The 144,179-nt window shown below is 40.8% G+C and overlaps 2 protein-coding genes across 2 annotated transcripts; both read left to right on the forward strand.

Moving 5' to 3' along the window:
- Positions 1-13,258: 13,258 nt before the first annotated feature.
- Positions 13,259-18,820, forward strand: GPR78 (G protein-coupled receptor 78; the record flags this gene model as incomplete). The annotated part of the gene is made up of 3 exons (XM_082282703.1): positions 13,259-13,926; positions 14,530-14,643; positions 18,583-18,820. The coding sequence occupies 3 exons, from the start codon at positions 13,259-13,261 to the stop codon at positions 18,818-18,820; spliced, it is 1,020 nt and encodes a 339-aa protein (XP_082138829.1).
- A 19,843-nt stretch (positions 18,821-38,663) lies between these two features.
- Positions 38,664-72,583, forward strand: CPZ (carboxypeptidase Z; the record flags this gene model as incomplete). The annotated part of the gene is made up of 11 exons (XM_082281783.1): positions 38,664-38,751; positions 50,482-50,505; positions 51,406-51,780; positions 52,552-52,764; positions 54,835-55,031; positions 55,976-56,137; positions 62,172-62,330; positions 66,407-66,542; positions 67,643-67,782; positions 70,426-70,525; positions 72,228-72,583. 11 exons carry the CDS (start codon positions 38,664-38,666, stop codon positions 72,581-72,583), a joined length of 1,950 nt encoding a protein of 649 aa, XP_082137909.1.
- Positions 72,584-144,179: the final 71,596 nt, after the last annotated feature.

Here is a 144,179-nt window from a genome sequence, read left to right on the forward strand (position 1 = left end):
AAACATGTGGCAGTGATAAAGAGTCTTCCTTCTACAGTGTTGACGATATGTGTCTAATGGCATATACTGTAGGGACTGCAACTAACCACATCTCATTGTATTATGAGTAAAAACATCTTCAATATTAGCTGGAAAGACAGACCCAAATCTGGAAAAACTGAAATATATATATAGCTCTCCAGAGGCTGATTAATCTTTTTGAAGTCTAGAGATCAGTAGTCCCAAAAAGATTATAAATATAGGGCTAAGAGATTAGAAATGAAATTAATTTGGACAGGAAAAAACCTAAACAAAGCAAAAGAAAATAATAATTAAAACACCCAAGGAACCTAATAATAATTTTAAAAAATGCAGTGAGGGAAAAAAGACTAGAAAAGTGTAAAGATTTATTGACAATAATCAAGAAGTTCATTATACAAAATCTTGCAATATGATACAAGAAAAAAATAAACCAGTGACTTCAGAATGTGTATATAAAGAATATACAAAGTCATGATGTAATGGACTAATATTGTTATGATGTTAGCTACTAACTGTGCTGTCAGAATTATTTCACTACTATTGCTTGAAATCATCTTCTTTCTCCTGTGGAACATTAAAAATCAAATGTCTCTTCTGTTGTATGGTGGTGGAACAGCAGTTTGGACAGCGAGGCTCTGAGCCAGCTCTTGCCATTGCAGAGATAGACAGTAACAGAGATGCCTTTTCCCTCTAACTCCTACATCCTTCCTAAGGACTGCAGTGCTCACATTACCCCAAACACATCCAAGGAAATTCAGAGAAGTAAAACAAACAAACTGACCGGTTCTTGACTGCTGAAATGGCCAAACCTGCAGAATTTTCTGAAGAATAAGTATTAGATATTCTCCTCCTTCAAAATACTTAGAGACATTTTATTCCATTACATGCTCACTGAAATACAATGAAAAACCTAAGAGTAAAAATAAAGATTATTTTTATTTTTATAACCTATATATTTGAGAGTTTCCTCAGAATTCAAAATACGTATTTTGCAAACAGAAACAAAATCCCTGGACTAAGGAGCATGTTAATTAAGAGTCATTCTACAATCATCTCACTGTAGTTTTATGCTGACACAGCCTTAAGATATGTCAATTTTTCCATAAGAGACTCCCAAATGTTAAATCTTCAGCTTGTGGTAAATCTGGGTTCCTCTAAAGTGAAAGACGAGTTATTTACAAAATACTGGATAAATAGATGGATTCCACTGATAACTGGTAACTGTGTAGCATGACATAAGAAAAGACATTTTATATATTTGAGCTCATTAATCTTATTTCACCATGTACAAAAACTTGTTACATCTTTGTCTTGGGAGTTCTATAGCAACTACAAAGGATGCAGCCTTTTACCATCAAAAAATTGTGTTAATGCTGGCAGGTATTTCACTATAAACTTTACTGATAGGTATTGGAGATGCTTCTGCTTCCTTTTTAAAAGGGAGGAGAAATGTAGGTGTAATCTGATGTGAGGTCTTTCTGGTAGATGACTTCAAATGTTCTGTTTCTATTGTGATGAAAGGAATGCACCAAGTGGGTTCAAAACTCAGTTAATGAGAAATGCTATAGCCAATTCGGTATCTTGACCTATTATGGCCTTTTTTGTTAACTTCTAACTTTTCCCCATCCTCCACCCAAATCTCAACCATCTGGTGATAGGGTACAGTGCTTACCAGTTGGTATTTGGATATTCATATACAATTTCATAACAAACAAACCTCCAATGTATTCATCTTGACCAAATGGTTGTGAAGCAGTTTTGGAACTGAAATTTAATCTGAAAAAAAAAGCAAAAAAAGAGTGCCTAGATTGGTCTACTAATTAATGCAACATGCATTTCCATAACAACACTATTAATTCTACTTTTTTTTTTCAGATATGTGGACAACAAGCACATGCCATGGCCAAATTATCAATTTGCTTTTAGTCTGGACTGGCAAGGCATAAAGGGTTTTTGTTAATCATCATCCATTAATGCTTAGCCAGCTGAAAAGAGCTCTGAACAGGACACCCCTTGCTTTGCAGCACTAATGCTATAAATTGAGTGTAATTAAAGGCAGTCAATGATGAAAGAACTATATGCTGGGATGCTGCAATTTATTCACAGTGTACCCCACTATATGCATTCTCAGAGGGAAAAAAGATTTAAAATTCTGATTTCTGGGGGGTTTTTTTCTGTTACTTGTATCATCCAAGGACATAGGAAAGTGCTAGCAAAAAAAAAATTAAAAGGATAAATCAAACTGCAGAAAAATATTAAAAAAAAACAAATAAGCAACTAAACCAAAACAGCAAAACCCTCAAACTGGACCACTTAGACATTATTTTTCTCAGTTACATAGATTCTTCTACCACATTCAACATTTTGGGTTTAAACATTTTTTCATCATTTTGTTTTCATGGAGGGTTTAGGTTGTTTTTTAGTTTAGTTTTGTTTTGGTTTTGTTTTTGGTTTGGTTTGGTTTTGCTATTTAAAACAAAGGAACATACTATCTGTTTAACCAGAAATGATGGTTTGTCTTTTTCTGTGGAGACCTGCTTGAAAAAATCAGGTACATGCTTAGTCATTCCAGTTTAATATTCCTGAGTGCCTTTGGGAACCAGGAACCTGAGGCTTCAGCAGAGCTGCTGGGCTCAGCTCTGCCAGGAGGCTGCACAGCCAGCTGAACCAAGGAGAAGAAAAGGGAATGGCTACAGGCTGATCACCTGCCTGTGAGAGAGGGGGAAACACCACCCCTGGGTCTGCATATTGTTCTGCCACTACCTGAAACCATCAGGAATTTAATCAGATCCAAATAAAGAAAACTGGGGTTGCCCCAGCTTCAAGAAGGGATGAAAATAAAATTTATCGATTAGGAAGCTTCCACATGCCTCCATCATCCCCTAAGATATCTGAAAAATGCTGGTCTTATAAAACAGTGCACACTGGTTTTTTGAGCAGAAACTCTTGTTTGAGTTTACAGGATTGCTCCTCACACCCTGCAGAAACATCCTGCATGTCACTTAGAAACATAATTCAGAAAATCTGAATGTAGAAATGGCCAGATTTCAATCATTACTTTAATAAAAGTTTTGTTTTCTTGTTTGGGGTTTTTCTCCAACAGCATAATAAGGTTGTCAGTTTTTATTTGTGAGCTAGTTATTATACAAGTCAATTTACATAAAAGGCAATTTTAAGTTGAGAAATACTATCATATTATTATGTTTCTTAGAGAATACCATGGGAAATTGGGTCTGGTCTGTCATATATAATACTTTGATCAGGGACTTAGGAGATAACATAAGATCACTGACAAAAGCTTCATCTCAAAAAGAAAGTGGAGACAAGTAACAACAAAGAGGAGTGGTCTATGGCCTAGAGTGGTCCAGATCAGTCAGCTAAATAAAAAGGAGTGTGCAGTATATGCTTTAAAATAGCCAGTGTAAAATCATACCTGTAGGGCCATTTAATTTACCTTATGTTGAAAAGAAGGACCCCTCTGAACTCAGGAAGTGAGTGCTGCACCGTGAATTTCCACGTTACTTTCCAGCTGTGCCAGAAGCCACAGATGCACACAAATGTTTAATATAAACCTTCATTGAATAACAGATAATTTTGCTCTATAATCAGTGTGGTGGGTATTACCTGTGAGTGCATCTGGAAGGCAGTGCCTGATTGTGATTTCCCCATTAAAGACATGACGAACTGGAGAGGGCTCAAATTAAGTACTGGAAATTGGTGGACTTAATCTGTCCACTAATAGTAGAATTTAATCTGGTGGAGAAATGTATAAGACATCCCCAAGCTGAAGTTAATTCTGAACACATGCAGTTCAGATATGAGCCATACCTTTGCTAGCAGTGAGAGAAATGAGCCAGGACAAATATGGTAGGTCCCCTGCAACAGATTCCCTGCAAAAGACTTTTTTTTGTCATCAAGTTTGAATCTTTATTCATGCTGTAGTACAAACAAGATAATTGCATACCCTTTTCTGAAAGAATGTCAAAATAAATTATCACAGCTGTTCCCTTTACTTGGTTTGATGATCTATAAATCCTCTTAATATACCTTGATTATTGATTTTTAACATTAGCTAATAAAAACCAAAACAACACAACCTTCAAGGCTATGAATAAACCTATTTAAAGTTAGCAGACACCTTGCTTTTGCATACAATTATACAATACAATTGGAAAGGAATAGCACATACATAATATCAAAGAACACAGAGAATTTTACAAAATGAACTTAATAGCTGTTCCTGGGACATTTTTACTAGATATATCCATTCATAAACAATGAGAAATGCTGACTCGAATGAGCATGTTTGAGGAATTCTACCTTAAAAAGATATCAGAACTATGTGTTTTACTGACATATCTCAAGTCCACTGACTTCTCATGAAATTCAGTTTCATGTATACTTAGTCTGTCAATGACTTTGGGGGTTTGCTGGTTTTAATCCCAACCTTGGGTCCATTCGTGAGAGAAACTAAAGCCCAGCATCTGCAAGTTTCACCAAAAAAAAATTTTGGGGTTCTTTTTAGCTTCTTTAGGTTCTTCACAGTAAAGAATGTGATAAAAATGAGGATGCAGTTTCAGAGAGAAAACACATAATGCTGAAATACAAGGGTTATTAAATAGTGTTGAGAAAAAATTCCATGGAAAAATGCAAGGACAGGTTGCTGTACTAAACAAATATAAAATCTATTCATAATTAGCATATCAAACACATAAGGATCAGATATATTAGAACAAGGCAGAATTTTTACCCTGGTTTACTCAGGCAGATCTAGGAATTAAATCCAAATTTTTCCTATCTTAGGCTTGCAACTTAATTAGCTCAACTAGTAAGTGAGCTCTTCCAAATCCTTGAACATTTTTTGTGGGGATTAAAGGCATTTCTCAGATTATTTTTTACCTTTTTTTGAAACTTCTGTGTCAAAAATACAAGAAGCTGAGTGTGTATTGGAGTGGCAAGGAGAGTTCACTGTAGCTCTACACACTAATTTCCCAGAACAGCTCTGTATATGACTACACATATGAGAACAGCGTATTTTTACTTGCTTAACTCATAGCATGAAGCTGGATGATGACTACAAAGCTCTGCTTAGCTGTTTCCAAGACTACTGCTATGTTAATGAAAACAATTATCCATGAAAGAGACAAAACTCTAAATGCCCTTAAGAGGCACAAAAATTATCAGAATTACAGAAAAAAAAATCAGAATTCAGAACAAATTATTAATTTGTAACACATTTCCAAAGAAATTGCAGAGGTTACAAAACTCGAGGGACCTCATCGGCATAAGGAGGAAAAAATGTTTTGTGAATAATTGATTTGCACTGGGCTCACAGGGTAAGAGTTGGGGTACTTCTGAGGAGCTGTGAGTGGTGAGGTGCAACAGAGCTTCAGCTGCAGGTAATCTCCCAGAGCCCTTGTGTGAGAAGGAGCTCGTGGCATTTCTTCTCTCCCTGCCTGAGAAAGATCTTCATTCCCATCTTCCTGCATGGGACCAAGCTTTGAGGAAGCAGCATGCAAAAACCCCTGCATGGCAAACAAGCAGAAGTCTAGCCCAAGGGTCACTCAGCCTCTGCCGCCACAGACACTGGTCAGGGCAAGGTTACTCCATCTTATTGTTTGGGGCAAGAGAACCCTTCCTGCAGTCTGCCCCACAGATGGGCAAAGGCAGCTGTAGGAGGTGTAGGAGCAGTGGCTTTAGAAAGCCATTATTTCCACTTGTGCTTTGGTTCCCCATTCCTATGAATTTCTGAAGATCTTACTGACTTTGACAGCATTTATTTGCGGAGGGGCTCCCTGCAAGACTGGGGAAAAACTTGTCCCGTTTTCTCCAGATGAAAGCCCATCTCAGCTAAGGATAAGAGTGAGACTCAAGGAGGGGCATAAATATTTTACTTCTATGCTTCTGGAGGGAGATTGGGCCTGTCTTCCTGCTTATTTGGAGGGGATGATTGGGGGCTATGTGTTATTATTGTTCCTAAGCAACTCATTTGCTGTGGGAACCCCTGCTATGCCAGTGCACAGAGTTTGCATTATACAGTGTCAGTTTTGTCCTGGCAGTTTCTTGATTTTCTTTCCTTACCCTACTGAAAGAGGAGACTTTTGGACTTGGTTTTTTTAATACACTCAGTGAAACACACAGCGAAAGGTGCATGATAATAGAGGCTCCAAGACAGCTGTGCACTCGTAATAACTTGTGTTCACATTTAAAAGCCTTAGTCCCTGAGTGTTTCTATGAAAGCAGCATAGTGCAGGCCTATTTATTACCTGCCAATTCCATTTCTTAGAGTGGAGTTGCCTCTGAGCCAGAGTATTTTCTGCAAAAACATGTTCCTGCGGATGGATGTGGGGGCGGGTGGATGTGTGGGTAGGCAGGGTAAAAGGATGGGTGTGATGGGAGGACAGTGCCTAGATATTGCTGTAGAGAATATCCTGGCTATTTATTCCTCAAAGCAGATGGTGCCAGTTGATTACCCTCACCAATAGAGGCTGTACCTGTTAGTGAGGGTGTGAAGAAACATCTCTGCAGTGAGGGGCTGAGGAAAGGCAAACTAAGGTACTCAAGCAAGATCCTGCTGCAGAAAGATTAATGTGTGAAGGTTAAAGGGCTGGGGCTGGGTGAAGTCTGTACAACACAGAGCTGTTAGCCTGAATTACCCGCACTGCTCTGCTGCATGTTCATGAGAAGATAAGTTATGCCCACCCTGTCAGAGGGGATTTTCAGGGCTCAGAGGCACAGCGCCATAATGCCAGGGAAAATTGTCCTGCTGCAGCCGCTCTGGCCATGTGTGAGTTCAAACCGAGCTGACTTGTCCAGCCCAGCTTTCTCTGCTCTTTTGATTCAGCATCTGCTTGAACTGCTCCTGAGCTTAGGATAGAGCTCTCATCTGTGTGCTTGTGCTCCTTCCTCTGCTCCTTCCTCCATCCCAAGGGCTTTGTGCACCTGTCCCTGAGCAGCTCAGCACTGATTCCTGGAAGATTAGCCCTTCCACTGCACAAGGTGGGGTTAATTTTTTCTTGATGTGCTTTCTGAGAGTGGTCTCTGTAATAAATAACTATAATCAAAATGGCCTCATCATAGAAGCTTCATACTGTTTCTACAGACTTATATTTGATTGCTTTCATTTCCACTGCGTTGGTTTTCCCAGTGGCTTTAAGAGACTTATCTTGGATTTGCACTGACTCAGGGAAAACAAAATCAAACCATCTTTGTAAGATGTGGGGGAGATTTTGAGCAAGTAAAGCAGGAAAAGGAGAATTTCAATAGTACAACAAAAGAACACATGCTGGTTTTTCATGTGTTGGCTCCTGGAACTTCACTGCAACACTAAATAAATTGCCTCAGCAGTTTCTGAGAAATGCCATTTAATGTTTACTGGCCCCTGGAAGTGCTAAACATTGTCACATTTGTTGAAAATGCCAGTAAAAGGCTCCTGAGAATTTCATCCCCATGCCTGAAGCTTTGATAAGTTTTATAACAATCTGGTGTAGTACAGCATTTCTAGTAAGAACTACTGTGTTTGTGAGGCACTGAAAAATAGCAAAAAAATGCACTTTAATCTTTATTCCTGTCAAGTTAAAAATTTACTGATAAACCAAATCCTTAAAAAGAGACAAAACAGATGAAAATGGAAGGAGGCTATATGCGCTCCCACGTTCAGTAGGATTCCACTCACCATCTTATTTTTCTGCAGACTACAGAAGAATTGTACCTTCATAAAATATAAAATTCTGGTTATAGACCAAGTCCTGAATATTTAACTAAATCAGAAGTAACTCTATTGTAGAACCAGTCTGGGGAAAGAACTGACATAGTTTGGATATTTTGAAGAACTTGTACCTGAGTTATGAAAAACAGAGATTCAAGTACCTGTGCCACTTGCTTGAGGCAACAGTGCTCCTCTACTAATATTTCAGACTTGCATCATAGTTGTAAAGCTTCATGGTGTAAAAGCTAGTTAGTGTTTGCTTACTTCCTGACACAAACTTCACTGAAATCAATATATTTTGCTGCTCAGTAAAAAAAAAAGAATAGCATATTTTGCCTTCACACTTTTGCATTGTACTCTAGGAAAAAAAACTTAAACAAACAAGCCAGCCAGCTTGATTCCAAAGCCAAATTTTGCAATCCAGAATTCTGTTTCTACCTGCTGCCTCATGTTGAAGAAGAGGAAGAAGACAAAATGAAATAGTGTGAGAAAGAGGAAGTATTGACACACATCCATACATAACTATTTTTAGAGTTGCATGTCAACTGAAACTGGTTGAGTTTCTGTGAATGTTTTTTTTTTCCTGTCATCTTCCAGTATTTGTGCACTTCCATTTCCATTAAGAATATCAAGAATAGAATCATAGAATCACTTAGGTTGGAAACGACCCTAAAGATCATCGAGTCCAGCTGTTAACCCACGACTGCCAAATCCCCACTATACCACGTCCCTCCATGTCACATCTACATTTAAAAGATATTTAGAGGTCTTTTAAATACTTCCAGGGATGATGTGTCAACCACATCCCTGGGCAGCCCATTTCAAAGCTTGACAACTCTTTTTGTGAAGAAATTATTCCTACTGTACAATCTAAATGAACTTGAGGCTGTTTCCTCTCATCCTGTTACTTGTTAGCTGGGAGAAAAGATTGATGCCCTACAACTTCTTTTCAGGTACTTGTAGAAAGTGATAAGGTTCTCCATGTGTCTCATTTCCCCAGGCTAAACAACCCCAGCTCCCTCAGCCACTGCTTATAAGATTTGTGTTCCAGACCCTTCACCAGCTCTGTTGCCCTCCATCTTCCAAAATAAAATATTGCCTTCTGGAATAATTTTGAGATCAGTTTTTGCAGACTGTAGGAATATATCTAGTTTGCATAAAGAGAAATATGACTCTAAAGATTTTTGCAAGTGTAGACTTTTGATACAATCTGTTGAACTTTGAGATTCCTCATTACAGTACTTTGGCAATTTTGAAGCAATTTCAGTCTGCAGAACTGTGGCATGGTTGAGCTTCATATTTCTGCTCCAAATTTTTCCCCTGAAAAGTAGAGGCCTAGTGAAGGAATATGTGGGCTTTACACACGTGGAGTTTTCCTTCTTTCCATTTTAGGAAGATCTTTAGGACAAAGTTATTCCACAGGTGATAAATGTGTCTACATGAATTCTGCAACAGGAACAGTCTTTCAGAATTGTATTGTACTGATGAGTCAGGATTCACATCTTTTCTTTAGAGACTAACAGGATGTCACTTGTACATAATACTACTATCTGCTTGCTTATTTGTCTTATTTTTCCAGAAAGAATAAAATCTGTATTAGTGTAGTAGCCCTGCTTGTTCAAAGACACTATAGTTCAAATCCTAGTAAAAGAGGCCTCTGAAAAGAAAGAGGGAATGAAAAAGAACAAAAGAAATTTTAAAAGTTGCTCCTGAGACTTGACAGACTCTGACTTCACTAAAGCTTCATTAGCTAAATGTAATGTGACAACTACACACCTGCAGCCACTGTGGTAGTGAGAAGATATTTCTCTGTGAGAAGATATTTCTCTATGCTTGTCAGGAACTATGAGTACCAGATATATTTACAGGACATACTGAAAAATCTCATGGGTATTAACCAGTCTTACTCACTTTTGAAATGGGTCACATTTTAGCAAGTGCCCTAGAAGTGAAAAGCTTTTTTTGTAACATCTGTTCCATGAGTCATTCCATTTCCCCCATGTTGGTTAATATAATTTAATTTCCCTCTCATCACCTGTCATAAGAGAATCTGGGAAAAAGGGTTGCTTTTCTCTGTACTTGCAAATTAATTGGTATAATTCGTTTGAGGTTTCCTTCTTTCATAGTGCTTTCTTAAAATTAGAACCAAATTAAATGTGTTCCTAGCCATTGCAGAATACATTGATTAGAGCTGAACTATGGGCAGTTGTGATCTACATTGAAATTTGCATGACACATCTCTCCTGGAATGAAACTAAAAAAGGAATTTGGATCTTACCCTATTCTTTTCCAATAAATACAGTCCATTCACCATTAAATCCAGTAAGTTGTGGTCAATATTTAGAACAGATCGGTGTGTACATTTTTGAATGATGCAGCTACTAGAGTAAAAGTCTCAAGTACTTACCTAATCTGTGTTAATTAAACAGTCTATGTTTATGACAGGATAATTATTGGCAAGAACATCTTTAGTTTTCCTTTTCTTAACTGTATTGCAGCAGTCTCCACAGTCCCCAGTTTCCACCTAGACATCATCCTTGATAAACACTGTAAGAACTTGGTTGTGAAAATATGTGTGTTAGGGTATGACTGCTGTGAGCATTTGCAATGATAGAAGCATCTGTCTGCTTATCTATGAAAAAGTAACAGGAGTACATGTGTTTTCAGGGGCTAAGGAGGCACTGCCCACCTTTGCACTGGAGGAGGCACTGCCCGCCTTTGCAAGCCCACCACAGCAAGTCTGAGCCTTCTGGTTTCACACAGGCTTCCAGCCTCATAAATCGCAGGTAAGACTGAAAGGTGTCTGGTGTGAAGTGTTATGGGGTTGCTGCCTGTAAATGGGAAAGGGTCAGCAGAGGACTCGCACCCCCCAGGAAGTTATGTGCATGTATACCTTGTCACACTAACAAAGCTCCAAAAGCAAAAGGAGAAATCCAACAATGTCATCCCTGCTGGGTTCTTTGACCAGAATATTGTTGCAGGGGATCATACAATGCACTGCACATGTGAAAAATCAGGATAATTTTTCTCCCATCTTTTTGCCACTTTTTATTTTCTTGTCTTATTTCAATGTATTCTTTCTGCATCAGTATTTAGAAACAATTCATTCTTCATTTGAAAAGGTTTGTATGAGAGAAATTGTAGAAGAGAGAGAGAAAGAAAGAGACAGAAGTTGTCCTCTGTCTGGATCCAAGAGGAAGCAGCTTCCCAGGTAGCTACCACAGTAAGGGAACAGCACATCTAGATTGTCTCTGTGACGATAGAAAATAGCATCTGCCCCTCCTGACACCACTACACAGGCAGCCTCTGATCCCAGATGGATAACATAAAAGCTCCATAACCTTGTGATACTGTGAAATGAAAGGTAGGTCATATATGGGTTCTGCCTAGTAGGAACTGTAAGAATTGCTGCTGTGAGAGAGTGGGAAATTGCAGAACCTTTGCTCTGTAAGGATACAGCCAGGTTCTTCCATGATGGTTCATTTCTTCCCAACCCTTCCCAAACAGTGTCAGCTCTCTGATGATAGAAGTGCAATAACTGAACTCTGAGAAAACTGGTATTGTTATGCTTTTATAGATTTCTTTTCCCTCAAATGCTTGCACAAATATATATTGGATTTTTGTTTGTCAAGCATAAGCTCTGTCAAATGTATCTGTGCTGCATTAACTTTGGAAATGACAGCTTTCTGATCAAAGAAAACATTCATTTTCTTTCCATCCTGAGGAATAGTACAGTACTGGTTTGCTTCCAAATAACACATCTCATGTCTTGTTGCTTTGCACTTTCCTTAAGACATATCACTTACCATAGCAAGCTTTTCAATTAGGGCATGATCCAAAACTTTAACTACCCTTGGGGGAAAAAAGCCCAACAAAACCTAAATTGCCTTCAGGCTCTTTCAAGCAGTTTTATGTACAGTTATTCACACAGTGGTCACACTTGCGTGACAAGGCTACAATATATACAGCATTTCCTTAGGATATTAATGGTAATTTTGGATACTAGGAAAGCTACCTTTTCTTCTCCTTTTTCTTCATGTCAGTTCTGGCGATCAGCTGTGAAATGTGACAGTAATTAGACATGGCAGCTTTTTTCTCTACCAGTGTTTTGATTCACCAAAACTTACTCTGTCTTCTCTCTTTTTTTTTTCTTCCCAAATTAAAGACAAAGATTCCCGGCATCTTTGGAAATTAGCCACGTGATCCACATTTCTGACAGCTGCAGAGGGGGAATTTCTGCTCTCTTTCATGTCTGTCTTTTCAGCTTTTGCCAGAATGTGGTAACAGAAAGAACCTTTCTGACCACCACGCTATCGTGTTATCAGTGTGACTGCAAAATGGTAAAGAGAGAGACTTTAGTTTTCCACAGAGTGTGCCAGCATTGCCCTAATGTGGACACTTGCTCAATCAGCTGGTGAGTCCAAGCAGTCAAAGCAGAGTCTCTAACCAAGAAACATCCCTCATTGCCGGCCAGAGGCAATGGGGTGGTAATGTGAATGCTCAGAAGGCAACCATAGCAAGCGTGGTAGGGGGAAAGGGCAAGAAATCCCTCAGATGGAGGGGGGGAAGCCTTCCAAGGGGAACAGACAGCAGATCTTAAACAGGTTTCGGGAACGCTGGATGCAGCCGCTGTGCTCAGGATGTGGCTGAGCACAGCGCAGGGATCAAACTACCAGTAACTCATCTCCAGGTCTGATCCTTCCTGAGCTGCACACTAGCGGAAAGTTGGGCTTCCTGCCGCTCTCGCCTGCGATCCGGGAGTGGATCAGCCCGACGCCGCGATCCCTGGCTGAGCCTGTGCCTCGCAGCCGCTCGTCTGCGCATGAGTCGCTGCGGGAGGCTCCGCGGCTGGAGTATTTGAGGGGCTGGGCAGCGGGGGAAGATGCTCAGAGCCTGCGGAGGCCGCGCGCCCGGCGGAGCGGAGCGGCGGCGGGACATGGAGGGGGCGCGGGGCGGGCCGCGCTGCCCGGCCTGAGGGACAGCGGGGCGGCCGTCGGGGCAGCGCCGCTTCAGCACCGCGGACAGCGCAGGGCGAGCCCCGCGCCTCCGGCCCCGCCGCGCCTCCGGCCCCGCTCCCCCGGGCGCTCTTCCCTGGGCCCCGCTCCCCGGGCGCCGCGGACCCCCTATCTCCCGCTCCGATTCTCGGGTACCCCCACCTCCCCCCTGTCTCCCGATCCGGTGGCTGCGTGCCTCGGAGCCCCTACCCTCGGCTCCGGCCACGCTCCTGCCGGCCCCCGCTCCCTGACCGCTGTCAGTGAGCCCCGGCCCCGCTGTCCCTGGCGTCCTCCCCGCTCTGCCCCGGCCGGCTGCCCAGCTCTGCTCCCCTCGCCCCTCTCTCCGCACCTTCGACTCCGCTCCCCGCCCCTGCCCTGCTCCCTGCGCCCCGCTGCCCCCAGCGCTGCCCCCGGCCCCTGCCCCGCCGCCGGCACCATGCGCGGGCGGCCGCGTTGGGCGGCAGGCGAGGCTGCGGTGCCGGCGCGGGTGCCCCCTTCCTCCTGCCCTCGCCCGCTCCAGGCGACCCGCTGAGAGATGGACTTGGCAGGCGTGCTGCTGGCGCTGCTCCTCGTGCTGGTGCTGGTGGTCTCTCTGCTCTCCAACCTCCTGGTGCTGCTATGCTTCGTCTACAGTACGGAGATCCGCAAGCAGGTCGCCGGGGTTTTCCTGGTGAACTTATCCTTCTGCAACCTGCTTCTCACCGTTCTGAACATGCCTTTTACCCTGCTGGGCATCCTGAGGAACCAGCAGCCCCTCGGGGGCTGCGTCTGCAAGGCGGTGGGTTTCCTGGAAACTTTCCTGACTTCCAACACGATGCTGAGCATGGCAGCACTCAGCATCGACAAATGGATTGCCGTGGTGTTCCCCCTAAGCTACACCAGCAAGATGCGGTATAAGGACGCTGTGATACTGATGGGCTACTCGTGGTTCCACTCCCTCACGTTCCCCTTGGTATCCTTGTTTTACTCGTGGGTAGATTATAACAGCGTTTACGCCTCTTGCACCTTACACCTGAAGGAAGAGACGGAGCGGAGAAGGTTTACAGTGTTCACCATTGTCTTTCACTCCACCAGTTTCATGCTGTCTCTGGTGATCTTGTGTTTCACCTATTTAAAGGTGTTGAAAGTTGCCCGGTTCCACTGCAAGCGGATAGACATTATTACCATGCAGACTCTGGTTTTGCTGGTGGATATCCACCCCAGGTAATGCGTGTGCGTTCGGATTCACAGCCCCCGGTCACTCCCGGTAGTTACCCCGGGCGAGAACGATATCCCGCCCCTCCAGCGACCCTTCCCGCTGCCCCGGCCGCATGGCGAGCGCTTCTGCCTCTAGTTTCAAACGCTGCTTACAGTGCCAGGAGCGGTGGCTTGTGCATTTGTAGCCTTCTCTGTTCAAATGCTAATCGGGCTCTCCGGGTTATCCCACTTGCCTGTGCTCCCTTTAAGCGGGAGTGACTGCTTTGTTGAACGCGAACGTCCGAGGCTCGGCGGGGCTGGGGCTACCCTCCTCCCCTCCGGGCTGCCCTCATCTCCCCCGGGGGATTGCCTTCTTGTGCCCCGAGAGGCTGCCCTCCTCCCGTCAGGATTGCCTTCCTCTGCCCCGGGAGGCTGCCCTCCTCCCCTCGGGGCTGCCCTTCCCCCGCACCGGGCTGCCCTCCTCTCCCCAGGGGCTGCCTTCCTCTCCCCTTCCCTTCCCGGGCGCAGGGGCTCCCGGGCATTGAGAGGGTTCTTCCCCTTTCCCTTGGGCTCACGTCTCACCTCCTCCCTTCCTGCCTTAACACCCTTACTGCTCTTTTCCCTTCGTAGTGTGAAGCAGCGCTGTCTGAACGAGCAGAAACGGAGGAGGCAGCGGGCTACCAAGAAAATCAGTATTTTTATAGGGTCGTTCGTGATCTGTTTTGGTCCTTACATTATCACCAGGTTAGTATTCCCTGTCGGGGTGGGGGACTTAGCGGGACCATGATGTCCTGTGATGCGCAAGTGCCCGGGGGTCCTACAGCTAATTTTGGGGTGCTAGAACCAAACAGACCCTCGGGGCCGGTTTTGTGGGGCAGAGCACACACACACACACACACACATATGCAAACACACCCTGACACGCCGCTCCTGCCCGCACACCCAGTCCTAGGGCACAGCCCCGGCAGGACCTGGCTCTCTTTCCCTCATTGCAGCCGGGTCTGGGCGCCTCTGCCAAGAGCAAGTGGCTTTTAGGACAAGTACCAGGAATTAATTACCTGCCAGTGGGAGATAAAAGCAGTTTAAAAGACTTGACACCCTTCCTTATTAGCACAACCCTAGCAATAGAGAGGAAAACAGACAGACGTTCCTGATTAGCTTGGCTATTTTTTTTTTTTTTTTTTTTTAAGGCATACGGCCAAGCTTGCTGCTTTTGGAACCTGAGTTGATATAATTTAAATTTGTCCAGGCTGATAATTTTTCTAATAAGAATTCTGTCTGGAAACATTAATGCCTGTAAATATATTGCTAACGGTGCAGCCCAGACTTGTGTTGAGGTGTCAAAGTTATCTCTGAGGAAAACCAATAATTAGACTCCTAAAATATATAGGAAACACGATATTCCTCAACTGGACAGAATTATAAGCATCCATCCTGATGGTTTGCACCTTTTTAAGTGTCCATGCATCACTGTTGTTATGTATTTGTGTAGTCTTCATACAATAGATGATTATTTTTATTTTTAAATCTTGCATAAACCAGTGAACTGCAAGTCAGTGTAACTGTACTGAATTGCAGCCCCCCAGGATTTAGCCTTTCATCTCTAAACAAAAATGGGCTACATCTTTCACAAGTGATTTTTAAAAAATATTTCCCACTTCACAGTGTGTTCAAGACAGCCTTGAAGAGTGCTGTCTTGTGTTGAGGAAGGTGCACTAGTGTGTAAAACCCCCTGGTGAAGGCTTCTTCAAGGTTGTTACCAAGCTGCCAGTGTCTGCAGCCACACCAGCTCACAGAAACTGGCCAGCTTTAGTGCTCTGATCTTACAGAGTCACACACATATAGGCCATTAATGGTCAATGTCACTGCCCTTTTCTGATAGGAGTAGGGGATAGGTTAAGGCCACTGCACTAAACAGACAATATTTTTTTAGTTTTTAAAGTGATATTTTTTTCAGTTCCCATTTACAAAGGGATTCCTTCCTGGTTGCCTGGATAGCTACATTTTTTTTCTGCAGTTTGAAAGGATTATTACAAATATTAGCATTACATCACAGAGTTAAAAGGTTAATTTATCACTGTTCAGTACATTTTGAGTAATTTTCTATTCACTTTTGCCATAATTAGGATGTAATTATGTTGAGCAAAGTGGATTTTGCCATCTTCTTTCCATCTGAACCTTACCAAACTCAGCAAATTCCAAATGTGGCCACATTTTTCAGGATGGAGGTTATTTCTCATAAACTTCTAAAATAAAAGTTACTTCCTTCTTCAGACCTTGCATTTGGCAAATGTGAGGTGGTGCATTTTCTATGTGTCACAAACTGGTACCTACTGAATCACTACAGAGAAGGTTGAGGGCTGGTTTATGGAAATGTGTGTCAAGGTACAGCTTCTGTCTCAGTCACAAGGACTGAGCTGGTTCAGTGGCAGCAGAACAGGAAGTATTTGGGGAGCACATCCTAAAAGGCTCTGTGTCCCAAAGACAAGACAGTGCCAAGACAGCACTACACAAAAGGTGGTGATGGAGGTGAGCTTGGAGGACTTGCTGCCGTGCCTGTTTCTCCATTCTTCCCTCATTCTGCTTTTTAGGGGGATGGCACTGAAGCAGTGTCTGGGGAAGCAATGTGAAAGCCATCCTCCCTGTTTTCCTGCTCTTGGCCTGGTGACTCAGGTTGCATTGTGTGCTCAGGATTTGCTCCTCACTTCAGAAATATGAATGAGATTAGGATCATTAGCAATATATTTGTCTGTTCACTAAGAGACGACAGATGAATTTCATCTCTTTTGTAACAGCACTAAAACCAAGAAAACTATACTAAGATGCGTTCAGATGGGTATTTCTAAGTCTGACTTGTTTTGGCCAGACCCTTTATTTTATTAAAATCTGTGCAATTTTTCTTCTGTTGGCTTCAGTGCAATTAAATTTGGATCCACAATGCCTTAATGGGAACATAGCAATACATCTATTTTCAAGACTGAAAAGTGTCTTAGTCTTCTTATTTAGAGTCTTTATAAAAACATCAATTGTGTAAATATCAATTATATTTTTCTTGTATTAGTATGACATGCAGGATGGGGTAAACCTAAGCAATCATGTAGCAAGTGTCATTTATTGTACATTTATTTGTCATATTTTGTGTCTTCCTGTTCTACCTATTTTGAATTCACTGGAACTTTTTCTGAGCAGCTTCAAACAGAAGTAATCTGTTTTTTTTAATGCACTTGCCATAGGAATGATTTAACTTTTAGTTATACAAATAAGAATTTTTCCTGTCTCTTGCTGTAATGTTCAGTCCGAATGATGGTAAATCAGCTTTTCCATGAGGAGGGATTGGAACAGCTTCAAAAGTCAACACCCTGCAAGTTGGAGCTCTGCATTTTGGAAAGAGGACAGAAGGTTCTTCACGCCTTGAGAAAGCTTCTGATCTTACATCTTCAAACAATGATGTCTCAGAGTACAGAAAAGGGCTATTTTATCTCCCAGAACATTTTCTTTTCTTCTGGGATGAATAGAGCAAAGTAGGATACTCTTGCTCCTGCAAAAAGTTTTACAAAAGATATACAGAAAATAAAAATTCCTCACCCTGTTCTTTCTACCTTCCTGAAGGGTTTGCCCACTGCAGATGAGCTGGGCGAGACATTTGCTGGAACAGTCTGAAGGATTGCCCTCACTTTTGTGGAAAAGTTGTTTAACCTAGTTGCAGTTTCTGCCCCCATGATTAATACATCCCTCCCACTTGAGGTGCTGAGGCCACTAATCATCCGTGAAGCACAGACCAGGAGACACGGGTCTGGAGGCAGCTGACTGGTCATATAATGATGATAAAAGTGTTGTCTCCTTGTTTTCTTTGGCCAAACTAGCAGTCAGCTAAATGCACACAAAAACTTCCATGGCTAAGTAGTTGTAGGTGTGCTCCTTAACACAGTGTGGGATTGCAGCTGCCAGTCAGACCCCTCTGAGTTACTGCCAGGTTATTCTTCACACTGCAGTGGTCTCATGTGAATCAACTTTGCATCTGTGTTAATTCACCACAGTGGTGTAGTGAAGGTTCGCTGGTCTGTCTCTGAGGGGATGGATTCCATGATCTAGACTGGGTTTCTGGAGTCATTTGAGATGCTGCATAGTATCCAGGTCCTTTACCTAGGCTGGCAGATATGCCACAGGACCTAAAGCAGATCTTCCAGGAGCAGCAGCCTGATGCCAGTGGGGTTAAGTCCAAATGTCTCAAGTGTCACGAGACAGCTCTACTCAGGCAGCTGAGGTCAGGGAGTCTGGGTGCCCCGAGTCTCATGTGTCTATCTCAAGTTTGCTGTGGGAGAGAGGTAGTCATTTATGTCACCACAATTTTGACTGCTTACCAGAACAGCTCAGTAACTTCAGAAAGTGAGCAGTAAACTGCAGCACTCTCTTATCTCCGATGCACAGAAGCATTGCCACTGAAAACACTTTTTTCCTCTTTCCATAGAAGGAATTGATTTTTGCCTCCCAGTGGCCTTGCTAGGAAAGTTCTCTTTGCCCTTATTGAATGTGAGGAGTAAGTACATGGCCCTTCTCCTGCAGGGACTGTGTACTGTAAGAAAATAAATGTTACTTGAATGTTTCTGTGAAGCATGAGTTGAGCTCTGGGCTCAGTGTGAATATAACACTCAAGTGTTTCCATTTCTCTTTAATGTTTAACAGGTTGATAGAGCTCCTTCCTTTTGTTACCATAAATTACTACTGGGGAATTATAAGCAAGTGCCTCACCTACAGTAAGGCTGCATCAGATCCGTTTGTTTACTCACTTTTACGTCAACAGTACAAAAAAGTTCTGATCAACATCGTCAACAGGATACTTAAGAGGGACCTGTATCCATCATCGGGGTACAACAGTTCTCTCGACACTGAAAACGACTACTGCTTGCACAGAACAAACTGACAGCATCAAAGCATTCCCCTTCCAGGGAGACAGGTGTTTGCTGCTGCTGGAAAGCTGCCTTTCTCCTCTGATGCTGACAGTGGTGACAGTGTCTCCAGGGTGTGAAGGCTGCATTAATGTGACACATTTCATCGTGGACTTTCATAAAAGGCTCTTCCCTGCTCTGCAGCCAAGCACAATTCATGGCAAAGCCTTGTCCCCGCATGAATAGAGTTGGCTTGAGGGGTTTTAAGAGAGTCTTTCGAGGCTTTAGAGAAGCTTAGACAGCTCAATATTTCATGTGTGAAGACTTGGTATGACTTGGAGCATTCCATATGAGACATGATATTCCAGTGTCTTCTGGGAGCACAGGAATCCCCACATTGGAAGGACAGGTTCAGAGTCCTCAGTGCTGCACGTGTAACTTGGCAGCCCAGGATCTGCTGTTAGTTTTGAACATAAAAAATAGGTCTTTTAATTGATTGATTTATTGTATTGGTGCCTCAAGTGAGTCAGCACTTTGAATCTGAGATTGCTATTATTATTATTATTATTATTATTTATTACTAGGCATTATGATTGTAACATAGCCTTTAGGAAGTGGTACATATATTTGATATGCCAGTATTCTATCAAGCATAACCAAAGTCCACATATCTGAGTTACTAATATTTAGCACTTCAGTGGTATGTGATTACAATAACTGCAGCAACAGTAACGAAGACATGTACGGAATTTAGTTAAATAGCACTGTAGTTCCATCACTGAGCTAGTAGTCCTATTCAAGCAAGCTTTTATTCAGAAAAAAAAATCAGTAGAAGTGACAGGTACCATTGTGTTTAAGATATATTACTTCAACTATCTGTTTTCAAAGAAAAGGCTAAAATATATTAAATCTTTTTTAAGGGATATATAATGTGTAAAATATTTCATGCATTGGCTATATATGGTGGATTGTCATAATACTGTACAATCTTTTCATTAATAATGATCAATTAATTTGGTGATTTTAACTGACAACAAGAGATGTGAGAAATATTATAACAGACCTGCTGCCAAATGCCCAGAAATATAAAGCTGCTTTGTTACTATATGTATTTTTCTCTTTTATTTCTTTTTAAATTTAAACAGGCTTTGGAAAAATGTGGGAATTATTTTTGAACAATATTCCTTTCATTATATAAGACATTTATTAAAATTAAAGAATTCTATGGCATTCAACAAACTACTATTTTCTAATTGAATACATAAAGGGAAAATTAAAGTAATTCTAAACTATATTTTAAGAAGAATAAAAAGAAAGACGACAGTAAAGTACTCTTATTTTTTATGTAACAATGGACTTGACCCTATAAAGCATTGAGAAGGCTATTTCTGGTCAAACTAAGCATATAAGCATGTGATTAGGCACAAATATGATTTTCTTTGAAGCTAACAGCTCTATTTCCATGCTGAAAATTAACCACACACTTAACCGTTCTGCAAAATCAGTGTTGAGCAGTCTGCACATTGAGAGGGTTTTTCCCACCATCCACAGTGAGGAAGGAGAGTGTCTTGTTTAACCCCACTGAAGTCAAAGACAGATGATGCTGCCTAACAAATACAGTGTTTTCTTACCTCCTGCTTTTATCTCTGGGGCCTTTATGATGCTTTTTTTTCCCCCCATGCAAGTACCTTAGGCCTCTGTGCTTTGCATCTATAGTTCTGCCTGTGTTTAAATTGAATGTACTATAATGGTTTTGTCTTCTTAGTAAAGTATTTGTACTCTCTTCAATTTTGTGTAAATACAGTATTTCAGAAAAAAAAAAAAAAGTTGTCTATGGAATCTTTTCAGTTTAACTCTCCTCCTGTCTCCCCATTCCTCCCCCTCTACCATGCCTCTAGAAAAACCTGATGTTTCAGTCTTTCATTTCAGCTGCACCATAAGGACCCGATAACTCTGGGGGGAGTGGGAGGGATGCTAAATTTTCAGTAATTTTTTAGTCAGTTTTGTGCCAAAAAGTTTTAATGGCCTACAGTAGCTGTCCATGAATAAACATGAGCTTAATGATACCTACAGTTGTTAGCTTACCCTTGGTTTCCTAAACAAAATGGTCCTCGCTTTGGGAAAGGAATACGTTACAGGTAGTTATGTGTATTAAATTGCCACCTTCAAGATAAACAAATGAAATTATGTGTTATTATTAGGGAAAATGGTAGAGGAGAAAAAAAATAATAAACTTTAAAGCTATTACAGTAATAAACTTCTAGAACTAATAAGCTATAAGCCACATTTTAAAGGTATAAAACAGAACCTATTTAAAGTGCTACCTCTGCTATTAAGTTAATTAATGAATGTTACATATGCCAGTTGAGGGCGTACACTTTACAATACCACTCAACCTCACTAAGCATTGAATATTTCTGGAAGTGCTTGGGTCTAGATGGGAAAAAAAATTGAGCCTGCACTAGGTGTTGCAGAACATCTTCTAGATTTCATTTTCACACGGAATTGGAAGCCAAGGTCTACAGTGCTGCAGACCAGAAACTAAGGAAGGGCCAGGAGAGCTGTAGCACTCTCAGTCCTGATTTGCAATGAAGTTTAACAGCTTTGTTTAGCATTACCAAAAGGCATCTCCCACTGTCAGTATACAGGTAAATTTTTCCTTTCTCTCTTCTCACTCCCCATTCCCCACCAGAGAAGGACTTGCTCTACTTTTCTAAAAAAGCAGGAAACATTCAGTAAGAGGTCTCACTTTTGTTCCCTTGGCTTCCTGACATAGGCAAAACTCATTAGGTTTGTGCTTCATTCAGCATGCTGTGGGTTATTCAGGGACAGGAGAAGCTAGGGGGAAACCACACTCAGCTCCCGTTGTTTTGGAATGCTGCAAAAAGTAGCCAAGGATTTAGTGCTACATGTATCTTACATGATGGGCACATTCACCAGAGGTTGTGGATTCCCTCTTACTGACATTTTGACATTTTAGATAAAACAGGGGGTACACAGTCCTGGCAGTAGGGTTTAGTCTGGATCAGCAGATTTCCAACAAAGCTGAAGTGCTGTATCCAAAATGGCTTCTTGCCATTGACGTACTCTTGCCAACTCAAAGGTAGTGCTCTAGGAAACTTCATCCAGATTTCTTGCCCAAAGGCCTGGACTGCCTTTGCTAAGAGACAAGAGACTGGAAAATACTTGGCAGGTATTTTGTGGAGGTGGAAATGCCACAGGGGTCAGCAGGAACTGCCTGAGACTGTGATTTCCTTAGCAGGAGGTGCTGTCACCCACCTGTGGCTGCTGAGGAAAAAGGATGACAAGTTGTTAAAAGAGTGTGCAAGAGAAACATCATTTTCTCAGAGCAGTAGGGCCCACAAATAGCTCCTGGGCTGTAGTTTTGCAGCTCCTGCTTGCAATTAAAATTCACAAAGTCGTCTGCTCTTCTCCAAAGTCGTATTTGTCTGCAGAGACTGGAGCTGAGAACTGCACCTTCCCTGGATGACATCCTCCAGCTAATGGCAGTCAGGGTATAAACTCTGAAGCACAGCAAACCTTTAATTAGTCCGTGCAATTAAGGAGACAGTAAACTTTAATTCTTAACACACATTCACCAAAATATTTCCAAGCCAGATGATTTGGATATTTTCAGGTGAGATCCAGGATGGCATTTTGAATCTGCCTTTTCAGAGGAAGAAATTGAGTCTGTGTGCCTCATTTCCTAGGTGAGTGCTCCGATATTCCTCAATAACAAAGAGGGGCACCTCTTCCAAAACAAAATAGATGCTGCTTTTTATTTTCTCAGGTAGGTTCTGAGACTGACAGGCTGAGTTTTTGAGGCAGTAAAGTCAAGGTATTGCTTAGACTCCAGATTCCCAAAAGGTTTAGGTATGAGCTGGCTCCCAGCCTGCTAAATCCTGACAGGATGGATGTGCTTCACTACAAGTGCAAAAACAAAACTAGTTTTCTTGGATGAGATATTCAGTGTCTTTGAGCTTAGATGGCAGCTGAGCACTGAGGACCTTGAATTCTGTGAATTTTCTCTCCACAACTTCCTTAGTCTAACTGAAGAGCAGGCGTGTTATTCATCTGGGTAAATCAGCACCTAATAAACTTCTGCAAATAATGTGTGCAGCTCAGTGATTACTGAATACATATTTACCTTGTCTTAATGTGGGTAATGCTGATATTGAATTTAAACCTCAGAGCTAATTGCAATGTTAGGCTTATTAGATGGTTAAATATGTTTACAGTTGGAGTCTATGACCTCAAAAGTAATTTCCAACTTAAATGACTCTATGATTTTAAGTTAGAATCCAAGTTCCTGCAATGTTTGGGTATGACCAGAGAGTGATCATGCTCTGTACAACTGTGGGTTAAAATTTGAGCTCTTTGGTAAATTTAGCAGCATTGAGCCTTGTTGAAAAAATTACCTATAAGAAGATGTTCAAGCACCTCTATGTAAAATGCTTTAAAAAAAAAAAAATCAAACCCAAAACACAAACTGAAGTGATCTAGTGTGAGTGGGAAGGTTTGACTACATCACCCAGAGGATGTATTTTCTGTTGTATTTGAGGTGTTTTTTTCCCCTCAAATTATACATGCACTTGTACACATGGAATGAACAAGCAACCGTGTGTCTGTCCCAAAAGCACATAGCACATTTCAGGATGGTGGAGAGCAAATTGCTTGTTCAGTCTAGTTCAGGACACCTGGTTTGTGGGAGGTATTAATTACACAAGTAAATTAGAGGTTCTGCTTTTTATTTTTGGAAAGTAGTCCAATTAATATTTAATGGCTCAGCTGGAGGCACAGCAGAGATGACCTTAAGAAAGGTTGTAAATATATGAATATCTTTCAATACTAGAAACCTGGGGGAGCAAAATGTCACCTGGCACAGTATATGCAGCCAGCTCCTTCTCTGAGCTGGAGTTGCTTTTCCCTGTGGCTTATGAATGGGAAACAGGCCAAATGACTGGTCCCATTCCTGCATATCCCTGATTCTTCTCCCTTAATGTCAGATTTTCCGTGCCAGGACAGGAGGGTGTGTGATGCAAACTTGGTGCTTCTGCTCTTTTCTGTAAGTGAGCAATGCATGAACCATGAGCTGCTCCCAGCCAGGCTTCTCATACATTCTCTATGCAAATGAAACATATTGCAAAGCAGGTATGTTAGATGTCATAGGGTCCATATGGTTTTAAAGGTATTTTTGAGTGTTGAGAACTACAGATCATTCCAGTCCACTGACATTTTAACTAGATGCCTTAAAGTGTTATAAATCGTAACTGAAGCACCTTCATTTCAGTGTTCAATCCATTATCACAAGAGTGCAAATTGTTGAGCAGTCCACTGTGGACAGTAAAGATGCCAAGCAAAACCCAAAAACATCTCCTTTGCGACATAACCTGAGTTTTGTTGTGCATGTTTCATCCATCTCACTGCATCCTGCTGTTTTCACGTGTCACATACAGTTTTGTATCCAGCAAATTTGCAACTATCCAATATAAGTTTCCAAGTTTCCTTTCCTTCACCAAATGGATTGAAATCTTCAAACGCTTTCCAAGAAAACTCCTCATGCCTAACACTAGAGTAGTTTTACTTAACCCACTTTCCCAATTTGACTTTTTTTTCCAACCAAGGCGTAGCACTCAAATTGTACTTCAATGAAGCCTGACCATAAGTGGCAGACTCATTACCACCTTCTTTTATAATTCCTGCCCTTACATATCCAACCACTCTGTTCTCTTTGCTTGCAGCTGTCAGTTTCAGAATGTTTTCTGAAACCCAATAAATTGCTCAGTGCACTTGCTCCATGGCATGGGACTGGAGATTGGGTTTGTGTGCTTTGTGCGTGTGCCTCCAGGGAAATATTTAAACAAGTTTTAGGTTTCGTATTTGTCCTTTATCCTGGGAGAACAAAATGGTGATTGGTGACATATGACCTTTGTGTTATAAAAGACTGCTGATCACTCCTTGCAGATTCATAGCTCAGACTGGCTTTCAGCTTGAAATCTGGCTTATCAGCTAATCAGACCCTTATTGCTATCATTGCTAATGAAGCCTGCTTTAGGAATTTAAAATATCTTTTGGGCTTCTCACACAGTAGCCTGAATACTTCATTATGCTTTTATTCTTAATACATTGCTGGAAGCCAGATAAGTACTAAAACTGCTATTCTCAGGAGACCTGAGGCACAGGCAGATAAAGACCACACAGCCAGGAAAGAATGAAATTGTATGAATCATGGTTTAGAAGATACCTAGGAATGGAAGACAAGTAACATCATCCTGAATCTATCTGTTGATCTTTTGCTCAAAGTTTCTCAGTGTATTGGGTTGGCCCTGAGTTGATGGACAGTCTTTAAGACCAATTACGCTTCTCACAATTTACATATTTAAACTGCACAGAAAGGCGGGACTTCCCCTTTTGGTCGGAGCTGGCTTGCTGGGAGGTGGGGGCAGCTCGGGGCCTCCCGGCCCCGCCGGGCCGGGCCGGGGCCACTGCCCCTTTCCCCCTTTCCCAACGCTGTGGCACGGACCCTGGGTGGCTGGGGGGACTGCCTCAGAGCCACAGGCAGCTAAACCCAGCCATGGACTGCTCACAGCTAAACCCATCCAGCGCGGCTTCTGGGGACCGGCGGGTCCCTCTCCTCTCCATGCGGAGCCGGCGGAGTCAACGGGAGCCAGCAGAGCCTCCTGTCTGCAGCCAGCACACTTCGTGCTGAACTGAAGAAGACACCACATAGCCAGCAGCACAAAGGGAGCGAGGCTTTCCCCACCGTAAAGCCCGAACAAGAACACTCTTCAGCATGGCGGCGTCAGAGTCAGAGAGAAAGAGAAGTGAGTCCCGTGGGACAGAGCTGGAAATGGCGACGGGAGAAAAGAGGGCGGTGCCGCGATTCTGGCGGGCAGCTTAAAAGAAACCTTCTTGCATGCCGTGGTAAGAAACTGTAATACCACAAACTGTTTGTCTCTTTAATCCATTTGAAGAACATGGGGGGATGGAGTATCTTCGTGTGCCTGTGAAGATTGTGAAGAATGCCGATGCCAGGCTTTATAGTAGTAAAAGGCTGTTAGAGACTTGTGGCGAAGAAGAGCCTTTGTGTGCAGGACAAAAGAACTTATCCTTAAAAAGATGAATAACCCCATGTGATGGCCCATGTTTTGCAGTGTGAAGGAACTGTGAGATTTTTTATGGGAGAGATGTTCTACACACAGCAGATTGTTTGTTTCCGGGCGGATCTGCTGTTGGTGGCAGTTTGGGAACCACGTGCAACTGAAGGAAAAACCCTTTTTTCCCTTAAGCATAAGAGAGAGACTTTTCAAGAACTGGAACGCTGACTAACATCCCATGTTCTGTTATCCCTTGTGTGAGCTAGGTAAAAGGAGAGAAGTGCTGGCTGGAGGCGGGGGGGGGGATTTGCTCTAATTTTGTTTTGTTATTGTCTCTTTACTTTTAATTCTATTAGTAATAAAACTCTTTCATTGTACTGCAACTGTTTAAGGTTTGTGCCTGCTTTGCTTTCTCCTAATTCTTATCTCACAGAAGGAAAATAAGTAAGTAATGAATATTTTGAACCAAAACCACTACATTTAATTGGTGTTTCTGCCCGGTTTCGAACTCAACCCCCTACACTCAGGCATTTAAAAATGTGCTTCTCATAATGGTTAGGCATACCTTGGAGTTGACAGTGGAGCTGAATTTTTGGGAGAAAGATATTTAGGACACAAGAATAGGATGCTGTCCTCCTCTCATCCTGAGGAGCTTGCAGTGCCAGCACCATGCAAAAAAAGGAGTTGCAGACACTCTTTACTCATAAAAAAAAGCTTCATGTGTTGAAGTCACGACTCCCTTTTGCACTTTTCTAGATGGAGCTTCAGTGGCTCTCTCTGGGTGTGACATCTCAGGTTGGAGTCTCCTTGGAGAACACCACCTTGGCCAGGCTGGAATTTTGGTAGAAATTTGAGATGCTGTGTATGAGAGAGAGCAGGCTCCATGTACAGGATAGTGAAGTTGAGGGGGTGGGGCATTTATCACAAAGGAGGGATGATGCCTCTGCCTCTCTTATGAGGACTGCTTATATCCCATCTGTGTATTACATCACACTCATTTTGTTAGTGGGCAGAGAATAAGTTTCCTGAATCAGAAAATAAGTCCAGGAAATGATCCTGACTTTATTGACTTCAGGTGGATGAGGTAAATCAAGATTTTACTCAAAGGTTTTCATCAGTAGAGTCCAAGTCTAAATTTGCAGAAATCTTTTGAGAAGGTCGTGTAAGATCAGGTCAGTTACGAAGTCTGCACACTGAATTAATCATGCTAAAGAAAAAAAAAATTGATTCTTGTGTATCCTAGCAAACCACCTTAACAGTACTGAATGGAAATGTAATCTAAGGTGTACATTTTTCTTTAAGTGACAACAAAGATATCAGGCAGACTGAACATGCAGATGGTGTGGCTGTTGAGGAGCCTGCACTCCAGCGCTCTGACTGTCGCTTACACTTCTGAGCCCTTTTCTCCCTGAGCTTTGTCATGCCTCTGTGCACACTTCTGGTGCCCTCTCTCTGATGGATACCCGTGGCTTGCTGAGCATCTGCAATCACTCCAGCCAACCAAATGTGGCACTTGTAAACTCCTTTCTTCCAGACCCAGAGGAACACAGCCACAGTGGTTCTGAAAAGCTATTCAAACCCAGGGTATGTTCCTTCCTTCTTAAACCCTCTGTTTATTCTTATTATTCTTAAATTACCTCCTACTCAATTATTTTCTTCTCTGGCCTTAGAGCTGAACAGAGACACAAGAAGCATTTGCTCCTGGCATTTCTGCCAGCCTGTCCTCCCTCTGCTGGAAGCTCAGTCAGTTCCCATGCTTCCTCCACCTTCATCAGCTTGTAAAGTTTCTACCTGCCCTCTGGTTTCTCATGTCAGCTGAAAGTCAGGCTGTTCAGACCCTTCTTTCCTTGATGCATTCCCTTGGGCTATTGTGATGGTATTCTCACATTTTCTGTTTTTTTTTTCCCCTGTGGTTTTGGTTTTCTGTGGGGTTTCTTTGTTGTCTTTAATCAGTTTTCCACCGACAGCCTTTTCAGTTTTTAATTTTGTGCAGCTGAGCAGGATTGCAGACTGCAAATTAAACAAACGAGGAAGAAAGCTGTGCCCCTCACTTTTTTGTGCTCAACAAAGAAAGCTGGTAAAGGAATAAAACTGAGAATCTTACTGAATCTTCTTTGTCCCTTGGGATTACAGCCTACCAATTTCTACAGTCAGTGGCACATAGAGAGTAATAATATGACTACTGTCACATTCTCACTTTCAGATAAAATTACCAGATATCCATTTATGGCTGAATCAAGGTATTCAGCATGAATTCCTCATAAAAATAAAATTCTTACTGTTAGAGCTTCCATAAAACTTCCCACCTACTGTCCTAATAAGCATAACGAAGGGAAGATTGGATGGAAATGCAACCTACCCCATGTGGATGCATAGTGGGTTTCTCCAGGCTCTTCCTGCAATGGCTAAATGTCTGTAATTGCCCTGTCACTTCAGAACCTCTGTGTCCAAATCTGATTCTCTCAAGTTCAGCCATTGAGTGTCAGCCACCTTTTGATTTTCAGTTGATTTTCATATCATGGTATGAACCTGCAAAAAACCCAGGTAAACGGATCCCAGGACCTTTAGCTTTGTCATTTCCCCTACCACCATGGCATTGATTTGATAAGACCTGAGGGTGGCTGTTGTTTGGAAGCTGAAGAGGACTGTGAGAAATGAGACAACTCTTAAAAAGATTAATTTATTGAAAACAGAAAAATTGAAAAATTACAGAAATTAGAAAAATATAAAAATTTGGGATCCTATGGCTCAGTAGATGGTATGCCCCAGGAGCGCAGGGATTTGAGATCTGGCTGAGACAGCACTAGACCTCAGGTAGAGAAAAAGGACTTGCAGTGCTGGGCTGACTTTTAGCTGGTCCAAAGTCAAAAAATTACTAATGGCTCCTTAATAGGAGTAGGCTTTTAACATCCAGCACCAATGTCTCCCACAGCTAGCCTGGAGAAAGCAAGAGAGGAAAAGAGACCCCGCCTCTCTGCTTTCATTCTTTTTATAGTGTCTTTGCTCCGCCCCCTCCCAGCCCACCCACAGCCCGCCCCTTCAGTCCAAAGCGATTGGTGCTTTCCTTTTGATGGATCATCTCCATCCACCAATGGCTCATCGTTGTCGGGGGGGAGGGGGTGGGTGGTATTGGTCGAGATAAGGGAGGTACAATGCCTTCATTAAAATTCAGGAATTCAGGTTGCCGTGGAGCTTGCCTGCAGAGTAATGGCGCTGTAGCTAAAAATAGCTGCTGGCGGGGATTTTTTTGGCCTTGGAATCAGAATGCAAGTGAAAACACCTAAAAAAAAGTATTAAAATACATCCAACACATCTCAAAACACTTGTAAAAGTATACAGTAAACACAGGAAAGGTAACTCTTATGGTGTATAGGTGGTTTGAAGTTTGAGAAGGGACAAGTTTGTGATTTTTAACTGGGAAAATTTTAACTGGGAAGGGTGCAACTCTATTAATAAACTACTTTAAACAATTGAAAACACTGATAATGGAACTGGATTTTTGTACCTGGGCTGATGGGTTCATTTTAACATTCAATTTAAAAATATTTAACTCAAAATTAATTAATTAAAACACTTAATATGCAAAGACCAAGCACAAATAGGGATTTCATGTATGACAAGGACCACCATTAGGTGGAGTGTGTAAATAGTTTACTCTGACATCCTGGCGTCCTCACAGAGGTTGGACATGCCTTCTGGTACCATGCAGTTTGCTTTAATGAGAAAGAAGGGGTGATTCAAGCTCTTTCTAACACAATAATCTGCAGAGAAATGGAAAAACTCAGGAATTTCTCTGGATATCTGTTCTCCAAAGTTGTCCTGCTGAGCAGGGGTTTAAAGGAAGGTCCTGACTAATAAAAATTTTGACAAGTAAAGTTAATCTTTTTTGGTTGAGACACTAGTACTTTTTTGTTCCCTAATGACAGTAAAAGGTAACTCAGTGATATGAACAGTTGAGGGAAGTTAGAAAAATGCAAATTCCCAGTTTTCATAGGGGTCTCAGTGTCACAGTAGTTACTAGAGGTATGACTAGAATGACAAATGACAGTTTTGGAGCTGCTAAAGGTCCTGAAGCCTTGTGGGCTGAAGAAATCTCTCCCATAGAGTTCAGTTTGATATGTGGATGATAAGGCATTTCTCATACCTGTTCAAAATTTAGCAGTTCTGGATCAGCTCTTTAACCAGGGAAACATCATGATATCAGTACCACTAGATTACACTGGCAGAGGTTATATTCCAGAATTCTGGCTTTTTAGAAAATCAGAGAGGAGAATTTGACTAATTGATGGAGCTGCTCCCAGAGTTTAGCCCGTGACTGGTATTGTTCCCACAGTTTAGCCTGTGACTAGTAATTAAGACCTTATAGCTGTTCTTTTACTCTCTCTACTGCCCTGTGCTGGTTCTCTTGACCCCTTATAACCATGTCTTGGCCTGTTCTATTCAACTCATTTTTTCAGACCCCTGAATATCAAATTAGTCATTATTTGGCCAAGAAAAAAACATATTCAACAGATCAAATTATTTCTCATGATGAGTCAATGCTTAAGTCCCCATCCAATTTGTTACCTCTCTGCAAATCCTTTCCAATTTTTTAATGCTTTTCCTGAAATGGAAACACTCATGCTTCTAATGTCATTGAATGCACAATAGCCTGACTGAAGGATGGCACATAGCAGTGCTTGCAGGACTCTGTAGCTCTCTAGTGAGCCCTGGGACAGGCCACAAGGCAGCCCTGGAACAGTGACACAGCACCCACACCCTGCCCTCCCCACAAAGGACTTTGTGCAACTTACATTTGAAATAGAAATCTGTGTCTGGAAACTGATGAGTTTCTTACAAATAACTTAGGGAGCCAGGATGCTGCATGTGGGGCTGGCATGAGCTATGGCAATGTAGACATTGGTAAAGCTGGGAGAACAACACTGGGGTCAGTAGGCTGTTTGTGATGCCTCTGTGGGGCTGGGTATGGTGCTGCTGAAAATCCTGGCAGCGTGGGATCCTGCGTGACCTCAAGGATGGCCTCCAACTTGGTCTCTGCCCCTTTGCTGTCTCTATCCAGTACCTTTGCTGATTGTGGGCAATTGAGCACATCTTTAATCTGAGCATGATGAGTGGAGCATGCCTGAATACCACAGGCTAGAGATATTGTTTTCCAAGGATTTTCTGGGAAAAAAACCGATGGTTTTATATTTGTTCTCTAGTTTCCACTGGTAGATACCTTGATACACTGATAGATGTTTTGTAAATTCTTTGAATAAATGCAGAAAATAAAATTTGAACTAGAAGTCCTTACCTTTTAAAAGACTCTCTGTTTATTTTTATAGGCTGTGTCACTTTAAAGAGTTGGAACCTTGATATAGAAAACAAATATGAAGACACTTAAATATTATCATAGCACAGATACTTAGTGTGGTGTAGATTCTCAGTATACTGCTATGTAATTTTAAAGTGCTTAAATAGCTTTGAAAACATTCTGTTTTGACTACTTTAATAACATTTTGCTCTTGGTTTTAAGTCAGACTTGTGTCTCAGAAGTGTATTACTGAAAGTGAAGTTAAAATCCTCAGAGCTGTTATGCTAGTATCATCTGAAATGGATACCAGTTCTTGCTATCTGAGCTGAACTCTCAGTTTTCTGGGGAGTGCCAGCCTTGGAGGGCTTTATTTTCCTTTGGAAAGTACCAAGGAGCTGCTTTAAAAGCATCAGGGTCTCTTAAATATTTCCCCCATCAGGTATCTAAACTAAAGCACTCCAAATCACTTTTTCAAAATGCTTCCCAGCACCTCTGTGAATGTGAAAAGCAAGCCCTAGAGAACTTCTTTTGAATGTTTTGGCATTAATGTTCTGTGAGACAGGGAGAAGAGATGAAGTGAAATGAGTCTCAAAATAGGACTGTCAAGTTCTTTTCTGGTAGAACTTACATTAATTTTTAATACTCCATCTGTGATCAGAAGAAAAGAAAGACCTTTAGTTCTCAGCGCAGATCTTTTTTGAGCACACATTTTTCCTTGTAGCTGTTATATATTCAGTTCTATGATTCACTAACATATTTGTATTATTTTTCTTGCTTTATGGGAGTCAGGCAGGGTCACCTTTGGGCCTCGTCTTGAACTAAAACTGCAAAATGCATCACCAGTAACCCCTCAGCAGTAATCCTGCTTTGCTACTTTACATGTGGGAGTAATAAGAGGCAGCCTTTGAGAGGATAACAAGGTCCTTATGTCAGCTCTATCTTTTTAATGATTAAATTTAAATAATATTGTGTGCTTATAGCAGGATCTGATGATCAGTGCATGTTATTTTGCACATGTTCTCCTGGATAAAGAATCATATTTATTACTGTTGTCCCTTTGTGGTCTCATTCTACCATCTGGTGCCAGGTTCCCTTCCAGTCTTTTGTATCATTTGTGCCTTTGATCATGGCTGAATTTTAACTAGATATCATTTTCTCCTGTCATCAAAAGAAACTTTCTGAGTGGCTTCATTTCTTACTGATTAACTCAAACAAGCACGGAGACCACATGAAGGGTAGGCTGAAAGGAAGGCATGTATTCAGTTGAATCTTTTGGGGATGGTGGGGCCTTCTCCCGTTTTAGTTGTGTTCTTCTGCATTATGATAGGATCAGTTCAGTGAATCACCTGGAAGTGGTATAAGTAACTAATTTTGTGGGTCATTGACTTAGTTAATCTGTGAGAAGTCAGAAGATTAAAACAGAATTTAATTATCACTGACAGTACTTGTATTGAATTTAAATAATTTAAATATTTTTCGAGAACTGCATTTTTTAACATGTATTATATTAAATCAGGAAGGAAAGGAGTATCTGTGACTGTAATGTTAAGTGGGGGAAGTAAACCCACCCAGTCATTGTTTGCTTTTGTTTCCAGCTTATGGGAAAAAACTGGGGGAAAGAAATTGGCAAAACATGCCAAAAAAAAAAAAAAGAAAAAAAGAAAATAAAGACCAATTTTGAAGCCACTGCAGGAAATTTAATGTTTTCAGTATGGTGAGACTGGTTCACTCTGAGGAAGTTTTATTCTTTCTCCCTTAGTGAGTTGGTACAACTATGTACTTGATAAATAATGATGATAAATAACTGGTAGAGGCTACAGGGAATTTTTGAAGTATTTGAGACGTGTAGGCAGTTGCAGTCCATGATCCATTCTAGGTTAAACTTTTAGGGTACAGTGTAAGAAGACAGAAAAACTTGTTCTTGTGGTCTTTTTCTTTACGGTCTCTCAATCAAATTTCCAGCACTCAATGTTTATGTGTGGCAGTTTCTAAAGTGAGGTTAATCCTGGGGGTCATAAGGGGAACAAACTGAAAGTTGAGATAAAAGGCAGTGCTGAAAAAACTTTCTCAGAGTGAGAAAGTTTAAAGCTCCCCAAGCATAATGTAGATGGTCCCAGAAGGCACAGAGAAACATCCCAAAATATCTGCTTAAGTGCAGAGCTCAGAATAGTATGTGTATCTTTAGAGTAAATTAGCCATCTCTCTTATCCACATGCATGTTAATTTGAATTAGAAATATTTGTTTGGAGAACAAATCTGTTTTCCTTTTTTAACTTAGCAGCTAGAAGCTGAAAGAGAAGCCCTTGTGGGCCTTTTTCAGTTCTCTGCTGTTACATGAAGCTCAATCCCTTCATAGGGAGACAAGGTCTTGCAAAGGCAGGTAGAATAAGGTTGGATTTTTTAAAATATTGCTATTGCTATTGCTATTGCTATTGCTATTGCTATTGCTTTGCAGGAAGTTGCTGATTTAGTCCCTGTCTGTCCTGAGAGCAGCTCCTCTTCTCTGCCCTGTTTTGCAGAAACTGAAAGAGGGAGAAAAAAAATAAAAACCACAGAATGGGGATTGGTTACTGCTGTGCAAATAAAAATATCTCCTGGATTAATTTAAACTCCTGTAAAATCCTAAACCCACACCTGCTGACTTTGTACTGGAGCAGATGTAATGTGCAGCCGAACACTTTCTGCCAGCTTCACTAGCACCTAGTAGGGGAGAGAATAACAAGCATGAAATAGCACTTTCATCTGGTCTCTGTCTGTTTGTCCTTCAGAAAAGTTATCTAGACAGCACTGCTTCTGTTTATTGTTCAACCTCCTCTCAGCAGAGTCAAAATAAAAAAGAACCATGTAATGAAAACTCATCTAAATCTAAGATACTCCTCTGCTAAATTTCTCTTACATTAGTAAGAATCATGAGAATGCAAGCAAGTTAAATGTACTGTATTTAATCCCACTTTGAGTACCTGCCAAGGACATAAACCATTTTTGGTATTTAGTCCTGTCTGACTAGGGGTTGCTGCTGTACTGTGGACTGTAGGCTAACAGAAAGGTCAGATCAGGAAAAACATAGCAACAACAGCTAGTGAAATTATCTACCTTTATTGCAGTGATTCAAATGCAAATGATGGAACTCAGGTGATGATGTTACATCTGCTTAACACTCTGGGATTCACTAGTTCATTTTAAAGATTCTTTTAGAACTGGGGTAAAAATATCGTATTTAACCCTAAGCCAGAACTTGTTGTGAACCCCCTGGGACAACTAGAAGATTTACTAAAACCCAGAAGTTAAAACAGAGATGTTGAGAAATCCCTCTATTCCCAACCATCCCTTCCCTAGTTGCTTTTAATGCTTCTATGTTTGGTCATGCAGCTGTGCAATTCCTGATAGTTCCATTTGATATAGTTAGTTGATAACAAACAACAAAAATATGGGAAGGGCAAGTGATATACACAAACTGCTTATGATGGGCTGAAAAAGAGCCAGAGAAGTTAGAAATGCTGGGTGGCTGGAAATATCATATAAGTGGGAAGAGCACTATCTGAACTACTGTTCCCTCAGAAAGGGGAACAGGGGAACCCAGAGGTGACAGACATCCCAAACCTTCACAGAAAGACACACTGTAAAGTCTGGGATCAAATCCCTTGGAAAGGAAGAGAAGAACAGGCAATCTAAGCTCAAAGTGAAATAACCCTTCCAGATCTTCTGTCTTCCATACCTTAAGGCATGCAAGCATGGAAACATTTATAGGTAGTAGTGACAAACTGATAAATTTACCTTTGTTGTTAATTACCTGGATGTCATTCTTAGGCCCCCATCTATCCTACTTCTGCTATAAATTTTTTATCCTGGTACCCAATAGACATCCTGATTGAATGTAAAAAGTCTGTGAAAGCTGAGGAACAAAGAAGCTTGGAGCTTGTCAGCTACTGACAGCTTTATTTAGTTGGTGCAGTGGAGCTTGTGAAGGATATGATGTTTGTGGGTGTCATCCAGGCGATGAGGACATGTGCAAGTTCAGACAGAAATGAGGGTGAGTCCCGTGGTGGCAAGCACACACACATGATGCCAGAAGAGCTGGTTTGCCACCAGCACTCACATAAGTGTCAGTACAGAGAGCTCAGTCCTGCTGTCCCTCTATGGCTGTTCAGGATGGAGGTGCACTGGTGAAAACACACATGCTCCTACTCTGGGTTCACAGGTATGCTCAGGCTCATAGATTCCTCCAACATCAGCACAAGCTGTCAGGTCATGCCCCTGGGCCCTTTTCCCAGCCACTGATTCACACCTTGGGTCTTTTCAGATAAGTCCTCTCCTACTTGCCTGCTAACCCAGACTGAAGTTTGTTAGCACACGCATGGATGCAGGGTTATATTCATTTGGGAAATGTAACCACATCCAGGTCCTCCAGAGGCTGACACCTAGACCTTACAGCTTACACCTTAGTCTCTCAGGTTGCTGGCATTTTGACCTTCCAGCACACATGCCTAGGTCAGAGAGGGAGATTACATAGTAGGAGAAAAAGTTAAGGATTGAATATGAAAACAGACTGGATTGCAGTGATCAGGCACAGGACTCAGTCAGACGAGTGTACAGCCTGGCAACATACATGCATGCAGCCATTCCTTTTAATCCCCTCCTCTGATTTTCCTAATCTTAGGCCTCCCTGATCCACACTGGCTATTCTCTTTGCTCCTTCCCCTTAGCAGGTTTTGCATGGTCTGAAGTCACTTCTAATACCCAAAAATACTGAAGTTAACCACATTTTATGTTTCTAATCAGTGACAAATTTCAGCCTGACCCTCCTCAAGGCTGGGCCCAAGCTGTTGCTTTAATGGTCCATCAGGCACTGACCAACATGTTCTACTCCTGCTAATGTCTCCTTCATCAATTGCTAGTTAATTCCTGAGTGTCTGTGGGGTTAATTTATCACTTTCCTTCTTACTTATTTATTCTGTTGAATAGTCCTTACACTGCCTCCATTTGAGTCTGTTGAAGTTGATAAAAAGGCCCAAAGGCTGATTGAACTGGGCAGGGGGGTGGCGGTGTGGGGGTCTGGAAACTGATGCATGGACAAGCCACAAGTAATGTTAGGTAGATACAATCATCTTGAGAACAAGAAATTACATAATGTGTGCCACAATATTTTAATTCAGGGAAACAAATGAACATTCCCAAATGACACCAAATCAGTATTCCCAGTGGGATGGGACTTTGTCTCATTAGTATTTGAGACTAAGTATGAGGCACAGTATGGATGTGGAGTATCACAGTGCTAATAGCACTGGTGAAAGCAGGTGACAGTGGTTTGAAAAATGTTTTGGGGGATCCTGGTAAAGGAGGCTTACATTTGCTGGTGTTTTAAAATACATGGTCCCAATGTATTTGGGGCATCTACACTGGCACTGGTGGCTGAAGTGCAGTGGAGGGAAGGAGGCACTTACAAGGACATCATGCCTAGGCTGGAGGGTAGGAAACTGACAGAAAGTACAGGCAGAAAAACATGCCAACAAAAAAAAAAAAAAAAGAAGGGAAAAGCTGTCAGGACTATAGATAGTACAGGATTAGTTCTGCAGCAGAGCTCACCTCCACAAGCAACAGAAACAGGGGTGTATGCAACAGAATCTCACCCTACACTCTCAAGGGCTGCAGAAAACTGCAGTAAAGACATGAGCATTTCCAGGGGCTGAAGGTTGGCTTCTGTTTGCAGGTATAACCTCTGCTGCCTTTTGTTGTTGCAAAAAATCACTTTGTTTAGTTCTGGGCAGCTTCTTTTTTCCCTTTAACACAAAATGCACAGCCCAGGCACACAGCAAGCCTGGGGCTTGGACATATCCTCAGCCATACCTGAGCACATCAGTGTGGCAGATTGGTATTCAGAGCAGGCAGCTGCTGGGGAGCTGGGCAGAAGGTGAAGTATTCCTGCCCTTGGAGGCCACACTTCCAGTGCTGTGTTGGTACTTTTTTTTCCTCAAAAGTCCAGCCATACTGCTGTGTGATCAGGACAAAAATTAAGGCAGGTAGATAGTACTCTTGTCCTTGGAAGTTTTTTCTTTGACGTCTGAAATGCTTTGATACTGTTTACTCCCAGAACAGACTTTTCAGTCTCCAGATCTAGAAAGAAACCCTGGAGAAAAAAAGCCAACCTGCCTTGCAGAGCCTGGAGGCAGAGGACCTACTTGACTGCTGCGCTTCCCAATGCATCTCTTCCAAATAAGATGAGACATCAATTGCTTTTTGAGACATAGACGTCTTTCTTCTGCCCTGTGAGCCTCTTTAGTGGTTTCCCTATGGGGGGGTTAATTGATTACATTACCATATAGCACCATAACTCCCTACTGATCTCTGATACTGATCAGCAGGAGGCAGCATGCTCCGCCTGCAAGGACAGATCCTGTGCTCTCATGTGTAAGCAGGTATCTGTTCTCAAAGGAGCATGCACTGCCTGAAAAGATAGGATGCTTTAGTCTGTTTTGATCTAGGTTTCTGAGGAAAAATTCCCTTTTTTCTATGATATGGGATGTTTTTTGATGTGCAAGTAAGAAATGAGGAATTTGCATCTTACCTAAGGCAAGCTTTTCCACCATACCTGTTGCACAGAAATAAAAACAAACAATGCATATTTCTCTAAAATATACTGAAAAAGCCCCACCAAAACCAACCAAACAAGAAAATTAAAATATCAATTTACTATCAACTTAATATAGATTTACCGTCTGGTTTAAACCTTATAACACTGTCCTGGAGTCTTATCTACACATTTGTGAAGTTACTCTTTTTTAAGAATAGACAGAAAATACTGGAATCTCTCCAAGTTTGCTTGTGTAAACTCCATCTTATCTTAAGTAAAATGACCAGGAGGTGCATGCTGAGGGGGATCCTGGTGGCTATTCTGTGGGTTCCCATTCCCTCTGTGCCAGAGGGGATGCAGCTCAGAGTCTCTTCACTGTCATGTTATGTTTTAAACTTGCAGTTAAGTATGTGGTGAAATACCACAGTTCGGGAGGAAAGTTGCTTTCTGTTGTTTGCTTTTCTCTGTGTCTTCCCTCCGCTCTCTCCAGGCAGTTCTCTTGGCTTCAGGGAGACATGCTTTCATGAATGTCCCTTGTCCTTTAGAAAAACTGCTGAGTGCAGACCAAAGGGACCCGCGGCTGAGGAGCAGCAGGGCACAACCCTGTGGGAACCCCCATTGCTGAAACTGTTTATGAAATTGTAAACCAGGCTGCAAGAGGGAGACGGTCTGGAGGCAGAGGGGAGGGGGAGCTCATTCCTCCTCCCTCTCTGTCTCAAAGCCTTTTGCTTTCCAAGCTCAAATGCAGCTGAAATCTGACGCCTGGACTGCACACACTGTGAGACGTGGGCATGCCCTTGCAGTGCACTGATTTCCTCTGCAGCTTGGAGAGCCAGAGCCGCGCTGAGGCTCAGGAGAGGAGTCACTCCATCAGGCAGTGAGTGCCACATCACTGTGCTGCCTGTGCAAGGGGCTCCAGCATGGTCCTGACACTCCTGCTCCTCCTAGGTGGGCTGCTTAGGGCCGCCAAGCCAGCACCCCGCTGTGAAACCACCCAGGAGACCCTAGGTAAGGCTAATCACCCCAAAAGTCCTCCTTCTTCTCTTCTTCCTTCTCCTGGAGATAACTAAAGAGTTCCAGCTTCAAGGAGAGGGAGGCAGGAGCTGTCACTCTCCCCTAGAGATGAGGGGGATCAACTCTTTGGAAATCTGCGTACGGCTGGTGATGAAACTGGGGTTGTGCTTGGGAAGTATGGATGCGAAGGTGGGAGGTGTGTGGCTCTGCAACAGAAAAACAAGGCTGTGATGTAAGGGAGCATAATGATTCCCCATCACTGTCTTTAAGGCTGTCATAGAGGTGTCTTTCTGTCAATCTGTGGAGTTGACAGTTGTTAGGACCCCCGTCACTGTTATTGGGAATGTAGAAGGTTTGTCTCATCTCTGGCATTGCCTTCTAGGAATGTGGTAGTCAGATTGCAAGAAGGTGAACTTTTGACCTTCTGTATGTTTTTCTGCTTAAGAAAAAAAGCTTTTCCTTACTTTTAGCTTTAGGTCATTTATTTCAAGTCCAAAGTATGAGATTTATTAGGATCTGACAGCTGTAGGGTGTGTTTTAGCTTGCTATAAGCAATATGGAATTTGTATGAGTTGATTGGCTGGAAAAGCAGATCTACCCTTTAGAATAAAGGTTAGATAGGAACATGCTGCTAAATTAATTGAAAGTTTTGATTCAGTAGCCAGTTGACTGATAACATATATTAAAAGTTCCTTGTGAAAACACATGGGGTTTTTTTATCAAGTGTGCTTAATTAAAATTTCGTTTATGTGGGGACAGTGGAGACACAAATTCAGTGTAGTGACAAGGTCTATTCCAGGAAAACTATTTTCAGACAGTTTAAACTTAAAATGAGTCAGAAAAATATTTATTTTATGGGATTACAGGAAGAGATAAGTTAACCTGAAACTGACCTTAATGTTCCCCAAGGAAATTCAACTATATTTCAGTGCTTAAATATAAGCCATAGACTGTCACTGGCATTGAACTGCTACACAATACAGTCCGTGTGCCATGTACTGCATATAATTTGAGAGTGCTGTTCCCACGAACATCAAAGTGAGGTCTACCACAGCCCAAAGGGATTTTATTTTTGGATAAAGCTGCACAAAGAGAAGTGTTGTAGACTATTTACAGCCAATTACAGGAAGAGGCTGCGTGGTTTGCAGCGTGACCTTTCTCTGTGAGGTATGATTCTGCTCCAGTTCCAGCTGATCAAAGTCTTGCCATGGGACATTAATCCTAGCAACCACAAATGTATGGATCATTGAGGGGTGACTCTGAGAGTGTTTTGTGTGTGTTGGCAGCTGTGGTGTCTTTAGGGCAGGGCTTTCAGAAAGGCAGGTGCGTATGCTGCTAGAGGGATGGCTAGAGGCAGGGAAAGGGAGCTGTCAATGTCACCACATTGTGTGCCACGTAGGGGACACACTTCACACTGGAGGGCTGCTGGAGCAGGCGATAAAGTAGCAGCTTGGACATTGAGAGACCTGATGGGTTTCTCAAGGGCCTTTCTTTTCTAAAGGGGGGATAAGGTCATGTCAGGCCACATGAAAAGAGAGGTTCCTGCGGTGACGCACGTGTTCACAAATGGACCTTGCAGGGTTCTCCTCTCAGCGTTCAGGGCATAGGCTATATCTTCAGCTGTAGCAGTGGGGTTTTCTCCCCTGTTTTTGGTTCCCTTGCGTAGGTCTTGCTGTATCCCAGTGGTCAGACCTGTAGCGCCCTGCAAGAGGAGACCAGCCTGGAGCTGGTTTTACAGGAGAGAACAGCATGAACCAGTGCCACTGTCTGACTCCCAGCAAGACTGGAGCTGCTTTCTGCAGGCTTCCTGGTGGTATTTGTTCTGCAGTGACTCATTTTGCTTTTTTTTTTTAATAAGAAGCCAAAATAAAACATGGTTTACAATACCAAGATCCTTTGAAAATGCTTTGTGCTTTTCTGTTAAGAAAAATACAGAAATGATTACTGTCATCCAGCTCCACAGTATGACACAGGCGTCATACACTGTGTGGTGAGCTGTTTGGGCAGCAGCTGGGAGCCGTGGCACTGATGGAGGGCCCTTCTCCCTAGCTGTGTCCTGTATCCCTGGGGGGGCAGTAAGCTGCTGTCTCTCTCAGTGATGTTACATGGTCCCGTGTGAGTGAGGCAGCACTTTCAGACCCTGATGAGTTTAACTGGCCTCTTAGCCTATAGCTTGGGTGAGAAAAAATACCGTTTAGCATGTTTCCTCTGAGAGATGGCCAAACTTTTCAGAGGGAGCTAATAAACCAGGTTCCTGTTTATTCAAGTGGTGCATCTCTACTGCTGACTGATGTAGTCCAGTGGTAATTAGTTAAATGAAGTGCTTTATAATGATTGACAACCCATAGAACTAAAAACCCAGAGAAGCAGATCGAAGTCATATGTCTTCAAATAAGTGACTTTCCTTGCAGCTGGGGACAACTCTACAACTGTGATGCCACCAGGGCTAGGCTAAGGATGAATCATAGAATGGTTTGGGTTGGAAAGGGCCTTAAAGATCATTTCATTCCAACCCACCTTCCACTAGATGAGGTTGCTCCAAGCCTTATCCAGCCTGGCCTTGAACACTTCCAGGAATGGGGCATAACAGCGATAAAACCTTTATCAACAGTGATACTAACAGCAGTTAAGCCTTTCCTTTCCCGATCACTGGCATTCAGGGAGCTCTTTTTTGGGGAATTCCGGGTAGGGCTACACCAGCGCTCCAGTGGGGTTGCGAACCCCCGGGGCTTACCGGGTGCGCGGGGAGGGGACGCCGCAGGTCCGCCCTGGCCGCGGGCGGCTCCGGGCTGCGGCCGCCGCCGCCACCGTGCGGGGCCGCGCCGCCGTCTGTGGTGCCACCGTGTGGCTCCTCGGCTCGCACGCACGGCTGCGGGGAGGCACCGAGCCGACCGGCCTCGCGCTCAGCAGGGATGCCCGAGCCTTTTGCCGCTCTCCCGAGCCCTGCCCGAGCATTTGAAGGATGGTCCGGGCACGTGGCACAGCCTGACAGATGACAGAACCGCGGAATTGTTACGGTTGGAAAAGACCGCTATGATCTTTGAGTTCAACCGTGAACCCGGCACCACTGTGTTCAGCGCCAAGCCAGGTCCTTAGGCAGCACATCTACACGTCTTTTAAATCCTTCCAGGGATGGTGACTCAACCAGATCCCTGGGCAGACTGTTCCAATGCTTGACAACCTTTTTGTGAAGAAATCTTTCCTAGTATCCAACTTAAACCTCTCCTAGACCAACCTGAGGCCATTTCTTCTCCTCCTTTTACTTGTTATCTGGGAGAAGAGACTGATCCCCACCTCACTGTAACCCCCCTTCAGGTAAGGATAGAAAAAGAGAAGGTCCCCTGGAGCCTCCCATTCTCCAGGCAGGAGACCAGAGGCGTGGAGCTGTTTAACCTGAAGCTGTGGAGGTAGGAGAGCAGCCAGAGTGCTGGTTGGCACACCTGTCACTTGTGGGTCTCCTCCTCTTCCAAGCACCTTGTTTTCATCATTTTGGCTCTCTCTTGAGACAGGCATTGCCCCATCCTGAAGATCTCTGGCCTTAGTCACTGGAGATGAGAGGGAGTGGGGAGGTACAAGGAAGAGAGATGAAGAGTGAAAAACCACCAGGGTAGGAGGCAGGGGACAGTTACAGTATTTCTTCTGGAGCCAAGAACAGATTCTGTGACACTGACTCCTCTCTGAGCTACGGCTTTAAGTAAGACTGATTGTCTTTTGGAAAGTCAGATTGACAGAAAATTGTGTTCACATGTAGATGTTATACCTTTTCCCTCTCCTTCTCTGCAGCTCCAAACTCCAAAATGTTCCATGGTTTTTGCTAAGTGAAGGGGGAAAAAAGGGAAAAGCTATTTCCTTCCATGACCTTCACAATGGCTCTGGCTTCATGGGACCTGGGCAAATTTGTTCACCTGCTGTGGATGTTTCTCATGCTGGCTTCCTGGTGAAACCTGTGCATACACAGAGGCAAAGCCTCTCCAGCTGCTGCTGCTCCTGTGCTCCTGTGATTGCAATGAGCGACCTGGCAGTGGGCTGGGGTCTGCTCCCTGTCCCAGTGGGGTGGTCCCTCATCTTGCTGTGGCTAGCACAGGCAGGTGCTGACATGGAGCATGACCACAGGACTGTGCTGCCACGTGTGGGAAAGCCCAAGTTGCAGGAATCTCACTGGCTAGACCCGAGATGGATGTGTCCAAGTTGTGTCAAAACAAAAAAATGCAGGATTAGGATCTACATCATGCTCACTCACAAGATGAGAAATTCCTGCTCTTTGTGAAGCCAGTTGTCATCACTGAAACATGTGAGCTCTGCTGAATTCCTGCCAGGGGCTCTAGGATTTCTACATATTATTATTTTAGCAACGCTGACCTTCAGCCCCATTTAAAATGGGAAATGGGATCAGAAACAGACACTTATATGGGCAAAGTAAATTTATATTGAAAATAAAATACACAGGTATCTCCTTATACTGCTGAAATGATTTATGCATGATTTTAATCAGAAGGCAAAGTTTTCTTTAGAATACTTGTACAGACATCTTTAAAGTGTGGGGGTGTGAATACGTAGAAGTCAAAACTTGAACAAAACCCCACTGCTCTTAGTCACAGCTAGGCTTTTAGCAAGACTTAGTAACACTAATGGTTGATCCCCTGTAACATTTCTAGACATTACCTCTCCCTTCACACAGTCAGAGTGTTTGAGGATGCTGGCTGGCTGATAGCTCCCATGGTCCCCTTTGGGTTGCTGATGCCATGTGAGAGCCATCCCGTTCTCAAGCCTGGACCAAATGCTGGATAAATGTCATGTGTTATTGCTTGATGCAGGGAGGTACCATGCAGAAGTCACTTATCACGTTGTGAGCATAGTGTATGAGGCTGGTGGGACATGTCCTGGTCTCTTTGCTGGGCTTTTATGAACCACGGCTTTTATGACTGGAGAATTCCTCTTTGGACAGAATCACCCTTCCTGGATGCAGCTGTCACAGATCAGTGGAGTTAAGGGACTTAGGGTTACTGTGTCCACTTGAGAAATAAAACTGAAGTTTCAATCCCTTAATTTATCCTGTTGTCACTCCATTGATATAATTGGCACCTAATTTTTAGGGTTATAATAGGATAAACTTATCTAGGAGACAATATGAGATTAAGGCACAGATTTAAGTCAAGGTTATTAAATTAAGTGTCAGTCTTTTGTAACATAAAAATACCACATTTGTTTGTAACTCAACTACTTACAGAAGAATCAGACATGATGTTAGTTATAACAGTTCTCATGTATCTAAACTAAAGAAAAGACAGAGTTGTTCTAGGGGGATGGATATACTGTTTAAAGAGGATGGGATGATGTTTTGGCAAATGTTTTGGAAAGACTGGGGCAGAAAAGACCCCTCGATTATTCAGACATGATCCTCCATCCCATAACATTCAAGACAGTTGGGCTTACTTAAAAGAAAGCTTCTGACTGTGGTAGGTTTTTGGCCAAAGCACTTGGAGAGTACCACATCCTTAGACAGTGGGAACTGAGCGATAAAGAATGTATGGTCACAAAGTAAAGCTATGGAGGCATTGCAGATTCAGATTACCTGGTTAATAAGTGTTTTCATCCTTCTCCAGGCAACCTGGCAAAAAAATTGATCCTTTAGATGATCGTTGTAGGGATTTCCTGACCTATTCTGCCTTCTCACCCCAGCTGTTTTTTAGCACCATTATGCCCCAGATATGAGCTGATTTCTTCCTCCTTCACTAACCAGACACTGAGAGATGATCTCCACATGTCTCCAGATCATCCTGGTGCACAGGAAATGCTTGTTCAGCTACAGCCCAGTCACACATGCAGCTCACTAAGCCTTCAGTCAATTGGCAACTGCTGGCCCACTTTGTTACCATCATCTTTGATGCACTTTTTTTCCCAGTGGGTAATTTTTCCCTTGCAACTTGGAAAAGATCTCAGCTGAGGCCAGAAAAAGGCATTTAGTAGGTTTTGTTTAGGGAATTATGTTTATGTTCATGATTTTCAGCTCCTGAAGGACTCCTTGGAGTAGCACCTACCAGCCAGAGACACAGCTGGGGTGACACCCGTCTCTAGAGGCACCAAAACAGTGGTGGGGGACAGACAGACAGATAGGGATACTCTTCATCAGTTCTTTTAGGCACCTACAACTGCAGACATGTTTAAGTTGCATCTGAACAACTAGAAACAAGGGAAGATTACTGGTGCCCACTAAGCCTGTCTTTGTGCCCTTGCTGTGTGACAGGTCTTGGTGTGCATCTGCTCAGATTTTGACCTGTGGTCCACAGGCTGTGAGCTTACATCATCCATGGAAAAGTTTCAACACCTTCTCCCTGGCCCCAGAGAAGTCCTGAGAGAGAAACAGTCCAGAAAAACAGCCTCAAAAGAGCTGACTGCAGTGGCAATGCTGAGGGAACACCTTCAATAATTCAATAAAAATGTGTGTGTAACCCAATGCCGGGCAGCAGGTGGGTTAGAAAGAAGGGTGATTGGCAATGAACATTGGCTTGCATCTTCCTGCTGTGATCTTGCTCTGCAAAGTGAAGGCAGATGAGGCATTAATCTCTTTCAGGTGCTTTCAGGCCTCTTCAAGTGAAGGAGCAGGGTTAAAGGAGGGCTGCACAGTGCTCCTGGGCACTGCTTCTGCCTGTTGCAAACACATCCCTCCCCCAGGCAGTTACTGCAATTGCTGGAGGGTTAATAACAAATATTCAGTCCTCTACTCACAAAAGCTTTGATGTACCCAGAAAATGGAGTTAACCACATAGCTGCTTTTTGCAAGCACTCCTCTCTCCTCCAGTTTTTCTGGAATTTTTCTCGGTGGCTGGGAATCTTCTCCACTTTTGCCCCTGCATGCACGCCTTAGGTGTGTAGCTGCTGTCTCTTCTGGGCTTTCTGCTCAATCATTCTCCCCCTGTTTGAGCTACTCAGCTCTCTCATTATTCTGTCACTAGTCACTCTTCCATCTCCACTCCTCCCACACCCTCGTCCTGATGATTCTGATCCATTTTAGAGTTATATAATGGATCTTGTCCTGCCCTTGTCCTTGTGCTGTAGTTAGGAGCTGGCTCTGAAAGCAGGCTGTGCTTTGCCATTTGAAGGTGCTGCTCCAGTCTTTTACAAAATGGTACAGCTCAGCAGTGTTGGTATCTTGCTACTAAGTTTTGTCTCTTTAGTGACAAAGGCAGAATGCCACTGAAAGATTAACTTGATGAACCATGTAGAACAGCCAGAAGAGTAATAGTAATGTGATAAGGAACTGAAATGCTTTGCTTGGAAAAATGGAGGTTTTGACTATAAACAGACTAAAATGAATAAATATGTTCTTCTAGTTTAAAAAAGTATTTTAAGAAGCCCAGAGAACTGGGAGGGAGTCTGCTGGTCAGGACAGATCAAAATAGATGAGATAATTTTATTATAAAGCCCAGCACACCCCTTACCAATCTGCTTCACTGAATGATTTAGATATTTTAGATTTAAGACTGGCCCTTGGGCTTATTCCAGATCATCAATTGCACGAATCTCCTGTTGGCTTTGCTCTTGAAAAGGCAACTGGCAAGTCCATGGTACTGGAAGTTGCTGTTGAGCTCTGTTGTCTTGGTTAGGGTTAATCACAGCAGCTTGCTTCCTTTGGTGCTGAATCATCAAGGGGAAAAAATGTAAGCTTGGCAGTAAAATATGTATGTGCTGCATTGTAGATTTTCAAGCTTGCCTTTGCAAATTAAAACCAGAAGTGTATTTTATAGAGAGAGCTCAGAAAGCTTGAAATGGCTTTTCTCCTCTTCAATAAGTTATTTTACCCATAATCTTAAATAGAAGCTGTGCTACTGAAAGGACTTTTGTAGCTCTGTTGGAATAGCTGGAATACAAAAATAAACATAAAAAACTGAAAAGGCTGTTCTGGGTCAGGAAGAAAAAAGGCCTCTCTGTACCAGCCTGTCAGTGGATGGGACTTTGAGAGGTGGTGACACTGCCTTCTTTTGAGCCCAGAGAAGATTTTGCACAAAAAAATTGAAAAATTTTAGATTCTTCCAAGCACAGAAGAAGCAGTGACTGAAGCCTGCCAAGTGAATTGGGAGACCTGAGAAACTCTGTGTAGCATCGCCTGTCATTTCTCTTATGAAAATGAGGAAGGGAGTGGCTGAACTCTTCTGGCATTGCCAGAGCTTAGAGAAAATGAGCTGTTACAGGTGGGGATGGGGATTTTCTGATGATTTCTGTGTGCAGAGACCCAGGCCAGTAGGTGCAAGGTTGCAGGAACAGAGCATAAAGCTGCAGCCTGGGAGCTGGTCTTGGAGAGTTTCCTGATGCTGGCTTTCTAGGCAGGCAGGCTCTGGCCCAGCTACATGTATCCACACTTATTTATATAAGCACAAATACTGCAGAATTATCCTTGGCCCCTGCAGAGCTGCACCCTCCAAAAAATATGTAAGCACTGGCGTTAGGAAATGTTGGGAAAGTCAAAACACCACATCAGCACACATACACATTTAAGGCTGGCTATAAAGCAAGGTTTGGCATAAACCAGACCTTTTCTCTCTTGCTTTCATGTATATTGACTCCCAGGAACCTGACATCTCAAGCTGCTTCACTCCTGGGTGTTTACAAGACATAGCTGTGGCTGATATATGGGTCACAGGACAGCTGGCATGATGGGGAGAGGTGGCCTCTTACAGCAGAAAAAGTTGCATAGGTATCTTTAGTAAGGAGAGACCGAGAGAAAATGCCATGGTATGCTGCAAAAGTGTGAGGCTTAGATCAAATTTTAGCTTAGATCTAGATTTAGGTTTAGGTCCAGGTTCAGGGCCCTGGATCAAGGAGCCGCTTTTGCTCATCAGTAAGGGAGTCTTGGTAGCTTTGAGTTTGTAAGGGGCATCCTGGGTGAGAAGTAGTGGAAAAGCTTTCTCTACTATGCAGGGGTGTTGCAGAATCACCCGTGCTTATCACATACTGAGATCAGTTGCCATGAAAAAGACTTACATGGATTTGGTTCCTCATCTAAAAAATAGATTTGTCCTCTTCAGTCAGCATCCTTGTTAATGAGTAACAGCCATATTGCTTAATAGATTTCCTCTCCCTATATAGATATGGTAAAATATCGAAGTGTAGACAGCAGATAGCACAGTCTGAAACCAGAGCTGTCTTTCCCTCTCCTGTGCTAACATCTCCTCCTACTCATGAAAGGAGTCAGTCCTCAGGTGAACCCAGGGACAGCACATGACTTAGCAGAATTTCACATCTCTTCTATCAGCTGTCCATTGCCTCCCAATGCCTCTCCTTCTGGCCAGCTGGGCAGAAAGAGGCATCTGCTGAACGCAGCAAGTCTGCTGCTGCTCGGAGAGCTGGAGCAGGGAGAGGCAGCACCACGTCTAGACCCCGCCTGCTGCATTTTCCCTTTGGTTTCCTCTGCTTGTTCCAGCATATTGCCAGAACACCTTTTTGTTCCAGCTGAATAAGCAGAATTCTGAGATGGCCTGTGCCACATCTCGCTGACTGATGGCTATAGCAGTCCTGCACAGCAAAAGCAGTCGGGGAGACTGTGTGTGCCTCAGTTTTGTTATTTGATCATTGGATGTTGGAGATATAAACAAAAAGGACAATTGTAGCTTGGTCCTGGAGCCAGCAGAGGGGAAAACACCTCTTACCTTTGAGGAAATGTGAGCAGTTGTAGAAAGACCATTCATACTCCCCAAACGCCCCATTAACAACTCTGCCCAGCACACACAACCCTCTAGTCTAAAATAATAGCTACAATACATTCATTTTTTTTGCTCAGAAGAGGGAAAAAAAGGTGTCAAACATTTCTAATCCACCCCTCACAGTAACAAAGGGGATTCATTGCTACTGACCCTGGTGATAGAGATAGTGTCACTCTCCTCTTTGAGACGTGGATAAACTCAATCCAGTTCTCTTCACACTACCTTTTCCCCTCTGTAAGAAACACTTGGCTGACTCCAGACTTGTGTCCAAGGTCTCTCAAATGTGGGTGTGACAGTGTTAGTATATAAGACTATCCAGATTCAGGAGGTAGTGACATCCAATTTTATCAGCAGGATTAATTGCCGGAGCTGTTACTAACAAGAGATCATTTCTTTCTCTCTCCCAGCTAGCACTGTACAAAATGCTACTCCTTGATTATCCCCAGATGTAACTCTACATGCAGTATCTGGCTGAGATGAAGCTTTTTTAGAAATGCCTTGACCTTAATAACTAACTCACAGAGGGGATTGTGCCTAGCTAGGGGAAACATTGAAATCCTATAATGGAAGGCACTGTTGATGAACCAGGTATTATTTAATGCAATTAGCATAATTTACTGAGCCAGGAAAAGAAGTTTGTGTGGATATAATTTTTTCTAGCTTGCTGCTAAACAGAACTTGTTGGTGTTGGGAATGGGCTGTTTCTGCTAGTTCTGATGCCTCATTTATTTTATGAGGTAATGTGGCTCAATTGCAATCCATAATATAGAACCAGACTAATTTCCAGTTAAATGTCCCCCTCCAAGATAAAATCCCAGGGTTAATTTGGTTCTCATTACAATGACTTTATTTTGGCTAAAGAATGATCCACTCACTAGCAACACATATGCAGATGATTACATTTAAACAAATATGCCAGGAGCAGAACTTTAAACTCTCTTTAGAAGGAAAGAAAGAAAGCATAATGAATTTGGTCTTGTGAGGACAAATGCTCAATTTACTGAGCAAGAAGCTAAATGCCTGTCCCCCCAGTGAGAGCAAGAAGAAATAGCAAGAGAAGATATCCCCAATAAATGACAAGGAAAGTGAACCTGGTGGTGTTCAGACTTGCACAGAGTGATTTAGCTCCTATGAGGCATTGGTGAAACCAACTCCAATACCTTGGTAGAAATATATTTCTTTAGTTGCCAGTATTGGAGAAGGACAATATAAATTCATTGGCTACAGGAGCAAAGGAAGCATTTCCTGGGTCATCAAACCATGTTCCTTCAAAACCAAGAGAGCATCATTTATTTGACCTAGTAAACAGAAAGCAGAGGAGATCCAATTGCTCTTGCAAACACAGTGTGAGGGAATGCACCAGGGAATGCAGAGAGGTACTTAAGCTAAAGGACAATGTTGGCACAACAACAGTGGATATAAACTGGCCACAAATACTTTTAAACAGGAAATTAAAAGGCAATTTCTAGCCATTAGAGGAGTGATCTTTTGGAAAAGCTTTCCTATGAGAGTAGTTGGGGAGGAAAATAACTAGTTTTAAGATTATTATTAAAAGTGTGATAAAATGCAATTGCTAGAGATACAATGAAGTAGGATGAGGAAGAAATAAAGTCCTCTCATATCTCCCAAAGGCTGAATTGCTTTAAAGGAAAGGTATCCACAACATTGTGTAAGACAAATAGATCTTTTAGGGGAGATTGATCAGACACTTTGATCTGTACAGAAGGACTCATATGGACATTTAGACTAAATCAGATTAAAAAAGACCTAGGTTTTGATTAGTGAAATTTCCTAGGTGCCTAACTGTGTGTGAATGAGGATGAATGGGATTTCTCAACTCAGCCTATTCTGTGATTCTGTAATATGTGCCTGCTGGGAATATGTGCTTGTTCCTGGTATGTCTGGACCTCAGGACACAGAGCTGCAGTGGCCTCTGTGGGGATATCAGATCAGACAATACCTAACACAAGGGAGGAACCATGTATACCCACCCTGTAATGATTTTTCTTTTCCTCTTTATTTACAGGTCAATGCCAAACTGTACAGAAAGGTATGAAGTGTCTTTCCTCGCTGTTTGTGGAGAGCCTCAAAACTACAAGTATTTCTTCATGATTTCCTGACAAGTATTCTCATGTTGGTGCTATAGTGGGTTCTCTTCCAAGAGAAATGTGCTCTTTCACACAGTGTAGTATTTTGCTACTGTGACAACAGTATTTGTTACCAGAGTCATTACCAAGAAAAGGATGCTCAAATGTAGACACATTACTATAACAGCCAGTAATTTTATGAAGAGATGTCTTTCTATTACTCTTTTTCACCTGTAAGTGGGTTGAAGGTATTACCAACATTTTCCTAAGATCTCTGAACCTGATTTCCTTAAATTTATTGGGTTTATGAGAACATACATGTAATCATATTTATGGGTCTGCTTGCCTGTGAGTGAAGCACCAGAATGACTTTTCATCTCTTTGGGCAATTTCAATTAAACTTCACAGAGGGTCTGTAGTTTCAGAGATATTAAACTCTACAAATTTTGTGGGGCCAAGCAGAGAAAAGAGATAACTTAGTGATATGTTCCCCACTAAAGAAAAATCCTCACACCTACTCAGGGAATCCATATGAAAAGGCAAGGACAGGGGAGAGAGTGATATCACAAATACACTTTTATTCAGGAATCTGAGTTTTTCTCACCAGCAAATTCCCACCTTTCTCTTAGAAATTCTCTGGTCAAATTCCTAAACTCAAATTATATCTCCAGAACGAAGTGTGCTTCTCATCATCTTTCTATAAGTGGTTTTAAATATGCAATTCAGTTTGCAAACTGTTTCCAGCCTACCTGAGAACTAAAAAAATAAGTTCATTGGACATGGTATTTGTTATGTTGTCTTTGAATTATTCAGAATGTCAGTGAAGAAAGTTATTTTTTTCTATGTTCATCTCCTTTTCATAGCAAAATGCATGGATATTGCCCTGAGTTCTTGTACTGATGTTGCCTATACTCAAATGGTGTATCCTAACTTTCTGGATCAGAAGTCTCGAGAAGTGATTGAGTACAGCTCTGAGTACCTGCTCATCAGTGTGCTGCACAACTTGCTCCAGGGGGAATGCAACCCCGACCTGAGGCTCCTGGGCTGCTCAGTGCTGGCCCCACAGTGTGAAAAGGACAAAGTCATAAAGCCCTGCAGGCACGTCTGTGAAAACCTCAAAAAAAATTGCCTCCCTGCCTTTGATGCAATAGACATGGCCTGGCCCTACTTCTTAGACTGTGACCGCTTCTTTGCTGGGGAGGAAGAGGGGTGCTTTGACCCGCTGGCAAAGCTGCGAGGTGAGCAAGGAAACTCTGCTGGCACAGCTTGTCTGCGTGGGGAGGGTCTCATCTCACTCAGCTTGACATGTCTATGGCACAAAACCTCTTCGCTTGTCATCTCAGCCTGTTGTCTTTGTAGAGACCTGTAACGTGTCATTAATTCTGTTCCACCTATTTTAAACAATTAAACTGTGCTCAAGAACTAGCTATTTCTCTCTCTCATTTAAAAAGAGCATCAAGACAGGCAGCTCAGGGCAAGATGTTTGGATGCATTTAGATAAGCCCTGTCCTGTGTGATAGCTGTCTATATATTTGAAATCTTTTATTTAAAAACTGAAACTTTAGTGAACTCATAAATCTGTGACTGCCTGTCAAATTTAACAGCTGATTAAAATATTCTCATTAATGATTGTCACAGATTTTTGTTTGGATGAAGAAGATCCAGATAGCTGAAGACAGATAAACTCATTAAAAAAACCCAAAACACAAAATTCAAAGGGAAAAATCTGTACAATTTGTTACTAAAATGAGCTAGTATGTCAAAGGCCAAATTATAGCTGGAAATTGCACAAATATTTGTTAGTGTGCATATGCATTAGTAGGATTTTGTAAATAAAACATGCCACAATAAACAGTGTAGGATGTACTACATACATTTAAGGTTTTGATTACAGCTTTATTTTCTATAATTCTTCTACTTATAAAGATATTTTGCAAAAAAGTGCAGGCTTTCATACAATCCTCTGAGCACTATGGTTTTAAACACTGTGTTATGATTTTTCATTGCAGGAGAAGTAGATGCTGAGGAAGATTTGCCTTCAGACTTGCCAGCAACTTTTATTCAGTTCAAACACCATTCATATTCCCAAATGGTGAGCACGCTGAAGAAGACTGCTTCTAAGTGCTCCCACATTGCAACAACTTACAGCATAGGGCGCAGTTTTGAAGGGAAGGATCTTTTTGTGATTGAGTTTTCAACCAAGCCTGGACACCACGAACTGCGTGAGTTATATCAGTGCTGATCAGGTTGCTTGAGGAGAGACCAGATTATCCAAGTGAAAACAGGCCCTTCTACTGGGACATCTTTTAAACTGTAAAAAGCATTGATTCAACAACATTTCTCCTCCCTTGTGTTCCTGAAATACAGTGATAGTTGATGATTCCTTGCAGCAGTTACAACCCAGTAGCAATTTCTTACTGTTATGAGCTCTGTCATGACCACGCTTGGTAATCCTGTTCCTTGTAGGACTATGTATTTGGTTGCAGTGATGTGGCTGTTATTTATTTGTGCCCAAGGTACAAATCTGGGATACTTTTCTGTTACTGACTTGCCCTCTCTATCATCTACCACTTCCTCACTGTCCTTCACATCCTAAAATACAGATGTCTTCTGAGAAGGCCTCACATACAGAAGGAGATTGTCGCTAAAAAGGGATGATCCAGCACAGAAAACAATCCTCCTGTGCAGAGAATGAGCAGAGGTTCATGTCAGTGCTGTATCTGTCAGTGTAACAGGTGGATAATACCAGGAATTATGTTATCAAAGCACCTGAATAGATGCTATTATACTATATATAGGTGCTAATATATACATCAGGATGTGAGTCCTCACAAATTTTCTTCAGAGGGGAATGGTGCAAATCTCTCTTTTGTAGTTTCATCACTAAGACAGCAATGGCCTGATTTTTAAGTGGTTTGAATTCTTCAAAAAGCAGATAATTTTCTAGGGCAGTATTAGGTATTATTTTGCAGTTACCAGCTTCCAGCTCAAAAAATTGTACCTGACTAGATATGGTGGATTGCTGTGGCCACTGCTGAGAGCCTCAGGTTGTTTCTCATCAGAAGAGCCCCAGCATCAGCACAGCCTCAGCAGTGTGGCAGAACTGAATGACATCTGACTTAATACTTTATTGAGATTATGATCTCAGATCATGCAGCTGTGTCCTCTGTGTGCTGTGCTGCAGGGGAGTCAGGACAGCAAAGACTGGTAGCTTTGTTTACTTTCAGCTGTGCTGCCTTGCATGGTCTAGAGGTATTTTGAGGTGCCTTTAAACTTAATCAGGTCCCAGCAGATGTCATTAACAGAGCAAAGATCTATATTACATTTTCCTGGCCTATCATCCTTCCTCTCTCTTTCAAAGAAAATAAGTTGCAGGTGTCTTTTTAAGCTTGTACTCCTTTTGCCAGGAAAACACAAAGCCTATGAATCAGGCTTTTAAATGAAAACTCTGATATGACATGATAAAAGATGCTAGTTTAACACATTTCCTAGCATTTTTCTCTAAATCTGTTGCTTCATGCTGCTCAGGACAACATAAAAGGAGGTGGAAATAGCTCCAGATTTGGAGATTTTGCCAGCCTGAGCAAGTGGCACAATAGATCTGTGCCAGGCCCCCTCCAGTATCCAGTGCTCGAGGCTGGCCAGGATCAAAGGCAAAGATGAAGGAATAAACAGGAAAGGGTGTTTCCAAAGTGCACCTATTTTCTACTTTCCATTAGTCTCTAAGGAAGGATGGAAACTGAGTGAATAACTGCAGGGAACTGTGAAGTTATGTGTTTCTAATAGACTTATTCCAGGGCTATTTAGCCTGAAAGCCCCTTTTTATGCATAACCCAACTTCTTCTCCAAATAAAGGGGTAGTATATTACACATCTGCAGGACGTTTCTAGGGTCCATGAAAAAAATAAGGCATTGAAGCCACCCAAGGTAGGTCAGTGTGCCAGGGCTGTAATTTGTTCCTTCCGAGCCATGGCTTGATGTTTTTGTTTTCATCATCCTTTGCTCACAAGTAATGATGACTCTAGCAAAAGCTCAGACCAATGATTGCCTCTTATGGTTTGGAATCCTGACAGTTTGGACTTAACTTTATTTCACACTATTTAAACTGTTGCTGAACTGATGTTTAGCAGAGGGAAGTTCACCTGGAACTGCTGTGCTATTTGCAGGAACGTGTGGAGGAAATTAGTGTAAATAAAACTTTGACTCATCAGTGAGAAACTTGGGTTAGCCTGATTTTGGAAGCCGCTCAGGTATAATCAAATTAAAGCATCTCATTGCTTCATGTTCCACAGTCAAGCCAGAATTTAAGTACATTGGCAACATGCACGGAAATGAGGTTGTGGGGAAGGAACTACTGATATACCTCGCACAGTATCTCTGTTCAGAGTATCTTCTTGGGAACCCTCGCATCCAGACCTTGATAAATAACACCAGAATTCATCTCCTGCCTTCACTCAATCCTGATGGGTATGAACTGGCTGCAGAAGAGGTAAAAATTTTATTATAGGGAGAAGTTCAGGCCTTCATGTTTCTACAATTCCCCATGGGTAAGAGCAAACTGGGAGGGGAGTGTCATGTAAAAGAGGGAACATTAATAATTGACTGCCAGAATCCCAGGTGTGGCTGGTGGTGCACTGCTTTCCAAAGATGATGTGAACAGAACTAAGAGGAAATCAGAGCCACATTTGTCATTTTTGCTGCCTGCATGTGATGATGTGGGAATGACTGTGTTACTTTTTCACACACTTACCACTCTGCTATCTGTTCTAGAACAAAATGCCTACTGACTCACTCTAATGGCTTACACTGTCTTATAAAGAAATGCAGTTTAATACCATGTGATAGATGTTCCTCCTCTTTTAAAACTGTAGGTATAATGAAATGTGAATATTTTCTGTACTGTCAAAGTTTCATAATGGATGGCAGTTTTCAGAGATCAGCCCATGTCTGAGGGAGACCTGTGAAAACAGAGGTTCTATTACTTGTTACCTGACATTCTACTTTTCCCCTCACTGTTTTCTTTACCACCACAAGCATGAAACTAGACCTTTCTTCCTCTGTGTTTCTCATGTGGTGATCTCTGTCCGTTGTATGAGTCTGGGGTTATTGCACTTTGCCTCACGCTGTCTTGGGGCATCAGCTGTATTTTCTTTTTCTCCTCCTCTAACCCACTCTGCATGCTGCTCTGAGCAACAGGCTCCTGTGTTCCTCTTATGAGTCACATCACTGGTGAGTGAAACACTTCCTGAATGCTAGTTAGTGCATTAATATTCCTGGAGACAAAATGTGATTAATTAATAAGTGTGGGTTTTTAACAGTACAGACATTTTCAGTTTACTTCTTTTAAAACTTCCCTTTGATTAATCAATTTCCACAAAGTGCTATTTTGAGACAGGGACCTATTCTGAAGTTGGCTTCTGTGTTACAAAATAGGGGGCTGGTTACAATGGATGGGTCATCGGACGACAGACAGCTCAGAATTTGGATCTGAACAGAAATTTCCCAGATTTGACATCTGAGGCTTACAGAAGAGCTGGGATTCGTGGGGCCCGTCTGGACCACATCCCCATTCCACAGTCCTACTGGTGGGGTAAGGTATGAATTACACAATTTATAAATCATATATACTACAGAGCAGCTCGGGAACAAAGAGACTGAGATTGCTTGTTCTGAAGTTATTTGCTTGTAATCAGATTTTATAAGTAAGACTGAAGTGGACAAGCTCAGAATTGGCATGAAAATATGGTGTAGGTCTGGCCAAAGAGACAGGTGTCACAAATCATTTGGAAAATTTGTAGATAATTTGAACTTTGCTGGTTTAGATTAAGAATAATGACTGTTACAAGGGAGTCACAAGTGCGTAATGATTCATCATTAGTGCTTTAAACTGTAGTGAATGTTAAAGACTTTATGGATTTGGTTGTCATTGCACCAAGCTCTGCACAGGTTTGATGCAATAGGAGTTTCTGCCATGGAAAATGTACAAAGGCTGCATGTAAAGTTGTGCAGTGTAATCTTCCATTAAAAGAGGATGTTTACAAATCACTGTAACCATATAGAGCAGTGGAAACAGCCTGTCAAGCTGCAGTGCTGCTGGAAGGGAGAGTTGCTGCTGCCAGGTGGGAGCAGGATGGAGGCAGTACTACAGGGCTTCACACCCATCCCCACTAAGCTCTGTGTAAAGTTATATCAGGAATGCAGAGCTCAGCCCTACCTGTGTTGCTGGCAGCCCAGCAGCTCCCGGCACCAACAACTCTCAGGGGAACTTAGTTGCCCTTGAAAGAATCACAGGAAGCTAAATCAGTAGTTCAGATATTGGGAGCTCTGCTTTCCTCTGCTTTTAAGCTCATTTTAATCTAATTCAATATTTGTTGCTGGCACAAAGCCTCAGACAGGTAGGGAACAGGATTGTTTCAGTATCTGGTATTAGCAGAAGATTTGAGAGATCATACTTCAGTTTCTTACTCTGATGCAGGTGGTCTTATATAAAGACAGGTCTAAATCCCAAAGGCATCCCTGATGCTGCCCCAGTGTTCTGGTACCCCATTTCACAGTAGTAAAATCTAGATGAAAGCCCCTCACTTCCTCAGGATAATGTGCATATGAAGGTGGAAGGCTGTGAGAGGCTCAGTAATGCACAGTGTATTAGAACACTAATTTCTGCCATAACTAAGCTCAAGTAGTCTATTCTATTTTATGCATGTAATCACAGATCCCAACTCATGGCACTGAATTTCTGCATGATTATAAGGTCACAAGCTTAAAAGTTTTCAACTTTTGACTGAATAATAACAGATAACAGTGAGCTGGTAAATGCGAGTACAGAGGCTCAGAAGGGGAGAAAAGGTTGAGAGCTGTGGAGCAGAGCCTGAGGCCAAATGAAAATAGCTGGGAAAAAAGGGGATTTTAGGAGAAATTCAGAGAGACTTTGATTCACCCCTTTGGTGAGTTTCCCCAGTTGGATGCCAGGTGCCCACCAAAGCTGCTCTATCACTCCCCTCCTCAGCTGGACAGGGGACAGGAAAAAAAACTAAAAGGTGGATGAAGGTAAAGACAGGGAGAGATTGGTCACCAATTACGATCAGAAGAAAAATAGAATCGACTTGGGGAAATGATTATATCTCTTTTATTTATTATGAATCAAATCAGAGTAGAGTAGTGAGAAATCTTAAAAACACTTTCCCTCCACCTCTGCCTTCTTCCCAGGCTTAACTTTGCACCAGAATTCTATATCTGCTTCACCCCATGGTACAGGGGGACCAGGGGGACCCTGGAAATGGGGGATGTGGTCAGTTCATCACACATTATTTCTGGTGCTCCTTCCACCTGAGGGGGAGAGCTCCTCAGACTCTTCCCCTGCTCCAACATGGGAAGGAAAGGATGGAGATCTCCCTCCAGCCATGTGCTCACTCTCTCTCTGTGTCCAGAGGTGCAGGGTTGAGGACGCAGGCAACACTGAGGAAGGACAAACATGTCTTAGACCCACTTTTTTGCCAGTGCAAACTGTGATCTTTTCTCACACTGTGCAGCCCAGAGTCCCTGTAACTGGGTTTCTTGGCTCTAACCTCCTCCCTCTCCAAGTCCTGCTTTTGCCCTGGTTCTTCTGCTGCTCTGTGAGGTGCTCAGTGGCAGGCAGCCACTTGCAGGAAGTCATTTTTATAAACATGTATTTAGCTTTCTTAAACACTGTGTAACATCACAGTAGTTTATAGAGAGATGGGTGGAGACAGCCTAACATTGCTCTCACAGCTACCACCACAGCTCTGCCCCAGCAGCAGCGTGCTGGTCACCATGGGTTGTCTGTCACCACAGAGAAGGGACCAGGGAACCTTGGCACACAACCACCCCCTGCCTGAGCTCTGCCTCAGTGGGTGCAGTTCTGGGGTTACAAACACATCCCTTCTCCTGCAAATCTTTCATTGTTTTTAAAGAAGAAATAAGGGAGCCATCCAAGGAATCACTCCTCAGAGCACCAAAGCCTGGGGAACTTCTAGGTGCTCTCCTGGCCCCAAAGCTGGTCCTCACATAAACAACACCCAAAGTATGTCCAAATCCATATGCTCTAGAGAATAAATGAGGGAACCAGTGTGCCTGTGGCCTCGGTGGCACCACAAAATCTTGCTGACTGTAGTTGCCTATGGTTCACAAACCTAGCAGTAAGTGGTCTCACAACCTTGTGTCTCCTTTGCTGGTGGTACCACAGGACTGTCAAATCAGCTCTCCCATAATGAGCCTCAGTTTTGTCAGGAAGATGAACCCATGGCTCTTACAGTAGTGCTTTGCACATGCAGGAGCATTAGGTTGAACGTTTCAACACCAGTCTCTCAGCTTTCATTTACTTAACAGTGTTTGTTACCTACCTTATTGAAGTAATTACCTGAGTGTGGCAGGGCATTGTATAAAGATCAGGAAACAGAAAGTGAGCTCTCAGCCAGAGCTCCTGCTCTCCAAAAGCCTGGCTTTATATAGCATGTTTTTTTCCCCACTATTATGAATTACTGTAATAAGTGGTCTGAAGGCTCAGACAGACTTCAGGCTTCATCTGAAATAAAGTCAGTTCAATTTGCTTGATTCAAACAGAATTTGGAATTCTATGCCAGTGGAGGCTGGCATAATCTTTAGGAAAATTTGTCTGGCTGCTTTTAAAAAGGAAGAAAGAGATCTTTGAAAGCTGTGGAGACAGTGACTAATTGCAGTATAATCAACAGAAATGAGATTCCGGTTTAAAAAGGGTAGTGGCCTTTCTCTGTACTCATGCAGAAATAATTTAGCTGTTTTCTAATTGTGCTCTGAATTGTTCTTGTGAGATGGGTACTTTAAAATTGATCTCATCTAACTTAAAAGCAAAATCCTGGTGAAAAAAAAAAAATCAAACCCCACAAAACCCACATTAAAGGAAAAGTTAAAGGCCAGAGTGACATAGATAACATCTGCTGTCATCCAGTGGAGCTGAACCAGGATGTGCACATTTCAAAGCCTTAATCACTGATGTCACTGAAATGTTATTAGGATAAAAATAGTGACATTGAAACTCCTTGTTTTCCACAACATTCACTTCAGTAAGACACTGGCTCTGTGAGACAGCACTGTCTTGGGGCTTATGCAGGTATCTACTTAGCCAGTTGGCTGATCAGGATGAAGGACTGAAATTAGGAGCTCTCAAATAAAACTCTGCATTTTACTTTTGTCCACTGAATTGCAGAAGCAACTTAAAAATCTCATCAAGGCCCAAGGCTGTTTGAAAGCTGGGCTGATGCTGTGTTAGGCATGGCCTCTCTGGCTGGGCAGAAAGAGTTGGGGCAGCTGCAGCAGGGCAGGGAGCTGATGGGATTTTGGGACAGCATCCACCTCAGGAGTGCTGGTCCTATGGACTTGGAGGGTGCAAGCTTGTTCCAGGTGCTCAGCCACCCTGAGAACACCCCAAATCCATGGGACAGGGAGTGACACTTACAGCCTCTTACAAGCCATCTGGGGTCTTCTCTTCAGAAGAGATGGGGTCAAAGGATGAACTTCCAGAGTCCTGGTCAGAGTGGCTGGTTCAGTCCCAAGCACTACCAGGATAAAGATCATCATGGGATCATCCCAGGACACTGTACAAATGCCAGAAATACAAGTGCTTTGGTGCAGATAGCATTCTTTGGACACTGCCATATTCCTTATCAGGAAACCTGAGAGCTGCTTTCTTCTCTCACTTCTGTGTTGTGAGTGGCTGTGTGAGACTGCAAAAAGTCCTTTCCATTTGGAATGTTCTTTATCTGCCTTTAAAAAACTTTTTTTCATGTCATGCCCTTCCTGGAAACTTTATGTTTAATCTTCCCTATAATGTGAAAAAACTCTGATTAGGTTTCTGGTGTGCAAAGTGCATTCTGTGTGTTCCTTAATTGATCAGACTTTACCTGTTATATCCCATTTTTTAAGTTGCCTCTTTAAAATGCCAGAGTTGAAAGGGTTGTGACACAGAGATTCAGAGGCTACCACTAGGCTGTTAGACAAAATGAACCTGTCCTGTTTCTCCTGGGGATCAGTGGCACAAACTGGCTTGTGTTCTTATGCTAATCACAAACTACTGATTTAATGATTCACCTTGCAGCAGTGAGAGAGTCAGGGTCCCATTTTTTCCCTAGTACAAGGTACAGCCTTTCACACTTGCAGTGGCTAAAGGCTCTAGTTCAGATCAATAGCTACAGAAGGGCATTTTAAGTAAACCTGAAAACTAGAAGGACTCAGTCAATAACTATGGCATCTATAGGGAGGTGGTCTCCTGCTTAGGTCAGGAATAGGGAAATATCTTCTTAAATCATCACAGGTAAAACTATGTTTGGACATGGCTTTTTCCTTGGCTTTCTGCCTCATTGATGGAGCTACAATACATCCATGGTGCACCTTTGCTTCACAGTTTCTCTCTGCTCCACACCTGGGTTTGTGGATCCCCAAAGGTTTTTTTAACAATAGCAGATTAGGGACTGATCCAAAAACAACAGGAATTACTATTGTTGAAACACAAATGTATTGTTATTTAGGAGTTTTATTCGGTTGGTTTGGTTGAGTTTTCTTGTCTGTTTGCTCTGGATGTTTTTTTCCCTGCATGCTGTTAGTCACTAGGCACTCTGCAGCCCTGGCTGCCTGGTTTCCTGACAGCTGATGGAGTCAAAACAAAGGGTGATAAGCAATTCCTAAAGCAGCCCTAAATAGGTGCTAGACTAAGTTCATCATAGCAGATCTTTCTCATTTTTATAAAACCTGCATATCTGCAGTTGTGCAGAGTCCGGATGAGCAGCCTCTGCCCTCCTCAGATTTTCCCCAGGTAACTTCCCCCAGGTAACTTCCCCCAGCTGCAAAGAAAAGAACCTCAGCTCTCCAGGGGCACTGGCTTGAGTCTGGGCTTGCAGGGACCGGCCACCAGATGACACTGTTATCCCTAAGAATGAACTAACACCGGACCAGGTCCCAGAAATTACTCCTCGGAAACGGGGTGAAGGAGCCTCCTGCATGCCGGGTGCCTGAACATCTCTTGGAGTCCAGTGCCTCCTCCCTTGACCTGCTGTTACTGAGGAGGGACTGTTAAAAACCCCTAAATTTGGCGACTTACCAGCCACAGTTCACTGCAGGTAAACTGCAGGCATTGCTATGCTTTATGTGCATTAGTTTTCATTTATTTGCAGATTATCTTCGACCAAAGGATAGCAAATGCATTTTCAACAAGTGATGAGAATTTCAAATTTATCCCCCTATTCCAGTGTATCCATTCAAAGTCAATCCTCCTGATTCAGAAATTAAATTAGATAGGGAGTTTGGTAAAGTAGTGATAAAATGTCACAAGTTTTCCAGCCTGAAGTACTGCCATCGTCATCTGAAAATGTCACTGTAATGAAAAGTTTTTTCTTCTGTCAAATTTTCTGTTTCTTTTTTTGTTCCAGTTTTTCCATATTAAACAATGTGTATCATCTATTCCCTGGAGCAAACTGACTTTCTCCCCCCAGTAACTTTTGGGCTGGAAGAGCCAAAGAGCCTCAATATTCTCCTTTTGACATAGTCCCTTCTCCACTGGGTTTCATCCTGCCCAGGATCAAATCTCCTTTTGGAACTGCATGGCTAGTCACAGCTTTTTTTTTTTTCTCCTGGATTTCAGGTGGCCCCTGAGACAAAAGCTGTCATGAAGTGGTTGAGATCTATCCCATTTGTGCTCTCTGCTAGCCTCCATGGGGGTGAGCTGGTTGTGACCTATCCTTATGACTATTCAGTGCATCCTATGGAAGAAAAAATGTTCTCCCCTACGCCTGATGAGAAGGTAATATTGTTTCTGCAGGGTGAGCATATTGGTTCAATTTGTGGAACTATGGAAATATTTTCTTTAAATAAACAACAAACTTTGACTAATTTAGATCATGTACGTGTGTATACGTATGCGTGTATGTATTAAATATGTAATAAATCAAAATTTTATATACATAATGCAAGTCTATATACATATATATAACATGAGATCACCTCATTTGGGTAGAGCTGATGCTAATAATGCCAAGGTCAAGTCCTCAATCCCCACAGAGGCCTTTCACTTAAGAGCTGGACTTGATCCTTGTGGATTCCTTCCAACTCAGAATATTATGCAACTCTGATTTATACACTTACTTAATGTACTTTAAAATACAGGAATTGCTTACACACTGTCAACTTGGTCTGGAAAGATTTACCCATCTTCTGTGAGGCCAAACATGGTTTCATAAAGCACAGATTAGGAAAACCCTGGCTTTTAATTTTTAAAGGGAGTAAGCTGTGATATTTTTGCCAGTGGTTTCCAGAAGAGAAGGAACCAGCAGTGTTATTTTCCCTTGGAATCCATGAGGAGTGGGGGGAAAAAAGGCTCGTTGCCATATGGTGGCAGCCTTGTAACATTTATTCCAGGTCAGATGAATGGGAATGGTTTCCCCCTCTCATCCCTGGAAAGTTCCTCATTTGGGACTCACTGTAAATCTTCTGTGAAATTTTTTGCCATCTTTCTTATTTCCCTTTGGTTTCCTCAATCTCGTATTCATTGCCGACATGCCCAGCAGGAGAACAGCTAGCTTTTCAGCCTTCTAGTGTGTGCTAAAAATGTCTGTGGCCTCTCAAGAAAAGTAGTTCTTTATATAAACAAAGAGCAGTTCAAAATAGTCAGAAGTTGATCTTTGACTTGAAGCATCCTTTATCTTTGAGCATATCTCTTAGCTGACGTCTTTTGAAGTGACAGTTCTCACTAACACATATTAAATATTTAAAGATTTACGACTGTTAAACATTTTCTGTATCAATCCATTTCTTCTGAGCTGTACAATGCCTACTGACTTATGTGTGTATGAAAATGATTTAGCAGTAAATTTAACCAGGCACTGCACAGTAAAAAGCCTGTGTTAGAAATATCTGGTGGGTGCTAATGCAAGCTGCAGGACCTCTTGCTGAGGACTGGGGAAATCATAAAATTGTGCATTTACATCCCGCTGCCTGAGCTAGGGCTATCCCATGCATAGGTGGTGAAAGAATATTGCCATGTGTGCTTTATCAAGCACTTCACCCCTGGAATGGAAGTACAGCAGTGCCTCCATCATCTCCACTGGGGGACAACGTGTATTTTGAGTGAAAGGATGCAGCCACATGGACAAAGGGCTCAATCCCAGTGCAGTGCACAGTTGGACAAACCCTAAAGGCACTCCTGGCTTGCAACAGAGTAAGACAAGGAACCTCATATAGGTGGCTGCTGCATAATCAGTGACTGCAAAGTCTGGGAAGTTGGCTACAAACCTGGAAGTTTAGAACATACAAGGGAGGGCTGGGGATGTCCTCAGTGAAGAACCGATTTTTCAAATGACTCAGCACAGGAACCTTAATAGCACTATCAGTATCACTTCAGATTTTGCACAGAAAGTTATAAAACCTGTACCTGTGAAGTGACCTGCATTTAAGTAATCTGATCTACAGCTGCTGCTGTCAGGGAACCTGCATCCCAAAATACAGCACTTTGGTTTAGCTGCCATACACTGGCCATAACCCTTGCTCTGAAAGCTGACCTGCCAAGTTTGCTGTGCAAGGGGAAACTTGCAGCCTAGGGTGAAATGCTGGAGAGTAGATAATAGCCAGATATTAAAAAATCAAATTCTGTGAAATATATTCCAACCAGCAGTTTGAAAATGCATCTCTTTGCTGCCACATCTATAATGGTGCATGTGTGGAAGCACGAGGATCCTCTTTCCTCTGCTCCAAGACACTGCAGATTTCAAGTTTCTTTTTGGCCTGCACCACAGCCTGGGCCAGTACCTGCTGAGAGAAAGGAGTCTCAAAACTGAACCATGTCCTTGCACTCACATTCTTGCATCTGGTTCAGCCCACCTAATTAAAATCTTTCCCATATTTTGGGGTTTGTGGAGATGGATGTTTTAACGCTTTGTGTTACACAAGAAGCTGAATTGATGCCTCTGCTCACTAGAGCAGAAAGGCCCACACCAAGTCAAATTCATTCCCTTTGATGAGTTGAAACACTCCCTTCCCTCCCCCTGAAAAACACAACCTGTGATGGTCAGTGGTGCAAAAGTGCTGGCCAAGGTAACCGCACTAACCTCACTTTACTGAATGAAACAACACTCTACCAAAGTCACAAGGATTCTGCTGTGGTTTTCCCCTTTTTTTTCCCACTATATTACACCTAAATATCTACCTAAATATCTAAGTTTCCTTGACATCCATGACTTGTCATACATTGGCTTCTAAGTGATAACAAATGTATTGTTATCCAGGAACTTTTAAATTTTTTTAAGTGTAACTTTTTGGTTTTCTTTTTTAATAGATTTCACTTGCTTTTGGAATTCTCACTTTCTCTTCTCCCTACCACTTGTCTTCTTTCACTTGCACTAGTGGCCAGGCAAAAGCCTTATGCCTCTTGGTGTGAAACAAGAGGAGACTTGGTCACTGGAAATAGGACATCTGCAGATGTCTCTGTAAAAGGTGAGGAACATACTCCTTACTCACATAGGCACCTTCTAAATATTATATCAAATACCTTCCACAGAGGGTTCAGAACTGGAACCCAGATTCCTGTAGGAATTAAAGATATTGAGCTTGGCACTAAACTATTGGCAGTTAAAGTTCCTCTTAACATATTTAATTAACATCTATTTCTTTCAGCAGACCTTTGAAGGACACTTAATTTTCTGGTCTGGACAATAATTAGATACATAGAAACTTAAGGGAGCTGCAAAAGAATTTTATATTAAATCTGGATTTTTAGTGTCTGGTCATCAGAAGTATTTAGTAAAGTGTCTTTACACTTACATTAAACTCTCTTTCCATCTTTCCTTGGTCATCTACCTGATTCCATAATCGGCTCAGCCATGTGATTATCAGAAACAATCAGAAATATTAACTGGTGTTGTGTGCTTGATCATATTAGTCTCTATCCTTGATGACAACATCTAGGATAAAGTTTTAGGATCACTTCTAAAACTAGGATTTTAGCCACCCAACTTCTTGCACATGTTTTCTTAAGCAATATGGAATGAAACTCATGATCATGAATAGTAGGATCAAGTAGCATCTGATAACTGCTGTCATTTAAATGTTGAAATCTGAAAGTATAGCCTTTGCAGATGAAGTTCAAACAAACAAAAAGGAGAGGCCGGATTTTTGTACGGAGTTGAAATAACCATTGGAGAAGAAGAACAGGAACATGATTCAAATAAATGGTTTCTTCAGACAACTGCTCTTTCTTCTGTCTTCACTACGTGTTCTGCCACTGTTCCTTTCTGCATGGTGACTGCTCTGCTCTTCATCAGTATCAACACTCTTTGGAAATCAGGGGTGACATCCTACATCACCACATCCTATCCTTCACTTTTTAGGAATGGTTTCTGCCCCACAAAGAAGCAACTGTCTCTGAGATCAAACTGGCAGGTTTTCCTGTGTGAGTGATAAGTAAAAAGCAAATTGACACTGTCTGTTTTAAACAGCAGCATTCAATGTGAATATTTAGTTGGGCTGAAAGTAATACAGGTATTTTTTAAGGGGTAAAAATATCAAAAGCTAAAGCAAAACCTAAAGGACGCCTAAATTTCAACTTTAAAACCTGGGCTCCTGCTCCAGGTGGTAGATTGAAGCCACATATCAAAAAATCCACTGGTATTTAATATGTTGTCTCTGGCTAAATACATTGGATTGCAGAGAAGGACCCTAGAGGAGAAGACAAATGAAAACTTCCTTGCAGAGCAGTTTATCACCTCCCTCAGTCTCAAGGACACAGGGTGTCTCATAATCTGGGCTCACAACAGCAATAGTTAATAGCAGCAATGGCAAAGTTTTCAGCTTGTAAAAGCAAATGTATTTCAATCCTGTTTGTTGCAGGTGTTCAAAATGCTGGCTAAAGCCTACGCAGATGCACACCCCGTCATCTCGGACCACTCCGAACTGCGCTGTGGTGGGAACTTTGTAAAACGTGGAGGTATTATAAATGGTGCTGAGTGGTACAGCTTCACTGGAGGTAAAACCACTTTACCATCATATCAAGTGAGGTAAAACCTCTACGTGACCTTTATAAGACACCAGGGTTTGAACAAAATGATTTTATTAATTTCAGTTTGCTTAAGGTCCTACCCCTGCAAAACATAATTTGTAGGGGATTTAAGTAGTAAAATGTAACGTGTATGCTGGAAACATATATATGCAGATAACATGGGATGAATTCAACCCCAATGTGACCTGAGAAAAGTTAACAAGTTATGCAAGGCTCAAATTTTTTATAGCATATATAGCATATAATAACATTTTCATTTTCAAATCTGACATGTAGAAACAAAGGTTTAATGCTATGCTCTCAATCCTTAGGAGCATGAGTCTGAATCCATCTTGTAGACTATGCAAGTGCTGCTTTTTCATCTGTTTAAATTAATTCTTTTTTCAGGAAAAACTACAACAGAGACAAACATCCAATTCATTTGTTCCTCCATTGCTAATTTGATTTCCCCAGTAATAGTACTTTGTTTTCTTTAGGAGTCCTTCAATACTGGCATGGATAAAATATCAGTGTTCATAAATTTTCAGCAGTGCTTCAGTTGTGTTTTCCAATAGGACTCAGCTGGATCCCCAAATAATTATGCTGAAACTAGACATTTGGAATGCTTTGGGGCATGCATGAGAATTAGGTTTAGATATCTTTGGCTTACATTCTTCCCAAAATTATATCCAATGTCTTTTGTACAGAAACAGTTTTGAACACAATAATGGCAAAAGGACATTTCTGTTCTGGTGACCCTTGGTAATCACTTCTGATACAGCCGATTATACAATTGCTGTGATTAACCAATCTTTATTGCTCTGTTTCTACTTCTTGGCCAGGTGAATAATAATGTAAAATTATGCTTTTTTGCCTGAAAGAAGTGTCATTGTCATTAGTTAATTTATAGTTGAAACAAGTGGTAGAATTCTGAATTTGTTGAATACTTTTTATATATCAGCAAGCACTCTACAGTATAATAACCCACACCCACAGGGATGGGATTCAGCTGACTACAGCAGCAAAGCTCCAGTTAAAGGCTACATGGCCTGTTCATGAGCTCTCCTTTTTTCTTTTTAAACCTATAGGTATGGCAGATTTTAATTACCTTCACACAAATTGCTTTGAAGTTACCGTGGAGGTAGGATGTGAAAAGTTTCCTTTGGAGGAAGAACTGTTTACAATCTGGCATGAAAACAAGGGTGCCCTGCTGAATTACATGGAAATGGTACTGCTCTCTTTTTACAGACCTTTGTGCTTACAGTTTTCCTTTTTCATTCTTTTCCAAAATTCATTTCTTTGCTGTTTGCCTGGTTAGCTGTCAAGATAATGCTAAATCAATCACCACACTCCACCGGGGACCCCAGTGCCTCAGTTTGTCTAGCAGGACACACAGGTAGTATTTTGCCTATGCTGCAGAAGGGATTGAGACTGAGGACTGCAAAGGCCTTGAAAATAGTGAGAAAGGGAATTATCTATGAATACTTTGGGCAGTATTATTCATCAGCTGTCCAAAATTTAACACTAGAGAAAACCCTAGTATTCAGAAAAGTATGAATCAACATTCCTCTTGAAGACTAAAGCAAAAAACTCTGTTGTCTAGAGAGCTTCCTGAAATTTTCCTTTCCATATTCCATGTTTGTGTCCCAAACCCTACTGTCCCACAGCAAGAGATTTAGATTCAGCTAAAATCTTAATAGAAATGGCATTTACACACTTTCCATCTTGATTTCTTTATGAAAGTAGTTATTAAATATCTGAAGCCAAATCTTCTAAAGGAAGAACTGTATGTCTCTGAGCATTAAAACATGCCACTTAAATGTCATTTTTAATAATAAGTTTAAGTTCAGCAAAAACAAATACCTCACTGACAATAAGTAAGTGAAACAGAAACAGAAGTTGCTCATCTTTCTCTCAGCCATTAGTAGATTAGTTTTCTGTCATGCCTTATTTTGATAGAGTACGCAGTACTTTAAAATTGTTAGGAGTGTTTTTATGGCCTTTCTAAGCAACCTCTTGCTACTTGTGGTAAGTATTATCTATCAATAAAGTCTACAGTACAGACCACCAAACTCATTTCGTTTTACAGCTGTCTGATGAAAATGAGTTTTAGTGAATCCAAATGGAGCTGGGTTAAATCCATATATATTACAATTGAAGTCTTCAAGATGTAAAGATTTTACAGTGTGAGACACTGTAGAAGTCTGTGCTGGAAAAGCTTTTTGAGTAAATGCAGGACAGTAAGCAAAACAACTTTGCTGATAAGGATGACTGAATTACCCCCGATAAGGATTAAGTCTGCCACAACCAATTCAAACTTTTCTTATTCTGATATATACCAGGCTGTTTGGTGTGTGTACAAATCTACTCGGCTTAACGCACAGAAGTAAAATTCATTCTCCTAAATGCTGATCTCTTCTCCCCATCAGAAATAAAATCGGAACACTCTGCCAAACTCATGTGGCACTGACTTGAGGAAAAATGAAAAATAGTACAGTTACTAAAGCAAACCAAAGGAACATTGTTAAAGAAATTTCACTTTTGTCATTTTTATCCCGTCATGTTGTAATTGCAAAATTATTATTGAAGTTGGATGAGGTCATACTATTTTGAGTATGTCTACACTGTAAATTAAATTTGAGTCTGAGATGACTCTTCTGACCAGATTTACTCTCTATCCATATGATAAATCCTCAAGTTCATGCTGAAAAGAAAATTGCAGTGCTTCATTATAAGGGATAGTTTTCAAATCCTTATATTGAGTTGTTCCTAAACCTTCCAGTGAATAGCTTCACTCAGTATGGAATGGCTGCTTAACGAGAGCAGTGACAACACAGCCTCACCTTAAATTAAAAAGTGCTTTCACTAGACTAGACTTTTTTTTCAAGCTTTGTATTATCAATTACTGTATAGTTGGATATTTTAATGGTTATTTTTAAACATCTTTATATTCCAACAGAAAAGCAAATATGTTGTTTTGATGCTTTGTGGTTTTTATCCATTCTTCTTTTGTGACAAGGCTACTGGGGGAGGGAAATTGAGAGGAAGAGAAAAGAAGAGGTGGGGAAGTGAAGTAAAGAACAACTCAAGTTGGTCATAGCTGTTCAGAGGAAAAATAAAAATGGAATTATTTTTCACTTAAAGAGGTCATAGAGATTTTCCAATATAAAATATTTTAATTTTGGAACACCTTAAAAAGAGAACCTTAAGAGGCTTAATGTTTAAATACTTGGAATTGTTTTTTCTGTTTAATTTTATTTTATTTAACTTCCAATATAGCTGCTTGTGCACCTCCTTATATGACAGAATTCACATTGCTTTTCAGTTTGTCACCAAGCACGTTTCTCAGCAGCTCAAGCAGCTCAGTTCTGTGCTTGTAGAGAAGGGAAAATGGCTGTCATACACACTGCTGTCATGACATTCTGACAGGCAGTGAAGTGTAGGCAGTAGAGTGATGATAAGTCACAAGTACCTGAGCTGATGCCTTCTCGTTGTGTACAGAGCATCGGATTGGTTTTGAAAGGCTTAACTTTTCATTTCTTTGTGGTTCTGTGTCTAGGGCAGACATTCAGAAACAGTCCTTAAATACTGTGGTCAGATCATGAGGTGCCGGTGATTTGTGCAGAGAAGGGTCTCTCAGTGCACAGCCACATGCCTAGCCCAAAAAAGCTCTGGTTCCATTATCCCTTTCCCTCAGCCCCCTTGGAACTCCCTAAACAGGGAATGTGATCTGAGGGGGCATTAGCACCTGAGAGCCTCTATAATGGGTTGAACTTTCTGAAAGTTGTTTCTTCTCCACAAAGGTTTCCTCGTGATGAGGAGGTGGTACTGTAGTAAGTGGCTCCCATCTAACTTTTCTTTGCTCTGCCAGGTTCATCGGGGGATAAAAGGAATTGTGTCTGATAAGTTTGGCAACCCAATAAAAAATGCTCGTATTTCAGTCAGGGGCATTCAACATGATATCACCACAGGTAATATTTTTAGTTTAAGATTCTTCCTTGGGCAGAGTGAAAGTCCTGTGAGCTGAACCTGCAAAAGTATTGTCATGTTTGATAGAAATGGCACCTTAATGGAGAACTGAAGGTTCAGGTGGGGGTTTTCTTCTAGAAAAACAAGAGAGAAGACATGCCAAGATGGCTGCTCAGTCTGTCGTGTCTGGGATGACAGAGGTCTTGATGTGAAAAATTCCACCTGGAACAGTCTTCTGTCCACCAAAGCCAATGTTTGGGGGAATATGGCAACAGCTCTGCTCAGGAGCTGTAACTCAGCATGTGGAGGAGTGGAGCCCTGATGAAATAAGTTAGTTGAGATATTGTGAACATGAGTTGTAGATAGTACAGTCGGATCCTCTCTGATTTTCACATCTAGAATAATTGCAGTAATTGAAGGGTCTGCAATCTTCCTTGTTTATTTGGAAACACATAAATACGTGCAATTTTTGGACAATAATTACTAGAACATTGAATTATGTCCACTTTATACCTGTCACCAACTGACAAACATGTATTGAGGTGTATGCAACTATTACTTTTCACAGTCATAAAGTTCTGAGCTCTTAGGCTGTCACTTAAATTAATGCTTTCTTTTTATTATTGATTTCAGTGAGAACCGGGTAGGCCACAGAAGCGCAAAATAGAAGACATGAATGGTTACATTTTGCTCTAATGATTGTTGTTGAATCAATTTGGAAAGCCAGAATGGCTTATAATGTAGTGGATGTTTTCCAGCTTTCAAAAAAACTAGCAGTAGAGGGGATACAATAGTGGAGATGATGCAGATTTTTGAGGCTGGTGGGAGACTCTGGCATGAATTATGGTCTTTTTCAAACTTCTTCCCAGACAATGGCTTCCCATTGGCAGTGGACCTTTAAAGGATTAAGAATTAAATAAAAATATGTTTACACTGTAGGAGACTATTTGTTCTGAGTTAGGTGGAGTTAAAAATGTCATATGGTTAGAAAGTTTTTTGATTTTAGTGTTAAAAAGAACTAAGAAATTCCACAAAAAAATAGTATTAATGTGACACTAACTGAGCTAAGAGACTTGCCATTCAAAATAAAGGAAATATAAAATGAGGAATAAATTTTTCTGTTTTAAAGCTCCCTAATTTTGCCTGCAAGGTCTAACCTTCAGCTGGAGGAAATTTACACTCATTTTACACTAATGGCAATTTATACCAGCTGCAGCTCCAACTCCATAGTCTTACATGCTAGAATGTCTGCAAAGTAATTGAAAGTAATTTAATAAAAAGAGGGATTTCTTAGCTCCTTAGACATGCTAAATATATAAATATATTGCAGCCTGGATTCTGATTTCACTTTCTTAAGTTTCACATAGTTTTAAATTAATTTCTTTGGGAGTTATTCCTTGTACCTTTGGGAAAAGCAGCATAAAGGAAAGCTTCTCTTCCCTGTGATCCAGGAACAGCAGTTACTGATATTTCATATGCGAATTTTTCTCCATTAGCTCCCAAGGGCCACATTTTCACAGGTAACATCTCTTTTTGTCATCTAGAGTTTGCATTCAAACATTTTTCAAAATCTGAGATCCTTCCGTGGCCCACCCTGTAGCTGCTTGTGCCAGGGGTGGGTGTCCATGGGTGTGTGTGTGTGTACCTACCGAGTGTGAGGCTAAAAACTGAGCTCAGTTTTGTCGTGCCTGTCCCTTTCCTAAGCTGCTGATGGCGACTACTGGCGACTCCTGCCTCCAGGGACGTACATCATCAGCGCCCAGGCGCCGGGGTACAGCCGCGTGATGAAGAGGGTCACCATCCCTGCCAGGATGAAACAGGCCGGGCGAGTGGATTTCGTGCTGCGGCCTGTCGAGGCCTGGCCCAACAAGCTCCTCCGCCGCTCCATGGAGGACGCGTACGACCCTTACGACCCCCTGGAACTTTTTGACCCTCACGCCCAGCACGGGCAGCCCGAGGCTCGAGGTGGGTCCGCGTCCGGCAGGGAGAAGCCCTGGTGGTGGTCATACTTCAGCTCTCTAGACCTGCACAAACCTCTGTGGCTGCTCAAGCAGCGCTGAGGGACATCGCCATGCTCTGCTCTGCTCAGCTCACTCCCGTGCCCTTCCGCTCCATTCCAGACACCCTCACAGCTGTTGGCAATATTTAAATGTTTCATTCGAAAATATAATGTTAATTCAAGCACGCTTACTTCTTTTGTTTTCTCTTCACACACAACTGAGTATATTCAAGTGGGTTTTTAAGTATTAAAAACAACGGTGCACATCCCTTCAAAGGCCAGATTTTATGCAATTTTTTTTCTTGGTAATGCTCTGTACTTCTGCCCATGTAGTTAATCATCACATTCATTATTTATTAGGTTCTAAGTACCTGCAGGAAAATATTCCTGATCCTTTAATGCATTTTTGTACACGTTTTAATACATTAATGATTACATACTAAAAACAACTTTCAGAAACACTCAGAAAACTCTTTTATTTTCCCTTTTTACATTAACATATTAAGTTCATTACCTCTTCTAATAACAGCTCAAAATGTAGGTGTTTTTTTAAAAAAATTAAATATTTTTATAAATTTAAAAATAGGCTTTTAATGTATTTTAGCAAAATACTGAAAAATGCCTTTACTGCTAGAAATACACACATCCTATAAATGTGTGTGTAGACATAGAAAAATACATGAGATAATTCATGAGGAATTTAGGCTAAAGTGTGACATATTACATTAAAATTGTTAACATCATGCACTGTTCTGAGCCTGTGTACTCTTTAATGAAACTTGTAGGCATCAAAGAAATCACAAACTTCTTTTCAAGATAGCTGGGTAAAGCTCAGTTAATACTGGTCTTGCAAGATGCTGTCCTCTCTCAGATATCAGATGCAATGTATTTTTAAGGCGATATATATAAAAAAAGTCCTTGATTTTGATGAAACACATGGGCCCACACTTTCTTTTGGCTTGAACTGTTAATGAACTCTCTATATAGGCGGTATTTTCCCCTCTAAATGCCACAGTGTGTGAATAGTGGGATTGTTGGAGCTGATATACTTTCTGCAGGAGCTGCTGGATTAGCTGTGTGGATTGCTCTATGATTTCTAAAAACTTTTTTGCTCATCTTCAGTAAAGCAGCCTCCATTGTGTGAACCCCTTAGTCCACATGCACGTATCTCATTCTGTAGTTTCCTAAGACCCACGAGATGAATGATCTTAATTCTGCAGCCAGAGGCTGCACATGGCTAAGTACCTTATTCCCAGTCGTAATCTGATTGAAGTTAGGAGTCTGTTATTCATGTGCTTGGATGTCTGCAGGACTGGAGACTATGTTAAAATGAAAGAAAATTATTTCAGAGCATTAACAAAAAGTAATAATATGGGAGTGAATGTACTGCATGCACATGGATAAGTGTTCCTTGCCCAGGCTTGCCAAGTTAAAGGAACTCTGAATCCTAAATACGCCAAAGAAAATTGAGCAGGAGATACACCTCCAGACTTTATTTCCAGTAATAGGTATTAATACTGTTTTCTGTGGTCATTTTTTTCAAAGACAGCTTCCTGTGAAAACAGTGGTGAAGCTAACAAAATCAGAACAAAAGGCCAAATTGATGACTATTAGCTGCACTTTTTAAGTACATAATGTGTTGCATACTTAAATGTTTTCTCTAAGTATTTCCCAGATTCTCCTAGGGTTATTTAGAATTTTTTTCAAGTAATCTCAGTAAACCCAAGACTGCTGAAATACAAAACAGAATGACTGTGCAGAAAATCCACTTCTTTCTTGCAGTCCTGAGTTGAAATAGCAGATTAGAGTCAAGACTTGGGAAATATGATTTACTGAGTAAAGATTTCTTATGTTTGAGACAGTTCGAAAAAAGTAGTTTGCTGTACTACTATACCATTTATGTGAAAATGGTATGAGAGAGCAAGAATAGCCTCCCTCCCTACCTCAGTTACAAAAAGAGGTGTCCAGCAGAGAAAAAGTTAAGATCAGAACCTTCTCCAGGTTCACACTCAACAGCCTGTATAGAAGGGATGTATTAAACTTCATTATAGTAACTGCAAAGCTCTTGGGAAAAGGTGTTCTTCAGTATTCTGGAACTATTTAATCTTTTTCATAAGAGGAATTCTTCCATTTTCAGTTAGCTTGGAGGCAGAAAACACTGGCAGAATGACTACAGTGGCTCCCAAAAATCTGTTTGACTTTAGATGAGATTTAGGAGATATTTACTGGCTCTTCCAGAAAAAAAAGGAAAGAAGCAAAGAAGGAAAGAAAGAGAAAGAGAAATAAAGAAGGAAGGAATTCGGAAGGAAGGAAGGAATTCGGAAGGAATTCGGAAGGAAGGAAGGAAGGAAGGAAGGAAGGAAGGAAGGAAGGAAGGAAGGAAGGAAGGAAGGAAGGAAGGAAGGAAGGAAGGAAGGAAAGAAGGAAGGAATTCGGAAGGAATTCGGAAGGAAGGAAGGAATTCGGAAGGAATTCGGAAGGAAGGAAGGAAGGAAGGAAGGAAGGAAGGAAGGAAGGAAGGAAGGAAGGAAGGAAGGAAGGAAGGAAGGAAGGAAGGAAGGAAGGAAGGAAGGAAGGAAGGAAGGAAGGAAGGAAGGAAAGAAAAGGAAAGAAAGAAAAGGAAAGAAAGAAAGAAAAGGAAAGAAAGAATTGGTCAAAGCCAGCCAAATAACAATGCAACCAAAATTCTTCTTCTTCCTTCCATCCCATTTTTATTTGAGATTATTACAGACTTAGTTCTATACATATATATGTGAGAGAAAGCATCAGCTTGGATGTGTATCCTGAACTGAATTACATAAATCTTCTCCCAAATTTATTTAAATCAAGCAATGTGTGCTTAATATCAGACAGTTTTGTTTAAAAAAAAAAAAAAGAGAGACGTAACCCAAAATAACCCACCCCACAACTATAATATGGTTCAAAGGATTTTGAAGTGGTGGTGAAATTTAAGCAGCTGTAGGCAGCTCTGTAACTAATATATGAAATGAACACAGTGATCAGCTCTCTCATGCACCTCTCTGGAAGATGTGAATATACAGTTTAATGGAACATAAAGTTAGGAGAATATTAAATACTTTTTAAATAGAAAGAGGGATTAAAATGCTTCTATGAAACATGGCCTCCTACAAGTGAAGTGCAAGTAACATAGGAAAGAAGTGGGAAATATCCAAAGTTCTCTGGCAGTCTCCATCATGCTTAAACCCTGCCTTAGAGACTGGACTTGGCCTTTTTCCAGTGCTACTTTGGATCATGACAGGTCCAGCAGCCAGACGGTGCTGTCAGGAATTATAGTGTGTGTTCATCAGACTCCCTCTCCTTTTAAGTCAGAGTCTACATAATTTTTTTCAATTACCTTCCAACCACATATTGAACAGTATTGATGTATGTTTTTGCAACATCCTCCTTAATAATTAATTTCCCAGTCTTCTTATTTATTTCAGAGGGATCTTCTCCACCATGGAGACAAACTTTTCTGCACAATCACACTTACAAATGTTTTGACCTGCCAGCTTTCCAGACCTCATTGCTCTGCCAGCAATTAATCTTCCCAACAAGTCAAAGCATGCAAATCTAGCTAACAGCATTAAAAGCATGAAGAGCAAAGAGAAAGCTCTGCTTATGTCATATGTGCAATTTCTCTTTCATTCACATGCCCAAAAAAAGCCAAGAACACATTAAATAAAGAGAATCAGCAGTTAAATTACAATCTGCATGCATGAATTATACAAAAGAAGATTTGGGTCTGTTCGTTCCATTCATAAAAACATTTTAGATCAAAAATAGCAATAATAAAGGCATAAAAGCTTGCAGCTGTTTACATCTTCGTCTCCTGTAACAAAATTTTCTTCTAGTCTTAGGCCACTCACATATAGGAAGGAACATTTTTATTTTCCTAAAGACAGAAAAGAAGAGAAAGGTGTCCTAAGCTAACTGCTGAGAACAGAACTTTAAGTGTCAAAATCACTGAGTAATAGAAGCCCTTCCTGCTATCGTTTTTCACAGTGTTTATGCAGGTTTTCTCCCTTTCATGCCTCGGTTTAGCAGCTAAAGGGAAGCACTCCAAAACAGTATTGCAGGCTGTTCTGGAGTACTGTGAACGAGCTGTCAATCAGAGTTTGCCAAGCCTGTGCCATTTCTTTGTGTCCGTCACTCTAGTGTTGCTCTGCAATTCAAAAACATGCCGGAGACGTCTTTAGTGGTTACAAAAGCAGCCATCAAAGTGAAACAAGTCTGTGTGTCTCTGAGGTGATGCTTGCAGACAGGCTGAGAGATCTCTGTGATGGGTGGGCATTCACCCCGCAGCAGTGAAGCACTGGAGATTCAACCTTTAGGAGACAAGGAACATTAGGGATCGCAGTTGTTCGAGTGTCTTGGATGGAAATGTGAGCTGAAGCTGATACACCTCTTTACAAAGCTCCTGTCAGAGGTACTCTCATGCTGTTTTCCTTCACGGTAAGATCTGCCTTTTGAAGCTTCCACAGAGTAAAAGGAGTGGATGGGAAGGTTGCACTATACTTCCCCTGCTGTCTTTGTCTTTATAGCATCTTGGAGGAGAGATCCCCTTTGACATTTGCCTTTTCTGACATTGTGTATTCTCAAATTGTGTTGGAAAAGGGTGTCACATTGACCTCCTTGGTGGGGCAGCCAGACCTCTGTGAGGAGGTGTTCTGCCTCCAGATATCCCTCATGCTTAGGGGACACTACAAGTTCTTCTCTCTTTGGTGTTCTTTTTGATTCTGGGTCCAGGTCTGCTTACATCAGAGGGTGAGAGCCTGGAAAGAGAGGTGGGGTGGGGAAGGTATTTTGAGTTTAGTTTTCTTTCTCACTATGCTAATCCATTTTTGATTAGCAATAAAATCTTCACCAAGTAAAGTCTGCTTTTCCTACAATAAGTGGGTTTTGAATTTCCCTAAACATCAGGGCCTTCAATAAAAAGATATTGTAATGAAGAGGACAAATTTTTTTGCCTATTTCATAAGCAGATGTGAGATATCTCCAAAGGTGTTGCTGGCAGTCCTATTAGCAAAGGCCGCTGAAAAAGCTAAGAAATTCTTTTGCAGGAGGTGATGATATAACTTTATGAAGTAAATCCATATAATGAGGATTATCTGACATGAATAGTTTTATTATAGTTTTATCATCCCTTCTCATCAGCCTTTCTTACAAGAACTAAGTTAGCGCAGACTTGTTACCCAGGCTGGCTTATTTTGACCATAAGAAGTCTGGACAGGTCATCAGTAGACCAGGGACATAGTGGGCTTTTGAGGGCAGGAGGGTGCTGGGGACTTTTGCTGGCACAACTGCCACCCAAGGGAAGGGAAAAAACTAGCCCAAGTACTAACATAACTATTTCCCTCGGGCAAGAAGACAAAATGCACTTCTGAGATTATATGACTGTTCACGGGTAAATTCTTGCTGGACTAACTGCAAATTGTACCCTTGACTGAGACAGTCAGAGCAGTAGAGAGGAATGCAGGAAATTCTGGTCTGGATCAGACCAGTGGCCAGGCCACCTCCATGCTGTGTTCCCTGAGGCTGGCAACTAATCGTCCCCAGACAGGTGGCACAAGGCATGGCCATGGAGCCTCTGCCTTTAGATGGGATTTTTATGGACATTAGAAACTTCAGGCAGACAAAGCTTGTGTGATGTAGCTGCATTTGGTTTACATTTCCAGTGCTGCAAAGTGCTACTGAACAAAGCCACTTTCCCCAAGCAAAGATGTTTAAATTGAGCTGGTAGATCACAAGCTCTTCTTGTAGAATAAAGCCACTGGTTGTGTCTGTGTCAACTGAACAAATACAATAGCCTCTTGCCAGCTCTGGGATGTCATCATGTCCTGCACCAGGGCTGGGGTAGCACTGAGGCAGGTCTCCAGGGGTCTCTGCCTCCCTGTGCCCATGATGCAAGCTCTCCTGGGTCTTTAAGAAATGCCATGAGCCTTTATTAACCCACAATATGGTTTACTCTTTTTCTCACTCGCACAGACATTCCTCTAAATGAAATCTAAATTGGAAAAGGGTTTTTATATTTATTAAATTTTAAATGTCACAAACCAGGACTTCAAAAATTAGAATGTTCGTTTGGAACATCTCTTAATATATACTCACACATTTGTACATTTATATATACACACACACATGCACGTGCCCATACATGGAGACATATTTTTATAGAATGCACATATAAACAATAATGGATTTTTAGTTACATCATATACTACTTGGTCATATATACTTATTATTTTGTATTGCAATGAGAAAGATATTCAAGCCATTAGGAATAAAAAGGTAATATTTTCTTTATTTAATTTGGTTATTATTTCTGAAGATTTAGTAAATATGCCTTGTTTCAAATCAAATAACATATTCAAAATTCATCTTCAAAAGCAGATGAGTCACAAAACCTAAGGTATTTTTCTTCATTAATTTTTTATCAGCTAAATTGAATGAAACATTGACGTCACCAAAAGATGATTATGTAAGTTTTCTGCCAAAAATCAGCACTAGTACATTAATGTAAGTGATTTAGTTAGTTCTTATATTTTTATTAATGTGAAATACCAGACTTAAGCAGTTCACAAGATGCAAGCCTTCAGTAACAGAATCACTAATGAAATAAAAGGCAAGACCTGAGCAAGTTAAAGCAGCAGTAAGGCTTAGTGGTTAGGGCTACCAAGAAGCAAACAAAGGAGAGGCATGACAGCTAAAACAACGTTGTTTTGTGACTAATGCAGTGCTCAAGGCAACTCTTCTGCCCTCCAATAGGTAACCAGGAAATGAGAAGTTTTTCTGACAAATTTTTTTTTTTTTCACTGATGTTAAGAAATGAATGGAGAACAGAGAAACTTACCTAAAAAACTGAATGCAGACTCATCAGTCTCTAGGAAATAAATCACTGTAGTCAATTGAAATCACTAACTTAAAACATTTGTCCCATTTGTGTAGAGGACCCAAGAAACTCCATTTCTCACCAGAAAGCCATTTCATTTTAGGCAAAAGAATTGGACAAATTCAAGTTCTAAAATTTTAGAGCCCTTGCTCAGCTACTCCAATTTATGCATCAAAAGTATGCAGGATACTTTTCTTCTGATGTTAATAATGGTCACTTAAATGCCTACTTGTCTGCTTGCTCAAAAGCATCCGTCATGGCATGCTCAGGGGTACAGCTCCTATTTCATTCTCTGCTGGGATTCACAAATTGGATTTCCCTCCTACTACCTCCCCTGAAAGGCTTGGTCCAGTCAGCACTCATGTTGCTCATCCAGAAGACTGCAGTAGCCGTGTCAACTTGCATTTAAAACCCAGCTACAGAAGGCAGAGCCTTCAATAGCCCTCAGTTTAAAGTACAGCAAATACAGCCTCAGCTCTTCCCTCCATAAAAAGTGCTTTGGACCCATGTATTCCCTCCAACTGGGCTATTTTCTAGTGATTAGGTCATTCTGGGTGAGCTACTTGATATTTCTTAAGTTGATTTTTTTTTAATAATCATAGTACCAGAGAATCCCAGAATGGTTTGGGTTGGACAGGACCTTAAAGATCATCTTGTCAAACCCCCCTGCCATGGGCAGAGACACCTTCCACTAGCACAGGTTCCTCCAAAGCCCTATCCAACCTGGCCTTGAACACTTCAATTTCTAAAGTTTAAAAAAATCTATAAAATAATTAAAAAGACAGAACACTCTGCCATAGTTATTTTCCCTGTTTTCAAGAGCTGTTCACCACTATTAAAGTGTGTTAAATGCATTTATCAGACTGGACATGTGAAGAGGCCTGTGAAGTACATCAACTCACTAGACTAATGTAAATATACACAATCAAGATTTTAGCTCTAAGCTCAGTTTGTAGTTGATACACAGGTAATGATGCATTCTCTTAGATGTAAATATTTTCATACCAGCTCTAGTCAGGTCCTAAGTTTCTGACATGGGGCAATTTTTGGCACAAGTCTTGGCACACACAGAAACTTGTGTTTAGCTAAATAGAGAAATTTACTGACAAAATTGATAAATCTCTAGTCTTTAAACATACCAAGGTGAATTTTGACGATCTCATCCCTTAAAGGATACTAAAATTCTACCCAGGGCCATTTCAAGTCCTTTTTACATTAGTTTATCATGTAGAAATATATGTTTATTCATAAAACTTCTACCAAAACCCTGTTGCCAGTATGATGTTTGCATGCACTGATAAGACAGCAGAGCTCCACCTGATTTATGTTTAATCAAAAAAAGAAGAGACTGGACCTAAGTGTCTGTGACTTACAACGATATTTTTTGACTGGCACTTAGTCTGAATGCAGAAGATTTTACAAATCAAGAAGCATGTTTTCAAATGTCTCGTGAAGACCCTAAAGGACTGTTTGGAAAAGCATTTGACAGGTAGAAATGTTCGGAAGACACAGGGAAGGAGCCATAAAGAACAATATTTCCATTGCGTTACTTATGCTTGTACAATCAAGTTTTCTTTTAGCAAAGGTACAGTGGCCGCTGTTTTTGCAGCTATTCTTTGGCAAGTTCCTGAAGATGCTTAGCTTTCTTCACACAAATATGGTCACTGTAGGCTGAAAAATCAAATAGATATATGCATCCATTAGATACAGGGACAATAATCTGACCTGAAATATCTGCTCTGTAGAAGATCTTAGGCTTTAAGTTTGTGTGCACAATCACGAACACCTACATAATTTTCTACATAATCCAGGTGTCCAGTTTCAAGTGTATCTCATTACTGCTTGTATATGGTTAAAGTAAGAGGAGAGACTTCCTTAAAGGTAACACCACCCACACCTTCTCTCAGGCAGGTCCACACTGCTTGGCAGTGCTTTCCCTGCTTCTTCTCCCTCCACCCTCCTCTTATTCAGACTCTGCCCACTTCATTGGTGGGAAACAACAGCAGCATAATATGGTACACTCGTTCCTCTGAAAGATCTGGCTGCTCAGGAATTTCTCAGAAATTCTCCATTATGGGAAGAAATGCAGTAAAGGATACTGGTGGAAATCTTGTGGTCTTATATAGAGGCATACAGTTCTAATGAATAAAAAACAGTGTCTCCTTTAAAATAATCCCTCAAAGATATTATGCAGCAGTGGATGTCTACATGAGGTATTTAATGCCAATTTTCACGTTAAACTCTTGTCAAGTACTTTGCTCCAATTGTACCCCGATGGAGTGATTTTCATAGTTTGCAGATATTTTAATGTTCTTAGCTTTATTAAGATGATGTTTTAATTTACTACCTAAATAAAACTAAGCCCCACTACTCAGACTAGGGACAGCTTTCAGAAACTGTGGTGCAGAAATCTCTCTGGCAGGAACTGGCCATTTGCCCCTCACTGAATGTCAGTTTGAATGCTTTCTTAAGTAGGAATGGGCTATTGGATTTTGGCAAAAGATGGACATGAAGCAGATCTGGCATCTTCGCCCCTAGACTGTGAGAAAGCTTTCAGGCTACACTAGACAGTGTGATAACTTTAAGTCTTATATTTCTTTAAAGACACATCTTGAGTAAAGGTCAAGGACTCTTCTGCTTTCCTCCTGCTGCTGCTAATATCCATTCAGCTCTTCTGCTGCCACAAAATTGAGAAACTTGTGGCATGTCAAAAAGTAAGGGGGAACAAAAACTTTGAAGAATTTAATGCAGCTTTGCTAGACAATTTCCAGTGTCCACATGTACTTGGGCTTAAAGGTAATTTGGGTAACTTATCACCACTCAGCATATTAGTGTGGAGTATACCTATACCATTAAATACATCCTCCACCCTTAACCGTGACTGATAATCTACTTGAATGGGGACATAAATGCAGAGATTTGAAGCTGGCATAGCACAAGACAGTTTTCTTCTATTTAATCCATGCTAAAAATGCAAAAGGGTGGTGCAGGCATGCTCTTGACAGTTTGGTTTATAAAAATAAATGTTGTGGTTAAGTGGGTGGGAAATACAATGAGGAGCTGAGGACCAAATGGGAAATGTCTCCTTATTGAGGAATGCTTTTGTAATCTTGATTTTCTATGTGCAAAGCTAACCTTGCAGTGTGCAGACTGAGAGAAGAGGCCACACAACCCTTTGGAGCATATGGGAGTAGTCATTATGTGGACTCAGGAGTATTTGCTAAGATGCCCTAATAATCGAATGGAGTAGCTAAGCTGCCTTGTCTAGCTGGAGAAGATTGGCTTCTTATGCCAATTACAGAAACAACACTGACCAGATTTCTTATTGTAGTAACTTGGATTCTAATTCCTCCACCCTTCATCACTTTATGCATTTCATTTCTCTGTAGACAATTCCACACAGATAAACTCTGGAATATTAAAAAAAAAAAAAAAAATTGTACACATGTTCCTGGTGCTTTTCAAGCATCTGACTGTCTACATCAACACTGACCTTGGAGTGGTGGGCCAAGATGTTGGCTCAGTTCTTATTTCCTTAGACAGCGGTGGTGAGATTGGGATGTCTACCCTGGCTCAAAGTTGTTGGTTGTGTTACACCAGAAAAGGCATCCAAATGTGAATGCTCTTGGTTTAACTAGCAACTTCAGTAGGAATAAGCCAGCAGAGAGTCTGCTCAAAAGATTTGTAGTGAAAAAACACCTTCCAGAAGCAACTACACCCCACCATGACTACACAAGCACCCCTGATCTGCCCTGTCTTTAAAAGTGACATAGCTCTAAATATGAAGTATGGTTCAAATGAGGTTTCCTTTGAAATTGCTATCTTCTTTAAGTAAATGTAAATGTAAAATGTAAAATGACTCCCAGATCAGCGTGAGTGAAGCAAATATCCTGGTGGCAACAGAAAGTTGTAGCAGCACAGAGGAGCAGTGGTGAGTACACATAAATCTGTGAGCATAGGAACCAAGGATGCCTGGTGTCCTATTGATTTGTGACTCAAGGTAGAGTTTCCAAGAAGATCCCCCATGTCCAAGCAGGCCTAAACTTACTGTAAAGTCACCTTCTCAGTAGGAGCCTTAGCAGGACTTCTTTCTTTTGAGATCTTTCTCCATCTCTCAAATTTTAATTGACCAAAAGTCAAGTGGCAAGTAGAAATAATTGCATGAGCACATAAGCACACAAATTCCAACAAATCCATGTGTATCAAGGACTTTTACAGCAGATACCACCTGAATACTCTTGCAAATGCAAACACATCTGCCCCAGAGCACTGTTATGGAGTGCTGCTCCCTCCTGGGCACAAGGGTGCTCAGTTGCAGGGAATCTAAAATCCATCTAGAAGTGATGAATCATGATCCTTAAACTTCATTGTCACTGTTACAAATTAAAAGTCAGAATGATCTCCTTCACTTTACAAGCAGTGATAAATGCAGTAGAAGCCACTTAATTAGTCTATGATAAATTGCATGCCCAATTAATTGTGATGATTGCCTAGGGGACAAAACCCAACTCGAGGCAGTCTGATGACTCCACAGTAATGGCACATTTAGTGAATGTTGGAGAGTCTCTTTCTATGCCCTTTCTGCAGCTGTTGGAAGCTGAATCTCAACAGTTAACTGCCAGGGATGTATTTCCTTGCACTAGCTTTGCCCCAATTTGACCTTTTCTTCATTTTATTCTGGTTAAATGAATCAATATTATCTTAATACAGTGTTTCCTTTTGTCGTCCCAGCAGCAGTGCATGGCTATACTGCAGATTTAAAGTGCAATCAATGAAACATTAAATGAGTGCAATGGGATTCCTCATCCCTCAGAGCAGTAGGTGGGAACCAGGAGGAAAGACATTAAAGGTGAAGGAGTTACCTGAGTGTTAAATCAGTGCTGATCTGAAAGTCGTGCTTCAGAAATTTGTGTACAGAGCCCGGGAAGCATGACCATGACAAACAGGCTTGTACCTGTTTGAGCAAAAATGTAGTTTTAAAGTGTTTGTGCTAAACTGATGACAAAGACCATGCAGACATTGCTGTGTGAGCTTTGGAACAGCAAATGACTTCACAGGGCAGAGTCAGGTCCCAAATGTGCCATCTGCCTAGCTGCAGTTTGTTTATTTTATACATGATTGAGTGTGGGGCTCATCTTGGTTCCTTTTACTTCATCATGTTATGATAACCACGTAATTAATGTTTTTAGTATTTAGCAGATAAATGAGATGAAAAAAGAGAGAAATATCTGATGCTCAGAAACTCTTCTCAAGTGCTCAGTAGAAGCCCAGATTTATTCTGTGATATTTAATCTACAATTTTTTAATATATAATATTCAGAATTAACTTACAGTGATAGTAAAGTTTGGTTGTGAACCTTTTCTGGGATGTTAATGCACGGGTGAAACAAACCTTTTTGGCTTTTTTTCCCCCTCCCACATTTTTTTTTCCTCACAGACGTTAATTTCCGGAACTTCCAAAAATTTCATCAGGAAGTAGAATAAAGTGGCACATTTCAATAAAGGCAAAAATATTTCACTTTATTTTGGGAGCTGAAGAATCTCCTGGAAATCTCATGAAAAGTGTGTTTAGAAAATATATCTGGTTTATTTCAGACCTTCTACTCCTGCAAGCATCTGAATGCTTATACTCTTGCCCCTTATTTCTTATACAAATGTGGAGTTTATACTTTTGCCCCTTCTTATTTGGAAAGTTAACCTCTCCACAAATGGAACTAGAGTTTGAGCAGAAACATATGGAGAAAATACGTGTTGTTCTTCTGGTTCCATGAAAAGTTATGAAGTGGAGGTGAAGAATGTGAGCTTAGTGGGGGAAGAGGAGGTCAGTGAGAAATTTGTCCCTGTTTCAAATATTTTCTCATCGCAGAGTAGATTGGGCAACGTTCTTCCTAGGTCAGGATCAAGGAGCTGTGTCTCCAGTGATTTGACTTTAGCCTCTCTCGGGATGGATTTCTGGCGGGAATCCTCATATTTCTTAGTGGTGTTTTAAATTGCAAATGTTCAGATAAAGAACACCATACATTCACAAAAAAAAACCAGCTCTACAGACTTCTGTAGCAATGAACAAAGCTGATGTCTGCTATTAAGAAAGTTCTTTACAAGAATAATTTTGAAGTGGCATTATGCATTATTAATGGAGACAGATCTGATGGTGAAGCAAACTACATTTGGCAGAAAGAACATTTATTAAAAATGTCATTAAAGAATTTAGGCTGTATGCTACCAAGTATTTTGTAACTCCCTTCACTGACTTCTTGGCCTCTTTATTTCTTTCATGTCTGGTAAGTAGCTTGAGGTGGTTGATGAGCATTGGAACTGAGGAAGGTTTGTTGGATTTGACACATAAGAAGGAAGCTGTAACCCAGTCCATGCCTCATTTTGTGCATTTAGAGCTTTCCCAAGGCTTCTCTTTCATGTAGATTTTATGGAGTCAAAAAGAAGTGGGGGTTTTACCATAACTGATTCCTCAGTGGAGGTAAATTTACACTTTTTTTTTTTAAATAATGAGTGCCTATTTCCAAAATTTACAAAATTTAAAATTTCTTCCAACCTATCCCTGACAAATTTACATCAACAGAAGTGGATAAATTTTGCTAAAATCTTCCAATAAATGATAAAGAAAAATAGAAAGTAAAATAGGCTGTAATATTCACTTAGAATGACAAGACCCATTTCTTAGAAACACCACCTTTGAAAAGGGAAGCCATGTGGGATATATTTCATCAAATACTGCATTCAATGTCATCTTTGGGAAAAAGTGTAACTTAACTGCTGCGTCTCTTCTATTTGAAATGCTGAGGCAGTGAAATAAAATAGTTAGCTTTGATATGAAATGCAGCCTCAAAGGCTGGTTTACTAGGACAAAAATTTACTGCCCAGGGGATCCTTGGCACAGACTGGAATAACTGGAAGTATAAGTCCTGCTTATATATAGCTCATTTTTATTTAAAAATAGGTAAGGGGATCCTATTGTCCTTTCAAAATTTACTGATATCACAACACAATGTAAGTACCTAGGGATTTTTTCTGCCATACCAATGAATGTTGGTTATAAATAAATAGCCCCACAGAAGCTCCACCTCTGGAAAAGAAAATGAGGAAGTATTTCGAATTAGGGGAATATTTACCTCCAGCACCTGAAATCAAAAAGGTGGAAGTCAAAAAAAAAGTGTGTGTATATATATGAAAATGGGAGGTTTTCCCACCACATTTTTGCTATCCACTGGATATTTGATGGCTCTGCAAGCCTGGCACTGAGTTCTCTACTCAGTGAATTTAGGGCAAGAACCTGTAAAGGCTACATGGTCGGTCTGAAGATGGACGTGGATTATGACCTGGCATTCATGATCCGTAGATTCTATGACCTGAATTGCCAAAGGTAAGGAAATTTTAATCATGGATTTTCCCAACTCCTTAGGGAGTGACGAAGGCACAAAATATTTCCTTCAACAGCTCAGTGTTTTCCCAGGTGGAAGAAGTGCCTCCTTCTCCTTGTGGCTTACAAGCAGTCCTTTTCTTACAGGTAGGTCCCTCTTTTTTCAGTTTTACTGGGATTTGGTGTTGGCCTTATCTGAACCCTCCCTGGAGCTGACTGAAGCTGCTGCATTGAGCACTACCCTGTTCCCAGGGAGGCTTCACAGGGATATGAAGGAGTGGGTGAAACATGTCTGAGAGTCTTCCTGAAGAAGGGTTTAGTTTGATCTACTTTTCATGGAAGTACTTAAATATCTGTTATGCCAGAGGGAGAGATAAGGAAGATGGCATTGCCCAAGTAAGGACAGTCCAGCTGGGACCTGCTCCAGGGGCTGTCCACCTTTGCTGGGGAAGCCTAGTTACTGGTAGGTGTCTGCTGGGAAATGACACCTGTAGAGGCCAGGCTGATATTCTCCACCTTCCAAGCAGGACTGCCAGACCCTCACCCCCATGAGAGCGGCTTTGGGAGGTTGGCAGGAGCAGAACTCATGGGGCATTAGACACGTTGACAGAATGTAAATGTTTGCAGCGGCAGATGAAAAGAGGGTGGTGGTTTTGAAGAGTGAAATTTGAGCAAATGCACTCCAACCCTCCGGTCTATTCAGGGATTTAAATCCCTCTGTGGATATTGGCCTATATAGAAAGCCACTGGACTGTGCTTTTACATAAGATCCTAAGTGACTTTGTAAGCCTTCAAGCACTTCCAAATCCTCCACTTTTGACAACAGTGCTCTTTGTACTGAAAATTTAGTATATAAAGCCATATCATATACTGGGATTTAAATGTACTCAGGAAAGTTCCACATAATGGCATCTTAATGCCCAGACAAATGCAAAATTAATATACTGGAAATCTCTGGCAGCAGTAAGAGTAAAAGCAGTACAATTTTTTAATGTTTTGTTGGGGTTTTTTTAATAACAAGCTCTACTTCTGAGACAGGCAGAGGAAAATCTTCTCAAGCTGTAAGCTCAGCGTCCCCAGAGTGAATAGGGTTCAATGTAGCATGGATAATTTGTTTGCTTTGCAATTATTTTCCGTCAGTGGAGACAAATTGATTTGTACAATAAAATTGACGGTCACTGCAAGGCAGCTGGCTTTCTAAACTGTAAAAGAATTTGACTAGGTTAAGTGAGTACCAAATTTTTGGAGTACTGGGAAGTCCTTTCGTACTGGTAAAACTTGCAACAATTTCAGGGCTTGCCAGTGATTGCTATGTGAAATTCAATATCAGAGAATGCCAGAAGAGTTATTCTTAGTACCACTGTGACCAGGCCCTTTGCCAGTTTATTAGCAGCCTGCTTTGGAAATTATTTCCACCAAAACAGAAATCAAAATGCAGTAAAAGAAACTGATAGTAGAACAGATTAATAGGTAGAAAGGAAATAGCAATAACAGCCTCCAAGCTGCCTTCTTATTTATTAAGGGGAAATGAGATATTTATGATCCAGAGTCAGGGATGCTTGACAACAATAGAGTTTCTAGCAGAGAAAAACAAGTAACAAAGCCATATCTGGAAAATTGGAGCATGATCAGACAGTGAGGTGTAAATGCTGCTAGTGGAAATATAGAAGAAATAACCAATATGTTCTGCAAGTAGAATACTTGGATGTTTGTCCAAATAAAATTATTTAAATCTCATTAAAAATAAACAGCTATTGACATCCATTCTTTCACTTTTCTTTTTAAAAAACAAAGTCTTGGTTTGGCGTCTCAAAAGGCCTGGCAAAATTTTAGTGCATGCATGATCAAATGTTAAGTGTGATTAGGAATGCTGTAGTACCTGGTAGCAGCCTGAAATAAGGCTTTGATTCCACTTTTCACAACACTGGGCTAATCAGGACATTCTGTCATATTCAATTTAAAAGCTGGATATGCCCCAGAAAAATGTTGGACCTAAAAGCTCAGCAAATAGCTCCGGTTAAACTTCACTTGGATGTTTCAAGTGTTAAACCTCATTGCAGACATCAGGATTAGATTAGTGATACTGTCAGTTCTGCAAAAGTCCAAGATCAGCACTAAGTAAAATCGAAGTTTGCTAAGACAGGCTAGTTTCTCTTTGCCCAAATTAAAAGGACCTGGGAAAAGTTGATATTGTACAGTTCAAGGACGTTTGATTGGGCTCAATACATAAGGTAAACAAAGCACTCCAAGCCCCGACCAAAGTGCAGTTCTGGAGGCCAGTGGCATGATCTTGAGGTGTGAGAATAAAAGTTTTGAGGAAGAAGGTCACATGTTTGAAGGTCCAGACAATCAGGCTTTGGCTTGACCTCTCTGCCTATCTGGGAGCAGCTCCCCCCAGCTACTCATGTGAGCGGGGTTCAGAGGTTACCAATTACTTAGGGAGGCTGAGAAAGTTGTATGGAGCTGCTCTCAGCTGCCATTTCACATTAGCTTCAGGCCACTTGCAGGTAGGCTGTGGCTCTTAATGCTTCACTGCCAGTCAGAGATGTTTTTCAGCTCTCAGTCACTGTGGCAGTGACAAACCATCTCCCTGTCCCGTCCCGCAGCACTTGGTGCCTGCCCTGTGGCACAGCTCCCCCGCCCCACGTATTTGTGCATCACAAAGCTGCGCCCCCACCACATGGAGGTTGTTTTAATTGCTTAACTGCTGACCAGGTAATATTTTTCTGCCCTTTTTTAGATTTTTCTCTTTTCTTTTTTCCCCTCTCTGAATATTTCAGACCCATCAGTAGAAATGAGTGAAATGCTTTAATTAGTTACAGATATCAAGATGATTAGAGTAATTTGTGGCAACTTTTTCTTACAAATCTTAAAATAATGTATGTGTCTTCACACACTTCACTACTAACAAATTAAGCAAGGGTGACTTACAACCTTATGGTAGCAGAAGTATAGAAAAATACCTTCAGTAAAAGTCTTGCAAATATAGTAAAAATTCTGAATCTTATACAAAAGCTCTTAATTTAAGAGCTTGTTTTCAATTTCCAACTTTAGAAGTTAGAATTACCCTTAGGAATTAACTGAGGGTGGATAGATTGTGTGAAATGTGCTCCCTGGGGGAGTTCTGCCTTCTTAGGCTGCTCTCTTGGACAGTGACAAACAGGATATTGAACTACCCAGGACTCTGGTTTGATCCAGTATGGAAAGTCCTATTCTTTCCACTTCGCAAATAGGATTTGGGAGTTTGGAGTTTTTGCTTCGTGAAAGTCACAAACTTGAGAATGATCACACTTCCCTAATGCAAGGCATATTTTCAGTCTATAAACAAGCCAGTTTCCTTTCAGAAATGAGTCTGGGTTTTATTACACATCCTTTAACTTTCCCTGGAAAATGAGTACACTTGTGTTTGGAAATATTCACATAAGTGAAGAAATTTTCTAGGAATTAAGTGAGCCACTTTAAGTATGCATTGAAAGGCAAGAGCAGCCCTGCCTTAGTTTGTGAATGTCCTATTTCACACACACTGCCGTCACATATATTTATAGTTGCTGTGGGTTTGTTTGGGGAGTTTTTTCTATGGGTGGTTTGTTGGTTTTGATTTGGGTTTTTTGGGTTTTTTGGGGTTTTTTTTGGTGGGTTGTTTTTTTTGGTTTTTTTTTTTTTTTTTTTTTTGGTAGTTGCTTTTGTTTGCTTGTCTGGTTTTTTTTTAATTCAAAAAACTCGCAAAACATAAATGAGATTATTTTTGCTTTGATTTACACTCACTTTCCTCTTCTCTTACTCTTACCAGTTAATTTACCTCTAGGGTGAAAGGTGGTGTCTGTTAAATGTTTCACAAAGTAAATACGTGGTGCTCATAACTTCCTCTGTGTCTTGTACTGCTAAGTGCTTACTGGAAGTCTCCTTTCCCTGGAGTAAACAGGCAAGAATAAGGACTGGGACTTTCAATATCTGGACAATAGGGTTGGAATATCCCGGTCACATGGCATGTCATGCTACACAGCACAGACATTGACATATCTGGATAAACACTTGCTACATCCTAGGTTTTTTCAAAAGCATCTTGACTGACTCATGTCACTATAGAGACTCCTATTTAATACAAAGATGCATTACAGATGTTCCAATTTTTTTTCCTTTTTGGCATTTTTGTTGCCACTTACCATGTGAGGCCGAATAGGGCAGCAATTATTTTTCATTTCATTTCATTTCATTTCATTTTCTACTCAAAAAAATTCCACTATCAAGAAAACTTTAACTGGTTAATCTTTTTGAGAATTTAATGCTGTCACTGTGAGTTTAATAAGAGAAGTGAATTTATAACTTGATATAAATTGAATTGTCATCTGTTACCTAATCTGTGGCTGGGCAAATTCAACTACTTTCACAGAAGAAAAAAAAGCAAATCCCCAAGCATAGACAATACTCAGAAAGGTAAGGTTATGATATTCAATTGAGTTTTTAGGGGTGCCAGGTTTATAATTGTCCAATTTGCAGTATCTGTAGCCATTGAGTAGTATAATGTAATAGATATCTTCAACAGGATTATTGATAAGAGAGGAAGGAAATGTAAGGATTACATTTGCAGTGTTTTGACCCCATTTTGTTCAGATTTGTCCCTCTTCAGACTCATTTTTGGGTTTCAATCCCAACTACCAAAAGGCACTTTAAAACCTTGCATAGATTTCAGGAAGACTGCTTGGAATGTGAGGGAGTAGAATAGCTGGGAAAAGATTCCTGGAAAAACAGGGCTTGCAGAGGAGATTTCACAGCTCGTTGCCCACTTGGGTTAAAGTCAGAGCAGGCAGATTGCTGCAGAGAACGAGGATGGGGAAGAATTGGCTGAAGATAAGGAGAAAAAGACTGGAGGATTGGATGGAGGAGGAAGAAATCTATAGGAAGAAAAGAGTAAGAAAATTGAGATGTGTTTTCGAGGAGCACAGCCCCTAAAATATAAAAACAAGTAGAAATCCAATTTAAATGTTTGACAATAGACAGAAGACATTATTTCTACCTGTTTTACATTTAACCTATGTCAAACAAAACATTTGTTCCATTATATATCCTCTTATGCATGAACCAAATATTGAATGCAATACTCCTGTAAAATATATTTAATGTAGGAATATTTTTTAGTTTTTTATTTAAAGTTATTTCATATAAAAGAGAGAAACTTAAACCCAGGTTTTCATGAGTAGTATTTGGAAAACCAAAGCAAAACAAGGAAACAAAACAACAATGTGACATCCCAAATGCTTTAATGTATAAGTTTAACACCACCACCATTAACTTAAGGGAAAACCCCTTTATGCCCTGTGTGAAATTCAGTGTGTTTTTAAGAATATACTTCAAAGGAATGTGTATTGCAGAGAGAAATATTTCTAGGAGAAATGTCAGGAGTATCAGTTAGAAGAAGATTTGGAAATTTAGACATATATAGGTGACATATATAGGATTTCATGAATGTAGCTACTTAGTAATGAAAAAAGCCTGAATACACAAGGAGTTTTTAAACTCTCAGATGTAAATGTAAATATTAGATCCAGTTTGGAGGTCTTACAGAGATCCTGCAGTGGTGTTCTGGATGGCTGAAGAAAAGCCATAGAGTCCAGGGAGAACAGGGTCTTTTAAAACTTACTTTTTATCAGTGAAAATTAAATGAATGAGCAATGTCAACAGATATATTATTCTTTTAATTATTACTTATTAATACTATTTTTGAAATATACATATTGACATGTCTACTGTACCCCTTCTTTTCATCAACATCCTCACCATGTCAGCTGATTCTGCTTAAGCTAATTCAAAGAAAAAAAAATAATCACAGTGGGCAAATCACAGCCAAAAAGGTCAAAGGCTGTTTCTGTGGTACAGACCCCTGTCTTGGATGGGCAGCTGAATGGTGTTGGGAGAGTCAAAGAAATTTTTATTTGATTTATCAGGGTGAGGAATTTGGATGGCATCAAGCATTAGATCAAATGAAGTCTTTGAAATATTAGCTCTACCAAATTTGTTGCACTTCACTGAGATATGCTGATAGCAGCCAGCCCACATAAGATTGCATTTCAGTACAGAGTGGCTCATTTTAAAATACCCCAGTGAACCACAGGAAGAGAGCAGCAGGGAAAGTGAAGAAAAGTTGAGCAGACTGAAGCTCTCATCTAACTTTATGTCACGTGTAGATGGGGTGAGAAAAGTTGCCATGCGCACTCTGGGCTTTTCAGTCACACTGGTGCACAGAAGACAGACTATAACATCCACTACAAATGTGAAGGCCAATGCACAAATAATTTCATAAAAACTTTCAGCTCTTGGACAACATCACATAGATCTGATTTCTGTTATTTCTCAGGAACATTATGGTGACAGAAAAGCTCATTAAAAGCAATAAATAGATGCAAAATAGAGCACATTTCCATCACGAGATCTGAAATCAAGACATTTAGGTTCAGTTCCCAAGTCTGCTGTAATACTGAATAAATTACAGCTAAGTAAATGTCTCAGATCCTCACCTATCCAAGTGACTAGTGCTCCCTCACCTGCTGCCTTTTTCGTCAAATGACTTTTAACTAAAATATTTTTGTCTACTGTCAGATCTTTAGCAGTAGGGTTCTATCTAAATGCAATGCTATAATACATAAAATAAATTTTAAAGGATCAATATCTTAATTTGCTTTTTCTCTGTTTTGAACATATATAAAAATAAAGTGCTACCCTGGTAATTGATTTGATCAAAGGTAACATCAAGTTCTTCCACTACATGCACCACCCTAAAGAAAGGTTAAGAATCATTCAGGTGAATAATACTCCTTCTCACAATGAAAAATATAAACTTATTTAAAGCAGTCATAGAAGTACATTTTTTCCTTGACTAAATTTATATTTCATCAAAGTATTCACTATTTTGTTAAAAGGATATTTTGAAAGAGGTGGGGGCTGTTTTCAGCAAGAATCTTGCTTCCTTTTGCCATGTGCAGTCTATATCTAGTGCTTCAAGCAGTCTTTATTGTTGTTTTTGTTGGCTTTCTCTGGTAGTAACCAGGTAAGCAGAACCAGACCTGTGATGACAGTAATATGTTACAGTGGGTACAGCAAAAGGAGGGAAAGACTCATAAAGAAGGGAAAGGGGAAGTGGGCAGATGCGGCCAAATTGCTCTTTTCTAGAGTATTCCCAGGTCCAGAACAGTGTAATGGGATACATTCCAGCATATTTTAACTCCTTCCTTGGCAGGAAAAAAACATTTACATATAGACTTGTGGTTTCTACCTGCACAAAATATGTAACCAGCTTCAGCAACCTCAGCACAGACCTGTGGATGTCAGTAGTAACACACAGGGTTTAAGAGCACTTTTTTTCTGAAAGTTTGCTCTCCTCTGGTGGAACTGCTTATACCTGTGCAATCATTTCACTTTTCCTCTATTTTTTCTACCTTGACCACTTTTTCCTACCCTATTCTCCTCTGCATTATCATTCCTTGCTCCTCATTCATATTTTCTGCCAGCTGTGACCTAGATTGAATTCAGAGGATCAGATGGGTTGGAATGGTCAGATTACTTTGGAGAGGCAAAGATGAAGTTTTATACAGGAAAATCTAGCTTTGTTCAGTTTTAATAGCAGTTGTTGCTCCAGCTCTGCCATTTGGAGAGGCTACTGTCTGCAGCTGCATGTCAGAGACATCTTTCTGAATATCACCATCCTCCCAGTGCCAACTGAGCATCTGGTGTTAGCACTGCATCTTCTTCCAGAGGTAGGAAGCCAAGCCTACAAAATTGGCCAGGAAACCCTTTTTCAGCATATAGCAGCCATGGCTTTCTCTGACTCTGTAGTTCTCCAGCAGGTTCCCCCTGCAGCTCAGTCTGGCTTTTGGCTTCCCCCAGTACTCCTCAACAGCCACCCCCTGCCTTGCTCTCCTCCTGATGGCAGTGGTTATGCCCTATAGAAGAGATTTTTAAGGATTATCCTCTACCCCTGCTGGCTAGGCCAGACAGGAGGGCAATTGCTGGGAGTAGCTGTCTCCTTCCCAGCTGATGCATTGTACTTGCTCTCTCTTTTATGTGTGCTGGCATGACTTGCAACGTGTTACTTCACTTGCAGTCGTAACTAAGGCTAATAAAATGCTATTATGGTTAATTATATTCACTGGTGAGGCACTTAAACTTTACATGAAATGGCATCCCAGTCGGCTTCAGGTTTCATAACACATGGCAGTTGGAATGGCAACGTTTTAAAAACCATGTAATTTCATTAGAGTAACAAGACAAGCACTTGAGTAATTTTTTTATTACATGCTTAATGGTGTTGCCATATGGATGGCCTGTAAACAAGCAAACAAAGGACACCCAGTGGAAGGCTGGATGATGTAAGGGACACATACATCTGGCAGAGGATATCCCAGCATGCTTCAAGCATTTGCAGTTTTAATAAGCACTTCTCAGCACCTTGTGCTTATGAAAAGGTGCAGTGAGGTGGTGTTCATTCATGCCCATTTGCAGAACTGACTTTTATTTAACTTTTTTTTTTTAAGAGGTGTGTGAGTCTATTATAAATTCTCTTCAGGTTATTGGAATGTCCTGCTGTATACCAGGGAACTTTTCTCTCTGTTGACTAAAAGGCACTTTTCCATGCTGGCCTCAATGGTACTAACTTCTCAGCTAGCTCCACAGTTTTGTGGAGATTACCTTTCTCACCTTTGGGTACCTTAGAAAATTATTTCGGGACACCATGTTTATAATGAAATGCCCTGATGTTGACTTAGTGTCATTAGTTTGAGCCTAGTTAAGAGTATTTTTTTATGAAATGCAAAACAATGTTACAATGTTTTATGTGCATGCAGATGACAGAAGATAAAACCATGTTTACCTACAAGATCAAATCAGGGAGATCTATTTCCCTCTCCATCCAGATGCATAGGTGTGGGTGCTCCCAGAGCACCAGGCAGTTTGGTCGTACACATTTCAGAGAGCATTTACAGGAAACACTCTTCAGTTTATGGTGTGTACAAACTTCTGCTTGTCTTTACCTGGGGTTTATCTGAGGGTTTATGCATGATCATATTTTATTTCTTTTCAGTTTTTATTCATCAGATTATTGGACCTCAGTTTGGAAGATAGTTCTGAACTTCTGGGCTAATAACTTTTCTCAGTATTTTGGAAATAATGACTGTGTCTTTGGCAAATTGGATGTTTGACAGCAATTCTGGAAGATCTTTACCTGTAAAAAAGTGATCGGCTTCTCCAGGTCTCATAAAGTCAGTTGCAACTATCAGACAAAATGTCTCTGTTCTCCAGAACATACAGCTCATATTAAAATGCATTTAAAAATATATTTTACAGAAGGCAGCCTGCTACTGACTCTGTAATGGGATACATTACATGTGATGATAAATAACCAAGACAAAGTGTTAATCTCCAACATGGCATGACTCCATCACACAGTCTTGATTCTTTGGATATATTGTAATAAAACACTGTTCTGGTGAAATTTATATCAGTTTTCCAATCCAACATGTTAAACACTTTTTGCCATCAGAGTTCTGAGTGGATCCAAACAAGTCTGTGAATCAGGACTGCTTGACAGATATGCACAGAAAACAAGGAGAGGAATTAATAGGATAATTACATCCTGTGGATAGGATTGCATTTGTAGGGCGTATGGAAGCAAAGGGTTAAGCAAATAACTATGTGCAGTGGAGGAAAGCTGTAGGTGTCTTCCCTAAGGTAGGGAGGTAGATATAAAATAGGCAGATAGCAGGTTACTGGAGTGAACTTAGCAGAAGGACAGGAAAAACAGACTGAAGGGAAAAGGGAAGGAAAAGCCCTTCCCCTGCCAGCACAATGGAAGAGGTGAGGGTGGGAAGGACCAAGAGCAGCAGAAGAATTATGGACAGCTTGGAGACCTTGGAAGCACTGAGCTGGTCATCAGCAGATGAAGTTGTGGTGAATCATCACAAAGTACGAAATGGTGTTTGTTGTAGAATAAAGGAAAGCCTTTTAGTTTGCCTAAGCTATATTTTGTCCTTTTAGTGGGTGAATTCAGGGCTCATTAAAGAGCAAAACCAGTAAAAACAACCTGAGGAACACAAAATGTGAGCAGACGTTATATGGTCTCTTGTGTGTCGTTCTGTCCTGTCTGCCACGTCTGACGTGACCTATGGTAAGAACAACTCTGAACTTTCACTTCTCTGCTCCTTCCTCTGTTCCTAACCACAGACTGCAGCAGTTTGGGATTGTGTGATGACTTTGTGATGTTGACAACTGGAGACCAAGATTAAAGTGCTAAATGCTTTTTAATAACAACCAAACATAAGAGGCAAAGTGTCTAGAGGCAACATAAATTGCCAACTCTGCTTTTAAAAATATAATTTGCTAAAAAAAATCCATAATTTATATATCTATTTTATTTTAAAACATGTATTTAAAACAAAAAAAGTACTAAATCTTGGCAGAGGTTTTTGGCTAAAATGCAGGAAATATATTATGAACAGATTTTTACAGTATTTTTCCATGTTATTTTTGCTATATACTCCAGACCTATGCAATATATAAAATAATATATTTCCCCTTTATGTATGGAAAATAGTCATCAACTTCATGGTTTTATTAAAGCCAGAGAAGAAAGAAATTTCCTGTGTAGTTCATGATAATAGTTCCAAGTGAAGAAACAGTTGTGTCTTGATACTGTGAAGGTGGCATTGCCCAAGAATGACAAAATTAATGAGTTGATCCTTCAGATACTCCTTCGTATTTTCAAAATATTTTCTAGTTACTTCGTTTCCAAAGACCATTTTAACAGCTCCAAAGCAAATTTCCAAGCAAAGGTGGGTACTTCTTAAATTCTTTCCTTACATTCCACTGCAATATAACACCAATTTCTAAAGTGGGTTTAGAAATCAGTGGGTATAGGTTTCTGAAGAAGAACAATGAGTAAGCGTGGAGCACAGGATATTTTTGGACGTTTTGTGTCTTAGAAGCATTCAAGTTTGTGGATGCTTTCTTTTTCTGTCCTAGTGCGTTCTGTGCTGCCACATTTCAGGTGCATAGGGACCATCACATGCATGCGTGCTGACAGCAATATCTCCATTTCACAAATAAACCATAAAAGGAAGTAAAAAGAGTAAAGTTTCTCTCCTAACCCACATAGAGGGCAAATGATAGAGGCCAGACAAGGATAATAAAAGTGCATGATTGACAGCTGACACTATGCCAGTGAAAATTTCCCTTAGGATATTTTTTTGATAATCTTTGCCGATTTAATACTTTATGGAACTGGAGATTTTTTTTTTGTCTGAATGGATATTTTTTGAGGGGTGGGGGTTGCACTTGTCAATTGCACATCAAAATAGGGTGGATAGACAGAGAAGTGAAATGTAAACAACAGCTCCAGGTTTGTTTTTGTCTTTGGGCTGTTGGGGGATATTTTTGAACATGAAGGTTAACAGGGCACAGTAATGGACTTCATCACTTCTTAAGGACATTTGGCCAATGTTCCAATACAACTTATCTGACTGCAGTGTTATTACCTGGATTTGTATCCTATAGTCAAAAAAGTCTTTTCTGAAGTTTGTAAGGCAGCACAATGTGCTTACCTCTTGATGATATTTAAAGACTACACATTTGCTTAGAAATTTTTATATAATTTTCCAGTCACAAGTCCATCATTTCTATCCACTCGGTCACTGCCTGTTTTATACACCCACAGAGCTTTTGTGAGCATGTCCTGATGTCCGTGCCACCTGAGACACTGCACACAAACAGTGAGTGTTCTGATAATGCTGGGATGACCAGTCCATGGGGCTTTATATGAGTTCAGTGTCCTCAGGCTCTCCCGGCCCAGCCATCATGATTTCCTCACCAATGGCACTGCTTTCTTGGAGCAGCAGCAGCTGCCCAGACTCAGGGTCCTTGTCCTCATCTGTCTTCTGGCCATCATTTTAGCTTATCACAGATTTATGACTTGCAAGGTGGGTGAAATTTTCAAGTTTTGTCTTGTTTGCAGTTAAGCTGAGCCTGCAATGCACTAAAGAATGAAGCATAAACAAAACAAGTTTCTCCTGCAGAATTTTGTGGATATGACTCCAAATACACTAAAGAGAGATATGTTGAGTTAGTTGATGCCCTTTGTAGAAACATAATTGGTTTTCCTTCCGGAATCTGAATGTCAAATGTTGGGGTTTTTTTACTTCAATGGCTGCATACAGAATGTTTTTGTTTTGCAAGTAAAATGTAATGCTCACCTTGCAAAGATAGATCTGAACATTAAGATACATTTTTTTCCACAATACTAATATCAGAAAAGGGGGCTCTACAGGCAAAACAATTTAACCGGTGTAACTCCACTAATTTCAGATCATACCTTCTGTGGCGCAGATGTCCATTGTGTTTGGTAGGATAACACTTTTGTTATGGATTGGAATTCACTAAAAAGTTCTGTAGATGATGATTTGTAAAGTATTTAACTTTTTTCTACTGAAAAAGCTTTAGAGTAGGAAAGGGTGGATGCAGATCTTTCTGCCTGTGGATCTATCAGGGACTACCTTGAGCACTCTTGGACTTGAGCCCACCTCTGGTCTACCTACACCAAAGCTGTAGTGGGGCTAAATAGGGTGAGGTCAGCTTCACTCTGAATTGTACCACTTTGGTCTCAGTATTTTGATATCACAAGGGGCATCTGATAAGAAATAAAATCAAATAAACTGCTTTTAATGTTTATAGATATAATGAATCTCAGAGGATGAGTGCCTTTTGAGTTAGTTTCTTCATGAAAACAATGTGCTATTCAAAGAATGGTAAAAAATTACACTCCACAGTTTCACATCAGGTTAATTTATCACGAAGGGTTTTTGGCTTGGTCAGATGAGATGGGTGTAGGTGCTTGAATACATTGCAGACACGTAGCCTTGGAGACTAATCCTTTAAAAATACATCCAAGTCGCCTTTCATACAGGCATGTTCCCTCTGAATGCAATGAGATTGCACTGACACATCTGTGACCTGGTGGTTACTTTCACATAAAATATGATCTGGGTAGACTCTGAGTAATTCACTGGGCTCTAAAGAAGGGTGTATGAAGTTTTCTTCTGTCTAAAGTACACCATGTACAATTTTGCTACTGATATGCTATTGGATGTCTCATATCATTGTAAATAAAATGTTTCCTTTTATGCTCTTAGCCCTTTCTGTCTGCCTTATGCCCATTTCTTTGCGCCTAGGGATGACCCTGTGTCATTTTCCTTTACTTCCTTTATGTAAAGGCAAATAATAATACTTGTCAATTTATTTGTGGTTTTCTCAGCTGCATAGCTAATGCTCTTCTGCTTGATAGGATGTCTTTGCTTTCTGTAATTACATTTCTGCTTATGCCCTTGAGGAAGAACATCTGCTGCTTCCCACTCGTGAGTTACACTTCATCCTCTCATTTCCTTGGTGTTTTTCTGCTCCACAGTGATATGGTGGTCCCTGATGCCCTCTGCAGAAATTTTCCTTGGTGTTCTGTATAAGGTTCTCAGTCATCCTCCTCACTGCCCCCTTTCTTCATCAGCCTGTTGTGCTGTTGTCCTCAATATGAGTGATGCATTTGCTTCTCTGATTCAGCTGTGAGGGAAAGGGCAGAGGTGTGCAGGGAGCTCCTACAACAATCTGCCTCAGCTGGGAATGAATGTGCAGCAGAAGCCCAAGGACAACACTCTGCAATGCCCTCATCAAAGCCAGCAGTGTCGGCTGTCAGGATCAGGAAATGTGACCACCCAGTTAGAACAGAAGATAAGAAGAGCAGGAAAAACCCCACCTTCTCTTTTTGGACATTTAGCAGTGAAATTCTGCCAACTTGGCATAATTTTCCCACCATATTTGTTGCCTTTGTTGTTTGCTGTTGCATGTAAATCAGCTGAATGATCTTTTTTTATTCCTTTGTTCTCACACATTTATAATTTTCTCTCAAAGTGATTTCTTGATATTAACGTGAAAACATATTGTGTAGCAGAAAATTTTTGAGGCTTAAAATACGTATTTTTTTGAATAGTCAAAATGAACTGTTTGGAATCTTTAACATTTTTGTACTGTTTGTTCTTGCATAATACCTATTTTTATACATAATGCAACATGCCCTTGGACACCTGGTGTGACTCTTGGGTATGGTTCTGTGCAGGACCAGGAGTTGGACTTGATGATCCTTGTGGGCCCCTTCCAACTCAGCATATTCTGTAATTCTGTGGTTTTCCCTAATAATTAATACATATTTTTACAGGGCCAGAATTGAAGAGGTCATTTCTCATAGCCAAAGGGAAACCAAGGAAAAGACCAAAAGCGATAGAGCCTCATACATGTATTCTTGACTCTGTCAGACAAGCTCATGCTGTACAGAACTGGCTGAAGGATGGTCTGCACAAAAAGGTGCTGCCATCCCTCAGCAACCCTGCCAGTGCTGAGGTCAGTGAAGTGAAAGGCCAGTCCTAGTTTATGGAAGAGGTCAGCTTCCCAGATTTCCAGGGATTTCTTTCTTCCCTGGTTCATCAGTTTGGCACAGTCATTTTTGAAATAATATTGTGGCAGTACTGCAATAAAAACTGGGATATTTTTGCATTGAGTTCAGCTGGCAGAAATGCGAACTAGGTATGAACACACAAGTGAATAGCTTCCAGTGCCAAGGGTAACTTTTATTGCAAATATTTGTGCAGAACTGGAAGAATAAGGAAGTGTTCTATATTTAATATATAAATAGATTGTTGCAGCAGCCATCTGACTGTGTGTTGCAGGATTAGAAGGACTGTGTGGTATTGGGTATTTTCCTTTTTTCTAGAAGAGGATTCACATGGGGTTTTATAACGGATGACATCCTTTTGGGGGGGGAAAATCCCCAATCGTGACATTTTATTTTTAATAATACGGGGATAAACCTTAACATGACAGAGGGTGGGGGGGACATGAGGGTGACCTGAGCAAGGCAATATGGAAAAATTGTGTTTTATCTGAGGTGCACTTGGTGCTAACATAGATGTTAAGGGAACAGCAGTTAACTGTAAAGGGTCCCACTGGATATGAGACTGGTCAAGTCCATAGAAGAACCATGTGAGAAGATGGACAAAACCAAGAACAGTGAGGATCCCTTGAGACAAATGATGAAAATTACAGATTTAGCCAAGTACAATACAGGAAGTAGATGAGAAGTCCATAGAGGCGATTCATAGTACAGGGGGAGATGGGCCTGTGAGCAACATGTGCAGTGCTTCACTGCCATGAAAATGCAGCTCTCTGCATGGGAGTGGATAACCCAGTACACACCCTTGAAAAAAAGAACAAGTAAGAAAACTATCCATGAAAGGCAATCCTGAGATTGGCTTCACTCTTCATCCTTTGCATTGCTAAAAAAACAGTCCAACAAAACTGAATCTTTTTATAAAGACAAAAGACAAAATAGAAAATGGCTCTTTTGAGAGAAGAGAAACATCTCTTGTTCATCTCACAAAAAAGGTGACAAATGTATCAGTACTGATATTCATGTTTCAAGAGGAAAAGAAATTAAAAGGTAGGAAATGTTGCAAGAACCAAAGAGTAACTGCTGGGACTAGTTGCTATAATTACAGAAGTGTCATCAGCCAACCTGACAGCACCAAATAAATAAACAAATTTTAGAGATGAAGACAAACAAACTGGGAAGAAAAAATATGGTTGAGGCATCAAAGTAGTTAAGTAAAGGAAAACAGGACAAGAACAGGAGCTGGGGGGTTAAGGGTGGGAAAATCAAAGGGTGATGAAGAAATGTAAAGGAAACAGAAGGGAATAAGCATACCAAATGAAACAAAAGGGGAGGGAAAAAAAATAGAACAAAAATCAGATCTATAAACATGGTTTAAAATTATCAGTGGCTTGCTACAGAGTGGTAACAACGTTGTCTGGAAGCTTTGCTCTCATTGAAGTGAGGAATGGTGATGGTGGGGGTTGGATATCTGGGGGAGTGACAGTGGCACTGTGCGATGTGGGCACTAACGGGATCACCAGCATCTGATGGCATCCAACGATTCTGCTGTGTGCAAGAGGGGACAAGGTCTCTCCTTCCTCCTCTGCATCCTTGCTCCTCCCCTTTTGGGAGGGGATGGAGGGGATACTCACTGAGAAAAAGATCATTTTTCATGCACATGCACATACTACACACGTGCTCAGTTTCTTGGAGCAGCTTGTACTGCTTTCTTAAGGGAGGCATGGGAAAAGATGCAAGCTTAAATAGATCTGGGGTTTTTTTCAGAGGAGGAGGAAAGAGGGACAAGGGACAGGCAAGTGCTGACATCTGGAGAGTGGTAACAGCTGTGAAGGCCTCAGGGCTGGGACTTTTGTTTCTGACCTTAGGGAGAAACCGGAGAGTACTGACCACATGGAGTGGTTGCAAGGAAGAGTGAGGGCAGAGGGGAGACAGAAGTGGCGGCCCCTTATTTTTGTATCCTGGAGCCTTAGTAATATATCTCTGTAAAGAGGCCAGTGCATGTTCATATGAGAAGTTACTCCATTCTGTCTGAAGTCATGTTAAAAATAACTCTCTTTGGGCCTTGGGGCATTCACTATAATGAAGTTTAAAGGATAAATGCTATTAAATGTCTGAATAATGTTGCTAACATAGCTTGTCTTCCTGATCATTTTGTTAAACTGCAGTAACATACAATCATGTCACCATTAATACTTCCTGCATGTGCAGGAAAGAAGAATACAAAGAGTATGAAATATCAATTGATTTTAGGATGGTGTGTTTTATATTGAAGCCAGATGGATAACTTATTCTCTCATATGGTTGGTGGTGGGTACTGGAAACATCACACATTTTTATTGTTGAAACAGAGTGCAAACTATTCAGAACGATACACCTACATCTGTATCGTATTATACTCCATGCCTGGCTGCCATCATTTTATGGACTCAATATCTGTCCAACCATTATTTTTATTGGGTCTCATAACTCCATAGTTGATCCACCTGTAGAGCCTGTGAGTTATCAAGTTAGAGTCTTTTGCCATTGTCATGTGTCCAGTTTTCGAATTGGAGTGGTTTCCAACTGGACTACAAAGAACCAGAACTGCTATTCTTAGAGAGATTTTTATTTTAACGACACCCATTCCTATTTATCATTGCAGTCTGCTGGAAAAAAGTCTAATTTCCAACAAAGTGGGTTATTTTTTTGGACGGGAAAAGGGAATATGTACATTCTTCATCTCCTTTTTATTATTATATAATTGTTCCCACACTTGATGCTTGTTTATTGCTATCACATTAAAAAGCAGGAATAGTTGTCCAATTTCTGGGTTGTAAAATCTCCCTGGCATGCTTATGAGGCTCACTTAGACAGTGTAAGATTATTCAAAGAGCAAGGGCAGCTAGAATCCAAATTTTCCTTTGAAGATAAACAGTCATCTCTCAGTACATTCTGGGCAAGGCCCTATTGCCACAGCCTTTGCTCACTCTGATTAGCACTGACCTGAGCAATACCACTTTTTCTTGGTCTTCTCTATCATGTATGTCCCTCTCCATTTTTTTTTTAGCATCTGTCTACACCCTCTTTCCAAATGTCTACCTTCCCCTGACATACCAGTTTTTATTTCACAGTAGGTACATCTTCATGTAGCATTTCTGTCTACTGGTTCTTTCCCAATATACCCCCTAGCTAATATCTCGGACTTCTGCCTGCCCTCTTTTCTTCCTCAGCCTAGTGTCCCACCCTCAAGTATCTCTTTTTCTGAAGCTGTCATTGCATCTCCAAAACTTGCTTCCAGTTCCAGACATATTCAAGACCTCAGCTGAGCCCAGGCTACAGCACTCCCAGGTTCCTCCCATTGCTTTCTGGGGCACATGATGGACAGGTCCACAGCAAGCCCATGACCCTCGGATGTGCTGATGGTGCCACAAAACATACTGGCTGTATGACAGTGGACAGTCTGATCTACAAGGTGTCCCAACACCAGGAAAGCCCCAGGCCGTGAGAATCCTCGGTTCTCCATACGAGCACCATGAGCTGTTAGGAAAGGCCACTCCTCACTGGTCTGCTCTTTTCTGCTGCCACGCTTATCACGTGGCTCTCTACCCCAAGCTCTGCCAAAGTAGTTGGCAAAGTGTGGCTCCCTCAATGCCATGTCACTTCCTATATGGAAAAGTGTAAGCTGACCTTTAGATGCTGCAGAAATCACACAGGTTGCAACATGGCTTGTATTTTCAGCCACCAAAATGAAAGCCTGACTCATTTTAAATTAATGACTCTGTTCTAGTTTCTGTATTCAGCTGATTTCACAAGTGTTTACAAACCAGCTTCTAAAGTCCAAAATATTTTGGCAATTTTATGGACTAGAAGTACAAGTCTTGGGTTTTCAGTGAAGCCTATGGGACTAGAACTTTTACTAGGACTTTATGAGATCTAACTGAGCAGGTTCTGTGAACCACCACTGTGTTATTAGGCTTATTAAGTTGTTTCTAACGTGCCCTGCAGCCTTTGCAATCTAGGAAAGAAACATCTGGTCAATGAAGACTTCCATTTGTGTCTATTCTGGTAACTACTTTAAGCAACTAAATCGAAAAATACATATATATAACATAATGAAAACAAAAGTATGTAACATTAAAATAATTTGAGGCCAAATTAGTCACAAAACTGTAAAATATCACAATTATTACAAGCAGCAACGACTCTAAGATTTTACCCAGAAGTAGGGAAGAGAATAAACCTTACTCTTCTACTACTCCCCAATAATAGACCATTATCCATACAGTGAAAATATCTATGTTATTCCCTAAACAGACACAGATTTATTTTGCCCATGAGCTCATTCCGATTCAAAGATGATTCATTCTACCATTAAAGGACTAGGCCCCATTAATTGTAGTCTGCTTCTTACTTATTTGGGGGTTTTTTTAAAGACCTGGGCTTTGTCTTTTGCCAACAGAACCAAATAGCTTCAGGTATGGCACTGACTGGTTAGCCAGAGAGGCTGAGAACACATTGAGGAGCATTCATATTTGCTCATCATACACATGGAAAGTGTCCTGTCACCACTGCAGACATGTTCCAGACAAAAGCCTGAAACAGTAGAGCATTGAGTGATACCAATATTAATATTTAAATGGATAGTCTCCCATCATGAAAGGCAGACTGAGCAGTTGTCGATTTTTTTCTCTCATTAGCAAGGAATTATATTAAATGGCAGTGGGAACAGTGACTTACATTTTGGAACTAGGTGGAATTAAATGCAGATGGATAAAGCAGGTGAAAAAAGTCCTTGAAATGTCTGTTTCACCAAGCTGACCGTAATGGAAACTTACAGTGAAAGACTAAATTTAGGCAAGTTGAATACACTCCAGGGAGCCCAGATTGCTGAAACACCCAGTATCTTATATTTTACTTGAGAAATTATTTCCTTCCACTTTATTTTTGCTGGTAGGTATTTATTCTAAGTTAGTTGTCCAAATTTTCTTAATAGCCATCTAAAATAAGAATTTCTGGAGGGTAATTCAGCCACTGTCTTATCCACCTGGATTCAGCTGAGTGAAATAGACCTCTAGAAGCTCCCATCTCTCTCTGCTGAGTATTGTGCAAGCCTGGACAACTGTCTTGATTAGTCAGCTAATTTAGAGAAAACCAAGATGTTTAGGGTATATTTTATCACTCCAAGCTTTTTCCACAATCCTATGTAAAGCTCAGAAAAGTCAGGATTCAGTGTATGGAATCTGCCTTACCCTGGAGACAAGGAGCTGGATTCTGTTGTGGTCCTGAGGACCCCAGAAAACATGGACACATTGTTGGTTGGTAAATGAAAAAAATTTGTACATATATAGGGATGTGTAAAGTTAAATAATTATATCAAAAGGACATATTTCCTACTATTTAGAGTGAAATTTTAGAACACATTTTTAGCACCAGTGTCTCAATATGGCCCTCAAGCATGACGTACAGAAACACTGTGCTGTGTTTTCCACCAGTATCGCTCTGTCATGTTTTTCATAAGAACAGTCTGTGATCTTGAAATCATAAATAGCACTGGAGTTAACAGGCATGAAATTTTTATTTAAGAAAAACCCAGAGAGGATAGGAATTTCAGGACAGTCCTGGACAAAGATGAGTTCTGCTGGGCCAGAGTTAGAGGCAATCTGCATTTTCCTCTGCAAAAGAAATTACAGCATGAAGTCAAATCCATCAAGTTTACAGATGGATTACAGAAAACTGAAGTAGTCACCAGAACTCCTGGAAGAGATATATTTCCTTGAAAATTTAATATTTATTTTAATAAGTCAAGCCTTCTGTCTGGAGTACAGCTAGGTAAAAATGCCCAGCTAACTTGGCTGTCAGACTACACTAAATATTTGAGTGAAGGAAAGTAATAAATAATTGAATGATCCCTAAGCCCTGAAATGTTAGAATTACTGGGAAACTAAATTCTCAGTGGCCATGAAAGTTATTGGGGTTGTCGTTTTACATCACTGTGGTGAAAACTGGAGTTAGATCTACATGCATTGCAGCTCTACATGTATTATATAGATTTCTGTACATTAATATGTGCAAATAGAGAAGGAACCTCTGGCCTTAGCCCATGGATTTAAAGGGTTTGATTTGCTTATTTAGGCTGGCTTTTCCTAGAACAGACTGTAAGATGTATATTTCCATTGTGAAATGAAATAAATAGCTATGAGATTTTCTTTTCACTTACAAAGAGATAAGTTAAAAATTCAACAGCTGCCCACTAAGATTGATATTGTCATGGAGAGTGGAATAGTTAAGGCTTACTGGCAATTCCTTAAAATATATGGCCTGGTGCTTATATTTTCCTACTGAGTAAAACATGGGTTTTGCATGCTTAGCCATCTTCTGAGTGTAAATACACGGTTGAGCAGCACTCACTACTTTTGAGCTAAAGTTCTCTCCATTCTGGAGTACGATGTTTGGCAAGTCCTGTTGAAGTCATCTCAGATGGGGTTTCCACAGGACCATTTCTCTCCTGACCATTGCACTGTGAGACAGCTGCCCCAAGCCCAGGGATGTGAAGTGTCCTAAATCACTGCTGCAAGGTTGGCCACACCTCAGCCATTGGCCAGTATTTTATCTCGTTTAGGAAAAAAAGCTCTAAATACACGACTACTGAACAAGAAGAATTAGAATCTTGGAGAAAGATATCTCCCAGATAGTACAGTGTAGGAAGAGAAGAAAAAGGCAGATTATATCTGAATTTCTTCACTTTCAGGAAATTATAGGAAACTACTACTTTACATGTTCTCAACTTATATACTTAATATTGGTGGATTTTTTGCTGACTAGTTCAGGATATATTTGCTTAGACCAGAAATGCTCTTTCTGAAATTGCTTAAATCTAATTATTGGCAGGACAGCAGAGCTGTAACTGCACCTTGGAGACATATGCAGCTGAAGACAGGTGCCATCCCTGTGTGCCCATCCCAACACACTTCCACTGCCCCAATTATCAGCACGGTGTGGAAGCAAGGGGATGAGGACAGAGGAACAGAAGCCTCTGTGGAAAAGGCAAAGAAAGAAAAGGCATGAAAAATTCTAACTCAGTTGTTTCCGGGTGAAATCTCTTTCCTTCTGCTCACAAAAGCTGACCTCCATATATCCTTACACTATCAAAGGCTTGAAATAAAAGCTGAGACAAGCACCTGGGCAGTTTTGAAGGTCAACACTGTGACCAGCTTGGCTTTGAAGATTTTAGCATAAAAAATTAGAACAATATTTGATGTGAATGTTTCAATAGTAAAGCTATATTGGTGTTAAAGTGTTGATGGTTGACTTTCTTCTTATTGGCCTGTGTATCTCATGGTTCAGAACTTCCTATCTCATGGTGGAGGGGTTTTTTTGAAAATTGGTGACTTCTTCATTTTCTGCCTGAAAATCTTTATCTTAGTTGTACATTATGAAACTATTTAAATTGAAGCCAGAAAAATGGAACTCTTTCCAGTATTTTGATCTGAGACAGGCAAACAACAAAACACGTTAGGGTGGGGGGTGGGGTGGAAAGTCAACTGAAAGCTCATCTCATTTAACAGATAGCAGTAAACATCTTAAAAGTGATTGGCTTATTATGGACACTTTAAGCATCCACAGAAAGCAGCTTTCCCAACTCACAGTAAGGTCATTAGTGACGGAGAAGGGAGGGAGAGAGTTAGCTGATAGCAAAACCATTTTTCCTGTGCAGACACTGACCTGGAAGCTTTGTGTTCTGACATATTTTCCTCAAAATAAAGATTCTCAGAAATGTAAGGAAGAAATGTTAGTTGCAGCAGAAAAATAACAAAAGCAGAATACTAGCTTTGAGGAACTGACTAAATTTAGACCTACATGTGTGTAGATTTTGCTCCTAACACAAGAAGTTCAAAGAGATATATTGCTACTAGGTATGACAGCAAAAGTAATATTACCACTATGCTCCATTATCATTCTTTCCAAAATCAATATCAAAACAACCCAAGTCTAGACACATAAATGTCAAACTATTTAACAAGAAGCAGTTAGTGCAGAAAAAAACACTTAAATGGCAATTGAGGTAGTCTGATGGATCTCAAAGTAGCTTACCAGGATTTATGTAAGATAAAAACAGTTTAACTAAGCATGTAGAACAAAGCCTGGGGGCTTATGGCTAAGAACGATATTAGAAGGACATCTAAGCTCTTTATCATACCTGTCAGGTCCTAGTACTTGGCAGTTCTGTCAAAGATGGAGGGCCTTCTAAATCTCCTCATTTTCATCTTGATTTTAGGTTTTAGGTTACTTAATAAAATTACCCTTCACCTATTACTCAAAAGATAGAGTGCCCAGTTCATAAAAACACGTTTGAGCTAATCCTGCTAATCATATGAAATCTATCATTTTCAGAGTGCTTTCCCCACTTTTTACAGGTCATTCCCTATTGAGAACTGACAAGGAGGTTGTTAGCAAGTAATATCCTCCCAGAAATGGAATTTTGGAGTTACACAGGCAGCAGAAATGAACACTTAAGTAACATACTAAAATGGCTAAACATTGAAACTCATTTCAGTCAAGGAAAAAAAGGGATGTAAGAACCCAAAAATACAGAGGCATTAACTTAAACATGACCAAATATTTAGTTCTTAGATTCTAAACATTATCTTTTAATTCAATTTGTTTTCTTTTCGCATTCAAATAGACTTATAAAAAAAGAAAATTAAAACCAATCATGGCTTAGGTTGAGAAAGCAGTTTTTCATGGCTCATAATTAATATGTTACTGGTTCACAGTTCATTATTTCTCTATGTGCAATTGAAAGCCATTTTGATTCTGACATGAATCAGTCTTTTTTCTGATGTAAGCACAAAAATTAACCTATCTGAAACGAAACACAGTATTGCAGTCCTGAAAAACCCCCACACTTTCCAAGTAAATAGAGCTAAAGGAGATTTTATTGTCTAAGACACTTTCATTTCACAAGCTTCAGCATGAGTCATTAACAGTCACTCAGGACATGAAGTGAAAGATCTCAAGGTGTGGCACCAATCACTCTGCTCCTCTGTGCATGGTGTCTCCAAAACCAGATAGTTCTCATCTATACCCAGAATTGTTACTTGAAGCTTCAGGCTAACTTAGGGTTTTCAAGTGAATAAAAACTTTTGTTAGATTTTGGGTTTTCTTCAAACCCTGCCATACAGCAAGAGCAAGAAATTTTCAATGCATTTTCAGTTTACTTTCTAAGGGAATAACTGTCTTATGTCTATCTATCTGCCAGGCAACCAGAAACAGGTAGAGAGGACACAGTCCTAAGCTGCACCAAGAGAAGTTTAGGTTGGACTTTAGGATGAGATTCTTCACAGAAAGGGTGATTAGACATTGGAATGGGCTGCTCAAGGAGGTGGTGGGATCACTGTCCCTGGAGGTGTTGAAGGAAAGACTGGACGTGGCACTCAGTGCCATGGTCTAGTTGGCAAGGTGGTGATCGGTCCAAAGGTTGGATTTGATCTTAGAGGTCAGTTCTTTTCCAACCTAATTGATTCTCTGATTCTGAGTGATGATCATGTAGGTAACTAAGCAATGCCTGATACCTATTATGGCAGCAATCCCATTAAGTTTGTGGGATAATTGCAGTCTAAATGTTAGGAAAGGATTTAAGGATTTTGCAATCATTGTATTGTCTCAAATATTGTATTCTGCTTAGGACACCCTGGCATGTTGAGCTGCAACTCACTATTTATGACCCACTGTCTTCCTCAGCCAGTATGTGACTTCATGGAGGAAAACATCTTGATTTAAAATGGGATACACCTGTAGAACAGGATTTGAGTGTTATGTCATTTGAGTGTTTATACTGTGCAAATGTCAACTTATACCTAGACAAACAGACTTCAGACTTCCCCACAAGTTCCATAAAACTGAACTCTCTGGCCCTAAAGACAACTGCAAAGTCTCTGTATGGTTATTGTGTTAGTCCCAGGAGCAGGATGCATCACACTGGAAAAGTTTGCAGCTTATAGTTTAGGTCTTCCATTTCCACTTATATCCTTGCATGGAAAAAATCCCTGAGCACAGAGAATAATGGACCCTCCAATCCTCTTCTGCCAGTTTGGCCGAAGTCCAATTAAGGATCAATCTGTCTTCTATACCAAAGAGATGGAAGTGACATTAAAGGGAACAACATCCATCCTTTCTGCTTATTCCTGAGAAAATGCATGTAAGTAATCATGCAGACTGTCTGCTGCTTCATCCTCTACCCCATACCCTCAGTTATTTCTACAGCAGGATCTCAGCTGAGCAGAAAGCCATTAGAGCAAGGAAGTGGGCTCCCATCTGCCTCAGCAGGTAAAGAAACACTCCTACAAAAACAATATGAGCTCTCAGAGGGCCAGGCAGGTTAGGGGATGGAGAACAGCCATTATCACTCTGCCAAAGAAGCTCTGACACAATGTGTTACTAAATGATCCCAATCTCCACCACACTGTGTTCAGACTATGATTTCCAATTCTGCCAAGAATTTGGATCAGAAATCTTGAATCCTGTCACTTACTTGTAAGAAATTTTTTAGGTGTTAATCCACATATATTAGTTCTTGGCTAATCACATGAGTTTATTATCAGACCAAAGCTGTAATTTGCTTTATGCCCTGGTCTTTGTGCTCCTCAAAATGCTTGGCAGCTCAAGACGGCAGCACTTTTTGTGCCATGGCTTTGCACTGCCATGTGCTTTGACCACAAGCCATTTTGGGAAAACACAGGGTATATAACTGACTGTAAAAAGTCACAAACATACAGCAGGGGTGCACTCAGTGTCATCTAGAGACAGTTTGCTGAAGACAGAAGTTTAGAATTAGTGCTGGAAGTTAAATGTACTGGCTATTCTAAGTGAAACCAATCCTTTAAACACTTAAGAACTTGCTTAATTTTCAGCATATGCCACAGACTTCAAAGAACAGTCAAAGTCCAATAGTTTGAAGCAATGACAAGCAAGAAATGCACTGGAATATTGGCTAAAGAAGAAAATATTATTATGGTAAGTGTTTTTAGGTGCTAGTTTTACATTTAGCTTTTCAAGTTCCTGGCACGTGCAAAATTTCCATTTGAGATGATACATAAAATGGCCTTTTTAGAATAAGAGTCTGAAAAAAGCTGGAGAACACTGGTATATTCTATGTCCATTCCTCCCTGATTAAGTATTTATTATTACGATAATTATTCTCTGACAACCAAACATGGCTGTTAAGCAAATATTCCTTAAAGAAATAATCGCCTGGAACAAAGTGTTGTTTTACCACTTCTACCACCAAGCCTGGTTTATTTGGGTAAACAAGATAATTTGTACTTGGAATATACCCTGACACAGTGCCACTGGTTTCTCCTTCCCTGCAAGGCTGACTTACAGGGCCTCAGGCTTAGGTTATTGCTCTGTGGACAGACACTTGTGTCAGAATGGGGTATTTGTGTCAGAGGGAGCAATGATACATTATCATCACTGTAAATGTGAACCAGAATAAGGGGATCTGAATGACTAAAAACAGTAATTAAAATGTCTTACCTTCTTGTATGTGGCAGTCATGATTTAATATCCAGGACAGAAACAAGCATGACTGTAATAGCAAAGGAGAGGTCAATAATTACACAAAATCATTTCCCAAGGTCACCATTTTTGTAACAAATACACACATCACATTCACTGTGTGCTTGCAGTCAGTGTCTGCTCCTTTATATTTTTTTGTACCTTTTATCATTTATTTGGTATAAAATCTTGAGCCAAAGATTTGGACAGAGGAAAGGTGTCAGAAGGAGGATGTGAAGAAAGCAAAGGCTGATGCAGAATAAATATTGAAATAGCTCAAGCAGCATAAGAAGTGCTTGGGAAGTGCTTGAGAAAGAATTGCAAGAGGAAGGAGGAGTGAAGAGTCTGGATGTCTTTTGTGTGAGGGATCCATGACTCTGAAGATCACTCTGGGTCACCTCTCTTTTCTGTATTAAAATAGTGCATTTTAATCCCAAACACATTGTGTAAATGACTTTGACCTTGACACAAACCTTAGAAAGAGAAAAATGTAGTCATATTGCTGTATTTTTTTTCCTGAGGTCACAATATCTCAAATGACAATCACTTTCCTTTGCAATAATTTTTTTCTTGGGTAAATAGCCTGCTCTGGTCTGTTCCTTTTACTCTTAAAAAGCTGAAGATAAATTCCAAATCAAATTAGTAAAATTTCTATTTCTCAGTAAGAGTTTAGATAGTAAATGCAATAAAACAACAACTTCCAAATTATTAACTAAATCTCATATTTCCTGCCAAACCATGGTACCCTATAATGCCTGAAATATGACTAACTTGCGTAGGGGTCTTTGTTATAAAACACTGACATTAATTCATCAATAAAGATGAGGGAAAAAATAAAAAATGCACCAAAAAAATGAGCCACAAAGATTATCTGGGACCTCTCATTTAGGAGTCTTTTCATATCAATCACACTCTCACTGTCCCCTCAGTGAGAGAGTAAAATGATGGGATATTTCACCTTTCCAGATGACCAGATCCCTTTGCTTTCAAGAATGTCTAAGTGAGAATACATTGCAGCTGGTAGCACTATTGAGAACAGTTGGATAATCCTTCAGTCTCGAGCACTGACAGGGTAGCTTCAAAGCATTCCCTGTCTATCTCTCATCCCTGCATGTCAGGCTGTGCCGTAGGCAGTGTGACAGCTCAACATATGTGGGGTAGGTAAGAATGTATGTAGATGGTCAGAGCTGGAGTCTGTCCCAGGGAACTGCTGTATGGATTTGTGTGCACACACACGTGCATTTCTAAGGGATGGGGGGAGTGAAAACACGTGAAATGTTCATTTGTTTTTACACCTATGGGTATTATAAGGAAAGGTACAAGGTTTAAAATTGTTTTGTTAAATCTCTGCCTGCACATGGGCTATTTTCACCTGGTTTCTAACAGTAATTAATGCAGCTGACATTCATAAGATTTCCAAATTTCCAAATAATTATTTCATTGTTTAAATTAGTTTCTTGCTTGGGCAGAACAGTTGGACCAGATGATCTCCAGACATCCCTTCCAACCTCTGCAATTCAGTGTTTCTGGAACCAATGTGACAGTGAGCTGTAAGGTACACTCTGGCTGAAATTTTAAAGTCTGTGTGAGCAGCATTTGGCACTTCTGCAAGTTCAATAGGCTGTCTCCCCCAGTTCTGAACACCCGTTGAGAAGGAGGAAGAAAGGGCACGGGCAAATTCGCCTCTCCAGTGTGCCATTTCTTCTGATTTTCTCATGCTTAGAAGTCCAAATAGTATGATCACATCCTACCAGAGCAAAATGAAACTCCTTAGAGATTTCATATAAGACAGGTTCTTTGTAGGATTACCATTGCAATGATGGCAATACAGTGATGGTGACACAACTAGACCAGTAAGAAGTGTTTCTAAATAAAAGACATGATATCTGTTAATACAGAAACCACTTCCATTTGTTCTCAGTATCTGCTATTTACAAGGCTGATTTTGTGTTCTAAAGACAGAGCTCTTTTAGGTCTCAGGGAATCAGATTAACTCTAGTAAAATTCATTAACTTCTTACAGAAGCTTCCTACAGATGAAAAGGAAGCTAGAATTTGGCATCCTACTTTGCATCTCATAATCCTCTCCTCTGCATAATTCTGGTGATTTCAAGAATCATACCATTTCTGAGATACAGGAGGAAAAATGGTAATAAAAAACTTAATTCTGCCTTTCATTTAAGTGATAACGTTTGCACAAAAAAAACTCAAAACAAGTCAAAAAAACCCCAATAATTCTTATCCTTCCTGCTATTTCTTCTTTTGCAAGAGATCAGGTATGTTTTTTTCTATCAGCAGTTAGTAAAATGAGGTGATCATGGTAACCCTAGAAAATGCTAGGTCGTTCCCAACACACTTTCTGGAGTGCAACAAAACAGTGAAATTCCTGGGTGGTTCAGAGACTCACTTGTGATTCTGCTCAAATAGGTGACACAGACACCTCTTCACATCTTAAAATGAACTGTAGCCTAGAGGAGAGCAGGTGTGTTTAGCCAGGAGTGTGGAGTATTATTAGCAAATTTTACAAACTGCCGCTTCTGTGAATCCCACTGAAGGAACAACACCAGAAGCTTCCACTGAGAGTAAAAAAGAGGAACAGTACTTTAAATTATTTGTCCAATGTGATAAAATTCTTCAATTGTTTTGTTATTACTTCTAGATAAAGAGGTAAAAGTGCTATTTTTTTTGTTATTGTTTTGTCACTGAGACCAAAATTTAAACTTGGGAGCTTCTTTTAAAGTGACAATAGTTTTGCATTTTTTCAAGTTTCCTTTTTCTCTAATAAATGGAGGGAAAAGAACCCCAAAAAAAAGAAAGTGATTCCCTTCACCCTTGTGTCTCCAGAGGAAAAATACCCAAAAGAAGTAGAAAAGAGTCTAAAGAATTTCAATTATACAACTGTTTGACATAACATTTGTTTTCTGGACTATTCATGAACAGAATAGTAAGTCAAATTTGTTATTAAAAATGATTCATGCACTCAATCTTTCATCTCACAATATCATAACCAGAAAGACCTCTGGTAATGCAGACAGTTATGCTCCTTTATAATGCTTATTAAGCTAGCTAATTTGCACAGTTAGAAGCTTGTTAGAAATGCTCACAAACATCAGGCTTGAAAAAACATGGAAGAGTTAAGACTAGATTAGGAGTTGTCTCATCAGATTAGACTGCTCAAACAGTGAAGGAAAAAGATTGGAACAAAAATAAAAGTCTCCATGCAGATTGAATGAAATTAGGGCTAACCAGACAAAAGAGGAAGCAAGGGAACCTTCCAAACTATGCATTGGTGCTAACTCCTCCAGCCTGTGCCCAGCACTCATGCCCTTACCCTTGTCATCTGCCTGGGGAACACCTCTGGCTGGGAAAGGTCCCTGGCTGCAAATCCCTGGATGCTGAATGAGTGTTCAGGGCATCATCACTGGGCTTTGATGTTTCCTTTACACTTCTCCAAGTGTCTGGTTTCGGTATTTCTCGCACCTCACCATGAGTAGATGTTAGTGCTCTGAATGCTGCACATGCTTCTTGACAGCCACCAAGGAGTGAGAGGGCAGGAGTTTGGCAGTGACCCCAGGAGGCAGCTCCTGCAGCCTGGAGCTGCAGGATGAGGATGAGATGGACAGAGGGGTACCATGAGGCTGTGGGGAGCTCTGGGGATACCAGCTCAAGCCCCAGCAAAAATCTGACTATTAGTCCTGCAAAATAAATGACACTGCAGCTGTGGACAAACACTGGGCAGGTATCTTGACTCTAGAAACTGCGACCAAATAAAATGCAGGCAGAATGATCCAAGAAACTGTCTATTGGCTTCAGAAGTTATATGAAAGTTAACAAGTGTGATTTTACCTTGCTGTTTTTCCCTCTTCTGCCCGAGCACAAAGTACAAAACAAATCAGATGACTAACTGATTTGAGAAATTATCTCTGCCACTTGATGGGTAGAGAAGTCTACCATGCTGAAACCTCTGCCGCAGCCTCTGCTCCTCCAAACACTTGTTTACACAACAAGTTTGAAAAATACTCTGGAACAAACCACATCTCAGACAAGCCCCTGAACAGCACAAGTGTTAGGTTTGACTGTGCTTCAGATCAGTCTCGGGAGATATGGTTTGGGTCTATCCCATCCCACCCGAACAGTGTGACCAGCAGGCCACTGACTCTCCCCCAACCACATTCAGGGTGGGAACACAAGTTCCCTCTGGGACCTGATTACTGTTCCAGCTCTGCTGATGGAACAGTTTATTGCAGGTCATACCAGTGTCTTGCAATCCTTGCCTACAGCAGAAAAACTCCAGGAGTCCCTCTTGGGAAAGTGTGTTTTACAACAAGACTTGGCCTATTTGTCTTTGCTGATGTTATTGACTATATTGCCTTCCACCCATATGATCACTAATTTATTTCTCTCTCTCAAACAGGCATTTATCTTCCATCTCTTATTGGTTCAATGAGCCACAAGTTGGAAGGGAGGTTTCTGCACACAGCAGGACTATAGATGAGCAGACACCCAGCTGTGGGTGGGGTTGAGATCCATAGATAGGTTTCTTCCTAATAGTTTCACTTCATCATGAAAGCTCTAGCTGTAATTTCCATTCTTTATTATAATAAACATTCTTCTCTTATAATCCCCTTTCTACAGAGCAAAATATAAGACATTATTTTGCTATAGGATCATATCCTAAGTATTACAGACGTTGACAAATATTCTCAAATATGCTCTTTCACAGATTAAATGGGATTGCCTTAACATTTAAAAAAAAGTCTATATTTAGATTTTGGATAAATGAACAAAATAATAAAGATGACTGTTTTTCATTCCACACATTCAGTAAATTGAGCTTATATGATAACTTTCATAGGATAAATGTTAGTTTAAATTATCTGCATTTGACCTTTAAGCTAGTATTAAAATGCTAAACCAATTTATGCTGTTAAAATGCATTGAACAAATTATATGACAATAACTCTTATACAATGTGAAGCAATTTTGATGATCTTTAAAGATAGTGGATGGTATTTATGATAACAGCTCTAAGCGCCTTTATATCACAGCTGTGGTGAGGCTTAATGTGGCAGGAACTGTCAGACTGGATCAATACATGCTTTTCAGCCTTCTTTTGGTGCCATAATCCAGCCCCTGCAAGAAGTGACCTCATGAGCTGCCTAAGCTCTTGTTGTTCTTGTTCTGTTTTGTTAATTGAAGAATATCGAGGCTTATGAAAATGACAAAGCTGAGCAAAAGCTAATTATGAAAGAAAAACAATGAAGCCAGGGGTGAGACTAGGTCAGCTTTCAGTGGGAGTCCAGAGTCTACTATATTTTTTCTGCCATCTGTCTGCTGGTGTTTGAGAAAAGAAACTAACATTTCTTGCATACTAAATTAGTGAGTAAAACTGAGCAAGTATTTTAGTTTTTCCAGAGAAGCCTTTGTTGTTTTAAAAAGAAACCCATCCATTCGCTAGGAGGAAGCTGTAGGTGACAACGAACAAGCTGCAGACAAATAAACTGCTTGTCTTTTCCATTTAGTTCTCTCTCATTTTACCTGTGCCCCTCTCCAGACCCCAGCTCTCCAAGTGCCTCTCGCAGCCAGGTGTGAGGGCTGTGGGATTGGGCCCTTTAGCGACACAAAGGCAGTAGCACCTTGACTTATTCAATCTAACAAGGGCTGCAAGGATAACAAAAAGAAAAGCTTTTATCATGAAGGCGGAAACATCCTCAGCAATGAAAGTGAACAGTGTTAGAAACCTCAAGGGAAAACACAACCTCACTGTTAAAATGAATGCTTACTTTAATTTAAAAGCCTTTTGTATGGAAGCGCCAGGGCAGACAGCTTAGCGCGTTCATCTGCTCAGGACTCAGCTGACTGTAAGCAAAAATATGACAGATTCCTAATCTGGTGTGTAAGAGATTGTCTAATACCTGGACAGAGTCACCAACTAACAGCTGCAAATAGTTTCCCGCACCTTTTCTTAAATATTTCAGTAATATACAATAGATTATTAGCCATAAAATAAACCCTCTCACCAGGATCCCAGTCCTTGAGCAAGGTCTAATACTCCTGCAGAAATTCTGTCCTTCTCTGAGTCTCAAGTTTAATTATCACAGCAATTTCTCTGCCTTTGAAAAAGTTCTGCTACACTAAAGCCAGATGTATTTCTTATTGGCTAATAGCTCCCTATGCCTCTCATAGAAAATGTTGTTCTGAGTCCAGCTGTACATTATACATTTGATATGCAGACACTAAATTAAAATATAAATGGACTATGTAAGTGACATGTGGTTGATGTTAAGTTAGAAAAACCTAGAAATGAGATTAAAAATCTAACATAAGCATGTAAAAAGTGCCTTATAGTTTTCTAGAGGATGATTTCATGCTGCAGGAGTTTAGGTGTATGTTTTAAATGCAAGCTGTTAATATTTTCAAGCAATCCATATGAGATCGTACAAACATATTCCAGAGACATCTTTTCTGCATCTGAAGTACTTGAACATAATGTCACTATTGACATATGAGCACAGCTTTCCTTTATTTATCCTTAAATGTGCAAATGGAGTTTATTCTTTTCCTTAAACAGCAAAAAATCACAGTAACAGAAGGACAATCCCAACAGCCAAGCAAATTTAACTGAAGATCTCCCAGTATCATACATATGTCTAGGATAGTGTATTCCTACTTCATGTTATAAGCAAAATAATCTAGTATTGACAAATCATCACCTAAAGATGCTTAAATTGTGCTGATCTACAAAGACAATCAGAAAGGTATCTTAAAAATGGATAGAATAAGGTATTGAGTCCTGTCTAAGAACTTAGAGAGAAATCTTTGAGTCTCTTAAGGACCAAGCAAAGAAAACTGACCCACAAGGCATTTTTGTTCAGAAAGATTGCATATAGATATGTGGGTACAATTAGAACTGAGGAGTAAAACTTGTAGTTTATAATTTGTTTCTGTTATTTTCCAAAAGCATTCTTGGATTTTGCAGGGGATTTCTGCAAACTGAAGCAGCCATAGGAGTAGGCATTTGGGAATTTTTCCTGTGTACAATCCTTCTGGACAGGCTGGGTACACTCATCTGCAACAGCTCTGGGCCTGATGGCTTCACAGCCCCACAAAACAGAAAGGTGAGGATTATATTAAAGAAAATACAACAGTAAACAATAGGGTAGAAGGAACAAGCACAGACAGCAAAGCTACCAAACCCACCCAGGAAGAACTCCTGCTGTCACAGCGCTGTCCTTTGGCAATCCCAGCCTCTCTACTTGCAGGGTGCCATGGGGCATCCTCAGCATCCCCCAGCCCTGGTTTGCCCATGTGGGGGTCAATGTGTGCACGCAGGCATTCAGTCCCTGCAGGCATGAAGTTCATGCAGGAATTCAGTCCAGATCTTCAGCTCTCTAGGGCCAGCAGCAGAAGAAAACCTGGCCTTGGGTGTTGCCTGAAGTGTGTATTGCAAGTCTGAACATCTCCAGGAGAAAGGAGTAGCGCCCATGACCCAGCTCTGCCTGAGCCCTTCCTGACTGTGACCTCACAGCTTTCCCCTGGGATGTAGCTGCCAGCTCACCCCAGCCTGGACTGAAGCTGGGGCTCCCCAAAACCTGCTTTCCCTCAGCCTTGCAGTGCCCAGCCAACCCCAGCCTCTGCGTGTTCCAGGGCTGGATCCTGGTTCACAGGCAGTTTTGTAGCTGCATCTTGTGATGAAGAATTCACTGGGGTTGGGGGCAAATCTGCTCCATCCCATCTGTGCTGAAGCAGCCCACCCACAGCAGCACACCCGCTCAGGAGAAGCAGGGTGGGCCTGTTTGGGTTTTGTGGGTTTTTTATATTCCCTCCTTTAAACCAGCACAGAGGAATGAAAAGGCTGTTTGCTGCAGCACTGTCTTAGCTCCCCTCTCTCCTTCTTTTCCTCATCCCTGTGGGGCTCCTTGCTGGGGCTGGGGACACGTGCCTGTGGAGTCCCCACCAGGCACAGGCAGTCCTGCCTAGGAATTTTGGCCGTGGCTAATTCACATTTTTGGGCAAATTCCCACTGCATGTCTACATCTCAAGATTGCAGGTTAAGAGCAGGCTCAGGCTCCAGTTTCCATCTGCTGCCCCTCCACTGCAATATGTCTGGGAGAGCCATCCTCCAGATGCCTGAGGAAACCATTGCCATTTTTTAAAAGCTTGAACGTTTATTATGAATAATGCTGATTATTAGTAGGTTTGGAAGAGTCCAGTCACTAACTGAGTATTTTTTTCCCTAGACTTTGCTCAAATTCAGAGGTCTTGCAAATAACTCACAGTAACAGTGGTATTTGTTTCTCACTATTCATGGGTTGAAGAGAAATTACTTCCAATCTAAACACATCTTTAATCTAAAAGCAAATATTACTGCATCAATCCAACACTGGTCACATCTTTTTCCAACATGACAGGAACTGAACCCAGACAGGATTTTTTTTTTCTGTGCTTATTAAAAAATCCTTTGAAGCTGGTGGTGACCCCTGAGAAAGTTTATGCAGAATAGCCATGCTTAAGGAAATCACATTAGTGTCTGAAAAAGGGACACATTTTAATTTCACTCCCTTTATCTTTGAGGAAAGAAAGCGGTGGACAATAACCGACAACATGCGACAATGGAAGTGTTTTAAATTGGTAAGTCAAAGCTCTTTTCTTTTTTAATGCAACAAATAGCCAAATGCATCAATTAAGGAAGCTCCAGGAAGGAGCAGAAAAGAGCATTAAGCAGAGAACACCAGGAGGGAGAAAGCAACATGTTAAGGCATCTAAGGAACTGCAGAGAAAAAGAAGTGTCAAATGAAATATACTTAGTGATGTGAAACATACAGTCACTCGACATTGCTTTGCATTATAAAACTAGAAGACAGCCAGAAAGGAATTTAAGATCATGTAAAATGGAATGAAATGTATAAAGAACAGGAATTCCTGAAGCATGAAAAAGCAGCCTGCCAAAGAAGCCAAATACACACGGTTATATTGAGTACACTGGGTTGTTGGGTTCTTTCTCCTTGGTGCACACAATCACACTAAAATTTAAAGCCTGTGCTCCTCACCTGATCCTGGATTCTGATTCTTTGTGCACTGCAATCAACCTCCAGCACTGAAAGCAGCCCTTAGAACCCTATTGTGCACACCTGGGGGTTGTTTACCCAGGGGCACCCAAGTGTCCCAGCCCAACCAAGCAAACACTCCACTTTTCTAATCCCACTGCCTGACCTGCCTGTGGTCCCACTGCAGAGTGTCCAGCAGCTTCACACGGGGTACACAGACCAGGACAAGGACAAACATCTTGGTATTTTATAGCTCTGTGCTTTTTCATTAACACAGACCTGTTAAAAACTCACCACATAGTGACCTTCTGGAACCCATTCCCTCATGATGATCATACTGCTTGATCAGTCAACTTTTTGCATAAGGATATGCATATTTAGTTACATATATATGTGTAATGCTATGTTGATTTATGAATGTGTAATATATACTCAAATAGCACTGGAAATTATATGTAGTGGTAGAGGTGTATATTCTTATTCTAACTCCAACATTCCGGATTTTGGATTATGTGCTATAATAAAATCACTGCAGTACTTATTAACATGAATTATATTTTCTTATATATATATAAGATATATATATACATATTTTCATATATATATATATGTTCAGCTTTAAATAGCTTTTCATTATTTAAACAGGATTTTTTTCCTCTGTAGACATCAAAAATGAGATACAGTATGGACAAATATTTTAATATATTCAGAGTAATTTTTAGTTCTTTTTTGAAGCCACACTCTATGCACAGAGAAGAGTTGCAGCAAACAGCTTTCCTAGTCTGTATGCACTCGTTACTTGTATGTAAAAGCAGAACACCAGCCAGGCCTCTCTGAGAAGAACTTTGCTGTCTTTGGCAGACTGCTACATACATTGCAGGTTATCTAAACTCCCTCTGCAGTCAGTGAAATCACCTGCAGAGGACAACTCCTCCACCATCTTCTAGGCAAGTATTTTTGGTCCACTGACTCCAAAGAGAGCCTAAACTGCTATCTTAAGTCTGACACCTAACTTTTTCAAAGCAATGGCTAAGTAAAACAAAGCCCTCCCTTGCTGTAAGGGCCTGTTTGAACACAGACAAGAGCAGAGGAGGTTTACTGGGAGGGAAAGTGAGAATGCATACACTGGACACATGCATATATACAGCAAACATTTTGATAATGTTTTATGTGGGAAACAGAACCATGAGAAACAGATGTTTCTCTCAGATGTACCCTCAACTCTCATGCCCTTGTCCCATCAGGGACTTTTTCAGGAAAGTAACAACAGTGGATAATAAATCATTTTTCTGTAACCGGCAAAGAAATGAGGATTTGTAAAGCTGAATTTGCACTGGTTTTCTGCCTGTGGAGCCCTGCTGATGTCAGTACTGCTTGGCCTGGTTATAAACAAAGGATCTGGGTTTTAAAAATTGATGCCTGGCACATACACTTTCACACAAGGGTATTTTTCTTCATGATCCTGAAGGTTTGTGTTTGTGCTTAAAACCTCTTCAGCAAATTATAACAGCAGCCACCAATTGCAGAAAAAGAGGAGAAAGCTGGTTATTGTTTTCTGTCTTTTAACCTCTTCCTCATACACAAAAGCAGGAGGATGGAGTATTATTCAGAGCTGGTTATTACAAGGTAAATGCTTACAAGGAGAGATGTACCAAGACGAAATAAGTGCATTTGTAAACTGCTCATGGCTATGCCACAAACAATGCACTTGCCTTTTACACAAGTAACCCTTCATAGTGCATTTGCTCGCCATGTCTCGTAAGAGCAATAACACTCTGAGCCATACCTTTTCATGACTTTATTATCAGTAATCTTTGTTAGCCTGTCTCTCTTCATCCTTGATGTCAAAGTTACAATGTGCACAAAGCTGCCAGGCTCCCAAGTCACACCTGGCCCCCAGAACATATCACACCTATGTGCTTGTATTTAAACTGGCTTCTTGTCACAATTTTGCCTGGACTTTCAAAATGCTCTTTCCAATCCATGAAGCTTAGCACAGAGTCACCATTTGTGCAACAAACCATTTCTTCCTTTCTGCCCTGTTTGCTCTTTAACAGTTCCTGGCAAAAGTCATCTGGGGTCAAATCTTCCCAAATTCCACTGTAAACTATCGTCTTTTTTTTTTTCAAAATTTTAGAAATGGGGGAAAGGAGAGATAGACAGATTCAAAAACAGATTGTAGGTCCAGGTGTAAATTCTGTAATAAGTTCCTTTTTTAATATCACAGACTCCAAGCCCCAAATTACATTTTTCAGGCTGGGATCAATTCATAGGGCCTCAAACATGCAGCTCTGGACCTAAACTTGGAAACTGCTTAAAATATTTTGTTTAGACACATTAGCAGAATTTAAAAGTCTCTATAAATGTAGTCAAGATCTCTCTGTGCCATGTGAGGCTGTTTGGAGTTGAGGCTAGGCAAGGGTCTTTTTAAATAGAATACAACTGCCATATATCTTTCTCCACATATAAAAGAGGTCTGGAAAAAAAAAATTAAAATTATGGGGTTTTTTCCTGCTGAACAGTCTTCAAAATAATCATTAATATCTGTATCAGTATTTTCCAGTGTATTTGCTGAATAAACACTGAGTTTCGGCTGTATATATATGAAGATTTTCTGTGCCTTGACAACATCAGGCACTTGGTCTGCATGTGGGGATTTTCTATGGAAACAATTATTACTTCAAGGGAACCTATGATTTCTTCAAGACCAGGAACAGCAATGGAAATGTTATGCTGTGCTAATGTCTTTGGCCCTATGCATGAGAGGGCAAAAGCAGGAAACCAAGCAAGACACAACCATGGTCTGTCTATTATTTATCTCCCTAAAGATCACCATGCATCAAGAGACAGCTTGTGGATGCTGAAGTGTTCTTCCTCGGAATGCTTTGGGGATTTGGGGGTTTGCTTGGTTTACTTTCTCTGAATAAGAGCACAAGAGTGCTGGGAGCACCAAAAAACGACTGGCTGGAATTGATTTCCAAACTCTTGCTGTTTTCCACTTTGTCCATTCCCACCTGGGCAGAAGGATGTTGCAGGAGACTGGCTTTGCCAGGTTGCATGCAGTTAGCTCCCACATTCTGCAGACCAAGAAGATGTGAACTGGGAAATCCCCAAGTGTGGGCCGGTCATTTATAACTGTGGCCACTGATCCCTGGGGGATCAAGACCTGGGGGACTCGAAGAAACTTCCAACCGGCCCGAACTTCCCGGTGTCCCATAAGCAATAGCTCTACTTGTTTCCTAAGAAAAAACTCAACAGCACTGAGGTTTTATCAAAATCCACCACACACAGCAGCAGTGCCTGTTACACAAACAATAATTCCAAACACCTGGCTAAGTTCCTGGATCCAAGATCCGACCCCAAAACATGTGGGCCCATATTGCTCTGCTGCAACAGTAGAATTTGCCAACTACTTTTGAGCAACTGGGGAGAAAAAAAAAGGAATAAAAACCCTCCTACAAATTCAGGTTCATTTGAACCAAAGTCAAAACCTTCAAATTTTAAAGGTGATAAGAACAGGCCATGAGTGGTCTGTCACTTATTGTGGTAGACAAAAACCACATGTTTCTCTGGGCTCCAAGATTGCTTCTCTGCTCATTCTTCTGACTCTGGACTAACAGCAAAAAAAATCGAGGGAAGCCAAGATCACAAATTTTCCTTTCTCATCAGATTTGAGCCCTTTTAGTGGAGGAGTATCATGTTTTGCTAACTCAGAGCTCTTGACAATCACTGTAATCTTCAGAACTGAGATTTCAATCATTAAGAAAAGTGTGTGCAAAAATAGTCAGGCACTCCATAATTTATTCACTTCATCTCCAAAAAACAAACATGATATTATCTTAAACTGAGAATTTAAAGATGCACTTCACATCTTTATCAACTGTTATGCAACATCCACATATTTCTCTCATTTTCGCTGGAAAAGCAGGTTGTATCAATGCTATGTGCACTCTTGTGGAAATGAACTGTGAGGACAAAGTATAGAACTGATAAGATTTTGCTTTGTCTTTGCCTCACAGCTCTTTGGAGCTAGAGAATGACATGAAAACCAGCTCTCTGATAAGGGAAATGATTAGCGTTCTTCTGAAGTCAATAGAAATACATGAACAGGACCCAGGAAGGTTTGTTTGATTTTAAAACTATATATGTAAAAAGAAGTCTGTCAATTGATAATGGACAGTGCTTATGTTGGTATTTAAATAAACAATTTAAATTAAATGGTGAACACAGGATGGTAAATCAAATGATTACCCATCACTGAAAAGGTCAAAGTTCTACTGCCAGTAAGTGCCAGGTACATACTTAAAAGGCCAACAAGACGAATCTGCTTTCAAAAAGGAAAAAAAAGAAAAATGCTTAGACTGTGCAAACAGAGCTTGTAGTAGCATTAATATCATCTGGTTTTGCAGTTTAAACATGTTCTGCTCAATTTCCTACACTAAAGATAGTTTATGGGCCTTAACCAATGATGTATGGTCAGCATCCAGTACACTCCATGACAGAAGATACCTGGCAGGATCTGTGCCTGCCACTGGAGATGCCCAGCAGATTTCTTTGATCTCCTCTTTTTGTGTTCAGGCCATGTCCTTTGGAGGGCAGATCTGTGTTACTGTACACCTAGATCTGTTTTCGATTTAAGCTAGGCAGCATTGCTTTGTAAAAAGGCATTTTTTTTCAAAGTTTTGGGCCCCCAGGATATCTCAGTTTGCAGAGGAAAGGAATATTCTCTTTTGCTGTTTTCCAAATCAGTTCCCATTCAAACCATTTTTTACACAGTTGTAGTTCCTCATCGGAGGACTCTGTGCATGCTGCATCCTCCTAACAGCTCTGCCTCACAAAAATCACACTACTCCTAAAGGCCTCTTCTCTTTACTTGGCATGAACTAGCTCTAGGGAGGTCATGGCAGGGGGCAAAAGAAGAGGGATGTGAGACATTTTGCTACTCTGAAGAAGTAGCTTGTGAAGAAAATGCTTTTCTCCACTGCTTGGGATGACTAGGGAGCCTGGTGGACCCTGGTTTTTTGATGCTCATGTGAGCATGGTAATCCCTGAGGGCTGGCTGTGCTTAATTCATCCTGCAATAAATTTGCTACTGATGGTGCAGATTTTGTCCTTCCCTCCCCACTGCCCTCAACAAAGCAGGGAAAATCACTCAATTAATTGCCTGGCGGTTGCAGGGGCTGCCTGGCAAGGGGGTACTGCCCTTCTGCGCCAAACTAGGGATATAAATTTTTCCCTGTGAGCAGAGCATATTATGGCTGTGTGCTCTGAGGCAGGGAAGTGCATGCATGCATGTAATAGGCAGCTGATCATTCCCATGACAGCTGCTGCGGGGGGAGCGGGGAAAGGTGTGCCCATCGCCCCGTGCCGCCGCCGCCTGCATGTGACCCCGGGAGGGAGTCACGCAGGCGACCCTGTGCCCAGGGGATTTCTCAGCCCATGACTTGCTCTCAAATGAGGACTTCCTCCACTGGATGCTTATATTCAAGGCGGCGAGTCATGTGCTCTGTTAATTTGAACAGTGGGATTCACCAGATCTGCGATGGATGGCTGTTTAAAAACACAGTGTGCTTCCAGCTCTGGAACATAGGGGAGCTATCATTTAGTTTTTAGCTCTTTGGCAGAAGAAAACTGTACATGAGGATGAGCAGGTTAGATTTGACTGGGTAATTACATATTATTTTGCATGACTAGAAATGTCACTGCTAATGACAGCTGTGGTATGCTCCAAAATATTTGGGATTAAACACATTTGGTTTTACACACCAGATGCACACAAATATTTGTAAACATTTGTATGCTTTTAGTCCATCTGAGCAATTTATTCAGTATTACAACATGCAAAGCAGTAATTCTCAAGACTTTATGCTCCTGTAGCCACCAACCCGGTCTGTATTAGAAGAAAAGACTGTAAAACACAAAAGCATCTACCACCAATTCCCCTTCCCACTCCTCCCTCCTCCCTCTCCTGCTTTACTCAGAGATGAAAATACTTTGACCTCTAAATTAAACAGCGCAAAACAACTTGTAGCATTGAGCTCAGGCTCTCAGGAATCTGAGCAGGTATGTCCATGCCACTGGCCACTGGCTCAACTGCAAAACCTGGCAACTGACAAAAGATTCTGAACTCATTTTTCCATTTACAAGTGGAAAAATGATCATATTTATCTTTATAGCTATTGTGTGGAAGCAATTAAGTGTAGGAGTTCTTGAACCTACAGCTGAGTTTGAAACCAAGTTGGCCCCTTCTGTTTTACAATGAATGTTTTCCATTCATTTTGGGGTGGATGAGCTTTCTCACTACTGTCACTGTGATCATTTTGTTCACCCATTTTTGTGGGGAATGTTGTCAAAAGGCTTTCCACAGTTTCTCTGGGCCAAAGCTGCAAAACAGGGCTGTACAAAACACTTGCCACACAATTCTATAATTAGTAAAAACTACATGATTTTTTTCATCATTCCGAGAACTGTTTTTGAAGGACAGATGGAAGAAGCATTTCTGTGAGAAACAGTAGCTGACATAGAAACTTTTTAGATGTCTTCAATTAAGTTGAATTCATCTTAACAAATTCCATTTTGGTATCATTTTAACTCTGAAAATCAGACCCTAGATATAGCAGAAATGTACTAAATCCTATTTTTTTTCAACATAAAACATAGAGGTACGTGACTTCATTGCTTACCAGTACTTGCTGAAGAGCTACATACTAAAGGAAACAGCATCCTATTTGGGAAGCTATGCAGTCTCACATTCTTATTTCAAACAGTAATTTTCCTACACAATTTCTTGCTTGTTACCACTGCAATTTCAAATTCAGTAGGATCTGGATCCGAGTTGGTGGAAAGGCTCCCAAGATGGAAAGACATGGTCTCTACTCATGATATGATTTGAAACAAGATGCAGCATGTAGGTTTTTAATTTCATTTGTACTCATTAAAGCATAAGCAGTTGCTCATTCGCTGTATCTTGGCACACAAGATGGATGTTTAAGTTGTTCTGAGAGTAGGGAAATTAGGCAAATAATATCAGCCGTAAGTGAACACCCATTTTGGAAAGGAGACTTCTATACCTAAGAAATTCCTATTTTCACTTTAAGGTTGGGGGGTTCAAGTTGTGATGGCTCTGTTTCAAAAGGGAAAAGAAGAGATGCAGGATTTGGAATTGTTGCAGTACAAAACCAACTCAGTCTATTCAATGCAGTTTATTTATATTTCATGAAGGTGAACAAAAGAGCTATGGGAAAGGCAACAAGAGCACACCACAGGAGGAAGGTAAACCTGGCAGAGATCGTTGTTCTGCCTCATGGCCTTCATCTAAATTTCCTACTTCCCTGGCTCCTCCTGCACTATTTGGAGATGAGCAGACATTCATCCCCTTCATGGACCTTTCCAGTGGTTTTCAGTGCCCTTCTTCAGGTATATTTCCACAAGATCCAGAGGACACACATCTCTTTTTACATGGCTGCTGGTGTAAAGCTTTCCAATGGTTTCAGCAGGCTCTGAGATGGGGTCTTAGAGCATGGCATTTTTCAATCAGTAGCAATCCTGTCTTTCATTTCAGTGATTTAGAAAATAAAGCCCTTAAAGCAGAAATTGCCAGAGTATATTGAATGCAGAACCATCCTTTTAGTGCTCTTTCTTATTCACTACAATAAACAATACCATTTAATATAATTTCCAAATCTCAATTTAGGAGGAAAAAAAATCTCATTTAGCTGTTACTCTCCCTCACAATGGAAAGCTGCCTCAGAGCATGTTACATTTCAGAGAAGCCTGTGAGATTTTGTTTTAATGGGAAGCTAAATTAAATGTTTAAATTTTAAATCAACAACAGAACATGTTCAAAGAGCTATATTTATAGGTTTTAAGTGAAAAATGCTCTGGCATCACTTTTAAATAATGCTGGCAAGCAAGGGAGGAAAGAACACCACTCACTGATTCTTTGCATGGCTTAGTCCACAGCCTTATCCAAGGCTCACATATAATGTGAGTTGTTGGCTGTGATACTTTGGTTGTAGTGCTAGTGGAATTCACTGTAGGCAAAGGCTCGTGATGCTAAACAAAGTGGACAAAAGGCTTTTACAGAATAATAAAAATAACAAGTCGCCATTTATGACTTAAAGTTAAATGTTCTCCATGAAGACATTACCCAGTAAATAACTCTGTGGGAGAACCTCTAAAATATAAATGCCCTGGCAAGATGGGGAAAGCACTGAGGGTGATAAAAATGCTTAAAGTCAAAAAGGTGAAAAAGGACTTAGTGTCTTGCTCAAATCTCAGAGCTCTTTGCTGAATTACTTTGCTTGCGGCTCTCAGTTCTAGTTCAGCTTATGTAGCCAGGGAAGCGGAGTCCCAGTTTCAAGTGTGCTGAAACTATGTTGGGATTTTGTGTTCAACTAAAATAATACTGAGCTTGTGTTTCCATAGTGAACATGATTAAAATGGCTCAGAAGTAGAAAAAAATATAGACAGACTGTGGGCAAAGGAAAGAAAACTGCAAATGAGAAATTAATGACAGAAACTTCTCAATGCAGACTAATTTTTTAGTAATGTCCGAGATTTAGTGAGAAACATTTTCAGAAGGCTCGGGCTGAGGCAAAGCTCAGGTGCCTGATCCCTGTTGCGGTGGCTAAGTCCACTTTACACCCCCCAAGTTGCCTTAAAAGTGATCTCTCCCTACAACACTGTGCTGGAAAGTTCTCCCTTTGTCTAGATTCTGATGGTCACTGGCCCTCTCCCATCCCTTTTCCCACTGACCCCTGTTATGTCACTCAGCCTTGCCTCTGCCCCCTAGCCCACAGAATATTGGGTTTGGATGCTCTGCCCGCCTTTGGGAGCTCTCGGGATAAAACCGGCAGTTTGGTTGTTCTTTCTTGCCTCTCTTCGGGGTGTTGCCATTAAACACCTCAGAATTGCACGCAGAGAACCCCTCTCGCCTCTCTGTCTCGGGTCTGTGCACAGCCTGTGTGTGTGAGCGGCTGTTCACAACCACTGCCAAGGTGAGACTGTGTGCACGCGTAGGTGCTGGCAGAGCGCCGCCTAAGAGGTCCACGAGGGACCCAGCAGGGACAAACACGGCATTGATCCACCAAAGCCCTCTTCCATAGATCCCCAAATGAATCCTGGTAGGACAACTATCTGCTTTCAGCTGAAGAAGTCTGGACCAGGCTTTGTGTATCTGACCACAGGTATCTCAAGCAGCTGGCCAACAAGTATTTGTAGCTATACAATATTTCCTATAGCTATTTGTATTCCTGTATCCCCGTTTTCTACTGGAGTACGAAAAAAGGAGACTGTACAAATCTGTGTGAATGGTTTAACCTGAATTAAGTGATGTGTTGACACAGAGCTGACTAACCTTGAAGATATTCTCACAGCACACCTGGCCGGCTAGGCTCATAGTTCAGTGCTCTGGAAAGCCCCGAGCTGCCTGGAGAGACTGCACGGGCGATCTAGCACTCCAGCGGCTCCGAAAAGTGGCAAGTGATAGCTGCTAAGCTAAAATCAAGAGCAGAAGCAAGGAGGTAGAAATATAGCTCTCGTTCTGTGCTTTAATCCTTCCAGTAGTTTGCTCTCGTTCCGAGACAGAGACACGCAGAACCCGGCAGCAGAAGGCAGCAGAACCGAAGAGGGGGAGCCACCCTGTGCTCTCTTTTATTGGGGGGAGGGAGAGGGGAAGGCAGGGGGCGGACCCGGGGTAGCTGGCCAATCGGACACTGCTCTGGAGAGTCAGTGCTTTTCTCAACTTTTACCCGGACTGGGAACAAAGGAAGTGTAGGAGCACGCGGCGGAGGCAGGTCTGGGACCTGCCTGGGCAGGCAGCAACATAACCTCACTAAAAGAGGCCAAGGTATGCAAAATATTTTGGGAAAAGATTTGAAAGCATTTGTGTTTTGCAAGAATTAAAGTGAGTGCAGTTTGTTTTGTGACATTTTTAACTTTTATTATCTTTTCTACAATTTTTGTCAAAAACCTTCACCAAAGAGCAGATAGGATTCTTTTAATTGCCACTAAAAATGCACTTTTGTGAAAAAATGCTAAAAGTTAAGAGGTGAATAAAACAGCAGGGGACAATATGGTGAGGGAAAAGGAAGTTTAGATGATACTGTCAGTTTTAAAGTAATGGGGATTTTGCTTTTACAAGAAATGGAAACCAAAAACTACCATGGTGAGATTAGTCTGTGGACACTTCTCGGTGTGTCATTCTTTTTCAACAGTGCTGACTAAAGATATAACATCCTTCTCTCACCTTTAGCCCTGAGATCTTTAGGTTTCCAACAGAAGGGCGTGCCACTGCAGCTTCTCTCTATGGCATAAATACTTGGTTTGTTCATTGTCTGCTTTTGCTTTGGTTGTAAAGGAAAGGTTTTGCCAGAAGAAAACAGTGGGCCTGAGTGCACACCCAGTTCTCAGTCTGCCAGAACTCACTTTCTTAAGCCATATATTCAGTGCTGTAAAATTGCTTCATGTCCCACTTTTGCCTCATTGAGAGGAGCTTCAGTGTCACCTCCAGGACAGAATCAGTATAAACCATCAAACCAGCCACAGAGGACCAGTACTGAGATCTGTGTCTGCCCCGTTTGGCATTAGGCTGGGAAAATAATTTTATGTCTGCAAACACATTTAAGAATGTGAAAAAACATTCTTTCTAAACTCTCTGTGTAGGTGTGAGTGATGGAGAAGATAAGAGAATAAAAACTATTTTCCCTTATGGTAATGATATTCTATAACCTCATTTAAAAAAAAGAAATAAAAAATATTCCTCCTTGCAATAAATGTTTCAGTCTAAACTAAAAATTGTTTACCAGGCACCAGGAAGTCCCTCAGAAATATGGTATCTAGACAACGATATTTCTAGTTGTGTTCCCCATGGAATATAGGATGTACATCCTGGTGTTCCTGGTTGCCAGGCTTTGGAAATTTGGGACTCTGGGCCCCCTAGCTGTATGACCAGCCTGCCAGAGAAAGGAGAGGATGGCTTATTTCAGAACGGTGGCAGAAAGTGACTAATGCAAGTTTTGTTAGGACTGTAATGTTCCCACAGGTCTGGATGAACTGGAGAAATGTTCTGATGGGAAAGCATCCCTGAGGCCCCAGAGGTGAGTCTGGGTGGCTCAGGGGAGATCAACATGGACCCATCCTCTGTAATCCCCTTCATCCCCCCCACAGCGTGGGTTGGTGATGCTGGTGCCCAAGCTGCAACTGCACCAGATCCAGCTTGTTCTGAGCACAGACAGTAAGTATGACATTGAAGGAGGCATGCCCTTAAGGACCATTTCTCAGAGGTGCTACTGAGAACTGGCATTTCCCCCGCCAGCTGTTGAGAATTTCTTCAAGCTGTATGCAAAGGTTCATTAGGGAAACACATTTATTAGAATAATGTGGAGATCATCTCTAATTAAAGATCACATTTCTTTCTTCTAAGCAAGAGCATAGTTCAACCTCTCTGTGGTTCTGTTCCATAAGCCCTTCCTCATTTCCTTTCTCAGTGTTATTTTCTCCACATGCCCATCTGCAGCAGTAGCTCTGATGTACCTGTGGTGTGTCACAGCTTCTACACCCCCAGCACAAGGGCAAGACCAGAGGTTGCTGTAAGCCAGGCTATCTGTAATGAATTTCATCATGCTAAATCTGAAGCCTGTGATGAAGATTTAGAGCTACTAAACTGTCTTCCAAAGAGAGGGACTGGCCATGATGCATCAGTACAAGGCTCCATTGCTACATGCAATTTGGATTTCAAAAGCAGGAAAAGTAAAACCAGAAGACTCCAAATGAGCAAATACCCAGTAAGGAGACTTGATCAGAGAAATACAGAAATGACACAGGGAAAGTGTAAGTACTCAGAAGCACAGCTGCTGAAAGAGGAGGGTCACGTAGGAGATGATGATGTCTGCTTCTGTCATTCACATTACAGCACTACTACCCACAGGGATGGTGTTTAATTTGAAGATCACCTTCGCTAAACCATTTCATACAGAATATGTCACAAGGTAAATTGAACAGCTAGACATATAATCAGACAGAATGGCACAGTAAAATAATTAAATACAGGAAGCCCCAGGATGCTCCCTGTTTAATGTAGAATGCTAATTGGTATTCGAATACCACACGGTGTGTGTGGAAGAAAGACAGTGTAACTAATGTACCTGTGTGTTGTGTGTAATAATACAGCAGGAGACCTTGAGGGTACACCTTCCCCTGAGGATTTCACACTGCCAGCAGCTGATACCAATAACAACAAAGGAATGAATTTCCCCTGATATTTTCCTGACATATTCTGTCCCAGTTCCTGCTTCAGTGCAATCTGTGTGAAGCTTTAAGAGTGATATGGTGCACTGGAGTTAAATGCAACTTACAAAGTACACATATCCTATTTTTAGTAGTAAAAACCCAGCAGATAGAATTGTGATACCAGACTATAAATCCCTGGTTACTTGCTTTCATCCAGTTGATTTTAAAAACTTAAATAACCTTTTCTCTATGAAAGACATTTTTCTTATTATGATTTTATGATGCTTCCATTTTCAACAGCTACAGTTTTCTGACTTCAAAGTACATGGAGGAAAACTTGTGTTGACTCAGAAATACTGTTGAAATTTTCTTTTAAAACAAATTGATAAATACATTCATTCTCATATTTTTGTCTCAAAGTGGCTAAATGACAAGCCCTACTTTTATTTTTTGGTTTTGGTACACTTAACTGGTAATGAATAAAATATATTGAGGCAGAAGATACTTTTTATATATTCAGTATAAGACAAGATTTTTAAACTAGATTGTGGAAAACATTTGCACCACAAATACAGGATGTGAAAAGCACTCCTAAAACAAACAACATCCAATCCTCAGAAAGCAAAAACAAAAAAAAAAAGAGACAAGTTGCAGTACACACTTTCAGGGAAATACTGTGGTCTGATCAGTGGTTATACACGTTGGATGGTGTTAACCCTGCCCTTGACAAACAGTATTCCACTGTTCTTTAACTAGATAAAAGGAGCATTTATGAAGTAGAGGTCTATGAGTCTGAACAGGTAAAAAACCACATCCATATGCGTATGGATATATTTGAGGTGGTGCTCTTTAAAAAAAAAAGTATCTTAGAATTGGTTATAGCCTGACAGCTATAAATATAGTAAAATACTTATTGTCATGCATAGTCACACTACATTAGAAACAGTGTTCTGCAGAATGATATTTGCTCTCTCTTCCTCCTAGAAGATTTTCAATGAGTGACAAGAAATCCATTTTGCATCCCTAAGGTTCATTTCATTTGACACTAAGCACAGGTGTTTTGCTGCTTCCACTCACAGGAGGAAAGAAAAGTGAGACAAAATAGAGGCATACATACAGATGAAAATTAACTAAGGTTAAGCCCAGGTTGGATTTCAGAACTACTCCATGGCACACTGAGTCACAGAATGGCTGAGGTTGTCACGGACCTCTGGAGATCATCTGGTCCAAGGCTCCTTCTCAAGGCCAGGATAACTACAGCAGGTTACTCTGGACCATGTCTAGCCAGGTTTTGAATATGTCCAAGGAGAGGACCTCTCTGGGCAACCTGTGACAGTGTTTGACTAATTTTTTTTACATTTAAATGGAATTTCTTGTGTTTCAGTTTGTGCCTCTTGCTACACGAGATACCACTGAGAAAAGTCTGTTTTCCTCCTCTTTATTCCCTCTTCTTCTTCAGTTTTCAGATTGAGTGCTATCAGACAGTTGTGAAACTGAATGTCAAGTGCAGTGAGTTCCAGCTACAATCATTGGAAGGTTGGTTTCCCTAAACTAAAAATGAAAATTCTTTGAGCAGGCCTCCTCCAGTTTAACACCATGTGCAGTTAATTTCCTCTAATTCTGTTGGAATGGCTGACTTACTCATGAAAGAAAAGAAAGAGAAGAGAGAAGAGGAAGAGAAGAGGAAGAGAAGAGGAAGAGAAGAGGAAGAGAAGAGGAAGAGAAGAGAAGAGAAGAGAAGAGAAGAGAAGAGAAGAGAAGAGAAGAGAAGAGAAGAGAAGAGAAGAGAAGAGAAGAGAAGAGAAGAGTGAAGATGAAGGCAGGAGCCCCTTGAATGACTTCACAGAAGAAATGTTTTGCTGTCTTTAAAAACAAAAAGACTTCAGAGGTCTGGCAAGTCTCACTTCCTATGTAAGAAGCTTCCTGACGCCGTGGCAAGAGCTCTGCCCAGATGGGTTTCAGGCTCAAGTGGAAAACCCTGAGTACCAAAATACTCAAAGATATTATGCTATTTAGTTCCCACCAATATCAAGGAGAGCTGAGTATACACAGGACCTTATCTAGACCTAAAAGAGCTGATACCACCTACAGTACTGTCTTCAGCAGTATCCATTACCAGCAATTTGGTATGCCTCAACTGCAGAGCAGCCTGGCCTACTTTAAAGAGTCTGGTATTTAATTTCAGTACTGGTGGTTTTGGATGCTACAAATCCCTCATTTGTTCCTTACAGATGGCAAAAATATTAGTAGTTCAAAATAAACTACTTTTGGTGCTTTCAGCAACCTGGTCTAGTGGAAGGTGTCCCTGCCCATGGCAGGGGGCTGGGACTAGATCATCCCTAAGGTCCCTAATTACCCAAACCATTCTATGGTTTTTATGATTTCTGTGAACTTTTCCTTCATCACGAATTTATGATATCTCTCATTTTCTTATCCTGACTGCTAAAGCATTTTCAGCTGGCAAATGTTGGTAGCAGCTAGAAACAGAAAATGCTGACTGAAAGGCCTTGCACTGTAGGGACGAGAACTGATTCAAGTATGTTCATTCTAACAAATAACAATTATTGTTTTAAACTCTTTATTTACTGAATAAAATAGCAATGCCCAATAGGCATTTTAGGAACTGGCAACAATAGTTATAATCTGCTTCCAAATACTCAGAACAACTTGTATTCTCATTGAAACAATAACAATTTTCATAATGGATAGGCCTGTCGAGTAGAAAGGAAAAGAATAATTCAAGTAATGATTATTACAATATGCGCCAGTTATGCACAGACAATGTCACATACATAAATTCTCTTCCAGTCTGTTCACAGCTATTCCCTTTGGTGCTATCATTTCATGATAAATTCTGTTTACATTCCCTTACTTGAAATCCTACTATTGAAAACTCCCAAAACACAATACAATGATTTTTGGACATCCTTAGTAAGAAGAGATTGTGGCAGATTCTTTGCACTACCATGTTTACTAGGCCAAGCACCAGAAAAACGCTAACAATTTTGAGGTGACCTCATTGCTTTCTGTAGCAGGCAAAGCAGAGAGGGAGGTACAAATCTCTTCTCCCTGGTATCCAGTGACAGGACATGTGGCAATGGCTCAAAGCTGCACCAGGGAAGGTCTAGACTGGACAGTAGGAAGTGTTTCTATATTGAGAGGCTGACCAAACATTGGAACAGGCTTCTCAGGGAGATGGTTGATGCTCCAGGCCTGTCTGTGCTTAAGAGGCATTTGAACAAAGCCTTTAACAACATACTTACCCTCAGGTCAGCCCTGAATTGTCAGGCAGTGAGACTAGATGGTCATTTTAGGTCTCTTCCAACTGAAGTACTCTTTTTTGTTCTATACTGTTGAATATTTTATGCAGTAGGCATACATAAAAAGAGAAAGTCCTCTTCCCAGTCATTTTTCAGCAGAATGGAAAAAAAGGGCCTTTTGCGTATACGTCTCTTGACCTGGCTAAGTCACCACACCAAGGGATGATGTGCAACTTCCCCATCACCATCTGATTCCACTTTCCATGTCTTAGTCCAAGTCAGGACTGACTTAAAGATGCTTAAGTGTAGGATTTACCAAGCACATACACTAGAACATTGCGGGATGCTTTGTGTTATCTAACACATGTCCTTGTGAAGAGCAGCTAGCCTACCTCACTGGAAATTTCCATACCTGAAAGGGTAGCAATTCCCTGTGTTTGAACATTCCAGAGCTACTCCAACAGACCAAAACTGGAAAACTCTTATCAGTTCACCTCCAAAAGTTTGACTGATTTTGCCTACCTAAGATATATTCTGCATATTTTACTGAGCAGAGTTTTTCATCTGATTTATTAACAATTCACATTGCTGTGAGAAAGACTGAGAGAATGAGCACTCATAGGTAACACACACAACACTCTCCAAAGAGATTTAAAACTGAAAGCACATGAAGTAGATGCACATAGCTGTGCACATCAGTTATACTCCTCATCAATCAGACCCAAAGCCAAGATTGCCATCCACATGACTTCATCTATACAAATTTCCTTTAGGGAAAAAAAATCCATGATCTTTACCGAAGACAATGATTGTTCTTGTCTTTAAATTGAACTTAACATAAGCATCTCAGCTATCTTGCAGTTACGGGAGTGAAAAACATACAGAAATAAAAGTGGCCAAGGACCTTATTTCCCCATCAAATACTTTACTGTGGTCACATTGATTGAAAAGTCAAAGTGTTACTTTCAAGCCAATGTATATTTAGTTTAAAATTTAATTATATATAGAAGATATGCACAAATTTCTGAAAGAAAACACAACATATTTTCCTCTGAAATGTGAATAAATTAGTTAAAATACTTGAACTCACTGTGCTAGATATTTTTTAATCTACATGTAAGGGTTTTTTACCCTTGCCTTCAGCCACAAGGTCAATGGTTGTGTTTTTCATGAAGCAGGAAATATGTAGGTAAAGGTAACTTTGAAGTATATGTGCAGTGAAATATTTAGCCAAACAAACACTATTCTAGGGTGCTTGTGGATAGAAAATAAAAAAATAAAATATCCCCTCAGAGAAAGAGAAATTTCAGTGTGCTGAAAAATATGTTGTGCTCATTCTTTTGCTTTCTCTTTCACCATTCTGATTTCTATTACACCCTTAAAATGTTTGGAAGTTCTTCCCTGAAGGACTTTCTGGTTTCTCCAACTTCCATAACTCCTAAAAATTTGGAACTATCTCCTGCTATTTAAAAGCATCATGTAATAAAGCATATGTGTTTCAGCTGTCACTGGTAGTTACATCAGGCTCTGTGTGACTCATGCATTATATTAATTCTTTTTATTTATTCTATAAGCACATTTACAGAGTTGGAAGGAGATGATTTTACTTATCTTTATTCCCTCTAGTTAGTTACCCGGTAGGTAAAAAAATCACTGTTCTGTGATGAGAATCAGTTTGAAGCTGAAATTTACAGCATGTAAGTCTAAAAGATGAAAATCTACACAGAGAGAGGTTGCTCAGTTGCAGGGCCCCATAATATCAGCTGGAGTCAACACTGAGAGTAGATCCAGTTTCAAAAGCAGCTTTCAATATTGTTTTCTACCACTGAACATTGTTGTTGCCATGTATTGACAAAACGATGAAGTTCAACAGCACAACTTTCCAGAAAAAAGCAGAGAAATGCACAGGCTGTTTTGTATGTGAGTTTTTAAGAATCCTATCATTTTCAGTATAACAGGACCACTAAAAAGAATTGTTCATCACAGTTTTAGAAGTGTTGTCTGATTCTTTGCTAAATAACTCCACAATTCAGTTAGTTTTCAGTGTAAAATTGAATTCCCTGTTAGGCTTTTATTTGCTTCTTTTTAAAAGAAAATGTGAAGTTCCTGTTCTCCTGAATGTGTCATGTGTAACTCCCCTCAAATCAAAGGGAATTATCTGTGCTCTGCAGGGAGATAAATTGACCGTGAGCCTTGCAGACCACAAAACTAGGGAAAGGAAAAGTAATAGCCCACGTTTAAGATAAAATCTGCTGTTGAGCAAAATGCTCTGTGAATTCCATCTTATATTATAGTACAATTTTAATAAAATGGATGTTTGCAGAAAATTCCACTTAGACAATCATCTTCGCATTCAGAGATCAGAGGAACAATCTCTACTTAATACCACTGGGGAAATGGACCCAGTGACTCTCTTTAACTGCTGTTTAAACACTCAAAAGTCAGCTGGAATGGGAGTTCTCCTTCTCTGACTCTCAGCTACCAATGGGCACCAAAGCTCCCACCTGGGCTGTAGTTACTAGCTTTCTCCCCATGAAAACCAGGAGCAGGAGATGATTGGTGGTTGCTCAGAGAATGTGTCAGCTGGAAGAACATGGAGTTTTGCAGCTCACAAGCCAGGAGTGCACCTGAAAGAGCACCCTGGGGACTACCACAGCACAATTTCTGTGCCACGCAGGTCCTCAGAGAGCAACTGAACTGATCATCTTTAGCAATTCTTAATCCCAGAAATGCTTAATTTTGCTTGACACTTCCATGTTAGACCAGCAAGTACCTCAGGTGGTCAGGCCTGGAAACCCTGTGTGGAAACATCTGTTTCATTCTGTATAGGCAGGTGTTAGAGACCAGAGACAGGGACGTGGGTGGGATTTCATGGCACAGAACTCAAGGTGTTGGGCCTTATTATAAAAGGACCTATGTCCTGGAAGGGATACAAGGTTTGACACATCCTGAGCAAACTCACACACAGCCAGGGCTGCAATCAGTACCAAAGGCAAGAACTGTGGGCACCCTTCCCTTGGAAATCTCTCTAGAAAAGCTTACCTTCACCAAAAAGCTCTAGTCCATGGAGTCACAAATTAAGGATCAAGAATCTTCTTACCCTGAGGAAATCCAAGTCCATTTTTTGACAGAAAGAGGCAAACTCCCAGGTGGTTGCCTAGGCTGGGTGGCAGGACAGTCATTGTTAGCCCTCCTACTGAAGTAAAACCATTGTTTTCTCTGGTGTGCAAAAGTCAAAGCATCAGCAGGAGGGCAAGCTAAAGGGAATTGGACTGCATAGACTCATGGCTTTGGTACTCAGCTGGAAAGATGGAACTGGGCTCTGGTCCCAGGACTATTCCCATTTACAGCTCTAAAATGTAGCCAGCTTTGCAGAGCAGCTGGAAAACCACCAAAAGACCACAGATCAAGGGCAAGAGGACAAACTATATGGTATTCCTCTTACACGTTAGGTCCCTGCCACTTTATTGTGGAAACAATTGTTCCCGCTTAATCTTCTCTTGGTTTGGTGGGAGCTGCCTTAAATTTGTGGTACCTTAAAAACACCATCAATGAAGGAGGCAGAGGTCTTCAACCCTAATGGTTAAACAGAAGTGAGAGGATGAACATGGGTTGGCATGGCCACTTGTCTTTGTGAATTCGAATTACCTCTGGAGAGGTAAGAAATTGTACACATTTTCCATTTCCCAGGCACATACTCAAACACTTCCATTCAAATACCTGCATTCTTAGGTGAAAACAACATTTACCAATCTGAGTGGATCTTACAAAAGGTGATTCTTGCTCAATTACATACCTATAGTCACAACGTTAGCTGATGTTTCGAGTGGATAAAAGTTACACATCATCTTGAATCAGAAGTCTGAACTCCCTCAAGAAAGAGGTAAAAACCACCACTCCAGCTTTTGTGTTCTATTGACAAGCCTTTAACCCTTTGGAGACATCTGATTATTAATCAATCATGCAGGAGAGAAAGGTACTCTAAACACCTCTACTATATCTCTGATCCTACTAAACTGTCTCACTTGTTGGGTTAATGCAAAGAAAATTACTTTCTGCAATGTTGTGTCTATCTATGAGTAAATCAGGGAGAAAATAATTTTGTTGATGTACACCAAACATGTCAGGAATGTTCAAGATAGACTTGAAAAGTAGTTGATTTTATGAAATCTGTACCCTATTTCTTGTCACTTTCTCTAGATGCAAAAACTTTTGCAGTTGTCTAAATTATTAATTTCTGCTGTGCCACAAAATTGACATGGAAGGGAGCCCTGGCACTTTGTAGACAAAGTCCTACCATTGCCCCTCATTCATGCACCTGCACTTAAAGAGCTGACCTGCTGCAATTGCACTCCCTTTGTTGATCTAAATACACTGCATGTGCAAGGCAGAGGGTTGTGACATGCCACAAACTTCTTTAATTTCTGTTGTACTTTGACAGCTATGGTCAACAGGACACCCTTTAAGTAGTGAATTCTGGATTCCGGTTTCAGGCCACTATATATGTGAAGAGATGATTTACTGTTCTTCACCCTTCAACATGAACTTTGGTGATTTCAGTCAATGAATTTACATTGATTTGACAGGCAGAAACTTACCTGTTAGGGAAGCTCCTTCTTTCAGACAAACACTATTCTGGAGATCACTGGATTATATCAGGTATTTTCTTCATTTAAAAAAATACTACAGTAAACTATGGACATATGGATATAAACTGATCTGAAGTGAATAGATTGCAGACAAAATTCTTCTCTCATCTGGAGTAGATTCATTGGCTTCAATGGAACTATTCGGGATTTACAGTGATGTAATTTGGAGCAACATCTGGCTTCAGATATATAAGAAGGGCCCATTGTAATGGTTTATATCACTGACTACTTATTGCATACTTTCGCTATGCTTTTCTTAGCTCTTACTAGCTACACATTACTTGTGGTTTTACATCTTTCTCTTGTATTTCACGTAAAAACCTGTAGAATCCTTGCAGAATGAGGAAAGAATACATTTCTTGCAGGTCACCACTGTGTGGCATCTCCCTTAATTTAGTTAAAAGCACAGTCTACAATTATTTTGCCTTTTTATTTTGATATTACATTATAGAAGGCAGATAAATGAAAAGTCCTCTCTGTTGTGTTTGCTCTTGACAGAGTGAGTCATTCAGTGGCATTTACCTGGAAAACACCTTTTAATTTGTGTGGATTTTCCCATATAGTCTCCTCTGGCCAACAGCATGCTGTGTTGACAGGCATCCAGTCAAGTCACCTTAGCACAGGTTTGTTACTACTCCATTATGAACAAATAAGTCCAGGGCAGAACCTGTGTCCTCTCTAACCAAACTGCCTCTCTTTATCCAAGACAATACACACTCAGTGTCACTGCAGGGTAAAGGGAGAGGTAGGCTGAAGGGCACTATTTGCCTGTCATCCTGTGGGTATCTGCAGTATGTCCTTTTTTGTTGCAAGGCTTTCATCATCATGTTGTGTGAACCCTTACCATGAGCTCTAAGTACAATCTTCTCTGCCATCATAATCTGCTAATGTGATGTTTTGAATTTTAATGGAAGAGTGTTTAATAAAACTACAAGACAATGGGGAATAAATATGCAAACATGCCAAATACCATTTAGAAATCAACATTTGCTTTTTTACCACACGTGCATCTGTGGTTTTCTGTTATGCAAAACTGTAGCATCTGAGCTTTAAATGGCAAAGCTGTACTTTGCAAATATGTTCGGAAATATTCGCGCATGTTTCTGTTTAATCTTACGACACTTGTTTTTCCAGCTTGAAAATTTAATTCAAATGTTGTACTTTACCTAATTAATTTTAGATATGTAATAAATATATTGTCTTAAACCAAGTGGCTGCAAGGTCATCTGTGGTAGCCAAAAGCAATATTTGCATCATTTGCATTTCTTTGAGCTCCTAATTACGTGGCACTTGCTTCAATAAAAGCTAATATTACGATTGACTTTATTTACTCTACTTCATTACATCTGGCTTCCTTTTAGGTATTTTTTTCCCAAATCTACTCACAGTGAATATATAAATTATATACCATTATCTTTTTTTTAAAAAGGCAACTCCATCCATCATAGTGGATTACAAATTTATCACCTTGAATCAATTTCTGTTCACAAGTTCAAAAGGAAATATAAGTGCTTGAGGGCCCAGAAATATTTATAGTACATGTGGATATTATTAAACTTTATTGAAATCCTTCACCAATGAGAATTGTTTCTGTTTCATTTTGCAACACATACAGCATTAATGCTAAAAAGCCAACGCTTTCATTGTCTAAAAACTAAATTGGCAATGCAGCATTGATTTTGAGGATGACTGATTCTGACTAGACATACTAACATATTTATGCAAGCATTCATTTAATTAAGACATGACAACCTCAGCTTGCCTAATGTAGTGAAAATTTGTTTCGACGTAGTTTCTTGTATAACATTTTCCCATGATGACGTCTATTTTCAAGTAAAAAATACTTCTGCTAGCAACATAACAGTAACTCACTCAGACTCTTTTCCTTGTAATAGAGCAGAGAGAGAAAATGGAAACTTAAGATTCATGAGAGTCTTGGTTTAAGACTTAGTGACAAGACTACATCTGGTATCAATACAGTTCTTTGGGATCTTGACCACATCTTTCATAAAGTGGTAAGTTCCGCCAAAAGGACACATCTTACTGGCTGCTAACTGCAACCTCCGAAACGCTGAGCCCGCGCACGGGAGGAATGCAGTAATGCTCTGCTGGAGGGAGAAAACAAAACTACAACTCTATTTACATTTTTATTAGTGGTGTTAATGGGAAGTTGATCTCTAAAAGCCCATAATAAGA

The sequence above is a fragment of the Coloeus monedula genome (genome assembly GCF_965178545.1).
Source record: "Coloeus monedula genome assembly, chromosome: 5".
In the NCBI taxonomy this organism is placed as follows: Eukaryota; Metazoa; Chordata; class Aves; order Passeriformes; family Corvidae; genus Coloeus; species Coloeus monedula.